This window comes from Barbus barbus, assembly GCF_936440315.1.
Source record: "Barbus barbus genome assembly, chromosome: 28".
NCBI lineage: Eukaryota > Metazoa > Chordata > Actinopteri > Cypriniformes > Cyprinidae > Barbus > Barbus barbus.
In genome coordinates, this window is record NC_136756.1 from 11,654,512 (window position 1) to 11,770,502 (window position 115,991).

The 115,991-nt window shown below is 37.4% G+C and overlaps 9 protein-coding genes across 17 annotated transcripts; 5 read left to right on the plus strand and 4 right to left on the minus strand.

Moving 5' to 3' along the window:
* Positions 1–912: 912 nt before the first annotated feature.
* On the minus strand, positions 913–6,872 carry LOC306848577 (calcium release-activated calcium channel protein 1-like). The gene is made up of 2 exons (XM_079383217.1): positions 6,574–6,872; positions 913–3,713 (listed from the first exon to the last, which is right to left on the minus strand). Exons 1-2 carry the CDS (start codon positions 6,685–6,687, stop codon positions 3,141–3,143), a joined length of 687 nt encoding a protein of 228 aa, XP_079239343.1. The 5' UTR covers positions 6,688–6,872; the 3' UTR covers positions 913–3,140.
* Positions 6,873–9,205: 2,333 nt separating this feature from the next.
* Positions 9,206–20,971, plus strand: LOC306847970 (lysine-specific demethylase 2B-like). Of its 3 annotated transcripts, none has more exons than XM_079382247.1 (10): positions 9,206–9,459; positions 14,100–14,366; positions 14,561–14,704; positions 14,978–15,064; positions 15,589–15,897; positions 15,983–16,986; positions 17,885–18,048; positions 18,148–18,309; positions 18,437–18,655; positions 19,276–20,971. In XM_079382247.1, exons 1-10 carry the CDS (start codon positions 9,403–9,405, stop codon positions 19,464–19,466), a joined length of 2,604 nt encoding a protein of 867 aa, XP_079238373.1. In that variant the 5' UTR covers positions 9,206–9,402; the 3' UTR covers positions 19,467–20,971. The 3 variants fall into 3 exon arrangements, with proteins under 3 accessions (XP_079238373.1, XP_079238372.1, XP_079238374.1); XM_079382246.1 differs by having other exon boundaries at positions 9,260–9,459; positions 15,580–15,897; XM_079382248.1 differs by having other exon boundaries at positions 9,260–9,459; positions 15,580–15,897; positions 18,752–20,604.
* On the minus strand, positions 20,787–29,184 carry LOC306847972 (E3 ubiquitin-protein ligase RNF34-like). Of its 2 annotated transcripts, XM_079382250.1 has the most exons (9): positions 29,054–29,184; positions 27,531–27,740; positions 26,549–26,736; positions 26,249–26,450; positions 24,941–25,003; positions 24,622–24,823; positions 24,391–24,420; positions 23,651–23,692; positions 20,790–22,360 (listed from the first exon to the last, which is right to left on the minus strand). In XM_079382250.1, the coding sequence occupies exons 1-9, from the start codon at positions 29,057–29,059 to the stop codon at positions 22,176–22,178; spliced, it is 1,128 nt and encodes a 375-aa protein (XP_079238376.1). In that variant the 5' UTR covers positions 29,060–29,184; the 3' UTR covers positions 20,790–22,175. The 2 variants fall into 2 exon arrangements, with proteins under 2 accessions (XP_079238377.1, XP_079238376.1); XM_079382251.1 differs by lacking the exon at positions 23,651–23,692 and having other exon boundaries at positions 20,787–22,360.
* Positions 29,185–30,172: 988 nt separating this feature from the next.
* On the plus strand, positions 30,173–39,641 carry anapc5 (anaphase promoting complex subunit 5). Its single transcript, XM_079383066.1, has 17 exons — positions 30,173–30,513; positions 30,923–31,002; positions 31,086–31,189; positions 31,553–31,775; positions 31,877–31,937; positions 32,234–32,335; positions 32,409–32,599; positions 32,741–32,822; positions 33,466–33,558; positions 33,730–33,911; positions 34,995–35,130; positions 35,234–35,308; positions 35,454–35,575; positions 35,651–35,758; positions 38,024–38,159; positions 38,299–38,461; positions 38,546–39,641. The coding sequence occupies exons 1-17, from the start codon at positions 30,313–30,315 to the stop codon at positions 38,755–38,757; spliced, it is 2,271 nt and encodes a 756-aa protein (XP_079239192.1). The 5' UTR covers positions 30,173–30,312; the 3' UTR covers positions 38,758–39,641.
* Positions 39,642–39,774: 133 nt separating this feature from the next.
* gpx8 (glutathione peroxidase 8 (putative)) lies at positions 39,775–41,503 on the plus strand. Of its 2 annotated transcripts, none has more exons than XM_079382149.1 (3): positions 39,775–40,059; positions 40,201–40,462; positions 40,875–41,503. In XM_079382149.1, the coding sequence occupies exons 1-3, from the start codon at positions 39,853–39,855 to the stop codon at positions 41,036–41,038; spliced, it is 633 nt and encodes a 210-aa protein (XP_079238275.1). In that variant the 5' UTR covers positions 39,775–39,852; the 3' UTR covers positions 41,039–41,503. The 2 variants fall into 2 exon arrangements, with proteins under 2 accessions (XP_079238275.1, XP_079238276.1); XM_079382150.1 differs by having other exon boundaries at positions 39,791–40,059; positions 40,327–40,462; positions 40,875–41,501.
* Positions 41,504–46,880: 5,377 nt separating this feature from the next.
* LOC306848750 (leucine-rich repeat-containing protein 75B-like) lies at positions 46,881–77,695 on the minus strand (the record flags this gene model as incomplete). The annotated part of the gene is made up of 5 exons (XM_079383492.1): positions 77,147–77,695; positions 63,813–63,941; positions 60,737–60,849; positions 48,078–48,423; positions 46,881–47,099 (listed from the first exon to the last, which is right to left on the minus strand). The coding sequence occupies exons 1-5, from the start codon at positions 77,417–77,419 to the stop codon at positions 46,881–46,883; spliced, it is 1,080 nt and encodes a 359-aa protein (XP_079239618.1). The 5' UTR covers positions 77,420–77,695.
* Positions 77,696–81,201: 3,506 nt separating this feature from the next.
* Positions 81,202–93,254, plus strand: ggt1a (gamma-glutamyltransferase 1a). Its single transcript, XM_079382106.1, has 14 exons — positions 81,202–81,389; positions 81,761–81,862; positions 83,799–83,975; positions 84,071–84,201; positions 85,162–85,251; positions 86,102–86,294; positions 86,555–86,715; positions 86,807–86,956; positions 88,472–88,608; positions 88,853–89,040; positions 89,277–89,404; positions 89,496–89,608; positions 91,451–91,564; positions 91,700–93,254. The coding sequence occupies exons 2-14, from the start codon at positions 81,852–81,854 to the stop codon at positions 91,844–91,846; spliced, it is 1,740 nt and encodes a 579-aa protein (XP_079238232.1). The 5' UTR covers positions 81,202–81,389; positions 81,761–81,851; the 3' UTR covers positions 91,847–93,254.
* Positions 93,255–95,796: 2,542 nt separating this feature from the next.
* Positions 95,797–104,235, minus strand: ggt5a (gamma-glutamyltransferase 5a). 2 transcript variants are annotated; one of them, XM_079382703.1, is made up of 13 exons: positions 104,009–104,088; positions 103,828–103,895; positions 102,300–102,427; positions 102,111–102,206; positions 101,695–101,878; positions 101,405–101,565; positions 101,179–101,325; positions 99,278–99,408; positions 98,790–98,974; positions 98,533–98,624; positions 97,283–97,395; positions 97,093–97,203; positions 95,797–97,002 (listed from the first exon to the last, which is right to left on the minus strand). In XM_079382703.1, exons 3-13 carry the CDS (start codon positions 102,343–102,345, stop codon positions 96,856–96,858), a joined length of 1,413 nt encoding a protein of 470 aa, XP_079238829.1. In that variant the 5' UTR covers positions 102,346–102,427; positions 103,828–103,895; positions 104,009–104,088; the 3' UTR covers positions 95,797–96,855. The 2 variants fall into 2 exon arrangements, with proteins under 2 accessions (XP_079238829.1, XP_079238828.1); XM_079382702.1 differs by having other exon boundaries at positions 103,828–104,235.
* asphd2 (aspartate beta-hydroxylase domain containing 2) lies at positions 104,084–114,363 on the plus strand. 4 transcript variants are annotated; one of them, XM_079382708.1, is made up of 4 exons: positions 104,084–104,358; positions 108,517–109,750; positions 110,745–110,858; positions 113,140–114,363. In XM_079382708.1, the coding sequence occupies exons 2-4, from the start codon at positions 108,856–108,858 to the stop codon at positions 113,247–113,249; spliced, it is 1,119 nt and encodes a 372-aa protein (XP_079238834.1). In that variant the 5' UTR covers positions 104,084–104,358; positions 108,517–108,855; the 3' UTR covers positions 113,250–114,363. The 4 variants fall into 4 exon arrangements, with proteins under 4 accessions (XP_079238834.1, XP_079238833.1, XP_079238831.1 ...); XM_079382707.1 differs by lacking the exon at positions 104,084–104,358 and adding an exon at positions 106,199–106,265; XM_079382705.1 differs by lacking the exon at positions 104,084–104,358 and adding an exon at positions 106,592–106,831.
* The last annotated feature ends 1,628 nt before the right edge of the window (positions 114,364–115,991 follow it).

Sequence of the window (115,991 nt, forward strand, 5' to 3'; positions counted from 1 at the left end):
GAAACAAATACTGATCATTATTATCCATGGAAGATAGGAATAGAGGTTACAACTAGCAATTAAATTTATTGAGGTATATTTTCCAGCTTTCCTAATCAGCTGTAGTTCAAATACACTGGAGGGCTAGCTCTTTATGAACATGATCAACACTGCCATCTGTCGATGAAAGCAATGCATTACACGTTGTAGTCTTTTTATAACCGGTCAAGACGACTTTCATCTTGAACAACATTACTTTTATATGCATTTAATGAATGTTTAGAGCGAAGCAGTGTTAATTTAGTATCATTTTGTTATTATTTATAATAAATTTTGTCTATTTAATGTCTATATAGGCTCGTTTTAATTTCGTTTTTTGGTTTTAGTTTATTTAGTTTTGTTTATGTTAGTATTTTAGCATACATCTATTTTATTTCAGTTTTTATATACAAGTTGTGTTTATATACAAGTTAACGATATCTCTGTTATCTTTATCATATAGTTTCAGTAAATGTAATCACAGCATTGCCCCCCTGCATTAAAAACAACAACAACAACTAAAAAATTGTATGTGTACAATGGAGAAAGAAAAGTTTATAACTTTAGATGTTCCGTTCTCTTCCTCAAGGGGGCGCACGGAACTCAGAAATTCAAAATGCTATTATGGACATTTTGTATTTTGTCTTGCATATATGCATATTGTGCACTAGTAGTCAGAATTGATAAAGATAAGAGTCTACTGACCAGCAAAAGCACGCCTGTGTGGCACAGATGCTCTGTTTGCCCAGTCAAGAGTAAATCTAATGTGAGACCAGATTCAAAAGGGCCTTTGGAATTCTTTACTTTTTAATGTTTGAAATAAAATACAATTCTATGCAGCTAAGCCTCTTGAAAACTGTTCTTAGGCTACACAAGAAACAGTCAGCACTTTTTCACTTACACATTTTTATTTGGCAAATGCACATTTTCTACTTGACAAATACTTTGACAAAAAAGTACCATAAAATAAATCATTATCTCCCAACTCTAGCGTCTTATAAAATCAAGAAATATGCAGAAAAATAGCAGAATTAATCTGTATATAAAATATGAAAATAATGCACTGATTTATTTTCTTTATAAACACAACTGTCACAATATCAGAGGTACTTTCCTATGAAATGGCATAGAAAGTGGTGAAATGGTCTGCCAGTAACCAGCAAAATGTATCTCGTTATAAAAATTGTGAACAGTAGCTTTTTGTCACAAGGGCAAAAATGGACTTTTTCAAGATGTATTATATCAAACAAGTCAATTAGCAACTGTTGTAATATAAAAAGATATATGATGTATACAAACAAGGTGGCCTGAAAATTTAGAAAAATGAAAATAACTTCCAAATAGTCTAAAAATGACTGCTCATCTTTGATTTTATTATAACTTTACAGTAGGTGTCCAAAATCCCTACAAAAGACCTTATTTCTTTATACAAGTCTATATTTGTAAACAAATTATACCAGTATAATTCAAAAGCCTCTTCACAGAAAATTATATTAAAATATATATTTTAAAAGTCCACATTTTGTGTTCACACAATCAAAACATGCTGAACAAACAGAGAAAAAGAAAATATACAATATTTATAATATATATTTGATCTGTTTGTAACCTCAGAGCAAGATAAAGCTTCCTGAAAAGCATTATTTCTGGTCTTAATGGCTTAAACAGCAGCGATGCCATTATGTTTTCATATGGCCTGAGCACATAATGAAGCCACATACCATTTGCCTGAATCATAAAATATCATTTATAAAAATTCCAGCAATTTTTAAGAAGTGGGTTTTAAAAAAAATAAGTCTACAAAATGTTATTTTCAATAACACTTTTATGCACGCAAGTGTGACACTTTGTCGCTTACAAGGTAAAATTCTAATTGCACGATGTTGAAAAAATATTTTTACTTTATGCAGGTAAAAACTGAACAAAAAAGAAAATGAATCGATTATCATAACACTGGAAAACTTTCTATGCATTTGGGTGTAATAATTTGGCCTAGCAATATATGGAAATACTGAAATGGAACAACAAACAGCTCTGGCTAACATGCTGGTGTCCCTATTCAATCAACTACCAAATGTTAAAAAAGCCTAAATCTTTATTATTTTTGCTTTTGAATCCTGCAGCTATATACATTTTCTAAGCTGGAAGCATCCAAACTGCTGAAAACAAAATGAAAAATTGAGCAAGACAAGGAAGTGAGGGAATCAAATCAATACATTTTATTTTTTTATTTTATTTTAACCTTAAATTGAATAAATTCAGTGATGCTAATCATCATATTACGTAATATTTTCCTTTCAAATCAATTCGTATTTAATAACAATTCTTATTTTTAATGGAAATTACACTATTATAAAAGATTTTATTGTTTTATTTTTTGTTTTCTAACACTTTACAATAAGGTGTTATTTGTTAACATATTAGTTAACATGAACGAACAATGAACACTATGAACAATGAAATCTTTGTTAATAAAAATACAGTTGTTAAATGTTTGTTAGTGTTAGTTTACAGTGCTTTAACTAATGTTAACAAACACAACTTGTGATTTTAATAATGCATTAGTAAATGCTGAAATGAACATTAACTAAAATTAATAAATACTGTTGAAGTATTGTTCATTCTTAGTTCATGTTAACTAATGAACCTTATAGTAAAGTGTTACCATAAAATATCAAGTGCCATGAAAATATCTTCCCCTCCCTCTTGAAACAACTCATCTCTTTTCTGACGATGTAAGAAATCAAGTCTCATCCTACATTTTTTTCTTATTTGAGAAACCGTTTTACTCTGATATGTGTCACAATAGGGAAGAAAAGACTATCTGTGACTTCCGATGCATGCCAAATTTAAATCATTTTGTAAATGTAACAAACTATTTTTTTAAACTGCATTTTTTGTGTGTGAAAACAGAAGATTCAAATAGCAGTTAAAATAGTGTAGTGGCACAATTTCAGATTTCCCATCTATATAAATGTTTGTATGTACACTAAAACAGTAAATGAGAAAAGGCATCACAATACTGTGGTCCTACTACTATATTGCAGAATCCCTGATTCTATTAATTACAACAGTCCATATTTTGTTTGGTATGAGAACAAAGGTACAACTAAGTGCATCAACTAGGCGAATTGTGCTGAAGAGGACAGGTTGGACGCGTCTCCCCTGTGATCCAGTTGGTTTTGCATCTGTGTGATTTTGGCCAGAACCTCCAATTCCTGGTGCTGCCGCTCCGTTTTGTGGCTGACCAGGGAACGATAGAAATGCACAGCGAAAACAATGAACACCAAGCCAAAGGGCACCATGATGGAGGTAGAGGCAATCGCTGCAGCTTCCCCGGGGCTTATCCCTGGAGATTTAGTTACATTCTCTGTCGGGGAAACTTTATTCTTCAGAGGAAGGAACTTCACCCAGCATAGAAGAACCACCTCTGCAAGAAAGAGGAGGGTGCCTATGACGGTGGAGAAGGCCCAGGCCAGCTCGATGTGGCGGTGCATCCGCTCGTGTGGCGACTCCTTTATGGAGTTGAGGTTGTGGACATTGCTCACGGCCTCCAGGTTGGGCAGGATACATGTGCTGATCATCAAGGCAAAGAGATGGACGGCCACCAGCACTGTTGTGCAGGCACTGAAAGCAATCAATAAGCCTGGAGGGTAGTCGTGATCCTGCTCCAGCTGGACCTCCACCATCGCCACCTGAGAACACAATCATTGGTAACATAAAACTGAAAAAGAAAATCACAGGTAACCTCAATAAACATGTTTCAGCAACTGGTTTAAGCAAAAAAATTATGTTAGATTGACGTTTCACACTTATAAAAGAAGGTAGAATGAAATAAACATTTAAAAAACTAAATTGAAACAAAAACATGCTCCTGATGAAGTTACTTTACTGAAAAATACTCCTATAATTTTGACGTTTTTTTTTTTTAACCAGTCATTGGCTATTGAGTTTATTTTTGGCATACAACAAGAAATAAGTAGATTATTAAATTAAACTACAAGGCAGTGTTATTTTAGCATCATTGAGATACTATTACGGTTTTAAGTAATATGTTAATTAGTTTTTGTTTTAATTTTTGTTCAAGTTTTAGTAATTTTGTGTTTTGTTGCCTTTTTTTGACATTTTGTTTTACATATGTCCATGCAGTTTTGACTCATTTTCATTTTTGTTTTAGTTCAGTTATTTTAGTGCATCAAGTAAAACTAAAGTAAAACCCGAAATAAAATACATGTATTATGGTTTTTATGGTTTTAGTTAAATATAATAAACCTTTTACAAGAACATATATTGTTTGATTAAAACATTAATGCTTGCATCCAATCAATGTGTTTGTTTGAACATGTATTTAGGTGTGACCGAGCAAATAGATTAAATAAACTTTCATTTTATATATTTAAATTCATTGTATGCAATTCAAATCCAGACAAAATGTTCAAGAATTGTGTTGCATTAGCTTACTGTAACTACCTAAATTGATCAAGCAGTAAAAAAAAAAAAAAGATTCTACATTCTCTGCTAATAATTTGTAATTATGTAATTAAATATGTAATTTTACTAAACTTGTTTTATTGGTGTTCCATTTTTTGGAAAAACAAGACAAACATTTTGACAAACTGTTTTTCTCATGCTTCTGAAAACGCCACAGATCACACGTTCTCTGTTTAATGAGGCCTGAAAATGAGTTTGGAAGTCAATAGTAGATTACAAAAGAAGTGCACTACTTTTGTAACAGTCAGTGCAACTAAATACAAACACTACCACTGAAATGTGTAATTATGTTGCATGTTCACACTGATCCCTAAGAGAGAGGAGTTTATGAAACGCAGTTTCCTCATGCCACTCATATTCAGCTCATTTCCTGTGCTGTGCTTATTGCTAAGAGACTAACCTCAAGCACATCACCCTCTGAAAGAATATTACACCTTTTTCCAGTCCCTTGCACCCATTTCTGGAAACTTATAACACATTGTTGGTTCTTAGGTCAGAGGTGGGTCTATTCAACAGCGAAACTGTAGTTACAAGAACAAAATAAATAGGCTTATTAACTTTTAAAGGAGAGGAAACAATGCTTCCCATATCTATTGTTGTTGAAATCAAAGGCTGTGTGTTCAATCAAACATCACAGTATTTCAATGTAAATTAATACAGTGTGAACTGTAATATTTATATTTTGAAGAAGGACAGTTAGTTTACTTTTGTATAATACATTTTGTTTTGGGTCTCAACTTTCTCAGCAACAAAGCAAAATCAGTTTTTGTGTACCGAGAAAAACTGAAATGCAGTCAGGGAATATATGTATTAATATAAACCCCAAATGTCAATTTCTTTTACAACTAATTTAATATTATTTCAAATAAATTTTTATTTGGATATCACTTTTGACAATAGACGCCGTTTCAAAGCCGTTTGGCTTTCTTTACAGAAATGCATAATGATAATGTTTATAGTAGTTGTTGTTTTTTACACCCATACTGAAAGCCATTTTATGTAAAAGATAAGAGACATGCATGATTTTATTTCACGTTTATAATGTAATGGAGTTATATCAGTTTACTTCACAAGACACTGTTGAAGGAAGTACATTTCCTCTGTGCAAGGGATCTTCCAGTAAACGGAAACATCTCACAGAGATGATACTGAGGCCCTTAACAATTTATCATAACCGCAGCTGCTGCCAAAATAATAGTTAATACAGTTATTGCTACTATACTTTTTTTTTTTTTTTTTTTTTAGTGGTAGTGAATATGTTCCCTATACAATGTAGGGAATGCACAATTACTGCAGTAATGCAGTAATAATATTTAATTTATTTAAAATTTAATTGAGCAGTTAAGTATCGGTATTAATAATTCCTTTGAATCACTCTCCTTTACTCCCACGCACTGACTCAAGTTTTTCCGACTGCGTTCGTTCCCTCAGTGACAGACTGCAACATAAACCAATAGCATTCGAGTCTGTGTTGCGAAAGAACATTTCATTGGTTGCGCCTGATGAACGAATCCGCCCCCTTCACTGAAGAGTCGCTGTGTTGTAGGAGATTCGTTTTCGCGCTGAGAGAGGTGACTCTTTCGTAAACTAACTGAATGAACTCCGAAAAATATTGATTAAATGAGAATCTACAGACAGAATAAACGACAGGAGACTGGGAATTTGTAACTAATCTACTGAGTGAGTGAATTATTCAATGATTCACACTCTAGTCGCCCCCTACTGGCGTGTAAGTTACATGCAGGACGAACGAATCGTTGAACGGGTGCGAATGAATCTTTTTAGCGAACGGATTCAAAAGATTCGAGTCACAGGGCTGAATCAAAATGCCCACCACTGAGAGCACCATTTAATACTTAATTAATGAATACAATGCTGCTGCACGAGGTTAAAGTGTCTAGCTCTCCATGACAGGTGTCGGTTCCACATCAAAGTGACTGACATGTCATGCGTCATTGTTAACGTTACAAGGCTCTAACTCCGAAAACTTGCCATGCAGGCTTCCGAGCAATGTAAGTTTCTCTTTAGCAAACAGAGTGTGAGTTAATTACTTCATCAACTCACCATAGCAAAGCCGGAGAGAAGAGCAGAGGTTCTGCTGGTCGCTTTGAGTTTAGCTCGACTCAAGTAAAGTTTTCTCCATGACAAAGCTTGAAGCGAGTGCTCGTTTGAACTCATTGCGCTTGGTGTAAATTCAGAGGTTTGGAAACTTTATGCTTTAATCCCGAGATCGCCTTTGTAACTTCTTGATTACCCTTCGTATGTCTGCTGAAAGCCTTCAGCCCGCTGTGACATACTCGGACTGTAAAATGACTAATCTCAGTTACTTGCTCGGCGCTACAATATGTTCCATCAGAAACTACAAGTCGAGCTACCCACAATGCACCGCTGACGGTCACTGCGCTGATGACGCTTTGTGGGATTTGTAGTCCATAACTTTTTTTTTTCCCCAGGCGGGCTCAATTTGAACTGTTATGTCCTGCAATTGTTTTTGTTGCTGAAGTTAATATATTTTGTATACCCTACTCCCATTCTCATTTGCGAGCTTAATTATCGACCCAAAATAATTTATTTGCTTCGTGTAACCTACCAAAAATCTAAAATCATCTTAATTTCCCCTATTTTTTTTTTTCTTTAACAGGTGCAGAATCTGAACTGCCATTAGGAATCTGTACGATGAATGAATAAGGTAATTCTCTACTTTAATTGGGTGTTTTTTGTTTGTTTGTTTTTTATAGTTGGTTTACAACTGGTGATGAGGTACATAGCCAAATATAGATGGATGCGATTGTGTTTAAGAAACAGAGATGAGGTTTTATATCTAATTATATCTGTTTTTTAAATTGACTATAGGTTTTACATCATAACCAATACTGTGGTATTTGTAGTACGGCCAAAATAGCCACAGGTGAAACCATGAATGGACCCATACTACAATGGTTACATCAATGTAACTGTAGTTTCTACAAACTAGATCATTTGTAAATAAAAATAGCAGCCTATACAAATACAGATTCTGTAACTACATTGCTGTAATTCTAGGCCTAATATAATGGTTGAGTTCAATTTGCATTAATTGTTTGCATGAATCAGCATTATAACTAGAATACCATAGTTACTGTAGTTAGTCTTACTATATTAAAGCTATGGTAAGTTTTCATAAGAGATTAGGAAATTTCGCAATTAATTTTGCAATTTCCTGAGAAGACAGTCATGAAATTGCAGGGTAGATGGCAGACCAAGCAGGGGACTTGGTTAGTTTGCACAGCAAATAAATAAGCTTATTTTCTTGGGCATTTGAAGTAGTGACTTTGAAAAATTGGGATTTTTTTTTCCACCAAACCAGTTAAGCACAAACCCGAATTGTTGCGAATTGTAAAGGTTTCATTGGTCAGGGCAATATAGAGCCTATTTCCATAATGCTTAAACAAAGACTGAGTTGAACAATTAAATCGGTTGTTTGGGGGAAATAAAATATTAAAAAATAAATTATGATAATAAAAAAAATAATAATAATAAAACAGCAAAAATGTAGTATTCAAAAATACTTAAGAATAGTTTTGCCCAACAAATATTGTAATTAAAAAATGACAAAATTCAAAGCTAGCATGAAATTAGAATTAACCCTATTTATTTTCAAATTACTCATCTATTCAGGATGAAAACAAAATGTTGTTGTGTAATTGGACTTTTGGCCAGGGTTATTATAGAAAAATAAAACAACTATAAAATATAAATTTTGTGTTGCAAAAAAAGTTGCAAAGTCAGCGTTTCTCATTTTGAGGTACTACAATAACAAAAATTCAAACTGAAATAAAAAGTAATACAAAATATACAGACAGGGAAAAAATAATACAAATGACAAATAGTCACTTGAACTAAAATTTAAATTTAAATAAAATAAAAAAGCAAGTTTAAAACAAAATATGAATTAAAAACTGCAGTAGTATCGCAGTGATCCTAAAATGGCATTACTTTGTCAAAACCTTATAGTTTTATATTAACATTGTACTAGTATCTGTGTGGCATCTTATTCTTTTTTTCCCATCGTTTTTCTAAATAGATGCAAATGGTTCAACAGGCTGTTTTGGAGATTTCAGCCTTTTGATTTTAACCTTAACATTGTTAAACCTTAACTGATTTATTTTAAATCAAACAACCCCCCAAATGTGGATGGCCAAATCTGCTATTCAGCAGAATGGGTTACATTAGTAAAATAAATGCTGATCCAAACAAAGCCCACTTCCTTAAATCTGACTCATGTGAGAGTTCCTAAAAAACATGAAGGCACCTAAATGTGACACATCTGATCATTAAAATGAGCACCCCAGCTTGATACACTAAACCTACTGTACTGTGTGAGCCTTTCATGCACTGATGCTTGCAGAAAACAACACAGCAACACATTAGACTAAAACAGTCAAACCCAGATCAACTGCTAACTTCCTGTATTTGTAAGAGGAAGGCAACATCAGACCCTCTGAATCACCCGCAGAGCGAGACCTTGCTCTCGCATGGTAATGTCAGTAGTTCTTTGTGTGCAGCAGTGCCCCCCTCCCCCTCCTTCTCCCACCCAGACCCACAGTACAATGTGTGCTCTTTGTAGGCAAGCCTGTAACTGGACGCCAGGTGGTCTGTGATTGGCTGAGCCAAGGCCCCCTCTCCCCTGTCTTCTTTTTCTGGTGCATATGCATGAGATAGCAGGCTGGTGTGTGCCTGTGCAGCCATACAGGAAAAGAGAGGGAGAGAAACAGGAGCGAGACATTGGAGAGGTTAGAGGAAGAGGTATAGAGAAAGGAAATCGGGTGAGGAGACGGCGGGCGACTGCGATTAGGGGGGGTTGTAATCATGTCTATGTTCTGTTTGTCTGGCTGGCTATAAGATCAGGCAGCCATGGCCATGTCACTGAGTGCCGACGATGAGGATTACGACTCGGACACAGCCGAACAGGTCAGCACACACTCTTTCTCTCTCTACATACACACACACACACCACACAAACAATTAGCCTCCTCCTCAGGTTCCCTTTCTCGTAGCACCATGGCTCTCAAACAAGGCATGTGTTTTCTCCACCTCCTTTCTTCTCCTTCCTCACCATCTTTATTTCTGAAACAATTTCTGGGTTTTGTTTTATTGTAATAGTATAAGAATGAGAGGTTTCCATGCGACAGGAAGGGAAAAAAACTCATACAACAGAGAAGAGTGGCTCTGTTTTATTGTTTGTCTCTATTGAGCTTCAGGTATCAGTTGTGATTGGTTTGAGTCATGTGTGCCTCTTTCAGAAAGGCTTGTTTAAGGAAAAATGCATGTTCCTGTTGCTTTACCTTTGTGTTTGGAAGTGGTTTATACTGGTTTGCTTCCTTTGTTTTGTTGAGAGAACTCAAGTGTAGTAGCTAGTAAGTAGTAAAATGTAGTAGTTAGATTTTTTGGGTGTGATGTACTCTGACTTTCACACATGTGCGGGGTTGTTGGGGAGTAAATACTGTATTAAAGGAGGACTAAAGTTCCTCAAAGCAACAGCATGACTGGACATGTGTTGTCCTTAAGTTCCCTTCCCAAGATGCACTGCTGTTTTCTAGAAAATGGAACAATGTTTGTTGTTTTTAGGTGAGGACAAAATCTAGACTACACTGTAAAAATATTGGGAAAATAAAAAAATTTAATATTATTGTAGTATGCTTTACAGTAAATTACCTTTTCAGTTTTTCTTCTTCAAAAATTCAAGTTTAGTTTAATGTGTTACTTGACATTTCTGTGTAAATGAGTGTGAAATGTACTAGTAATTTGTAAGTGAAAATTGTTTGTACACCAACTTTTTTTTTTGGCATCCATTTGAAACATTCAAAAATAACTAATAACTGTTGTACGTTATGTAGGATATCATTTTCTAAGGGAGCAAAACATTCCGACTTTTGCAACAGACACCTGTGCATTTGCTAACAAATTCTTGAATTTACTAAGACACATATTAGCTGCGCGCAGTACATGTTGGTGTGAGGTTGCATGTGGATGTCACCGAACCAAGTAAGCCACATGTGCTCACGAACAACACAAATAATGCAAGCATTTCAAATCTCTTAATCCCGTGAAATTTAACTGGGTGCCATATCTTTAAAACTGTTTCTATGTTGAAGACTGGGGGGAGGGGTGAAGAAAAGTGTGGGGGGAACAAAAGGAGGGTCCGGCTGCTCTCGGGCCCCTTGTTTGAGTTCATCTTGGATAGTCTATAAGTCAAAAGGTATATTTGGTAAGACTCTTTAGACATATATTTGGTCTAAAGATATGGTCACATTAGCAGAATTTCTGCAAAATTTTGCATGACCAACTTGAACCCATTGCAAAATCCACATAGGGAAAATATTCCCCTCACATGAAATTCCTGATTGAATTCAGATGAAATTAATTAATGAATTTCAGCAAAATTTTGCTAGCAAAAAAGGTCAGATGTCAGCTGTGAATAGTGTAGCAATATATGAAGCACTGTTCATCTGTGTGTGGAAATTTTTCACCTTCCTGATCGCAAATATGACCAAACCATAAAGCTTTGTGCAATTTGTGTAAATGAGTCAAATTTATTAGTGCTTTTGTTTCACAGAGCACTTAAAGTTCAACATGTTGTCACTGATTTGTTCATCACTATTGTGCAGAGGCGGTAGTTTTAATTCTATAGATCACTATTGCAATGAATCCTTATGACGCATTTGGTCTTTTGACTTGTCATGGTGTGAGCACAATAAAGTGCAAGAAATTAGACATCTCTCACCCATGACCGCAAACAAACACATTCACACAGACCGTAATTATGCTTCTGTTGGAGTGTACACGAGTTGACGTGGATGATCCTGTCTACAACATGAATAAGTGTTTTAGGAGAATGCTTCATTTGTAAGTAATGTTCAAGTCATGTCAGAATTATCTTATGTGTTGAGCATGCATGAACTGGCTTTAAAATTGGGGGTGTGTCAATAAATAACTATGTAGTATTATTGAGCATTATGGAATAGTGTAGACCCAAGTTGTATTGTAAGATTGTTGAAGAATAACAACAAAGCCAGGCAAACTTAATTTCCCATCATTCTCTGTGGAAGCACAAGAATGATACAATACACATGTAAAGCATCATTTACACACCTAAAGTGCATCTTTTCTCTTCGTTTTGCTGCATTTACACTAAAAGGATTAATCTTTGACGGGAAGTTGACAGTCGAGAAAGGAACATGAAATTCCCCAGCATGTCAATTTTACTGAGGCTAAAATAACATGAATGGACATCACAGCACAATTACTCACAAGCAGGGCTTGAATACAACCGCAAAAGATGAAGCATGTGGATTTTTTCAGAAAAGAGAATGGTCTTAGTCTGGAAAATGCGGGTCTCTAGGTGTAATTGCATGATGATAGGAATGAGGATCCTGGCTGATGTTTCTAGATGTAGTTTGTAGAGCACTGGGATGTGATGGTTTCTTCATGACCCTATAGCAAATCATTGATTGGTTGAACATTACAGGCAACCTGCAGAAAACATTAAAAGGAATGAGCCTCCTCAGAAAGTACAGTATGTGCTGTTTGTTTATTTATTTATTTTGCTGGACTCACATATCTGTAGATAGTTCTCATATCCTTCATATCCACTGATGGTGCAGTGTATAAAGGAAGAGTAACTGGAGAACTCCTGGTGTTGTGCTGGGTTCAAAAGGTCTGATCTAGGATCAGCTTCATCAGTCCAAACAGTCATTTGTTTGAGCTGGAGATTACATCTAGGTCCTCGCACATGTGTAGCCTTTGGACAGCTGATGAATACTGGCTGTGATGCAGCATTCTTTTTGAAACAACTATCTCTCATATTGGGTTCCACACTCGGACAGTGGGAATAGAGGTCACAGCTGTGATGCATCACTCCTAAGCACAAAAACACTGTTGTGCTCTATAGTAAGCATTCTTACAGTCAGCAGCCTGCACTGCTCTGCAGCTCCCTGAATCTGTTAGATGATGAAACAGCGCTGGGGAATGGTTGTGTTGTAAGGAAATGATGTCCTACAGGATTTTGCAAGGGCAGGAATAGCTCTACAACAGCATTTGATCTCAATGTCTGAAACATCCCATCAAGATGAATATAATACCATTGATCTTGAGTATATTTCAGTATTACAATGCTACTATTTAGTCCCTGAGAGGAACTGTCCGCAATGGGAAACGAAATCATTAAAAAGAATCTGAAATTAAACCCATTCGTCAACCACTTCCCCCTTCTGAGCCAATTAAATGTTGAATAGAAGTATTCCTTCACTCCACCAGTCAGCAAGAACTGCTGTGTTGCCATGGTTACATTGCAGAAGGACAGACTTCCAGTACTGCACTGCAGTTTTGTGCTTGCGTTGTAATGTATTCATTATCTGCGCTGGAAGGCAAGATAGGATTCTTCTGGAGAGGGTGATGATTATAAGGATTGCATTGATGCTAATATAAGACATTAGTAATGATAAGCAAGGTTACATCTTAGCTTTACAGTACGGTGTGAAAGAAAAATGCAGGTTGATGTGTAATTGTTCGCATACATATGCATCTGTAGCACCTGGTACCAGTGAAAACCATGTTTTTTTTTTCTTTTTCCTTCACAAGACCAGTTAAAACAACAGTGCCATATTGCTAATTATGTCAATTGCATATTTACATGACCAAGAATATATGTTATATAGGGATAACTGGAATTATATATTTTTTAATTTATTTTGATTTGACCTTGTTGCAAATTTAATTTAAAGATATAGTTGATATTGCACCAGAGTTTATGTAGTAATACTAGATTTGAGCCCTGAACTTTACTTTCTTCTTGCAACTAGCCTGTGTTTTGAACATTATTACATTTACAAAGTAATGCTGTATATGATCCCATGTGTAACCAGAACAAATTTGCTGGAATCCGTTATTTCTGCTGCTTATTACTACATTAGAGAGCAATCACAATGAACTCAATAACAGAGCAACATAATGAGGTTCCTAAATAGGTTATATTCCAACAGATGAGCTAGCAAGAGAGGTGCATAGTGAAGTTAGAAGTGATGATAAACAATAGCAATCAACTGTTGTAAATCGCAAGGGTGAAGGAATAAAGTATTTTAGTTTAGATTATTTTGAAGCATGGTGCATAAATCAAGCAGGAGAGTCATACAGGGATTGTTGGTGGGTAAACGGACAATAAAAGGCACTGGCAAGAGCTTTGAACCATGTAGAGCTGCATAATATACAGAATAAAATCATTAGAGAAGAGCACCTATGCTACTCAACACTAATTTTTTAACAGTGTGCTAAAAGTACGCATTTTACATGCTAGTTTTAATGGAAACATTAAACTAACCGCAAGTCTAGCTTATTAACATCCTCAAATATAGCTAAATTACTTTTACCATCAAATCTCGCACAGAAACAGCTTATAACAAAAATCTGCACTAATATACTGACAAAAACAATAGCTTTCCACTTCTATTCCCAGATGCCTAGTGTGAATGTTTTATAGGGAACAGTTTGTTGTACATGGCTGTAATTTATTATTATATTATTTTAATTTCCATTCTTAATTTTTTCCCCGTTAGCCACGGCTCCCCAACAGACCCAAGCCCAAAATGGCTGCATCAACAACAACAACTCCAGCAGCGACCACGTCTTCATCCACTGCAGCAGCGGTCAAGCTGCCGTCCAATCGAACCTCCTCTGGAGCTCGCCGTAGACGCACACGATGTCGAAAATGTGAGGCATGTGTGCGGACAGAATGTGGAGAGTGTCACTTCTGTAAGGACATGAAGAAGTTTGGAGGACCTGGTCGAATGAAACAGTCTTGCATTATGAGACAATGTATAGCGGTAAGAAACTCAATTACAGCAGACACTGAGATGATTCATGAACCAAATGTCACACTGTTAATACATAAAATCACAGAATTGTTTACATGACAGACATCCATTTCTTGAACCATACAGTATGTGTATTTTGTAACCACACATTTTCCAAATTGTTAATATTCTGGATATTAAATTGTCGGCATGTGGTTCCACAGCCCGTGTTACCACATACAGCAGTATGTGTAGTGTGCGGTGAAGCTGGTAAAGAAGACACACTTGATGATGAAGATGAAAAATTTAACGCCATGCTCATGGAGTGCTCCATCTGCAACGAGATTGTCCACCCCAACTGCCTCAAGGTCAGACTGACTGAATCCTAACCTAACCACTAGCCTAAGAATATAGTTCTAAAGTAAATGCAAAGCAGTGTATACTGTGCTCCCTTTTGTTTTGTGTGGGCACAGAAGAAGGAAGTGATTGGGCTGAAGTGCATGTTGGTGGGCGGCTCTGACATTTTTTAACACCCTTAAGTTCCACTTTAGTGTGTGGTGGTGTAGTGTATTCATACTTAGCAAGAGTGTTTTCATAAACGATCTCTTTTCTGCTCTAAGTCCGGTCTCTTGCCTATACAGGTGAAGGATGCAGCTGGGGTAGTAAATGATGAGCTTCCTAACTGCTGGGAATGTCCAAAATGCAATTACGCTGGGAAGACTGGAAAAGTGAGTATTTGGGGAACAGTGGTAGAGTGGTTTGATAGCATACAAAAAAGATTTGCATTTGCATTTGAAAAGAGATACTATTTAAGAAAGTAGTGGAGACAATGAAGATGAAATGTGGTTTACACTAAAGTGGTGATATGTATGTAAGTTTTTGTAATTTTACAAATTCATTTTACTTTTTGAACTGTTGTTATTTCACACATTTAGTTCCTGTTTAGTTTTTGACAAAAAGCATTTAAGGGCCTGTGTTTCTCATTTAGAATGACAAGCCCATAAGGAAATGGTCAAACCAGATCTTGATGCAAATATAATGCAAATAGACATGTGTTGTGATCATTTTAATTCAGTTCAGTTACTGACAGGCTTTCCCTTAATGCAAACGCTGAAATGCGTTTAAAGTTAAATATGATACATGTCATACATAGGAAGTATATCATACCAATACATGCTTGGCGAACAATGTATAACATTCATAAGGTATAAAGTTGTCTTTTGTATTTTCTTGCAACTCTTTGGCCTGCAAGCAAAAACGGGGCCCAGGCTTTAAATACGCATCCAACCTGCCAGGCTCCCTGCTGAGGGAACAGAAAGCAGGACGTGACGGAAGAGAGGAAGGGGACCAGTCATCCACAGGTGCTTCATCCATTAAGAGGAAGAGTGAGAGGGAGGAAACTCCCAGACTGAAGACTGAAGATCTACCATCCCGTCTTCCCCCACTCTTGAGCCCTAGTGGCCTGCCAAGACCACGATCCGAAGTGCCCAACTTCTTGAGGAAGAAGAGGAAGTTATTTGATGATGATGAAGAGGAAGAGGAGGCTAGTGCTAAAAAGAAGGTAACATTTACACTGACATGCATTATTTGCATGAACAGATCTGCTGTAGCTTTTTCATTCAGTAACTTTATTGACATATTTTTAGCCGAAGAAACCCTGGAGGCCTGAAGAGCCTTTAATTCCCAAACTCTCTCACATGAAAATGGAAGAGGAGGAAGACAACTCTGATGAGGAGGAAGAGAGGCAGGAGAGGCGAGAACTGCCTCGTCGTTCATTTAAGAAAGACTACAGCACAGTAAGAAAAGAGGAAGAGCGTGAGGAAGAGAGGAGGGAGGAGAGAGTCCCTCCTTTCAGATCCCTAAAGGAGTTTAACACCCTCCGGAAAGAGGAAGATCTAGAGGAAGAAAAGGAGGAAGATGATGAGGAAGAGGAGGAGGACAATAATGGCAAACGAGGCAGGGACAGCAGCCCTGCACTGAAGAACATCTCCTTATCGCTTGAGAGTGATGCTTCACGGTGCAGCTCCCCAAGAGCAGGGCCTAGCAGCGAAGGTAGTGAGACTCAAGAGAAGGCACCACGTACTCGGGCGAAGCGACACCGGCGCAAGCCCCCTAACCGCCAGCTCAGCGCAGAACTCAGCAAGCAGCTCAACATGGAGATCCGTCGCACAGAGCATTCACTGGCCAACGAAAACCAGCAGCCACTCAAGAGTGAACCAGAGGACAGTGAGAATGAGGAACCAAAGAGAGGCTTACGAAACGGGACTGCAGGGAATGGAGGAGGAGGTGGAGGAGTAGAAAGAGGAGCCGGTGGAGAGGGAGGAGGGGAGCGGCCACACTTAAGAGCGAGGGAGATGAATGGGACATCTTGGGAGCTGCGGCACTTTTACCCTCCTCAGATTACCCCGCTTGGCTTGAACCGCAGTTCACCTGCAGTCAGACCACTTCCTGCACGTTCTCCTCCCAAGTGTGTTCAGATGGAGCGCCATGTGATCCGGCCACCTCCAATCTGCCCTCCACCTGATAGGCTACCACTAGCTGATGGACGCAATCACATCGCTCCCAGAGAAGCATGGTTGACTATTTTCAGTCACCTGAGCCATCGTGAACTCTGTGTGTGCATGCGAGTGTGCCGAACATGGAATCGCTGGTAAGAAATACCTAAAGACTAGTTTATCTGTTCACACTTCAAACTTGAGACTTCTTATCTGTGAGCCTGTCCCAGATGCCACCCTCAATCCTTGTGGTCCATCTCAATTAGTTTACACCAGAGGTGCAGAACTTAGTTCCTGGAGTTTCCGTACAGCCCTGCAGAGAGTGTAGCTTCAACCCTAATTATACACACTTGATGCAGCTAATTAGGTCCTTCAGGCCTATTTGGAAACTACTTGATATTTGTTGGAGCAGGGTTGGAACGAAACTCTGCAGGGCTGTGGCCCTCCAGAAATTGAGTGGAAACTAAAGTGGATGGGTCAAATAAGGAACACAATGTGAACAGGATTGGGAAATCCTGGGGTTGTAGACAAGGGCTGGGCAACTTCTTGGGGTGGAGGGCCACTGTCCTGCATAGTTCAGCTCCAACTCTAATTAAACACATTGGTTAGCTTAGTTATATGTGTTTGATTAGTTTCGGAGCTAAACTCTGCAGGACATTGGCCCTCCAGGACCGAAGTTGCCCAGACCTGTTGTAGACTATTGCGAAATCCCATTTCAACCATTAAATGGCAAATCGGATACCTTACCGCAGGGGTGTCCAGTCCTTCTATTCAAGGGCCACGTTCCTGCAGAGTTTACATTCAACCTAATTAAAAACACTTCAACCAGCTAATCAAGGTTTTGAGGACAACTAATAACTTCCAGGCAGTTATGTTGGAGCAGACTAGAGCTAAACTCTGCAGGTATTTGTCCCTCTGGCAGCAGGATTGGACATTCTTGCCCTACAGTCTTGTGGACTTTACATGCATGCACAAAGGCCAAGAGACTTGAAGTGCCATTTTGGGACAGGGCCTATATGGGATTATTACAATGACATTTTGTTGTTGGTTTAGGTGCTGTGACAAGAGGTTATGGACTCATATCGATTTGAAGCGTTGTAAGTCCATCACCCCACTGATGCTAAGTGGGATAATTCGCAGACAGCCCATCACTTTGGATCTGAGCTGGACCAACATCTCCAAGAAGCAATTAAGCTGGCTTATTAACCGATTACCAGGTCAGTGTTTATGTGAGCATGTATGTGGATCCACATCATCTTAATTTACAGTATGTACGTTTTTCTAATTGCATATCAAACCTGTGTGTTTGGTTGCAGGACTGAGGGTGCTTCTCCTATCAGGCTGTTCATGGGTGGCCGTTTCAGCTCTCTGCACGTCCAGCTGTCCTCTGCTACGTACTCTAGACCTGCAATGGGTGGAGGGGCTCAAAGACCCCCAGATGAGGGACCTACTATCTCCTCCGACTGACAACAGACCAGGTAATATACAGTACTCTAGATTGCTTTGCACACATCCAAGTTCCACCTCACTGAACTCAGAAATGAATTCCTACAAGACCGTTTCTTATTCAGATGGTGCCTTCTCTACTTGGGCTTTCTGTAACAGGTCAGATGGACACACGCAGCAAACTTCGGAATGTTACTGACCTGCGTCTGGCTGGTTTGGACATCACAGACAGCTCTCTGCGTCTCATCATTAAAAATATGCCTGTACTCTCTCATCTGGACTTGAGTTACTGCAATCATATCAATGACCAGTCAGTAAACCTGCTGACTGCTGCAGGGACGACCACTAGAGACTCCTTAACTGATGTCAACCTTTCTGGTAATTGCACTATTTAATGTCATTTGTAATATTACAACAACTGCTTTTAAACCATTCAGATTCCTCCTGAGTTAATACCCTTTTTCTCCAACACAGTCCTGGTGCCAAAGCTAAACCAGTGCCCATCCAGTTCCCAATCTTGCCCTGTTGTTTCCACCAAAGGAAATTGACTCCTTACTGGCCCATAAACCTTCTGGTCTCAAATCAGAAACATCAGGGGCTTGTGGTCAGGAAAATGTCATCACCACTTAAAATTTCCAAAACAACTCAGTTTGGTGAGACTGACACAAAAATTGCTCTCGTTTTAATCAGAGAAGCTGTCAATACAGGAAACATTCAGTCTGGGCAGGTTACATCACTTGGTTCTTGAGTCAGTGGAATTGTGGTCTGGTTCAGAGAGGGACCTGCAGATCCCCAGGTGCTTTAGTGAGAAAGGCATATCAGTAATTCTGGATTTGATCTATGGAAAAACAATTACTTGCATGTTAGACCACAGGAATTGCTGTGGTTTACTTGGGACTACTAAGTAGTTTAAATAACTTTCCTTTTTGAAGGGTTCACTGAGTCTAATGCTTAAAATTGTTAATTACTGATCTCTCCTTTCTTGATGTTCTCTTTAGTGTGTAACAGGGTCACTGATCAGTCGCTGAGCTACTTCAAACGCTGTGGAAGCATCTGCCGTATTGACCTGCGATTTTGCAAGCAGGTGAGCCGACAGGCATGTGAGCGCTTCATTGCTGAGATGTCGGTCATCGTTCCCTTCCAACTGCAAGAGGATAAGCTGCTTCAAAAACTTCACAACACCCCCTAGTGTCCGGGAGGAGCTGAACACCAAACTAAAATGATACCATGTATCAGGTGCACTCGTGTTTGGATTGAAACTGGATTCGCACATTTGAAAAAAGCACTGCAACACATATGTGGACAAAGTGTGTGTCAGCTCCTTTCAAACTGTAAAGAAGAGCAGACATATTGCCCTTAAAGGCACATAATTCTGCTCCTATTCGAAATGGTGTATTCTGAAAGCAAATTCTGTTAATCTTTAAAGAGATTATACATGTTATTACCAAGAAATTGTATTTAATAGGTGGTGTGGTAAAAAGCAGTGGACACACACACATACACACACACCATACACTTAATCCACGAGTAAGCATGATTGTACATTGTTGTTCAAAACCCTCCAAACTATTTTTTTTGTATAAAAGATGTATCAGTTCAGATTTCTGTGCTGTATTTGGTTCAGTACTGGGTATATGTATTGTTCTCTATTTTTTCTTTTTAATATAATGGAATTTTTAAATATCTTTGTTAATTTTATGTCAACAATATTGGAATATTCCAATTAGATTTTTCAGTCATGAGTTTTGACTGCTTTGAATTTCAAGTACTTGTTCTAATCTCAGAGCAGATATAGAAGTCAAATTTGTTATTTTGAGGTCTATTTATAAAACAGTGCCATATTCCATCTGTGTTGTTTTACACAGCTGTAACAGGCAAAACTTCAGCTATCAGTATATCTCATAGCTATGACTCTGTAGAGCGTGGTTCTACACGTGTTAGACCAAACAAATGGCTGAATACTTATTCCAGCTAGCTCAGTAATTTTGTTTTGTTCAACACAATCAGGTAGTTCTGCATTTTTTTCCCATGAGGTCAAAAAAGACTGCTGAACATCCATGCAGTATTTGTCTAACATCATGTGTTTTTATTCCTTCCACAGTGATTATTATTGTAAAATGGTAACTGTGATGATGACAGATGATTTTAATAGTGTGTATTATTGTGAGTTTGTCTCAGGATGGTGACTATAAGAGGGAGTGTGCCATCTGATCTAAGCCACCATACTTGTACCACTATAAATTAAGGCAGTGTTCGCCATCTAAAACACTCTAATGTACATTCGGCTATTTATATTTGTATGTAATTAAAAAAAGGATTTTACTGTGAGACATTTGAAAAGTGAAGTTATTTTCCCTCCAAAAAGTACATAATTATAAGAAAATGTATCTGTATTAGATTAAATAGGAAAATAAATTGTTGCTTAAAGCAGGGAACATTTTCAATGTTAAGAGCCATTGGTAGTCCATATTACTTTCATAATCTTACATATAAGTGAAAAGGTAGAAATGTTCAAAAAGAAAATTGGTTTAATGAAACGGTTCAACAATTTGACATTTAAGAATCACAATGCAGTACAATCCAGTATAAATCTTTCTTAGCACTTTTATTTAAGAAGTATCACAAGGGTAACTAAGAACATACATACTGCTTTGTCTTGTTTGTTAATTCCATATTAAAGAAACAGAGCAACTGACAAAATGAAACAAAGTTATTTTTTGTTAAGAAAAATAAACTTATCTGAATAGGCATATACATAGGAATAAAAGATATGTCAAGGTTAAACAAGGATGTAATGAATCTGAATTTACACCATAACATTACATGAATCCCTTATAATCTAAAATGCCACACAAAAAGAGAGGCTGGTATTGCTGTGGTGTCTGAGAGAAGCATTCATTTATGCAGCTGATGTTTGTCAGCTCTATGCAATGTGCCATGATTCAATGTTTAATAAGGTTTATCACACAAGTGAGTAAATGGCTACAAAATATGGGTAGATCATTTGTATAGGCATCTCTCTCTCTTTCTCAAGTGGAGTCCTTGTTTTCATTTCATTTTCCCATATATGGTCCTACTTTGCATACAAATCAGTTCCATCCTTTTTCAATTATCACCACTTATACTGATTTAACAGGTTTCTATGATGGTTTTCCAGTCACATACTCAATGTTTGACCCAAAAGAACAGTGGTGACTGAGAAACTAGCAAATGTTCTTAGACATTTGGCAAAGAAAAGAGATCATATGATCAAAAAAAACAGAGGACTGTTGAATCCAGAGAAGAATGACCTGTTGTGTATCACAAAACATGTTCATTATGCCACTTATGAAATCACTGACTGAATGGTACCAGTGTCAAGTTATAAGGAGGTACAATGTAACTTGTAGGAACTCCAAAACTTTGCTCAAAAATCTAAAACGCTACACAATCCAAACGGGAAACAAAAGCCGATTCACAGATGTTGCAACAAAAATGGAAATAAAAGAACAACAGGAACATTCAGATCCTTCCATCCGGAGTTATGACGCATGATGATGAACACGCGAGTAATTCTCATTCTTTTGAGTTTCTCACAGTGCTCGCATGTAACAGGTGAGCAGAATGTCTTCAAAGCTGTAGGAAATCAAGTCAAGGCTGTGAGGTGTTGCTGCTGAACAATTGCATATTATTACAGAGCCTCTTTGAAGAGCTTGTGCAATGTTTTTATTGAAGCATTTATTGACAAAGCCATTGCGCACCACTGTCTGAAGGCTTCCTGAAACTTCATGAAAAATTAAGCAGAGAATTTGATCTTCCTCACTGATCCGATGTAAAGACGGGCACTTGCTGTGCCATTCTCACAGAGTCTCTAATGCAAAATGATCCGAAGGTGGAGCGGGATGTTCTCCCAGCATTATTAAGACTTGAAAACATGCACAGCCCTGATAACATATTGTCTGCAGATAGGGCATTCGTTCATGCGCTTCCCGCATTTAGTGCAGGTGACCATGTGACCACACTCCAGCAGCACGCAGTCAATTATCGCATCCATACAGATGCGACACAGGTTGTCGTCATTTGATAACTGGGTTTTGCAACCATCTGCAGTGAGAGAGAGATAGGGGAAAAAAAGATGTCAATACTACAGGTGCCAATCTCTCTGTAAGGACAGGATCTTGAGTAAAGCCCAAAGTATACTTTGGTTTTTACACTTACATTTTGCGTTTTGATTTTTCTTTTTTGCACTAAATATTTTGGAAAAGAAACAGAGGACACAGAACAAGAAGAACAACTAACTACTCAAGACGGCAAAAACAATAGACGCCCGTGTTGACGAATGCTTGTGTTAGTGGATTAAAATATAAAAAATAAAAACTCTAGTATAATTACATATTTATCACTCATAACTTTTAAGGAGAAAAAGCACTGACACTGGACAAGGCTGAATCTTTGTAGCGCACATGTCGAGCACTTGCGTTCAGGCACGCTGTCAAATGGAGTACTATGAAAGGCTGAGCATTTGACTGTGCGCCTAAAAAAATAAATAAATAAAAAAGAAGTATACTTTGGACTTTAATCAATGGGTTCATTTCCTGTATGATGAACCGAACACAACCAAAGATGGTCACCACTCAAATTGAATGCCTCCAACTAGTGATGCACCCAAACTATGGCAACAAAAATATTTAGCTGAAATTGCAAAAAGTCAAACAAATTTTTGTCAGTAGTATTTTTGGAGGACCGAAATCATTATTTGAAACAGTTAGCACTTCTCCGATGAAGTGTTTTGACTGTGTCAGCATCTATTTCGTACACAAAATGTGCATAAGAAAAAAGGTCAGCAAAGTGGGCACACTTTACCGAGACCAAATATGATGCTTGAATAGCATGAATGTAAAATTTGTTAAAATAAGCGACACATTGGCGAAGAACTTTAACATCTAGTTTATCACCTGTGAACATGACATATTGAATAGCATACAGAGTTCACTTACTAAATTTAATTACCAAAATTAAATTTTCAGTATCAGAGTTTCGGTTAAAAATCTAAATCATTTTGGTGCATCACTACATCCCGACTCTTGCATTGTGCAGTTTATTTGAACCCTAGTTATACAACATTACTTGATGAAGGGCACAGATGGAATGGTATAATGGGGGTAAAACATCACAGAAGATACATTTGTATGACCATTAACCGTACCAGTAAAATGCATTATTAATAATTTAATGCAGTATAACCAATGGTACTACTTTTTTCTTTATTCTTTAAGAGTACATGCTATCTGGCAGCGGCCATGCAGGGAAGGGGTTTGAAGTGCATTGACATCACAAACGTTAGTGCACTGGTGGGTGTGACCAGGAAACATTTCCACCAATCGCAAGCCTTACCTGCGATTCCGCCATTGCAGATTGGAGGGGGATAAGCTACCACTTAAGTGGGAGGAGCAAAGCACAGCTATTAGACTCGGCTATGAGTTCAATAATTAAACATCTATTTAATTTACTGGGAAAATCTAAGCTGATCATTAACGAAATCAATAAAACTCCTACACCTAAAAAGGCAATTTTCACTCTGTAAACAAAAAAGAAAAAATTTAACATACCGCTGGTTTCACAGACAAGGCTTAAGCCTAGCCCTAGACTAAAATGCAAGTCTGAGCTGTTTCAACTGAAATAAACTTGCACTGACTGATCTTAAAATATATCAGTGCCTTTGTTTTGTCTCAAGATGCACCCCAGTAATTTTTTTTTCCAAGCATGTTTATAAAAAGTACTTCAATGTCCTAACTGAACTATGAAATAATCCTGGTTTAGTCTAAGCCCTGTCTGTGAAACCGGGCCTTAAAAGCTTAAGGCAACCAGCTTCAGCAGATTTTTGAGTTCTCTCAACTTATTTTTGTAGGAGATTTTTGAGTTCTCTCAACTTCTAAGTTTTATAAACTTAACAAAACAACAAGCTGAGAAAACTCAAAAATTAGGTTGCCTTAGACGTTTAAGTTCTCTCAACTTTTGATTTTTTACAGCACTGTAAAAAATAAGTTGAGAAAACTAAAAAATCTGCTGAAGCTGGTTGCCTTAAACGTTTCTTTTTACAGAACTTTAAGTCAGACTGTGAAATAATTTCTTACCTGCAGTGATGGGGTTGCTCACATTTTCCACTGACAGACAAACAAAAGAAAAAAAAAAAATAATTTTAGGAACAATATATTTTTAAAGAATATTTTTAAAGAATTTATATATATATTTTAAAATGATTTTTCAATTTACATACAGTTGGCAGTTATGTCAAAAAGTTAATCTTAAACTGTGTGTTGCTGTATATATGGAGCAGTGTAAGTGCAGCTCTGCATTTAACACACTAGATTTGCGATTGTCCTCGTTCTCCCGGTAAAGTCTCCTGACGCGCTCCACCAGCTCCCACTTCTCACAGCAGCCGGAGAAGCTCACAAAGTTCCTCGCCAGGATCTCCTTTAGCTGCCGTACGGTCAGCTGCTCCACGTCATCAAGAGACAACAGGTCTGACAGAGAAGCTCTAGCCTGCCACCGCGTCTGAGGACTAACCTGATGGTAAAAACACATAGTCATATTGTCAATGCAATTTCAGAAATTATTATATTCAATAATCACCGGAAATGACCATGCCATTCCTTTCAGTTTTCACTAAGTGACTTAACTCACCTCTGGCGTGAGTTCTGTCTGTTCAAGGTTAAGAAGTGAGACTGAAGTGGAGTCCTCAATATCCTATCAGCAAGGAATGTTTACACAGAGAGAGTATAATTAGCCATCCATGCTAAGCCCTTACAGCTTTAGCAAGGATTCCTGCCACCAGTAAACAAGTAAGAAGCATCTTTTAAGTTTGACATCATTTCAGCTTTTTTGTTAATAGATGTAAATGGAATGAAGTGCACTTCCAAAGCCAAAAGTGTGCAAACCAGTTCTGCCACACGCCTTTTGAGAACTAATTAATGTTTCACTTCTGCTCCCTGGATCAGCTGAGGAAGAGGCCATGTTTGACATGAAATACTATACTGCTCTTGTATCTGAGCATATGCTTCCTACTTAGTAGGAAGTTAGAAACATAAATAGTAAGTATTACGTTTCAAGCAGCACTATGCTATTATAGTCACATGGTTTTGTCATATTGCATGTCCAATTTAGTGCTGTACAGTTATCATCTTAGGGAAAAATAACATTTCACAATTTTATTTCAATTGTGTAATGTTTTAGCCATTAAAATGTAATACAAATTAAGTAATTTATTACATATTAAAACATATTACTTTCAGTTCATTTGACACAAACAGGAAGCTTGAGTCAAGAGCATATAGAAAATTTGTATTCTGGAATGTATGTAAATGTGTTGTTCCAAACTAGGGCTCGGTGATATGTGAAAAAAAAAAGAAAAAGTATTTGATCAATAATCACCATACAGAATATCGAATATCTGATTATGTTGTCTACCTGCCCTGCTCACACTGTGTTATTAAATTAGTTTGAAATGATTTTCATTTTGTGAGGAGAACTGCTGAAGAAAATCTAATTTTAGATTCACAATGAAAGTTGACATTTTTATTGTGATTCTAAAAATGATAAAACGGTGCATGTTCAACGCACAGAGGCATGTCTTCATTAAATTATTTTTTCATAAGGTCCAATAATTTCTCTTTTATCACCAAGGTAGACATTTAATTTTTCCTCGAAGTTTAATTTCCTTAATTATAACATTTCACTGTTTTTAAACCTGCAGTCAAGCTATAATGCATATTATATATTTATTTTAATGGAGCTGCCAACACTGGAAACTTAATTCAGCAAATATTCAGAAACAGGTGCAGTTATACATACATTACAATTTTATTTTTTTCTATTACTATATAACTTTTGCTATATAAAGTACTCCTTTTGCTGTAAGACTGCATATCGAAATACTTAAAGTTTTTAAAATAAGACAAATCACTACCTATTCCAAATGTATACAGGACACACCTGATTGGTGGACTCTGAGCTGTTGCTCCTACTGATTGGTTCTCCTTGAGTTGGAGAGAGTGCTGAGAGAGGGGAAGTGGGCTCTTCCATTGAAGGAGGTGGGCTATACAGGGGGCGTGACTGCAGAGAGGGTGTGTCTGGATCATCCTCACTTTCTGCCCCTTGATGGCAAAGCACCAAGTCCACAAGGTCCTCCTTCTCCCTAAGAAAGCATTTAAACAATTCCAAAACACTAACAATATTTCCATAATATACCCAGTTATTAATAATGCTCACTTTCCAATGTCTGTGCAAAAGTACCTGCAGGTATCAGTGTTAATGTTGTGTAACGTGAGGTACTGCCGCAAGTCTTTAACACGCAGGCGCATGAGCTGGGGACGCTGGAATGCAGTGCCCTTCAGTAGGTGACAAGTCGTGCATCGGCGCAGGTTTTCCTGAAGTACCGAGCACAGCGAACAAAAACTCTTCTGACAGTCACAACAGATGTGCTACAGTGGAGAAAAAGAGAGTCTGTGCTGAATCAAAAGGACAAAATGCAAGGTTATAATTGTAAAGTAATTGCAATTTTAACTGTAGTGTGTTATTCAATGTTACATTTAAAGTAAATATATTTAAAATATACTAAAACGCAACTTCATCATTACAAATTACAAATACATGACAATTGAAATGACATAAAATTTTAGTTCACCATAAATGCTCGATACAGTCAGCAGTACATTTAAACCGTATTTCAAAGACGTACTTAAGTCCTGCTTATGGGAAAGCAATCAAAAAATCTTCTACTAACTGCATTTATTTATAACTTTTATCTAGAATACATTTTCATTTAAATTTCACAAATAAAAAGATTTGTGCATTTTAGTCCATGCAAGTTAGATCTGAGGTCGTCTACACTATATGCATTAATATATTGCTAAAATTGGCCAAATAAACTTTTAGTACATTTTAAAAATGCAGACTTTCTCTTCTTTGTAAAATAGGCCAAAAATATTGAGGACTTATCTTCCATGCAGGGTAGTATAGAAATGTTTGTCAAATAAAATTATATACAGAATGAAAACATCCCTTTCCTTAATACCACCCACTAACCATTTTTGTCAGGCTGTGACTCCAATTTTGTTTAGAACAAGCACAAGCCTGTCCTTCCTGATTCAGTAGGACATATGTCATTGTGTTTGTCAAAGTGGTTCATGCCATCTTTAAACTAATAAAGGCTTTTAGGTTTAATGTGCAAGCAAATGCGATGGAATGGCAGCGGCAGGTGTGCAGGTCTCCCTACCCTCCTCCTAAAGACAGAGAAGGCTTGTCCACAGGCCTGACACACCAGACTGGTGCTGGTGGGCGGGTAGGTGGAGTATCCTGCAGTGGGAGCGAAACGAAACAGCCCCGCACCTGCCCCAAAACCTGGCTGCTGCCCTCTCACGGCCCCGGTACCCATCACCTCATTCAGCAGACCACAGCATGATGCCCACATGGATGAGGCCCCCGCCTGCACGGAAAACAAAAAACTTTAAAAACATACAAAGACAATGATCTTCAATAAGTCTTTTTCAAACCCCTGAGCTTGTATTAAGAGTAGGAGTATAACAACACACCCAGGGGGCTGTTTCATAAAACAAGTTACTTTTTAAAGATATGACTATTTCAAAGACGTATGATAAAGTTAACAATATGTAGTTTATTATAACCAGAATAAAAATGTTCATGATTAGACATGTTTACATTCTGTCCCTGACTACATATACTGAAAAAGTTCGAAATTTGTGTCATTTATTAATGCAGTTTATGTAATTTATTAAGAATAATTAAAGTCACTGTGAAATCAAAATGGACAATTCTTTTTTTATAGATTATTGCAGTGTATATTATTATTATAAATTACTTATCCATACACATTTTGTGAACTCATGCACCCTGAGAATCTTTACTCAAACTAATTTCCCATACAATAGGGAAGAAAAGGCGATTACAACTTCCATTTCAAGCCAACTTTATTAAACACGGGAGCTCAAATGTTTTATCTTCTAGATTTATTTATTTCATTTTTGATGCACTCTTTGAATGTACATCAATCTTTGTTTATATGTAAATAAAAGTCAACATTAAAATTAGCCTAAACTAAATTGGCCAATTCATATAGTTGCTATCCACAATACATTTTATTGCATTTTTGTAATTAAATAAATTGTGACAATAAACTGGAACACCTCTTATTAAGCCTCCAACATGTAAATACTGCAATTGTGCATGATAACAATAGTTTTACACATCCGTGTAAAAAAACACACACACAAAAAAAAACACAGATGGGAAAAGGACTAAGCCATAACAAGAGATTAGTGTGCTTTAATGACTTCTGACTGCAACCAGAGCTCTTAGTGACACTCAACAGAGAGGAACCATGGTGTTTTTATTTTGATAGGGAGCCAGCATGATCATCAACTCCCGATTGTGTCATTGTGTGGCACAGTGAAGGATCAGTCCTGTTGCTGGATCTCACCTCCCAACAAATGAAGAGTTAAAAACAAACAGCCACATTAATGAGCATTGCATCTAATACTTGAATACTGATATTCAACACATAAATGATATTAACTGCTAGATGCTGATTAATACATATTTAAGACATGTCATCAATGCACAAAATCACACAATGCAAATATGCATGAAATGCTAAACTGGAAATCAGTTGGTACTTATCGAGCTGATAGCAAAGGCAGCAGATTATTAATGCTAGCATGATACACAGCCAATAAAGAGACAAGTTCAAAACTAAACGAGTATGATGAGAAATGACTGTACCTTCATAGCAACTCCAGAACACCGCGGGGAGTCACCCAGCTGTATGTTAAGGCAGGCTGGCCATTGCTCGTGAACGGCTAACTCTTCATTTTCAGTCGCGGTCTACAGCCTCACCAGGATCGCTATGCAACTGTAATGAAGCGTTTTTAGCCAATCACAGCAGCAGTAACCCTGTGACGCAATTACAAACAGCCAATCACCTCTTACCTCCACTAGTACTGCGGAAGTTCGTGATGAGTGGTCTCTGCTGTATTTATTGCGCTTCATGGAATGGAATTGCTTTGTTTTTATGTGGTTTAATGATTTTAGCATGATTGTTTGATCTCAGGTAAAATTGGTTTGCCTCTTAGAACCATTGTTGATCAGAATCGGAATTATTGTTTGGTGATATAAATGTGTTGCCAAACTGTAAGCTGAAATTGTTTTTGAACCTCTTTTAGTAACTTACTTGTGAACAAATCAGAAAAATCCCAAGATATATAAATATTGTCATGCCACATAAATATTCTGAACACTAGCGACCTCTTCCGTATGTAAAATGAAATAACTTGCTTCATTATTTACAGTTGTTACACACACCTGATTCAACCATTAAACACGATTAACGTATTTGTATCAGAAATATTGATATAATTCTCTGAGTTATAAGTATATAAAATTGCAATAAGCTATGTGTAGCCAAATAAATAAAAACATGGTTGTCAGAGAGCTTGTTCTCTAATCGATGTATCGGCGCTCTGCATCGCGTACTAAAACCTTTCTATTGAACAGATTTTAAAAAGCTGATTTCAATGGTTCATCCACATCGGACGGTTTCGAGTTTCATTCAACCGCGATCAGACTCGCAACGATCCGTGTTGATAACTCAGCCACTTAAAACGAAGCGTTCACAAGAACCGAATCGCACTAAAACATGATCGATTCATCTGTGCTCTACACCGCGCCCTGAAACGCAAAGGGAACTGGAGGGTATTTTGAAGAAATGTCTCCGTCAGGTTGTTAGCAAATGATCCATATGTATATGATTACTAACCTAACGCATCAAACATAGCGCTTGTTATTATGATAGATTTCCACATGTAAGAAAGGTTTGCCTTTATTGCATCTGAAACGCCGTTGTTTTACCATATTATCAATATAATGTAGGCTAGATTATTTTAGCTTATCCCAAAACAGCACAGTTACTGTCGTTATTAAACTATAGAAATCCGATACACCTCGTTTAGCTGATCCTTGAGGAATATAAGTCCAGAGAGGCCATGGCCAGTGTGCATGAAAGCTTGTATTTCAACCCCATGATGACAAATGGTGTTGTTCATGCCAATATCTTCGGTATAAAGGACTGGGTGACTCCTTACAAGATTGCAGTATTATCTTTACTCTATGAGATGTCCACAACCAAACCAATGGCGCTTCTAGACAGAAGACTCCTGAACAAACTCATCCTACCTTTACAACAGGTATGATTCATGTTAATACTTGCGTGTCCGTTAAAGTTCAATAAAAGTCTATTTTAAATATTAATGTAGTAATGTAATAGTAATGTCGTTTAGATTTATATTAAATACAGTACTTTTTGACGTCTTTAATATTTATATATAATATTCATATTGACTAAGTGTGCTGATGCATGTACACACAAGCATTTATGTTAACTATTATTCTCCTGAAATTCATGTCATGTATTTAAATATGTTTGTATTTCACATTTGTAATAAATTTGCTATTTAGTACTGTTTAAATGTGATGGTAAATAACACACTACAGTTACAAGTGCACATTCAATACAATTAAGAGCACATATTTTCATAAGGCTCCACACATGTGTTGTGTTTTTCTTGAGCACATGTTTGTGTTTGTGATGACCAGGGTCCAGATTTGACTCTAGAGCAGTTTCTGAAGATAGTAGAGGAGTGCTGTCTTCAGATGGCCAATGCTGTTAAACTCAGGTATGTGTCTTCTCTTAATAAAGAACTGTTCAGCTGTGGTCAGATTTAATTTTATGAATAAACCATTGCCTTCTGTTTTTCAGGTTGTTTTTAATGGCTGATGGAGAACTGCAGGATATGGAGCACTTTTTTACTATCCTTCCCAATGCTTTCAGTGACTCGGAGGCATTCAAAACTAGCGTTGTTGGTATGAATATGTGTTTCTTTCATTCCCATTCACAAATACTGCGCAATTTAAAAGTTCTGTAGCCAGAAGAAAATCTTAAGAAAAAGTCTAGGAACTCATAATATTAGACATTTGTAAGAGTGCAATTATTCTCAAATATTTTCTTTAAAAAAAATTAATCTAATACAACAGATTTATAATGTTTAATCTTAATTGATAAGATCTTGTGTTGTAAAATGTGTGAGATAAGAACAATTTTAAGAAGTATTTTGGAAATGCAAAATATCTTTAATTTTAATAAATGTTAGAAGATATAGTAGTCAAGAAGAACTTTTTTTCTTCCGCAGAACTGAACCTTTGATCACTTTCTCTCTCTGTTTCTAGGTCTGTTCATGCGTCAGATGCTGCTGGCCTACAATAAACTGTCCTTCAGTCAGGTGTATAAGCTGTACAAGTCCCTGCAGCAGTACTGCCGTCGTGGCAATCAGCCCGAACTGTCCTCTCTGCCTGCTGAAGACATGGAGCTGACGAGCAATGAAGATCCCAGCGCTGACCGCATAGACAAAGACGAGCTGGACACAGCATCTCTACACCAGTCCGAACTGAGGTCAGATGAATAGCATGTTACTTGTGTTATTAGTGCAATCAGGGTTGTATTAATTGAATTAGACTGAATATGACGAGGGTTTAATTTTCTGTTTTCATCAGATCTGACGAGACCCGAGGTCCTTTATCTCAGAAACAAGCAGAGTACTTCCTTGCACGACAGGTTTGTTACAGATTCAGGAATTGATTTTTCTATTAAGGGCAATATTTGCACCCTGGAATTGTTTTTTTTTTTTTTTTTTTTACCTTCTTAGGGAAATTTTTGATTGATGGTTACCTTAATAAATTTGACTGTGTTGTCGTAATCAATTTATTGTGCAGGTACAGTTTTTTTTTTTGCCTCAGTATCTTGAATTTGGGTGGCATTTTTGCCCCAAACCCTGATTAATTTCTGACCCTGGTTTATTATAACCTAAAAGAGGCTTGACTTTCATTAACAGTTTTTTTTTTACTTCTCAGGCATACCTCCTTAAGAACGATGAAAACAAGGCCATGTCGCCGGCTAAACTACAGGATGAGCTCAATAACATTCTCAAATTCAATCCTGACTTTGCTGAAGCTGTAAGATGCAATCCTTCCTTTCACAAAACAGATGATTAGTCTTGTTTTAAACTATCTGAGTCTCTCTCCACAGCATTATCTCAGCTATCTGAACAGCATGCGAGTGCAGGATATCTACATCTCTACTCACAGCCTCCTGCACTACTTTGACCGCCTCATTCTTTCCGGTGGAGAAGGAAAGAGCAACGGAGATGAAGGCTATGGACGCAGTTTGCGCTATGCTGTCCTGAATCTGGCAACCTTGCATTGTCGCTTCGGACACTAGTGTGTATTAGTTTATCAGATTATGTTTAGAGCTCTGTGTTGCGTCAGGAGCATTTTATTTTTGGTGGGAAAAGAGGGAGCAGCCAGAGTTTTAGCTTCTGAACTGAACTGTACTTGCTTTCTGTGCTTGTGTTTGTGCAGTCAACAGGCTGATTTGGCTCTGCAGGAAGCAATCCGCATTGCACAGGAAGCAAATGACCACGTGTGTCTTCAACACTGTCTGGTAGGAACAGTTTCTTTGTTCTTTTTCACTATTGATATATGCAACAGGGATGCATCGCTATTAAAATTCAGGCTGATAAGCTAATTATTATTTTCATGGCCAGTAACCAGTAAATTGTCAGTATTCAATTTCTATATTATTTAGCTTAAATAAATTTAAAATAGAACACTAAATACTAAAATGAGGTGTTTTAAATGCGACAAGTGAATCACAGCATTATAATGTAAAATATGAGAAATTGTATATTTAAATCAAATATTTAATATTAAATTGTATGGTATATTTAACTATTTTCAAAATTAATAGTAAAATATTTAAATTCTGTTTTAAATGAGCTTTAGATGAATGTGAAATAAGCATGAACACTGATTTTTTTTTAAATTGAAAGTTTGAAATCTGCAATATTAGACAATAATTGATGTCACACTATGCATCCCTATTACAAAATCCACTTTCCATTTTAAAATAATGAAAAGGGATTTATTAATCATTCCCATTTGATTAATAATGCATTATACGCAATCATTGAAAAAATGAATTATTAAAAAAAAAAACTACATATATATATATATATATATATATATATGTGTGTATATGTATTATTTGTTATATTAATTTACTGTTTTTTTCTTCTTAATTTTAGAGTTGGCTCTACACACTGGAACAGATGAAAGGATCTGATAGTGTGGTATTAACTGAAGATTCTGTGAAAATTGCAGCTCACTTTTGTCTCCCTGTAAGTAACTCTTCAAAATTGATCCCTTTTTTAACTATTTGCCATGTTTTGTTTCCTTCAGTAGACAATAAGAAATGGTATTAGCAACAATTCAGTGCATTTTAATCTCTTGTAAGCCAAGGTCATTATACCATGAAGTAAATAATTAACACTCCCTGTTGTGTTTTGCAGTATTTGGCATCTCTAGGCATTCAGTCTCTGGTCCAGCAGGGAGCAAAACAGGGCATGCCGGCCAACAAGCTGCTGGACGCCCTGCGAGGAACCGACATCATGCACTGGAAGCAAAGCCTCTCTGAGCTGATAGAAATCAGTCTAGCACAGACCACATCTATTTGGAGGATGTATGGCAAAAGGTCAGATAACACAGATTCTGGATACCTTTAGTCTTTAAACCAGGGGTGTCAAATTCAGTTCCTGGAGTTTAGCTCCAACCCTAATTAAACACACCTGATCCAGCTAATCAGGTCCTTCTGGCTTATTTGAAAACTAGGACTGCATCCCAAAACTGAAAAATGCTGCCTTCGGAGGACACATTCCAAGGTAGGAAGGCATCAAGGCACATCCGAATCCAAAGTTAGCTTCACTTCCTGTCTCATGAGATACCTTTATCTGATCGATTTTTGAAGGCAGCATAGATGTATCCTTCGCTGCCTTTGATGTCCCATAAACCTGTGCGTTCCATTCCGTGACTTTTTGCACTTCTGATGTTATTTCTAGTGAGAAATTAGTATTATAGTAATTAAATATTCGTTTAGTTATCACCAAAACTCTTTCTATTTTGTTGTAGATCATTAAACCGTTGCGCTGCCTCAGAAGCCTGTCTGAAATCAGTTTCGTGAGGTGCCTTCGTGCAAAAAATGCTGCCTGCAAAGTGAAGAAGTGAGAAGGGAAGTGACATACTGCCAAGTATAGTGACCCATACTCGGAATTCGTGCTCTGCATTTAACCCATCCAACGTGCACACACACAGCAGTGAGCACACACACACACCGTGAACACACACCCGGAGCAGTGGGCAGCCATTTATGCTGCGGCGCTCGGGGAGCAGTTGGGGGTTCGGTGCCTTGCTCAAGGGCACATCAGTCGTGGTATTGAGGGTGGAGAGAGCGCTCGACATTCATTCCCCCCACCTACAATTCCTGCCGGCCGGAGACTCGAACCCGCAACCTTTGGATTACGAGTCCGATTCTCTAACCATTAGGCCACGACTTCCCCCGAAGTCATTGCCTCATAAGGCAGCAAGGAGCAAGTCAGCTGCCTAAGTTTTCGGATGCAGCCTAGATGGGTACATGTGTTGGAACTAAACTCTGCAGGGCTTCGGCCCTCCAGGAACTGAGTTTGACACCCCTCCTTTAAACAGACTGTAAGATCTTCCATTCTGCAGAGTTTTTCAGGTTTGATGTAATTTAAGCAGAATTTCTTTGTGATCTTTTTAGCACTATGGCACGGCAGCAGGCTCAGCTTCTGTTGAACATGAACAGTCTGGAGCCGGTGAACTTTAGTGTGCAGCAGAACAACACTGAGGCCTTTGCCATCGCTCTCTGTCATCTGGCTGAACTCCATGCTGAGCAGGTACCTGAACTCCCACACAAATACATGAATGCAAATGTCATGTATTGCGTGCCAAAATTTGTTGTATGCTACATTTTAGCATGTTTTTTTTTTTCATCTTCAGGGCCTTTATGCTGTTGTGAGTGACATCATGAAACACTTAAAGCAGCAGTTTCCTCCTCATACACAGCATGCCAAAGTAAGCCTATTAAACAAAATACAGGCTTGCTCAAGTACTGATCAGCAGCAGCTCCAATTAAGTATATGTTTTTTCTCTCTCTCTCTCTCTCTCTCTCTCTCTCTCTCTCTCTCTCTCTCTCTCTCTCTCTCTCTCTCTCTAACAGCTCTGGATGCTGTGTGATCTAAAGATTCAGTTTGAGAAGGCAATGAATGATGGGAAATACCACTTGGCTGAACCCCATGTCACAGCTATCTCTGCCTTAAACAGTACTGAGGGATTGTACAGGTAGATAACTGCAGATTTATACTCTTTTAGTAGGCTAACATGTACAAGTGATTGCTAACGTGCTTGTCCGTTCAGGAAAGCGCAATTGCTGAAAGCTCTGAATCGAACGACTGAAGCCTCTAAGATTCTCCAGCAACTGAAGCAGCAGTGTGAGAAGAGCAAGAACACAGAGATGATTATCAGGTGTGTGTTTATTAAATCTCTGGGATCATATTAGATACGTGTATGTATATTCAAAATTCAACTCAGTTTGACTTTTCAATCAAATTATTGCTGGCAATATTTATAATTGCAACAAAAAAATCTGTAATTAAAAAAAAATGTATGTTAGGAAAAATAGAACATTTATCATTTTTATTGGACAGTTCATATATACACTATATTGCCAAAAGTATTGGGACACCCCCTTCTAATGATAAAGGTTTGACTACTTTAGTAATTTCCATGATTACAAATCTTAATGTTTAAGCATATAATGATATTCTAAGGAATTGCGTGCTTCTAATTTTATAGCAACAGTTTGGACAGGACCCTTTTCTATTCTAACATGACAGTGCCTCTGTGTATAAGACACGGTTCAAAAAGAAATGATTGATTGAGTCAGTGTGGAAGAACTTGACTGGTCTGCAGAAAGCCAAGTCCTGATCCCAGCTGAACACCTCTGGTGTAACTTTGAGCCAAAAACTCATCGCCAAACACCAATGACTTGTAAATTTGTGTATAGTCATTTTAGACACTTCCAAACCTGTTGCAACAGAGATGGAAATACAATTTTTAAATACATGAATTATGTTTCCATCTTTGTTACCACAGTTTTGGAAGTGCCTTTTTCTGTTCTAAAGAAGGGGGTGTCCCAACACATTTTTGTCCATATAGTGTATGTACAAGTCACACCAGAGGTGTTCAGCTGGGATCAGGACTTGGCTTTCTGCAGACCAGTCAAGTTCTTCCACACTGACTGAATCAATCATGTCTTTTTGAACCGTGCCTTATACACAGAGGCACTGTCATGTTAGAATAGAAAAAGATTCCTGTCCAAACTGTTGCTATAAAATTAGAAGCACGCAATTCCCTAGAATATCATTGTATGCTTAAACATTAAGATTTGTAATAATGAAAGTTACTAAAGTAGTCAAACCTTGTTCATTAGAAAGGGGTGTCCCAATACTTTTGGCGATATACAGGTGCATCTCAAAAAATTAGAACATCATGGAAAAGTTCTTTATTTTTTGTAATTTAATTGAAAAAAGCTAACTTTCTTATATTCTACATTCATTACACACCAACTGAAATATTTCAAGAGTTTTTTGTTTTAATTCTGATGGTTACGACTTACAGCTTAGGAAAATAAAAGATTCAGAATATCAAAAAATTTTAATATTCCATTTTGAGCTTGATTAGTTTGATTAATTTTGAGTAGAAATACTGGGTACCTCCTGGGCTAGTTTAGAACATGCAACCACAATTATGGGGAAGACTACTGACTTGACAGTTGGTCCCAAAGTCTGGAGGAAAAGTGGAAAGGCACAGAATCCAAGCTGCTTGAAGTCCAGTGTGAAGTTTCCACAGTCAGTGATGATTTGGGCTGCCATGTCATCTGCTGGTGTTGGTCCACTGTTCTTTATCAAGTCCAGAGTCAATGTAGCAGTCTATCAGGAAATTTTAGAGCACTTCATGCTTCCTTCTGCTGACAAGCTTTTTGGAGATGCTGATTTCATTTTGCAGCAGGACTTAGCACCTGCCCACACTGCCATAACCACTTCCAAGTGGTTTACTGGCCATGATATTATACTTGATTGGCCAGCCAACTTGCCTGACCTGAACCCCATAGAGAATCTATGGGGTATTGTCAAGAGGAAGATAAGTAACATCCGACCATAGAATACAGACGAGCTGAAGGCCGCTATCAAAGCAACCTGGGCTTCAATAATTCCTCATCAGTGCCACAGGCTGATCGCCTCCATGCCACGCCGCACTGAAGCAGTAATTCGTGCAGTAGGAGCCCCAACAAAGTATTGAGTGCATAATTAAACCTAATTTGGAGATCTTGAACATTTCTGTTTTGGAAGTCTTTTTTTTTATTGATCTATGAGAAAATATTTTAACTTTTTCAGATACTGATTTTTTTATTTTCCTACGCTTCAAGTCATAACCATCAGAATTAAAACAAAAGAACTCTTGAAACATTTCAGTTTGTGTGCAGTGAATGAATGTTTGCTTTTTTTATTAAATTACAAAAATTAAAGCACTTTTCCATGATATTCAAATTTTGAGATGCACCTGTAGTGTATATTTTCATATATGTACACTATATATATATATTTTATTTATTTTAATATATATATATATATATATATATATATATATATATATATATATTTGAAATATTGTTGAACATGCAGTTGTTCCTTTGTCTGTATTGAAGTCTTCAGTGTGTTTGTGTGGCAGGGTGATGCTGGCCTCTGCAGAACTTCACTGGGACTCGTCTGGTTTTGCAACAGCTCTGCCGTTACTCTTACAGGCTCTTGCTCTGTCACGCCAACACAACCTGCAGAGCTTGACCTCAGAGACGCTGTTACACCTGGCATTTACACAGATACACCAACATACAAGGCTCATTGAAATGAGAATTAATTGAAGTGTTTTTAAGTACAACTGTGTGTTTGTTGTTTCTAAAAGATGAAGAAAGAGGAGTGTTTGATATTGATCATCTCTCTTCACAGCTGATGTTGGGGATCCCTGAGCAGGCTCTTGTACTGGTGCAGGACGTGTTGGAGTCGGTTTTGGCTCACGGGTCTCTGATAGACAAGGGCAGAGCTCTGCTGCTGGCCGCTCGCTGTCAGATGGCTTTAGCAGGAGCTGCTACACAGGAACATAGACTGACTGGTACTGCCCGAGTCATGTTTGCACCCATCTCACTGTATTCATGTCATAATTCATGTTTATGCCATGTTTTTTTCTTTCCTGCAGCTGTGGAACTAGCCGTGCACACTTTGGATGAGGCAGCTGTGTATTTCTCTCAGCTTGACTGTAAAGAGCGTATGAGAGACATACACTACCTACAGGCACGCTTGCATCACACTCTCGGCAACATCTCTCAACGCAACAAATGTGCCATGCTCTTCCGCCTGCTGGATCAGGAGCTGCCGTCGTCTGGGATGACAGCAGTCAATCGTCTTTAGGAAACCTCAACTGCTGGTGTTGATGAACGACACCAAACCCTGTACCATGTGCATACTGGAAATAAATGTTACTTTGTTTGTAAAAACTATTTTCTTGCCATTCTATTATACATGCAGGGATAAAAGAAGCTAATTTGCATCAACAACAACAACAACAAAAAACTACATTTTAAGTTGTCTGGATTTTTAAATACATAATCCAAAAATGTACTGTATGTAAAATGTGTTTGTCTTTAAAGCCAAAATAATAAATGTCCTAATGCTAATACTGTAAAACATTATTCAATACTGTAAAAATATGTTCATTTGGGATCTCTCTCAATGTGTAATACCAACACTAACAAAGTACTGTAGTACTACCATGCTTTTTTTGTTTGTTTCTGTTTTTTGGTCATGTAACACATACCATAGTACATTAATAACATGGACTATTTCAAAGTACCAGTGGTATTACCAAATATACCATAATACTTTGTTAGTGACGATTATGCGTGTTTGTTGCGTACATTTGTTGCAACTATTGGTTAAAACAATAGTTACTGTGGTGTTTTTGTACAGTGAATAATTTGTGACACAAGCTTTGCTTTTTTTAACATACTATTTGTATTTATTGTAATATACGTGTTACACAGAAACGTTGCAATTAATACTTTTTATGGAGCTGTTATATCAGTGTGCGAACATTAAATGTGTTCTTTTGCTATAATTTCATCACATCACAATTGTGTTTAACAGTAAGCCCATTAAACATAAAATATACAACTGAAAAGGTTGTGCTGGTTAAAGTGTGAAATATCAATAGTCTTTTTACAATCACATTTTAATGTTTATTTTAATTTTTTTGCAAGTCTCTGGGATTCTACTGGCCTTTTTGGCAGAGCTTCAAATAAACAAATTATAAAATAACTTGCATGGCGATTATAAAAGTGTATTATGGACGGATGAATGCAAATCCCACTTATTTGAGACTGACAGCATTCTAATCCAATTGAAATAAACAGACACGCCCCTGCAGTTAGACACGCCCACTAATCTGAGCTGCAGAGAACCAGACTGAAGTTTTTCACCCGGATTCCTCCACATTTATCCTCCGTCATGGAGGCGCTCGGGGGATACCCCACCAAATCATCTGGTTCTAGAGCAGGACTGATCAAGGTCTTGCTGAGTGTGGCCGTGTGCATGGGCTCACTGTACCTACTGCAGAGTAAACTGTCAAAGTCTCGAAACGCCAAAGATTTCTACTCGTATGAAGTGAAGGACGCGAGAGGCAGGACCGTCTCACTGGAGAAGTATCGAGGGAAAGTATGTTATGCAATCTTATAGAGTAGACACAAATGTGTTCTTTTAAATGGTTTATCATAATTTGTGAGACTTTTGAAAATGCACGAGTGTACAAATGTGTAGCGGTATTTTCACTCGAGGTCTTGCTATCTCTGAGAATAGGTCTCTCTGGTTGTAAACGTGGCGAGTGGAAGCGAGTTAACGGAGCAGAATTACCGAGCTCTGCAGGAGCTTCACCGAGAGCTCGGCACGGCTCATTTTAACGTGCTCGCCTTCCCCTGCTCGCAGTACGGTGACACCGAATCAGGCACCAGTCGAGAAATCGAGGCTTTCGCCAAATCCAACTTCGGTGTGACTTTCCCCATCTTCAGCAAGATCAAAATAATGGGGTCTGAGGCGGAGCCCGCGTTCAGATTCATTACAGGTAGGTGTTACCTGAGAATAGTCTTCATTCAGGAACTAAGAAAATTAATACTTAAAAATAAATACCATGAGAACGATGTACTGTCATCACACGAGTTTAAACCACCAGGCATTTTTTTTATATATATAAAGTTTTATTCTTCAGAGCTGGGAAAGCGACCCCTCATGGTCGCCACCATTTTGACATCCTATGTTCAGCTGTTATTACTCCCACTAATAGTGATTTATTGATTATATGAATATTTAGGGGTGTTAGATGATTTAGCACTCAAAAATGTTGTCCCAGACCCTGTTAATTCAGTCGACAGTAAAGATAATCATAACAGCCTCTGGTTTAAAATCGAAGCAATTACTAAATTAAATATTGTTGTGTGTATATATAATTACAAATATATATATATATATATTTCTAGATTCAGTACAGAGAATCCCAAAATGGAACTTCTGGAAGTTTCTTGTGAGTCCAGAGGGCCAGGTGGTGCGTTTCTGGAAGCCGGAGGAGCCCATAGAAGACATCCGAAAAGAAGCCACAGCGCTTGTGCGGAATATCATATTGAAGAAGAGACAGGAACTATGATGTGCACAAACTCCCTTAGAGACTCAAAAGTAAATCATTGTGCACGTTTAAGTGCGTGTAGGTCCTCTGTTATTTTGGTAAATGTGAATGGATCTGGCAGAAGATGCGTCGGTTAAGGCCTGCCTTTGTGTGCTTGTATGTGTTAATGTTAATAATTTGGATTTTTGTGAACGGAAGTATGATTTTGAAAAACAAAATACCTTTTAAAATGTCTTTTTTACAACCAAGCTGGAATATTTAAAGATGCATCCATGCAAATGTTTCAAACCACTTTTCTGGCTCATGACAAGAGAACCATGGAACAATCAAGTTTGTAATTGTTGCTCTTTTGGATTAAACAAACTGTTGCAGATTAATGCAAGTAATGTTTACTAAAGATTTAAAAGAAAAATCTGCCATTGTCTCTGGTTATGAAACTGTTCTTGAATAAAAGTCATGAACAATGCTTACCAATTCTCAATTTTCATACTTGTTTTTGTTTTGTTTTTTGGCCTTTAACTTAAAATCCATCATCATAAAATTCTGTGGTTTGCTTTGAGGAATATGGTTTCACAAAAGATGCATAACAGGAAAACCAATATTTTAAACTTTTCTTTTAGTTTATAAAAATTACAATGCCAAACACCCATATGGAGAAAGGAGGACCATTATCTTGATGATAATGCAAATTATTAGTTGTTTTGTTAGATGTCATTTTATTGTTTTGTCTTCAGTGGTCTTCAGACAGTCTTTTGGCACTTGGAAGTTCACTAGTATTTGAAATAGTCTCCCATAACCAATTTAAACCTAGTTGATTTGATGTAAAAAAATTAAAAGAAAAGAAAAAAACACAATGTATTTTTACCCATGTCCGCTAGATGGCAAAATCGTGCAACATGACAAGTCTCTCTCTCTCTCTCTCTCTCTCACACACACTTTTAGGTTGCATGGTTGCTATCTTTGCACTTCTTTTTAATTCAACTAACTGACATCTATATGATAGGCACAACAATATGCGCTGTTATGTATAATGCATTAGTCTATGTAGTTTCATTAGTGTACATTGTAAAACACTAGTGAGCATTGGTATTTAGTACGCTCTATGTATTGTAGATGTACGTTAGAGCAATCAAAAACAGATGCAGTGTTTACCGTATACCCTATATATATAGCATACTTTATCTCTAGGGTAGTGTCTTAGGGGAGACAAATATTATTCCAGTTTCCTTTGTATAACTATTGATTCTGTCCATTGTCAATATTATGTATTTTTACATTTTGATTTGTTGTAGCTGTTTTTTTTTTTTAATGGGGCCATAAGCAGGTATCTTAGAAAGTGACAGCCATTGCACACTCATTCTTCATCCTTCTGACTAATGTGACAGCAGAGGCACAAATGGCAAAGAGTCTTTGCAAAGAACAGAGTAATGAGTTTGGTGTCCATCTCTGTCAACTCTTTAGTAACCACCTTCCCTGCCCTCATGTTTAACAGATTCAGCTTGACCAAGCCAATCTATCACGCTGTTGTTATTTGAGCTGAATGTTCTTAGAGGAAAAACATCCTCAGAACTAAATGTACCAAGTGTCCAGACAAGTGAAGGCGTAAAGTCTTAAGCTTCAAAGTTCATCCTGGTGGGGTTACCGCTGCCCAACTGTGCTCGGACATTTTGTGAGCTCTGATCAAAAGGGCCCCGTTTACTTTGACAGGACAGAAGACCTCATAAGGTGCACCGCTGGGCCTAAAACTCCATGGGAAGAATGAGCATAATGAATGAAAATGACATGCATAAGAATGTCTTTTTTTAATGGTACTTTTGTTAGTGATACATGAAGTTGAGTGGCCTAATTAATGACAGATAATTCATGGATGAACTGTCCTTTCAGGAACAAGCAACAAGAATATGATCAAATTCATATTCATTCTGGCCTATCGTGTTTTTAAACCATTATTTTATGTTTTTGTTTTGTTTAGCCATGGGGTGGCAGACGAAGACTCTGGTATTATTTCAACTGCAGTAATGTGGGTCTGTATGCTTGTCACACCAACACCATGACATGCATAATTCCCAAGACCTCAATGGGACCGTCTCGCAAGCTGTTACAGCATCACTGTTTATGCAACCAGATGTAACCGATCAGAACAGTCTGCACTTGTTTGAGATCACAGTGACAAAAGCAAGTGTACACACTGCTGAAGATCTGTTTACAGATGTTTAACATACACACTCTTTATAACCACAATTATATACACACAGTGACAAGAACCATACAAGCTCAACTCCATTGAGAGGAACTGGACGTCTGCGTCCTGCTTCATGTCTCTAGAAAGATAATAGGGATAATTTAAAGTAATAGTTCACCCAAAAATGAAAATTCTGTCATCATTTCTTCACCCTCATGTCATTCTAAACCTGTAGCTGTTATTTCTATATATATATATTTAATTGCTTACGTTTTTAAATGCACACATTTTTGAGGTGCAAGTTAGAGAAAGAACTTAAAGACAAAATATAACTGCACTCTCAAAAATAAAAAAATCTTGTCAAATCTGCACCATATTCAATCTGAAATTTACAGGGATGATTTTACGAAATAATTTGGTCTCTTCCTAACAATAACTGTATGATTTAGACTCATACCCCTCTAATAGGGAACATTCTCAAAACTTTAGGGTTCGGGCAAGATTCTCACAAACTTATGAGCAAACATTCTTCCAGTAACATTAATAAAAATATAATTAATAAAATGTTCATTCAGAGTTGTTTGGTCTTTAATAATAATCTATTGTTTGGTCTTTAATAATAATCTATGTTTCAGAATGTTCAGAGAACATTGATGTGACAGAAATGTTTCCATAATGTTTGCAACATTCCCTTAACGTTTGAAAAAAAATACAAATGTATATATAGAAAAATAGTCTGTAAGAGGACATAATAGATTTTTTTTATCCTCAGACTATGAATCTATCCAGTTGGAGGAGGTTATCAAATAAATTAGATATTTTGAGACGACTTTAGAACACATATTGCTTTCATTTTTTCATGCGTCTCCTAGCAACAAGGTACATGTTTCTGTGTGAGTTTGTTGTGATCTGAACCAAGTCTGGTAGTGTGTGATCCTCAGTTGTTTAGTCTATAATGGCCAGTTTTTCCTCTATGACTATTATATTACAAAGTCAGTAAGTGTATGATGCCCAGTATTTTAAAAGCTGGTCAGATTTTGAAAGTCATGTAGTGTATTCCAGCCTTAATGTTCCAATAACGTTTGCAAAATTCTAAAATAGAATGTTCCATTAACATTCACATAACCATGAATGTTTTCAACATTCAGAGAAAAACATTAGAACGTATTTTTGTTAGCAGGGCATGGACTACTTTTATGTAGGTTTTGGAGATAAACTGGTGCATTTCCCAAAAGCGACTATAGTCGCAAATTCCATCGTTACAAATAGAGTTCAATGGAACTAACGACCGTAGTTAGCTAACGATGCTTTTGAGAAACGCACCCCAGGTCAGTTCACTATGAACTGTCAGTGTATAAGAAAATATCTATATCATAGTTTTTCAAAGATGTTCTTTTTTTCCATGGAAAAATAACAGCAAATATGGGTTTGAAATTACATGAGGGTGACTAAATGACAGAATTGTCATTTTTCAGCTATTACTTTAACATTTTAGAAGTGTGTGTGTATATTCCCTCAGGCTGTCACAGATCCTAGTCCGACCCCCTTAATAAAAAACTTCTCTGTGTCTCTGCATGCACTCCAGCACATCAATCAGCAGCAATCTAACCTCACCAGCCTCCCACAGGCACTCGCATCCATCAAACGCATTCAAACCGATTTTCCATCTTAAAAAAGTATTATTTTGCTACACCCATGGTATTATTAATAAAGGTTTATTACAGAAGCGTTGAACAGTCAGTCTTATAAACTGTTTGAAGCACAGATTAAGAGGACACAGTATATGACAGACATAGAAAGCTCATTCAGACTTACACATAAAACAACATGACAAATAAGCTGCCCTCTATCAATAACCTGCCACTGAGTGTATTAGCTTGCTTATCATTGTGGGTATTGACACAAACGTGGTGTTTATGAGTAACAGATTTACACAGATTATGCAGGTTAAACATCCCAGATAAACTGATCACAAGCCAGGTAACTGCAACGATCTAGACACAGAGCCAAACAACAAATGCAAAGATTGCTGTTTTTTAATAATTTTTCACAGGTAGTAAATAGTCCAAATTCATTTTATATTCAGTTTTGGAAAGTTAAAGTTGAATTTGTTGAGGCCCTGTGAAAATGGACAGTTATTAGCACATGTTGTGGGATATTACATATAATATAATAGTCTGAAGTCAACACTGAGAAAACATTAAGATAACATTAAACAAATACACACACAACTGACACATTTAAAAATACATATATCATAAATAACACTGACATTTAACTATTTGATCATCTGAGCTTTACTCCCAAACAACTAAGTGCTGGTTAGAACAGTAACTATTTGTTTGGCTGATTTTTGTTTCAGAAAGACATAAAAGACGTTCATGTTACAATACGACATCGCAACAACAAACTTTTCCGTCACAAACCTGATGAAAACACAGACTAAAGTGCTCAGGTAATTGAAGGCCATGGGACAATCATTAGCTCTTTATCTCGAGGTCCATTAATTTTATCATTAATGACCAAAATTAGATTCAAAATAGATGGGATGTTGCTGCAACTCTTTGTTACAGCCAAGAGCATTTTAAGCATGATGTTAAGAACATTTAAGAAAGTTTTAGTAAAGTTGACCAGACATGATTAATCAACGTGCTTGAGATATTAAAATACACCATACAGAAATGTAGCATAATGAACCACCATATTTCAATGGACGATTCCAAAGGGAGCAGCAATGCATTGACACAGCAAGACATTTAAGAGGTATATTTAAGATGACCTGAACATAAAAAGATGAACGATACTCTCATATACAACAAAATCGTTTCTTTGCTGAAATATAACTGTTGTCTTCTAAGATAGTTTGATAGCAACAAAAACTAGATGCTGGCAGTTCAACAGCGTTTCCTTTTTGTATCATCATTCACAACTACACGACAAGTGGTGCGTGGGTATTCACAAGTGAACATTTTGGAAAGGGGGGGGAAATGCAAAAGTCTTGACATAGCAGTTTTGCTTGCGTCACGTGACGTGGGTCGGCTGTATAGTCTGTTGAGCTGGTTTCATAGCTTTTGTTGGGAGATTAGCAGAGCACACACAGAGTGGTGATAGGTCCGGTCTGCTGCGGCAGAGACGGCCTCAGCAATGCAACACTGACAAATACGACCAAACCTGACCAGACCCCACAAAATTTCTAACTATACCTTATTTAAAAGCGGGGTCCATAGAGCTTCAGATCCACCGTTGGTATGCATCAGCCAGTTGACTGACTCTGGGATTTTTTATTGGCATTTTTTCCTGTCCGTCACTGGTCATTCATGACCGAAGAGGGGCGTAAGAAAGCATCTTTAACGCAACTCTCTGTGGCCCCCTCCAATGAACCCCCACCTCGAGTCAAGGAGCATCATCTGCCAACACAGTAAGTCAGTGGTGAAGCTTTGAGAGAATTTCAAACCAGCGTGTTTCACCGTTTGCTGTGTTCAGGTGGTTAGTTGGCTCTTTAAATGCGATGCTGTTGGTTCACACATAACCGCAATGGGAAGGTCATGGAGCTGCAGTGGAGGAGGGACATTTTGGAAGGTGTTGATTGGGAGAAATGGTACTGAGAGAAGACATTTCCCTTGCCTGCACTCTCCCGTTCCTTCTTTATCCCATCGTCAGGTGACAATGATCGTGATTGGTTCACCTCTCACAATGGTGCAGGGTAAAACTACCTGAACTTTTCTGTTCCCCGATGCTCCATGGCTCCAGGTCCTCCTCGTCCTCCTCTTCTTCATAGTGGCTGGGTTCTTCAATGGAGCTCTCCATGCGGTAGCAATAGGGCTGACCCTCTGTATACTCATAGATGGTGGGCAGACTGCTCTTTAGACTACAGCGTCGACGTAGGGCCACTAGAAGAGGCTGAGAACAGAGTAGAAACAGTTTTGAGTTACAATTACTTACAGATAATGTCTGTAGAATGTCTATTGTCTGGATGTGGGCATTACAGAAAATCATGGAGATTAGATACCAGCAGTACTTGAATGATCATCCATTACTTAATATTGAAAGGTAAAAAGGTTGGTTAAAAAGGTCTAAATTATTCGAACAAAGAAAAAAAATGAACAAAAGGTCAAACTAAATGGGAAGCAAATAGTAAAAGTACTGTTAACACTTCACAATATAATTCAATTTTTTACATCAGTTAATGCATTAGGTATCATGAACTATCAAAAAGCAACAATTATAATGTATTAATCTTAATTTTATTGATAATTGTTAATACGTTTGTTTATAATGCATTATTTGTGTGTTATATATATAGAGAGATATATTGTGTATATATTTTTTATATGTAAAATGTATACTGTAGAAATGAACAGGAACCAATAAAAATGGTGTAAAAGTATTGTTCATTGTTAGTTCAGGATACCTAAAGCACCAACTAATGATAACAAATTGATGCTTTTCTCCTCAGGGAAAACTAGTCCCATCCAAATAGGACTTTAATTAACTGGTTCACCCTGCCGGTTGAAAATGGTGAGTGAAAACATAAAACAAATATTTATCTTGCATAACCTGATTCATCCAAGTAGAACATGTTCCTGGATCAACATCCTTGATGTTCTTGGTACAACATTTCAATCAACCAATAATATTTTATGTTTTGGGTCTCTAAATTTAGGTTAGCCTCAAAAGTAAGGCTATGACTGTTTGTCAGCGAATATTGCTCCAGGAGCATCAAGGATGCCCTACTAGGCTAATCCATGTTGTACCTCGTATAAACCAGGCAACAAGTCTTGTAGTACAACCGTGTTTTACCCAAAATAAAGCATTTATCGCAGTGTAATTATTACAATAAGGGGAACTGTGATTGATTTTAAGATTCTGTTGTTTTACCTGTGGCATGGTAAATATGTCCACATTGTTGCCCAGGTCAATCCAGGCAAGACAACTGAACTTCTTGGGATCTTTGAGGGCTTCAGTCAGATCTTTAAGGATGCCAAGAGTCAGACGGTTCCCATTGAGAGCCAGTGTTGTGAGTTTGGGCAATGCACCCAGGAAGGGCAGAAGTAGACGTAGGCCCTCGTCCCGGAGCTCAGTGAAACTAAGATCTACGGATATCACAGCGTCCCCACTGGTCTGGAGGTAATACGCCACATGCCGTATGTCGCGAGTTGATAAAGGGATGCCAGAGAGGTCCACAGAGTCACTGCAGAGCTTTTTCTGAAGCGTTGTTTTAAGACTAAAAAGTGAAAAAACAACAAATATTATACACTTAGGAATTCAATGAGATATACAAGCATTGGGGTGATTTTATTTATAACAAATAAGGAAGTGCTGTGGCTTTAACAAAATATGATTTGGATTTTTGGTCTTTTTTGAAATTATTTTCTTCTGGCTAGAAGCAGTTACTTTCCAGTACTGCTGTGGTGGGGGAAGAGTATGGGATAGTTTTGCTCTCAAACTCATCCTTTCCTTTAGAATTTGATTATTTCATAATCGTATGCAAGTAATTTTCCTCTCTAATACATTAGTGTGGTTAAAGAAGCAGCTTTTCGGAAGAACACTGCAGATATAAAACAAGAAACAGGAATAAAAAACTGAGTACACAGTTTGTTATTGACTGTCATCTGTGTTTTCCATCTCGTGAGAAGCATGAGTTGCCACTATGTATGTAAATTTCATCTTTATTGTATCAATACTGATAAACATCTATTCAGTGAATATTATCCTTTGCAATTCTTTGTTCAACGACTTCATACACTCTCAGAAAAAAGCTGTCACTTGGGCAATATGGTACAAAAGCTACATATTAGTACCTTAAAGGTACATATTAATATTTTAAAAGTACATATTAGTGCCTAAAGTGTGCATATTAGTATCTTTTGAAAGGGTACCTCTTTTTTTCCCCTGAGAGTGTATATACAATTTAAGTGCACATATCCTCTAGCTTCAATAGCTGTCATTGAGAGCTTTTGCAGAAATCAGATGAGAGCTTTGAGAGCTTTCTTGCATGTGTTGCCAGTTATGACATAGTCTTTGACTTTGCCAAACTGAACCTTCTGTTTCTTTTTTGAATCATTATTTGGTGAGTGTTTAGTCTATTTGCAAGGCACCAATAATTTTCAGCATGAAAAGTTTACTCTATGATGCAATGTAAAAATTCATTCGACTTCCTCGAATGAGTTCATGCTTCTAATTTGTTTATGCATGAGCATATAGCATGTCTTTGTGTATGCAAGTCAAATACTGTACATAAGATCATAGGTGTATGCCAAAGTGGCACTGGGGAAAGTCTGTAAGACATAATATTAGAGCTCTATAAGAGACTGATAAAACCTCCTAAAGTATGATTTTCTTCTAAAACCATTTCTGAAGTAAGGTTCGCAGTCAGAGTTCACTATTGTTCTGCCAAATACTGGATCCCTGCTGCTGGTGAAAGCTACTGTTATGATTTTTCATTTATTTTTTTGTTTCTTATGATGTTTGCAGGCAGCAGACAGAATCAGTGCCTTTCTGCTCACCCAAAATAAATCTTTACACTCTCAAAACAGTTCCAATGTACAGTTGATAAGACATCCATATTTAGTTCAAAGTCTAACATTCAACTGAACTGTACTTTTTAGATTTGAATATTAGACTAGTCAAAACCTGCTCCTCTGAATGGAAAAGAACAGAATTATTTTATAATAATAACAGAAAAAAATTACAAAAAGATAAGAATGTTTATTAGAAGGTGTAATTCAATAAATTCCCTTGTGAAAAATTGCACTTATGCAATGAATGTGCAGTTGTACTTAAACTCTTAGAAGTTTCAGATAATATAATATTAATGAAACAAAAGGCCACTTAAGTGTACTTAAAGAACATACACTTTAACACTGGATTTATTAACAAACTTGTAAAAAGTGCATTTTGTAATAATGTCCAAATAAAAGTTTACTTTAAAGTACATTTTAAATTATTTGATATTGTGCTTTATAGAAGTGCAATTATTTTTAAATGTTGACTAATATGAGAAAGAACCTATAAAGTACTTAATTATAATTTTAGCTATAGTATTTTTTGATATTACAGTACAATTACGCCTACTTTACGATTACTGTACTTTAAATGTACTAAATGGCAACTTCATCATAAATGTAAAAACTACAAATATACTTAAATACTGTACATGACATTCATGTTTCAGTAGAAATGGCACTGAAAGTATATTTTAATTTACCATAAATGCCAGTCTATTTGGCAGTACATTTTAACCATTGATGTAATACATGTGGTGCCTATAAAGAACTGATCAGTATGAGGATCTAGACTAGCATGACAACCAACAATATGAGTCTGGGGCGTGGCTATCTATTTGGTTGACAAACGGCAGACAGGGGGCATGTTCAGGAACCCTTTTTTAAAACATTAATTTTCCAATTCCGTTTGATGCCAGTAATGGTAGCAAAATTATGCACTTCACCTTTAAAACCAACTAAAATGTTTATGCTTTCACAAGATGCTTTTATTCATTTATTTTTTAAATGAAGTGAATATCAGGAAAGATGCTCCTCAAAAAAGTAGACTTCCTCCCTACCTCAGTCCTCTATCCAGCACCATTACCATCTCTGTGCCAGCGAGTGTGCTTCTTTTTGACCCGGTTCCATTAACAGGATCAATAAAATGCAAACACAGACACACACAGACATACATTCACTTGAAAATCACTCAGCTCCACAGATGTACATGATACATTCTTCATGATTAGGGTCACATGGTAACAAAGAAGAGATTGAAATGGAAATAGGGATAGTTCTGTAATATTTACTGCCACACAAACCGCAGGACAGATATCAAAAGAATATTAATTTGCCGAGGTAACACACACACATACACCCACACTGAGATGCAAATGTATTATTACAATCCTCTCAAAAGCTGATATCTCTTCATGAAATCCCACTGACAGTCTTCCTCTATTTTCCTATCACTGGTAGCAGGTGGCATCACTCTTCTGTGTTTGGGCCCAAATTCAATTTATTTGCCAAATATAACTGCAGGTCCAAACCCCCCGGGGTTTGTGCTGTATACGAGTGTCCATAGGCTTTATTTTGACAGTGGTTCTTTTAAGCTTGCTGCCTCATTTTTGCTAACTCACACGGCAATCTGCTCTGCCTTTAAACAGTGACATTTGAGGGATCTCTGTGATTAAATAGCAATAGGTTGGCCCATGAAAAGACTGCATGCTTTGATGAAATGCTGAAGAAGGTCTTTGAAGATGCTTTAGGGATCAATTTAGATAAAAAGTCAGCAGGGAGGTGCTTTTGAGAGAAAATAAGATTAGTCTGACCTGCCATACTTGCTTCAGATTTGAATTATTTAAAGGCAAGGACAAAATGGTTATTAAAACCTTTTTTTCTTCCATTTTAAGCATGGCAAAAAGTGTAAAAAAAAAAAAAAAGCAACACATTTAACGAATTAGCCCACCGAAAAATTTACATTTTCAGAAAATTTACTCCCCCTAACATTATGTAGATGAGTTTGTTTCTTCATCTGAACAGATTTAGAGAAATTTTATATTACATCACTTGTTCACCAATGGATCCTCTGCAGTGAATGGGTGCCATCAGAATACAAAAAGCTGATAAAACATCACAATAACGCACACAACTCCAGTCCATCAGTTAACATCTTCTGAAGTGAAAAGATGATGATCTTAACTTTAAACCGTTGCTTCTCATTAAAATATGAGTCCTCTATCCATAATATTGCTATCTCCAGTGAAAAAGTTGTTTCATCTGAATCAGGAGAGAAATCTGTTCTGATGAAGAAGCAAACTCATCTACATCTTGAATGGCTTGAGGTTGAGTACATTTTCAGCAAATGTACATTTTTTGGGTGAACTATTACTTTAAACATTTTTAAAACATGATACATTTACTTCAGGAGCACATCTGCATCCTGTATTTTTTTCTTATTTTAAATAATCTCAATATGTACATGAGAAATTACTGATAGATCATTTTTAAAATAGTTTTGTGTGTGTGTGTGTGTGTGTGTGTGTGTGTGTGTGTGTGAAAAGGTGAACTGTGACTTTCAAATGTGCCCATCTGTGCCACTGCAGGATGGGTAAAAGAATAATAAAAGTCATTTTAATGTGTTATTTATCTATTCATTTTTCTCGCGACCAGATGCCAGTTTGAATTACAGTCACTTCGGGCTCACTTCACGTTCCTTGGAAACCAGCAGCTATGAGTGACATTCATTTTCCTTACTGTCAGCTTTCGTACGATCACAGACACTAAGCATTCTGCACTCAGACACCGCCAATGTCTGTTCCCTCTGCGCCACTTTTCTAGTCTACAGAAATATGCGAGTTCTCAAACACAAAGCATCAATAGAAAGACAAGATTTTGTCCATGCAGAGCTGAAAGATTTCCTCCTCTGCCCTCATTTTCTCCCTCCAGTCTTCCCTGACATGTCTGATTCAAGCCTCACTCCATTTTGTTTTTGCAGAGTCATCAATGATGCAAAATACCTCCATTATTAATTCTGGCCTAAGGGTACATTCCTCGTCTTCTCCATTTTCTTTCCCTCTTTCAGTCAATACCCTGCTGGACTTTCATCCCCTAATCCAATAATATATATCTGCTGCTGAAAAATGTTTTTTAAACTGAACATGATATAACTACTTGAAATAATCACAAATATCAAAATTTGCCATGAAAATCCCCCAAATTAATAGCCTCAAAGGCATAATATTATTTTGGCAGATGAGTAAACCATTGAACAGACTTTACAGAAAGCATCTATGCTATTTATTTTCTACAAATGCACACTTTGCATTAATTATTATGCTACATTGACCGTCCAACTAAATTTATCACAATTACAGATGTAAGAGGGAAGGATATTTCCATGTTGTCTTTGATGTTTTATTATTCTGATGCCTATAAAATTCACTGGGGGAAAAGAAAAAAAAAAAAAGAGTGAAAATCTTTTCTGCTTTACTGGCATGTTACATAATTAGTAATCAACAGGCTCTTCTTGCTCATCCCAAATTGCTTCATTTAAGGTATGAAATCGCCCTTTTAGCACCTATGTCAATCTGATTTTGTTCACAAATGGTTGAAAAGAGGCAGGCAGCATAGCTTAGCGTCTCCTAATAGTGAACCAGCTTGTTCATTAAAAAGCAAAAATGCAAATCTGAACACAAACACAAAAATGTATTCTAGCATTGCTGCAAAATCCTCATTTAAATATGAATTTCTCGTTCAGTGATCTGTCTAAATGAACAAAAGAATAAGGGAAGTGTTGTCTAATATGCTAATGAGAGGCACAAGAAAGCAACTAACTGCTTCAAGCTAGCTGATTGCATCTTAAACACAACCACACATAAAATGAACAGGTCTTTGACTTTATGGTAATGCATATGTGTGGAGTCAACTGTTACTTTTGTTACAGCCTCATTATCTGTTAGAGTTTTGTCTAGAAATTGTTCAGCTTTGGCAGTGAAAAGACCTACACGGTTGTATGGCAGTCAAGCATGACAAGAAGCTAGCATTAAGACCCTGAGAATGTTAAAGTACTGCAGGTTGTTGTCATCACACAGCAACTCTCTACATTCCCATGAAATTCTGTGAAAAAAAAGGGCAAATCTAAAAGTAATAAAAATATTTCTGTTAGTGTGAAAAAAATTAAGCTTCTTTTCTGGATTCCAAAGAACGGTTTATGCCAAAATGTCCTATATACAAAACCCGATTCCAAAAAAGTTGGGACACTGTACAAATTGTGAATAAAAACAGAATGCAATGATGTAGAAGTTTCAAATTTCAATATTTTATTCAGAATACAACATAGATGACATATCAAATGTTTCAACTGAGAAAATGTATAATTTTAAGGGAAAAATAAGTTTATTTTAAATTTCATGGCATCAACACATCTCAAAAAAGTTGGGACAAGGCCATGTTTACCACTGTGTGGCATCCCCTCTTCTTTTTATAACAGTCTGCAAACGTCTGGGGACTGAGGAGACAATCGGGGTGGTGATGGCGCAGTGGATAAGACACATGCCTTTGGTGTGAGAGACCCGGGTTCGAATCCACTGTGAGACACCAATGTGTCCCTGAGCAAGACACTTAACCCCTAGTTGCTCCAGTTGCTCCAGAGGCGTGCGACCTCTGACATATATAGCAATTGTAAGTCGCTTTGGATAAAAGCGTCAGCTAAATGAATAAATGTAAATGTAAAATGTAAGTTGCTCAAATTTAGGAATAGGAATGTTGTCCCATTCTTGTCTAATACAGGCTTCTAGTTGCTCAACTGTCTTAGGTCTTCTTTGTCGCATCTTCCTCTTTATGATGCGCCAAATGTTTTCTATGGGTGAAAGATCTGGACTGCAGGCTGGCCATTTCAGTACCCGGATCCTCCTTCTACGCAGCCATGATGTTGTAATTGATGCAGTATGTGGTCTGGCATTGTCATGTTGGAAAATGCAAGGTCTTCCCTGAGATAGACAACGTCTGGATGGGAGCATATGTTGTTCTAGAACTTGGATATACCTTTCAGCATTGATGGTGCCTTTCCAGATGTGTAAGCTGCCCATGCCACACGCACTCATGCAACCCCATACCATCAGAGATGCAGGCTTCTGAACTGAGCGCTGATAACAACTTGGGTTGTCCTTGTCCTCTTTAGTCCGGATGACATGGCGTCCCAGTTTTCCAAAAAGAACTTCAAATTTTGATTCGTCTGACCACAGAACAGTTTTCCACTTTGCCACAGTCCATTTTAAATAAGCCTTGGCCCAGAGAAAACGCCTGCGCTTCTGGATCATGTTTAGATATGGCTTCTTTTTTGACCTATAGAGTTTTAGCCGGCAACGGCGAATGGCACGGTGGATTGTGTTCACCGACAATGTTTTCTGGAAGTATTCCTGAGCCCATGTTGTGATTTCCATTACAATAGCATTCCTGTATGTGATGCAGTGCCGTCTAAGTGCCCGAAGATCACGGGCATCCAGTATGGTTTTCCGGCCTTGACCCTTACGCACAGAGATTGTTCCAGATTCTCTGACTCTTTGGATGATATTATGCACTGTAGATGATGATAACTTCAAACTCTTTGCAATTTTTCTCTGAGAAACTCCTTTCTGATATTGCTCCACTATTTTTCGCCGCAGCATTGGGGGAATTGGTGATCCTCTTGGCATCTTGACTTCTGAGAGACACTGCCACTCTGAGAGGCTCTTTTTATACCCAATCATGTTGCCAATTGACCTAATAAGTTGCAAATTGGTCCTCCAGCTGTTCCTTATATGTACATTTAACTTTTTCCAGCCTCTTATTGCTACCTGTCCCAACTTTTTTGGAATGTGTAGCTCTCATGAAATCCAAAATGAGCCAATATTTGGCATGACATTTCAAAATGTCTCACTTTCAACATTTGATATGTTATCTATATTCTATTGTGAATAAAATATAAGTTTATGAGATTTGTAAATTATTGCATTCCTTTTTTATTCGTAATTTGTACAGTGTCCCAACTTTTTTGGAATCGGGTTTGTAAAAAGAATGAGACATTTTGGCACAAAAACATACATAAAACACACATACATTTGATTTATTAATGTATTTACATTATTGTAAGTTATATTTGTAAGTGAATTAAAATACATTACTCTCTCACTATGGGGTCAGGAGGTTTTTTGAAAGAAATCGATTTTATTCAGTAAGGATGCAATAAATTTATCAAAAGTGACAGTAAAGATTTAGAATGTTGCAAAAGACTTCCATTTCAAATAAATTCTATTGCACTTTCTATTCATCAAAGCACAAAATGCTCATATTAGAATGATTTCTGAAGGATTATGTGACACTGACGACTGAAGTAATGGCTGCTGAAAATTCAGTTTTGCCATCACAGGAATAAATTTCAGCTTAAAATATATTAAAATAGAAAACAGTCATTTTAAATTGTAATAATATTTCACAATATTACCGTTTATACTGTACTGTTATACTGTTATAAATAAAAAATAAACCAAAATTAATTCAAATCTTTTGCAAATAAGATAGGATAAAGATATCACTAACCCTAAACTGCAACTTCCCACTTTCAAATTTAGTGGAAAAGACAAGTCCAAATCTGGCAACACGACGGAGACTGTGTCCTCACTCACAACTCTCTCAAGCCTCGTTCACTCCGCCAGTTTTCATACCACGGACACTGAACATTCTTGCAAACCGTCTAAACGTAATTATGCAGATGCTCATATGAGGAGTTTTAAACAGCGAGGTCATTCAGTGAACAAATTTCATTTCTGAACATGAAAAATTTACAGAGGTCCGGACTTTTGTGACCACTGCTGGCTACTGCCATTGGCATAGACATATGAACACTAACATAGTGTTTGCTTGTTTGACTTGGGCCAAAAAATATAAAAAGATTTTCCAGTGCAAAGCAAACATGATTGTGAGTGTGATTATTTAGCAAAACCTGTACACAGGAAGTAAAGCCGGTTTTTCGGGGCTTGTTCTTCATCCATGAATGGATTTGAACGGGTCTGAGGGGTGACAGATAATGCAGAGGATACTGAAAGCTTAAAACCAACCAAGCAGAATGAGTGACAGTGAAAAGGAAGACAAGAGGAAAAGAGTGGTACAAAGACATGTCTCCCACCGCCGTTGGCATGGCAATGGCTGTTTTCTACCTGAGTGGATGCTTTCACACCTTTGATCAGCGTGAGATTCAGACTCACACCCGCCTCCAGGAGCAGATGCTGGTCTGTCTTTCTATGAAGGCCTGCAAATAGCACTAACACATCATAGCCTTAACTGGGCACAGGTATACAACACACAGAAGAAGAAACACTGACAATAACATGCTACCCGCTGAAATTTGAATCACAAATACAGGTTTGAAACTACATGAGGCTGAGCAAACAATGACAGAATTGTCATTTGCTCATGTAAACTAATTGTTAAAGTTTCTGGCTAACCCCTAGTAATCTTTCATGTGTCTCCACTAGAGTTTCAGATAAGATCTCAACAATGTCATGGAATGCTCATATTTGCAGAGATATCAATTCGCAATCCAAAAAGATTTGAAACAGGCACTGAAATGTTGCTTATCAAATTTTTCCAAAATCAGATTATCTAGACCATGCAATCCATAATAGGTTTATAGCTTGAAAGTTGTATGCAGAGAAATTTCAGTTCAGTCTCTATAACTTTTTGGAAAAGAATCATATTTTAGAAGTTTCATTTTGTTTGGCTAAAGTGCAAACAAAGGCATTTCCACATAAAGTGACAACTCCTTTTGATATATGATCTCTCATTAGTAATAATTACCAACCAGTCACATGAATAATATTCATAAGCTAAGCGCATAAGTTTTATGCGATCACTTATTCTCTTTGTTCACGGTGTTTATGCCTTGTTGATTATGGAAACATTCAAGTTTTGTTGGGTAGCTCTCTTAGAGTGTCTATTAGATGTTACACTATATACATTTCAAATGTGCAATGTAAAAAGGAGCAAATCCAAAATAATGTAGAATTACAGAACTGAGCAAAAGTGAAAATTTGTGAATCAGACTACTTAAACCTAGCTCATTAGGAGTGGCTGTCATTGCTGTACCTTTACTTACACTACCATTCATAAGTTTGGTGTCAGTAAGACAAGGATGCATGAAACGGCCAAAAATGACAGTAAACATTTATAATAATAAAAAATTAATGTTAATTTGAGCAGAAAATTTTAATAATTTGACATACAGCACCGTTGCACTACGGGTGTTGCAAATTCGAATCCTGAGTTCGAGGACCTTTCTTGATCCACCCCACTATCTCTCTCCCTCTTCACTTCCTGTCAGGTGTGATTTGTCCATAATAAAGGTGAAGATGCAAAAAACAAAAACAAAAAAAAGTAAAAGAATATTGTAATAATTTCACAATATTACGGTTTTTATGTATTTTAAATCAAATAAATGCAACCTTGGAGAGCATAAGAGACATAAAAAACCTTACCAGTCCCAAACAATTGAACGGCATAGGCTAATTTAAACAGCTATTCATCATTGCATTCATGTGCATCCATAACTGTCATCAATTACAATACTCAGTCTCTGCAAAAACACATTGCAAATAGAAAATGTTGATGCAAGGGAAGTAGAATTAATTGTGCATCTTCTGCATGTGAAAGCAAAAATAATACATTAGGCTGACTGACAGATTGTGTTTGTGTATGTCTGAGCATGCATGTGTGCAGTCTGGATAAATCAGACAGTCACAGTCATCACAGACAGTCTCTTTATACTGCCAATCAAACACAGAAAGAAGGTTCTATTTCATCCAGATTTTCCACAATGCCCGTTTTAAACTCCTTATCAAGCCCCAAGAATCTGCACACAAAAGAACCAGCACAACATGAAATCCTGCTTCTTTCATCGCCTCTTAGATCTCTCTTACTCCCTCCATTTAGCATTGTCAGACCGTTCTGCTCTCTCTTTCCTATCGAGTTACACACCGTGATGTTACATTAATCATTTTACCCACTGTATAATTACATTACCTTCAGTCGCCATCTGTGCAAGTTAAACCCCAATAAAAGTCTGAGGATGTCTCTATAAGAGACAAGCAAACTAATGCAGATCCATCAAAAGTGAATAGACACATCTGTCAATTCAAATATAATCAACCCTCTTTCTCGTTTCGTTTTTCATTTCCATGTAAATGGGGCAGGATTACGGTGATATGGCACTTAATAGGACCTGCATGCAATTATGAAATGAAAAATAGCGAATAAAGAGGCACACATATGATGTAACCTATAAAATATCTCAAGATATATCCTCTGAAAATAAGTCTCAAATTGCAAAGCATCAAGTAAATGCATCTTTTAGGTATTTTACTGAAAAAAGACAAAAATATTGATTCAGAACAAACACTTTTTCTCCACTTCTGAGGTTCTCTCTGTCTTGTTTTGTCTAGTCCTCTGCTCTAAGGCCATACCCAGTTTCTTAATTTCTTTCTCACACTCTTCTGAAGAGCATGTTCCTTGTGCTGTGTCTGGTTTCTGTAGTGTAGAGCAGCAGAGACCTGCAGACTCTCTGTTTGTCAGATTGACTTATATGAACATAAAGCTCTAGGGAGAGTATGAACCCGAGCAGCACACAGACACACACACACACACACACTGCAGAGCAATCTTCTCTGAATCTCTAATCACACAGAAGGCTGGCACCACTGCCAATAAAGAAAAATTAGATGAATTTGCACACACATAAAACTCTTACTAGCAGAAAAGTATCAAAAGTATCATGGTAATACCATGTGTCTGGACATGTACCATCTTTATAGTAAGTTTTTTTTACATATATTCTTTGAAGTAGCTTGGAGTACCATGTAAATAATAAGGCACATGCATATGTTAATAACACAATAACAGCCTATATGTAAATTTACCATTTAAATGGATGATATATATATATATATATCATATCATATCTTCATATCGTATTGTTTGTATCATTTTTTAGGCATGTACCACCATAATATTATATATTATTATACAATATAATATTTACTCCATGTGGCATACACCAATATAAATTAACCTACGTGCATTTTTGTCTTGTTTTGAACATGAATCTAACAAATGTAGTTAGGTTTATAGATAAAATAAATAAATAAAAAAAATTGTGCATGACAAGATATATTCTCTGAAAGTCTTAATATCTCATGCAAATTTGCTTCTCAAGTAAATGCATCTTGTTTTAAGGATTGTTTTGTATGTCTACATATTTAAGTGGACCAAAATATTGATTAAGAAAAAGATTTTTGGCAGCGAGTCATTTGATAGCATTGATAAAAATTATTTATCATAAGCAATATGACTTGTTTCAAAATGATCAGTACAGTAACACTTATGTTTAGCAACCCTGCATAATACATGAGAACTGCAGTGTGAAAATACCCTTCTCTCTCTCTGTCTCTCATCCACTCATTGCTTTATCCTCCCCTGAGAGCCTAAAGGTAATGGAGCAGGGCAGCACGATTAATTCAGGATGTGGAAAAACTGTATTGAGTAGAGGCAATGGATTCAGGGCGCATGTAATAGCCATGTGGGTGGAACGCATACATACACACATTTATTCATTTTCCAACAAGCACAAAATATGCTAAATATATTCTGCAACCATTGACTGGTGCTTGTTTAACACCCTGCAAACTGGCTGCTGAAATGAATTTAATTAATCCGGTGAAGTGAACAGATTTATGTTGGATGAATAAGGTTCAGGTCAACGTTGTGGAGTATTATACACCTAAGTCACAAAGGGCATTATGGCTCTCTCTTCAGACAGCACTTCCCACATCCAGCAGCAGTGCTGGTAAAAAGACTCTACCAATCAATAGCAGAGATGAAGGGGGGCTGAGATTAATGGGCTAGCGGTGGCAGGCCAAACAAGCTCTAATTTGTTACACTCATCTATAATCACACTGTCTGAAACTGCTTCCAGATTTCTGCTCAGCAAATCATGGAAAAGGTAAAGGGAAGATTTCTCACCAGGTCTGGGCCTTTCTCCGGGTCATTCTTTTACTAAGCCACTTGGAGTGAGGGGTCAGGTGGTAGATGAGCTGTCTGCAGATTTTATCAGATGACTTCAGCGTGTCTGAGTCCTGAAAGAACAACATGAATAGAAAGATACAATATAAAATGAAAAAAAAGAGCCCTTTGACAAGACAAATGTGGATCCTGCGGCATGAAGTTCTCATATTCTGCGAGTAAACAAAAGAAACTGCCCTGAACTGCTCCTTATAGTGCGTTATTATTGCAGTCTTTTTTTTTCTCTAAAGTTTGATGTGCTTTTTAGATCTAAATTTAGATTTGGACAAAAGGTACATCAGGAAAATAATCTTCTCTGAGAATGAAAGCAGTAATCTTCTCTGATATAAAATCCAGATTGGCTTTGTCATTTTTTTTTTTTTTGCCTTGTGGATTTACAAAGATGGTCATCTAAAGCTTTGAATCATTAAACACTTTCAGTGTGTTCCAGCCAAATCAGACTAATTCCTCAGATACAGATCCGTGAAAGACAAGAACGGACATTAATTCAAATCATCTTTAAACTAATGAGCTTTTCTGGGTAGGTCGATCCGTCTCTGTCTGTGCTGCCTTGTACAAATATTCTCGATAAAGTGTGTAAAACAGCTGTCAGAGGGAATGCCATTGGATGAGGGACACAGTTATGCCTTTAAATTAAATGACAAAACTCATCGATTTTAATTTCAGTGAAAGTCAAGTTTTTATTGACATCTATACAATGTCATTTGGACACTTGCTAAAGTTTGTCTGCTTTAAACAGAGCTGTACAGTTGCTGTAGTTAACTTTACCATTTACCCACAGGATCAGGGGCATAGTCACATACAGACGACACAATTTATTAACCCCAGATTTAAAATGTACTAACTGGATTATTGTGGATTGCTGTGGCCTTAGATGTCACAATCCAACCTGACTCTCTCTCTAAAACAAAATTTCACTGCAGTGTTGCCTTCTATTAATAACTTGCACCCTGCTTTGATGGAAATCTCTGGACCTCCCACAGGCACAAGCGAGGTGACGGTTTCACATTTAGAGATGCAAAACTGACGGTACACTGCAGACTGTAGGAGGTGGAATAAATCATGTCATCAAATATTTATGCTGGAACAGGTGTGATGTTAAATCAATGCCATTTAATACATCAATGGCCTTAAATTTTCTGCTTTGTAAAGTGAATTGCAAAAAAGCTGAGGGGCAAATTCAATTCACAGTTGCAAAACTTTAGACTGTGTGTATTAAAAAGTACTGCACATTCAAATAAAGCCATTGTCATTTGTTTTCAGCTCAAACACGGTTTATTTCTATGCAAATGAGGCTTATAATAGAATGTGCCATATTCACAAAAGTGTGTCTGGCTACACCTTTGGAATTTTACATAAAATGTTTTCAATTGGTGATCATATCATGGATCAATGTGTTATAATTGTGTACATCTAGATTATATCAATTATAACATCAACAGTTAAAATTATTAGAAACTTAGCCAATAATTATGAGATAAGTCAAAATTATGAGATAAATAAATATGGCATATAAGTCTAAAAAATTAGAGAGTAAAACTCAACAACTATTTTTGTCATAATTATGACAAACTCATAATTATAATAGGTAGTTAATCTCAATTAGTAACTATCTCATAATTTTGACTTTGTCTTATGACTTTTTAATGCAATACTTATGACTTTGTCATAATTGTTATCTTATTAACTTAGATTCTCATAATTTTTTATCCCATCATTTTGACTTTGTATCTCATAATTGCAGCTTTTTCTATATCCACTTTGTCATAATTATGACGTTCCCTCTTATAATGTATGACTTTTCATATCATAATTTTAATGTCATACTTATGACTTATATTATAATTTCTTCTTGATGTCATAATTGTGACGTTAAATCATAATTTCTACATGTTATGTCTGAATTTAAACTTTTTATGTCATAATTATGAATTTCTATCTCATACTTATGATTTTTCGTTCATATGTGACTGAACTGGGATTTCATAGCATTGAATCCTGTTCAGTGGCATGATACAGTTGTGTCTAGCATGAATTTGTGTCCGTTCTATATCATTACCTAATTTGCATAATTCCTTTAGTGAACTGGGTATCAGTGGGCACAATTCCCACCCGAATGTCTGCCATGCTCAGAGCATTTTTTGGCAGCCATCTCTTTGATACAGTATAATCAAATTCAGCCACTGTCACTTGCAAAGCAGGTCAGACTGAAGCGTGCAGTTTCCTAGTGACAGTTTGCTTACAGTCCTATAGTCTATACTGAGTGTCACACTGAGCTGAATCTTTAGATGAGAATGTACATCTCTTTTATGAACCACCTCCTCATGACTCTGGCAGACGCACAGCAAGATCTCCATCTAATTTAATGCATCTTCTCCTATACTCAGCAGCAGCCTCAGGGTTCCGCAACTGCATTAATCATTATGAGAAGAAGAAAAAATCTGCATGCTATTATAGACCATATTTAATGGACAAGAATGATAAGCAAGCAGACTTTAGTTTTTATAAAACTGCTAGTTTCTATTGTGCCCCGCAGCTGGCTTACAGATCAAGACTTCAGCAGGAAAAGAGAATTGGTCTCAATGGAATGGCCTGTGGTGCTGATTCAAAGATTCTGGATAGCTGTTGGGCTGACTTAAGGCACACTGATGATTTGCTGATCTTCATCGTACAATCATATCGTACTTTCAGCGAATTCAGACACAGTGTCTCAGATAACACTCTGAATATCTCTCAAAGAATTTATTCATTTAAGGAATGGTTGTGATGCAAGTTGTTAAAATAACAACTGACGTCACTCGAAAACAACAGTAGTTCAAGTTTATCAAGACTTGAGCTTAAAAGTTGATTGAAGAGATTCAACTAAACTTCTGCTTGATGGGTTTGAAATAAATGCATGAAGAAACACAAATTAGACATCTTAGGACAACAAATTACTATAAGCAAACACATTTCTTTTAATTTCCTTTAATTAGCAATCAATAAAGTGAAGAAATTGCACGCTGAAGTGACTCACCTTCTTTGGGCACTGCATGTCTCTAGCCAGGCTCAGCAGGAGCTCATGAGATATGGGGTCCACCAGGTTTAGAAAGGATGCGTTCTTATAGAGGATTTCATTGAGTGACGTACCCTCTAATCCCAGGTCCTGAAAAAGAAAAAGATAAAAGAGAGCACATTTCTGTCAGGACCACTATCATCAAAGATGATTGACAATTAGCATATAGTTTGGATTGGCGGAATGGTTCTGTTCTGGGCAAGAACTCCCTGCACATTCATGCAGCCTAGCATGAATGAGAGCAGGGAGAGCAGTGATAACCCCCCAAAACAAAACCATATGCTGATATCCCCCAACACAAACTGATAACAAAATCTCAAAGCCTTTAGCAACAAGAATGTTACTCTTAACCAATACCAAAACAAATATTTTGCAAAACCCACATAACCTGTAGCAACAAGCATGTTGCCTTCAACAGATGGCCTAATGAATGTTGCCAATACCTTAAAAGCTTAAGCGATATGTTCTCCTGATAGGCTAAGAAAAACATGTTTCCAATTCAACAACAGCTTTAAGAACAAGCATGTTCCAAATAATGACTGTATTGCTCCGGAACAAGCATGTTCCCAACAACGACCAGGCAGCTTAAGAACAAGCATGTTCCCAACAACGACCAGGCAGTCTTAAGAACAAGCATGTTCCCAATACAAATACAGCTTTTAGAACAAGCATGTTCCAATAACAACCAGATAGCTCTGGGACAAGCGTCTTCCCGACAATACAGCTTTGACTAAGAACAAGCATGTTCCCCAATACAACCAAGAGCTTAAGGACAAGCATGCTCTCAAAACGACTAGACAGAACAAGCGTGTCTGATACCGGAGCAGAATCAACGCTGAAATGAAGACTGCATACGGAACTGGAAATGCTGCCTTTAAAAGACACATTTCGAGGAAAGAAGGCATCAAGACATGTCAAACCCATTGTTAGCCTTACTTCCTGCCTCCTGAGATACCTTCATTCGGTCGATAATTAAAAGCAGAATAGATGTATCCTTTACTGCCTTGATACCCACAGTCCTGTGTGGTTGAGCAAAATAAAGATGGTGTCTTAAGTCATTTCTAGCGAGTAACCAGTATTAAGAAATTAAATAACTGCTTAGTTATCAATAAGCTCGTTCTATATCACTGACCGTTAAGCTGCCTCAAAAGCATGTCCGATATCAGTTTCATGGCCTTCATGAACAAAGGCTGCCTGCGAAGTCCTTGGCTGAAAAGCAGCATGTCATCAGCCAAGGTTTCGGAGTAGACGACTTCACTGAACAACGACTGTTTACCATTTTCTCTTGGAGCTGCGCCGCAGCAGAAATGATTCCGTTTGCACCATTGGCATTATTTTCAGCTGCTTAAATCTGTAAGTAGCCTACTAAAAAATAAAGGTGACTTGACTAGGTTAGAGAGGACATAACACACAGTTTCGGCCAATCTCATGTTAATCTTGAGAACCTATAATGTAGTATTGCATCATTCACATCTCTGAAGAGTCTTCAGTTTAATCAGCTTTATAAAAGAAAGATACAGCTTACGATTCTCTCCGAAAACAGCCAAGCTCCTGGAGGCCAGCCGAGGGCGGAGCTGCAGAGTCGAGAGCACTTACGGGCCGATTGGCAACAATCACAGATCTTTGATACAGTTTTACAACAGCTCCTAGTCATGACGGGGATCTTTATCGCTGGGACTGCTCCGTCTTTAGTATCAAACGATGTGCAAATCCAGTGTCAGAATGTACCTAGTTATAAAACATTTGTCACCGAAATGACGGGAACAAACACACGTTGTGAAACTCCTTTGCTGCCCTGGAAAAACAAATTGCATCCACTGTTCACATTACACTGAAAAGGTAATCCTTTCCTCACATCCAAAACACATCTTTAGAGACATTTTTCTCGAGCAAGTACTGCAGCACAGCCGATGACTTCCGAACCATAAACGAAACGCGTTGAGCGGTGCGCTCTTGCTCTCGTTCGGGTCGCTGAGTGCGCGCACGCACGCACATAACAATCCAACTCTTAACAGTGTAAACAACTCAGAATGCATGAAATGGCTTTGTATCCCCCTTTAAGCGCAGCATATTGCAACGACAAGCGTATGCCAGTAACACAGTACCGCACATTGCCAACTGAACAACTAAATGAGCCTAAGCAATGCGGATAGCCATAGCAACACGCATATTGTCAATAACCTGAGAGCATTAAAAGGAACTTAGCTTGTGAAAACATTCGAGAGAGTGAACAGCAGCTGTGGCGAGAATGCTTTATTTCTTGATATCCTTCTTGGGGATGATGTTCCCATCTGAACTTATTCTTGATTCGGTCGCATAACTCGTGGAGTTAATTTCAATAATGCAGCGATGCGTGAAGTAACGCTAGCTCAGTCACTTCTGAATCGGGCAGCTTATGAACAATGCGGTGAATTCACGTGTTCAAGTTAACGAACTCTGAGGTGAGTCCATTGGGGAAACGAATTCCACTCGCTAAATTCCCAATTCCTAGTGATGAGGTTTTTCCTGTCGAATTTGCCATTTAATTTGCTATTGAGCAATGCGAAAACGCTCTCGGTTACTCACGTAACCTCGGTTCCCCGAAATGAGGGAACGAGACATTGCTATGGGAAATACCTTTTCCTCGAATACTACTGAAGCCTTATTGAATCACACCAGTGAAACTGGCCAATGGCGTTCAAGCCTACGAAATATGAGCGGGAATCCCACTCTATATAAGACAGTGCTTGTACGTTATCCATTCAGAATCTTTGACTGAAGCAACTTGGCATTCTAAGATCCTGAGCTCGGTGGCACGGCAATAAGAGCAATGTCTCGTTCCCTCATTTCGGGGAACCGAGGTTACGTGAGTAACCGAGAGCGTTCCCCTTCAATTCGGTTACTCTACATTGCTATGGGAACATATAAAATCCCGCCGTGTCACAGCGATGGAGCCTGGCTCGACTAAGTACGTCAAGTTTCCCATTCGGAGCCGTAATGAGAGCGGCAATGATATTGGTGCTCTTAGTAAACACTCAAAATCATTTTGACTGTCAGAGGGTGTAATCTCCACTCCCCGTGGATTACCCCGCCCCTTGACAGTAAATCCGTGCCGTAGTTCAGGCGGCCGGGGACATGTACTGCCCAGATGGAGAGGAGGTGTCGATCTACCCACAGAAGGAGGTCTCTCGCCAGCCACAGCAGTGGTCACGAGCTCTCGCCGCCTTGGTGATTTATAAACGCTACCACTGTCATGCTGTCCATCCTGATGAGAATGTGACGGTGAAGAATGTCTGGGAGAAAGCTAGGTGTACGAGCGCTAGGTGTACAGCATGGCGCTCCAGACAGTTTATGTGCCATGACTTCTCCGTTTCTGACCATGTCCCGAAGGCTGGTCTGCCATCGCATACGGCTCCCCAGCCCATGCTCGATGCATCTGTCGTAACATTCTTTCTCCTGATCACTTGGCCAATACGAACACCTCAGCGATACAGAGTCATATTGCGCCATGGCGTCAGCGTGTGCAAACAGTCGCACGTCACTTTGATGCGCAAGGTGCCCGTGCGCCATGCGTTCTGTGGCACCCGGCTCTTTAGCCAGAGCTGAAGCGGTGCATATGTAGGAGCCTTAGATTGCACACTGTCGAAGCAGCAGCCATCTGGCTGAGCATCCTCTGAAAGCATTTTAGCGGGGAAGAACACCCTAGTTTGAAGACGCGCTCGCATATTGATTGAGTTCAGCTCCACTCCTAAAAAGGAGATGTTCTGGCTTGGTACAAGCATGCTCTTTTGCATATTTACAGTCAGCCCTAAGCTCTAAATATGAGCGAAGAGTCTGAGTTTGTCGCTGAGCAGCGCGCTCTCTGATTGGGCTAAGACTAGCCAGTCGTTGAGATAGTTCAGGATGCGCATTCCGCTCCGCTTCAGAGGAGAGATAGCAGCATCCACGCATTTCGTAAACATGCAAGGGGCTGAAGGGCAGGGCTGTGAATTGGTACGATGTCCCCTCGAATGCAAATCTCAGGAAGCGCCTTTGGCGGGGGGCTACCTGAATGTGAAAATAAGCATCCTTTAAATCCACAGAGATAAACCAATCTCCCTGCCTGATATGTGAGAGAATTTGTCTCAGTGTAATCATTTTGAACAAGCGCTTTGAAAGCGGGCGATTCAGCGATCTCAGGTCTAAGATTGGGCGGAGTCCGCCGTCTTTCTTTGGCACCAGAAAATAATGACTGTAGAAGCTGCTCTAGTGGTCTGTGAGGGGTACTGCCTGCACAGCGCGCTTTGCGAGAAGATTGTGTATCTCCTCATTCCGCTCCCGTACAGTGGACATTAACACACCGTTGAAACGGGGCGGTCTGCGGAAGAACTGAAGCGTGTAGCCGTTCTTTATTGATTTCATAACTCACTCTGATATCCCTGGCAGTGCCTGCCACGCTTCTGTGAACTGTGACAGTGGACGAGGAGGACTGCACACCGTGAGGGATAACTCGCCGTTTGGGGGCAGGGAGTTTAATACCACACGAGTGTGAGAGTGAGTGATGGGGGAGAGGGGAGTGAGAGGAGGAAAATTGCCCTGATATTGAGGTCAGTTTTGTATTTTTTTTTTACTTTATTGCACTGCATAGTGGAACAGTCAAAACACAAACATGACAATTGCTCTCGCCACCCGCAACAGGCAGGGGGGCATGGTGAGCACACACAGCGGAGCGAGCAGACTTCTTCAGTGGCTCGTCTTCAGCGCTGGGTGCAGCTTTCCTTCTCCGAGAGACAGCATCAGGAACGCGGCTTTGATTCCGGTGCCGGTGGTCCGCTGTTTCTGTCAGGGCGGGGTCTCTGGCCCTTCGAGCCTGATGACGCTTCGGCCACGGTTGTCTTGACCTCACCGTCGGCTCATATTCACGTCAAAGAGCAGCAGAAGAGGCATGCGGTCTTCCCACGCGCTGCGCTGAGGAGGAGTGGGAAGTGGCTAATGGCCTTCAACTGCTTCTGTGCTTCAACAAAGCGCTCCATGAACGTCTCCACCACCACTCCGAAGAGACCTGAGGGGTTCACGGGAGCGTCCAGAAGGGCCGTTTTCTCTGAGTCCTTCAACTCGGTCAGAGTAAGCCACAGGTAATGATCTAGCACCACAAGATTCCTCATATTGAGGCCTATCGCTCGAGCTGTCACCTTTGTCGCTCTGAGGGTCAGATCCATGGCGCGTCGGAGCTCTTTGAACACTTTAGGGTCCGGCCCGTCCTCATCCAGAGACTTGAGCAACTTGGCCTGATATGCCTGGAGTATTGCCATCACGTGCAGTGCTAAAGCTGCCTGGCCCGCCGCGGAGAAAGCCTTGCTGGGGCGAGGTTTGCAGTGGCACAGCAAGGTTTAGAGGGGAGAGACGCGTTGTTTCTCACTCTTCAGTTCGCCGCGGCTGACGGACAGAGATGGGCAGCGATGGCTTCTTCCACGGGGGGAAGTTTGATATACCCCACTTGGTCAGCTCCATCCACAGAAGACAGGAGGGAGGATCCCGGGTTATGCACCCGACTGGTGAGCGGCATTCCACGACTTTTTTTATCTCGTCATGCACCTCGGGGAAAAAGGGGCCAGGTCCCCGCGGGGTGTCTTTGCGGCCGCGATACGACTGGAGGTACCACTCGTCCAGACGGTCCTGACAGATCTGCATCAGAAACTCACTGCACTTTCCTCCTTGGCTCGAAAGAGGCTGCAGAGGAAGAGCACGGCAGAGTGAGTTGGGCGAGTTCATCGCCTTGGACGATGGCCACACGGAGCTAGAGAGTCCGGAGACTCATATCTCCGCAGAGGGGGCAGTCCGACCTCCCAAGCGCCACCTCTGCGTGGGCGCGACCCAGGCAGAAGACGCACGATTCGTGGCCATCAGAGAGTTCGATTGGCTCCGCGCAGGAGAGGCAATCGCGAGTCATCTTTGCTTCCAAAGCTCACCGAAACACAGCAGGGGACGAAAAGGTGTGTCTGCTGCAGAGTGTAGATCATGGTAAGTAGTTATTTCTTGTTGATAGGTTTTCTGCTTCTAGTAGAAAGTTGGCTGAAGAAAAAGATTCTGAATGAATGATGTACAAGCACTGCCTTATATAGAGTGGGATTCCCGCTCATATTTTGTGCGCTTGAACGCCATTGGCCAGTTTCACTGGCGTGATTCAATAAGGCTTCAGTAGTATTCGAGAAAAAAGTTTTTTCCCATAGCAATGTAGAGTGACCGAATTGAAGGGAAACTGCTGATAATACTGGCAACCTTATATATGGATGCTTAGATAGGTGTCGTATTCCTATAGGTAGATGGGGATCAGCTGAGAGTCAGCTGATGCGAGCTTGACTAACGTGACCTGCCAGAACTAACGCTACGCTCGAAATTAACAGTCCCTCTCTCAAGCTGCCTTTTCTGGAAATTTCATGATGTGCTGTATGGCTCTGAATGTTTATTTTTGTCCTTTTCATATTGGTAATGCCAGGGATTTATGCTGAAATCTATATCCATATAGATCATAGGTGTCTTCAACCCTGCTCCTGGAGACCCACTGTCCTGCAGAGCATAGACTTAGTTCACACTGCAGGCTAAAGTGGCCCAAATCCGACTTTTTTGCCCAAATGTGACCCATATCTTATTTTCTTATGACAGTCTGAACAGCACAAATCCGATTTTTTCAAATCAGACCCAGGCCACTTTCATATGTGGTCCTAAATCGGATACATATCCAATGTTTTGCAATGCGACTTCGGTCTGAACGGCCATGTCGCATTTCATGCAATTTTTACGTCATTGAAATGCGACAGACTTCACAATTCTGCGCTGGAGGAGGCGGGAAGATTAAAATCACAATGGCAGACAATATATAGACAATAATATCACTTCGTTATTTAGGCTCCGATTGCACATTAACTTAAAAATTGCTAAGCACATGCTAACACGAGCAGCATCCATTTTTATTCCCGCAAACAGAGTGCGCTGTGTCTGACATCACGTCTTCTTCTGCGCATGCGGGTCACTTCAGGGCCGTATACCGTTCACACATGAGACTGATGGCAGTCGCATTTAAATTTCAGCAAAAAAATCTGATCTGAGCATTAAGACCTGCAATGTGAAGTCATAGTTCCAACCCTAATCAAACACACCTGAACCAGCTAATCAAGGTCTTCAAGATCACTTAACAAGTCACAGGCCAGGTGTGCTGAAGCAGGTTGGAAATAAACTTTGCAGGACAGTGGGTCCCCAGGAACAGGGTTGAACACCTATGATATAGGTCAGGGGTGCCCATCCCTGTTCCTGGCGATCGACTGTCCTGCAAAGTTTAGCTCCAACTCTAATCAAATCTATTCAATGAAGCGTTACACTGCACAATGAATCTACTATTTACATTGTGTCTACACTTTGTTTGTTATAACTCATAATTTTTCACCATATTTCACCATTGGGGGAGGGGGGGGTTATTTATTCTGCATATAAATTTGGTTTTGACAGCTGTCCCAAAAAGTCAACCAGCCCTTTGGGAAAGTCCCAGTGTTGCGAAAAATTGAGAACATAACTTTCATGTATTATGCAACTTTGATTTGCTTAGATAAGAATAACTCTAGAATGGCAAGATTGGGGTGTTTCACTGAGACAGAGTGAGAGCCGCAGACTTTCAATAACACAGAAGGGATTATGAAACTGCCTCCATTGGGTTATTAATATTCAAAGACCAGATGCTTTTATCTATGGTGACTTGCATATTCTGATTGGAACAGGTCTTTGCACTCAGTGCGGTTGGACTGTGCATGCTTAAAAGTGTTTAGCTGCAGGGAAGGAGACACCCACACCTACCCACCTCTCTGTCCCCTACTCTTTTCCATTCATCCAGCACCAAACACCTTCTCTTTTTTTCCCATTATCGTGTGCTGAATCTCAATTCCAGAGAAAAAAAGAGCACAGGGGTCACTTCGACTGCTGGACAGACCTGCTTAGACCAGCATGAATTTCCAGAATGAATATTGGATAGCGCTGGTTTGAAGGCTGAGCTTGTATTGTTTCTTTCAACCCAGGATCATTGGAAAAAACATGCCTGTGGTGACATTTCAGCAAAATTATATTACTTTCAAAGTAAAATGTCATGTGAGGCTGTAAAAGGTTAAATGTGAATCTGGTAAAATTGTATTATTGTTTATTGTTGTACGTATCACGCCAGTTCGGTAGATGCACATTTTTCCAATGAGCCTACATTGGTTTCTTTGTTACTAACTAGCAGCTAGCATAATCTGCAAAAATTAATAAAGTCTAGTTTTTATAGGGTTAAACTGCTTGTCCAAGAAATGTAAATGTCAATAGTGTTCTATGAGATCCAGACAGCGAGTGAGCAGAATATGAAAAAAGCACGTAACAAGATGTGTAGGGCCAGTTCTGCGTACATACACGTCTCAGATGGTGAGCAAGATGAATGTATTTTTGTTTTAGTGAGGATGTCTAATGACGCTTGGCTCTTATGTCTCTTTACTCTAACAAACCATTTTATCTATGAACAACACACACCAACACAAACAAAGAAATTATAGTGAAAGTCAACTCAAATTGACCTGAGAGGTCTGGGAGACAGTAAGTAGGACATGATGATGAAAAACCTTTTAGGATTTGAAAAGAATTCCTGCTACTGTGACTTCCAAAAATCCTAATAATATCATCTCTATGACAAGTCTTTTGAGAAAGAGACTTGGGTAAAAGACCAAGCACAGGCTGACAGCTGCCTCAAGTTATATCATGCGAGATCTGGGGCTGTCAGCTTGTTTTTTAGATGCAGTTTGGCTAGCTGGTATCTCTAGATCCTTTATGCCAAAAGATTTTTTCATCAATGTGAGATTACTATACTGTAGCAGTCCTGTCACCAACTCACATCTCTGTAAGAAGTAGAGGAAAACCGGGCAAGATGCCTCCCGGAGTAAGATGTTCTCTCCTTCAATTTCCACTTGACCACAGAATCCAGTGCATTCACTAGTGCATCTGTTTTGACATTTGAACCTCAACTTTTGAGTGATTTACTCCAGAACAGGTGTCATTTACAGTATATCTGAACAGGGTTGAGGCTAATTTATTTTTTCAGCTTGAGTGACTTTTTTTAAAATATATATATATATATATATATATATATATATAATTCTGCTCTCTGAATGTACATCATGTTTAAAAAATATTACAATGTATATTTATTTAAATGATTAATGTTCAAAAACAACTCAGTTTGAAGTATTATAGTTTAATTATTTTAAGCAAAACTAATTAAATGCACATTCTTAAATAGAATATTTGATTGTATTCTTATTTAGTATTTTATATTAATTCATATTAATTGTGTTTATTATTATACTTCAAAAAAAACAAATAAATATGTAATACATTTTTGCAATAGATGTATTTCTCTTTCTGTAAAAACCAGATAACAGATGGTTTCCTACGGGGGGTTTCTTGCTTGGTAGGAGGTCCTCATACCCCAGTTTTGTGCTGTAACAAGTATATTAGCAAATGTTTATTTCCCCTAATAATAAACCAGATAATGCATCATCATAATGCACAAATTCATATGTTGCAATTTATCATCATTTGTCCATTGTTTTTAGACACCGATCTACTTATCCCATGTTCTCTTATCAGTTCTTTCCATGTCCTCTCTAATTGTGCTAGGTCCTGTTAGCGGCTCTGAAACATGAGACCCATTTTTAATTCTCTGTTTCTTGATAATGGGAGAAAGCCTTAATAAAGACTGTGAATGCACACTGAGGACCTCACCGTGGGTCTCCGGTGACATGCTTGCCGCAGTATAGGTATCCAAGACTATCTTTCTGTGTTAATTAAAACGCTCTCTGCTCTGGGATGTCAAATTCTCAAATGTAATTAACAGCACGTCCTGAGAGAGGGAGACAATGAAAGGGGACTATTAAAAAACTGAATTTAAAAAAAGAAAACAAAGGGATGACAACAGGCAAACTGTGGGGGGAAATTACATGAAAGACTGAAAATAAACATGAGAAGAGAGCGTACAGTGTGAATATTAAATACACACAAGTGACTAACAGATATAAGACCTGCTGGTACAGGCCTGTGCAACTCCTGTTCCTGTTCTTTGTGTGGCTTGCTATACATATTAAAATGCTGACCCTCTGCGAGGCTATACATTTCATGCCTAAACAAACTTATCAGTAAATAAATATATAGGACAACTTAAATATACACATGAACATGCATTAATATTTTGAATGAAAGCCTTTACCTTTTCTAGAAAAAAGTATCTGTCTATCTGGAACAAAGCTATTTCTCCTAACCTCAACGCCGTATATAAAAAAAAAAAAAAAAAAAAAACGTACATTTTCGTAAATGATAAGAAATTCACTGTAAAATGATGTTCTCAGCATCTCAGGATTGCATTTGATTTATTGATATATATATATATATATATATATGCAACCCGATTTCCTGATTTCAGACCACTATATTGCATATAGCTATACAACAAATTTTAATTCGGTTTTCACAGACAGTTTTTCACAATAAATTAAATTAATAATGACCGAAAAAGTTGTAGGCTGAAGCCTTTGCTTATTTTCCTACTCTTTTTATATATTTATCTAATGAGCAACAATTTTCTTACTGGATTTGATTCATACAAGATAAACAGAAATAATAATATAATAATATAAGTGGTACAATTCAAGATGTGCTTTGGTCTCTCCATAATCTATGGTTAATAAATTTAAGGCAGTGTATAGTGTTACTGTATAAAAATAAGAAGAATCATTGTTATTTTAATAAAATATAATAAAATCTCATGCATCACATACCTTCTGGGATCCACTTTTTACTGTTTTTACTGTACAGTTAAATTGCAAGAAAACTTTATTCTTTTCTTGATAAATTTAATATAGATTTCCACTAAAGGAAAATATCCTATAAATTCACACTTTGAAAAAAAATACAGTAAAAAAAATAAATAAACAAACACATTTTTTACAGTGTGCATGAAAATATGTTTGGCCTCAAGCTATATTATATAAAAAGTTTTTGTTTCAAAATTATTGTTCCTTCTCAACATTTATTGAAATAACTTGGATATGCCATTAAGCAACAGATCCATTTATATTTGTTGGCAGATGCTTTCTAATCAAAACAAAAGATGAAAATCAACAGTAGCCAATTCATATGATCAGCAAGGCAACAGCATTTGGAACGAGGGAATGAGCAGCTGCAAAGATGAGAAAACTGAGAGAGAGAGAGAGAGAGAGAGAGAGCGAGAGAGAGAGAAAGAGAGAGAGAGAGAGAAAGAGAGAGAGATAGAGAGTTTTATTGAGTTGTATGGATGTATCTTGGAGAATAATAAAAGATCTAAGAACGCCTTTAAAACTTCATTTTGATGAGGTGTGGCTGTGTCTCCTTGTCATTTTGACACAGTAATCATATGATATCGTAAAGAGATTGCAAGGAGAACAGGAATTCATAAACTGTGACACATTCTGCCCTCATATCACCACTTTTAACACGGCAGGAGTAAAATGTCAGCCTTCATTTTTGCTCCAGGCTAAATAATAATAAAAAAAAACTTCACATTTTCTAATTGTTTTTTCCCAGTGAATAAATTTGAAATTTTTTCGATGATAAAATACCTTTTCTTGTCCCAGTATGAAGAGACAACTGTACTGCCCTGCAAAGGTAAAATGCAGTAACTATAGCAAACAACACAGCAGCTAATGGAGCAGGACTGTCTGTCTGACCAGATGCAGATGAGGGGAGTGTTCAAGCAACCTGTTCGAAAACACTCATTTTGCATGCCTTCAATATATTATATTGTTTATATTATTTATCCAACAGCAGCTTTTGACTTATTCTTACACATGCACATGACACACTTAATGCGAGTGACCCCGTGATCCCCTGCACTCCTCTGTCATCAGTGGTCAGCTCTGTCTGCTGCTCTGTACTGTGTTGAGTATATATGGGTCACTCTGACAGAACAAATGTAGCTACTATAGAAGCCTCCAGGCATTAGTATTAGTGTTTGTGTAGACTAGAGTCTCGACAACAAATAATAGCAGCAGCAAATCCAGGGAAATTATTTCTTGCACAAGGTGACTCACTGCAGCACTACAGAGCGAGCCGCACGGCGGGCATCTGAAGTGGAAATGCCAAGCCACATTTCACCTACTGGAAACTATATAAGGGTCAATGACACAAAGATGTCTGAGGTGATGAAAATGGAAAATCTAGTTTAAAACACGTGTCATGTTCTGAGAAATGTCATTTTTTATTCTTGTTGGTTTCATGTTTGGAAAACACTTATAGCAATTTTTTGCAAAAAGGGGTAATGTCAAGACAAAACTGGCTAAAAGTGTCAAGTGGTGTAACCATCAAGTTAAAAATGGCCATAGTGTTTTCATTGAACTGTAAATACACGTGCACACAACAGCCTTTTTATTTATTTTATTATACATTATTACATACTTTTAATTTACTTATGTTATTTAATATTGAATATATATATTTTACAAATATTGTGACTTTTGAGTCACAAAAGGCATTCATAAAGAACGTGGCTACTATCCTTAACTAAAACTAAAACCATTAAAAAACATTTTCGTCACTTGCATTAAAAAAAGTTTACATTTGACAAGGCAACATTCCTCATTTTAATTGAGTTTGACTTGATGTACTAACTAAATTAACTAAAACGAATGAAATTAATAAAAAACTTAGAGTTATGACAATCTAAACGGGTCCTTTTTGTATGATGGTTTTCTTGTCACATGACAACAAAATGTTGTTTACACGGGTTTAGAATAGAATAAACAAGTTTTGCAGATATTAATAATATTTTTAAAAGTGCTTGTTTTACATATATCATATTATAATATTTGAATTATTATGAACAATATATTAAAATATTAAATCATTAAAAAAACGAATCATGTATTGGTGTATTAAATATATATATATATATTTATTTATTTTTACTAAAATAAAAAAAATAAATTAAGACAGTTACACCACTTTGGCTTTGCACACTTTAAGCCCCAAAAATATCAAAATATATATTTTTTTTTAATTCAGAAATTGTAAACATGTTGACCATATTACAGGAATATTCAAGTGATTTCTACATGAATTGCATTTTATGATCATGTCTTTGTGTATTCTACTGGTGCATCTGTGCAATATTTGTGTCAGTGATTGCAACATATGCCAGTAAAGTAGAGAGAGAGAGAGAGAGAAACTCATGCATGTTTTACAGCTGTCTCTATCATGCACGTTTTTAAGCACTGCAGGACATTTATTTCCCTCACCTTCCTCAACAGTTTGAGCACGTCCGTCGCCTCTTCTCTCTTCCTCTCCCGGAGGAGCTTCTGAATCTCTCGGATCCAGGCGACTCGTCGGACATACGGGCTGTGGTTGGCTCTCCTCAGCATCCCCGGCAGCTTATCCGACCTGAGCATCAGGGATGTAAACAAGAAGTCTCCGCTCCGATCGCTGTCTCCCGTACTGTCGAGATGTTTCCGTCGCCTCCTTGTAAAATTCTCGTTGTCGAGACTGTTTTGGCGGCTGAGCCTGGAGCCCATGATCTCAATCACGTTGAAATCACAAATGTTACAATAAATAGCCTACTACCCTTTTACGGCGTAACCATGGCAGCCTGGACGATAACGCCCAGAGGTTTCCACATCGGTCCGAACTTGGGTAGCGCTGCTTACAGTCAGTGTCCTTTATGAAATGCGTTCGACGACACAAGTAGTAGTTTTAGCAGCAGAAATGTCAGTGTTTTGTTCTTTCTCCCAGCTCTCGCACCCTCGTATTTGGGTTTGTCAGTAGGACACGTCCGCTTGATGCTCTCGTTGGTATTCAGTGGATGATGGAGATGTTCTCCTCAGCACCACGCGTGGAGTACTGTCCTGCCATTGGCTAGCGGTGCTTCGTGTATGTGCCCCACATGCCAAGAAAAAAAATGTGGAGTGGTGAAGTCAAAACAACATTTGAATCGATTTTTAAGTAAGTTTATTGAACTGGTGGACAATGAATTTCATGAAAGAAATCACTATTGGACCCCAATGCTATATAACAGAAATTGTCAAATACTGTAAAATCCAGTCATGGTAATTAATCTCCTATAGGTTTTCAGAAGAGCGCATATATTTGAATTCAAATATCCCAAAAAAAAAGAAAAGCTCTCTTCGCATGTTGTCAACAATTGTGACCAAAAATGTCAACAATAGTACTTGTTGTTGTTGTTAGAAATCAATTAAATAAGTAGGATATGGGTAATAAAGTAGAACACATTTAAAAATACAAATTGTGCATTTTACCTCCATTCTCTAAGACAATCATATAATTTTATTTATTTATTTATTTTATTTGAAAACTGTCTGGGTGGATTCCGTGGGATAGGCTACTGTTTAATTCCGCATGCCCAGTGTGTGGCCCCATTTACGCTACACAACCGAAAACGCAGGTCACATGATACGCAGGTACAACCATAGATATGTATATGAGTAGATCCCCTATTTAGATCGCGGACGCGTCTGCGTGCTTGAAGCGGTCGAATGGGGACTCTACCCATAAGTTTCTATGGGTACAATAACGAACATGATTTTATTGTTTACACGGTCGTCAAGGATACGCAGAGAGCATGAGGGCAGCCACGCCATCGTTTTCAAAGGTCTCTGTTTTGGTCCGTTTACACTGAAACTCAACCCTGGAGTTTTCAAACTAAAACGGGTTCCGCAGCATTTTCAAAATCTCCGTTTTCGACCTTGAAAACGCCGGTGTAAACGATAGGCGTATCCGTAGCAAAAGTTATGCGTTTTAAAACGAATGTTTTGTGTGTTTTTAGGGGTAATATACTAATATACTGGTTCCGTATGGTGGCCGAGAGAGCTCAATGCACTGCAAATAGAAAAAACACCTGCAAATTAAGAAAACAACTTCATCGATTTTACAACACACACGCTGCAAATACTCACAACACAACCAAACAAAGAAAGCATTTGCACCACCTGCTGTCAAATTGATGAAGAAGTTTTCTTGATTTGCTGGTGCTTTTTTTATTTGCATCATGTGTTTTCTGAAGTTGCAGCGCATTGAGCTCTCTCGGCCACCGTAGTTCCGATTGTTTTTTTGATGTGCTTAATAATTTCCATATTTTAAGAAGTTTTACATTAGCGTCTAGAAAATTGGCCTATATGAAGAGTCACAGGTCTTTTTCTGGTATTGAATGGCCATGACATATTTTGTCTCATTGGAGACCTCCTAGCTGATATTGTGGCCTAGACACTGCTTTAAGCCTTTCTTATTCGGCTGCTGTAAAGCTTTTCATTATCTGTCCACAGTGACATGACAGATGGAATAGACCTTAGCAACAGACCTTACTGATGTCCCTGTCTGATTCACAGCCTTTTTCAAAATATCTTCTGAAACTCCATCTGTCTTTTATTTCCAATGTAAAAAATAGACACGAAAAGAAAGAGTTCCTACTGGGTTTGATTTTCAAAAACCTGTCAGTAAGCTTCTGCATAATAAAATTGCTGGCTGTATGATATTAGCATGAGTGGAATATATCAAATTTACTTGAAAGGCAATTTATATTATACATATTAAGTTTATATAGATTGTAAAAGGTGGTAACCTGCCATTTTTTATTTAAAAGCTAATTCTACCTGATTTAACCCATAAAAATGAGGGTGGTTTTGGTGGTTAAAAAAATATTTTTTGACTTTTATAATATTTTAAATTTTTTTGGTGACCACTTTTTTTCATTGCTTTACACACTTAAAAATTCATTGTTTAAAATGATTTCAGATTAAGTTCAATCTCAGCTGGCTCAGTGATTGATCATTTCCAAAAAATCTGTCTATTTATCCTTTAAATAACCAAACAAGACTGTACATATAGCAAAATGAAAGCTAGATTGTATGCTTTTTAAATGGGCGTTGAGAGCAGGTATCATTTGTTAGTGTAATTCATATAATACCAAAATAAATAAGGGTAGAAATGTATTTATTAGCAGTTGTTTAAATAGTTTCAAACTGAATGACTCTGAGACATCAGCGTGGGATTAATTAATCAAATAATGTGTCATGAACTGTTTGTCAAACTTAATTCCAGATCAATTCTGTGAAGGAGTAGGTGAGTAACAAACATTCTCTCTCCCTAAAAACTACTGACGCGTAAATACTCATGCATAGACACGCTCTTTATCCGTTTACTCAACAATAATTGAGGTTTTATGACATGAAAGGACTGCTGAGTGACACCATATTAATAAATCGTGAACAGTGTGCTACATAATGGAGGAGTTGAAGACAAACTCTGACAAATTACAGTCCCATGCTGACACTCGCTTATTAAATTGAGGACGGTGGGACAAAAGGTCTCTTGAACAGGTCTAATAATGCTTCAAGTGTCTTGTCCCATGCTGAAAAGTGCTGACCGGCTGTTTTAATGGTGGCATTATTACGTAACTGTGCTCTTTGACACCAGTTACAAGAATTATGATTGTAAGAAAGTTCTAGAATTTTCTGTCATTGGTATTAAGTGCCGAGAGCCTGAAATGGTCTCTAGCATTTCCTCGCTCTTGAGTAAAGTCACTGGAGGTTTTACAAATATTAAAATGACATTTTCAAAGTCAAGAATCTTTCCTCAAAAGTTTTGTCACTCATTCAGCTGTGAGTCAACACCAACATGCTGCATCAGAGATATTTCTTAGAAGTCTTACGAAACATGCAGTGCTGACTCGCTTAACTAATCTTTAATAATAACGTTCAAAAGTCTGAAACCACCGGATAAGATGTTTCTATACATTTTTTTCTGTTTTCTTTTTTGAATATTTTTGAGTGAAAACGTGGACATAACTTGTATAACATTACATGAATGACTTAATTAACATCATTTTTACAATTTCTAAGTATGTGTATGGGACATTTGTTGTAACTCAAGCTAACATGGATGGTTTATTCAAAACCCGATGATCCATGTTTTTCAAGCATGATTTCAGACAGATCCAAAGAGCACCTTGTTCTTCAATAGAAAAAAGAACATTTTGTACATTTTGTACAGTGGAGTTTACATGGCCAATGTCACACATTTTCTTATTTGATTAGTGACCTAAATACTGCCAAATCTTTAATATTTTTTATAAATTGTTCCATTTTCCTTTATAAAACTGCCTGAGCATTTTTACAGTTTTAAGTGTAAAATGTAAATGTGTAAGAATAAGTGTGGAGTAAATGCATTGTCAACAAGATTGCAGTAGTTTAACCTCTGAAGTTCATAAGCTCTTAAAAACAGGGTGAGGTGTCATATGAGTAATACCTGTCTTTACCGTCAGGACCGAAAAATTTAAAAAATCATCCTGTCCTAGCCAATCACAGAGTAAGGTTGGGAGCAGGTTGAGTTATAACCTCTGGGGTTAAATTTTAATTAGCACGTATTATATCTGTCCTTGGTCCTATCCACACTTGTCTTAATAAATACACTTGTACAAGAAAAAGGATCCAGTCTCTGGATTATGGTTCACCAGACTAAATCATCTGTGAGGTATGTCTATATATCTGTTGATCCATCTAGCTATTTATCTATATATGTCTGTATGTTTGTCTGTGTATGTATGTATGTATCTATCTATCTATCTGTCTGTCTGATTATCATTGTGTCTATTGATAGATCAATCTATTTGTCTATAAGAGTAAACTATAACTGGGAAATAAAATACAGGGGTTGTATCTTGTATTGAAAGGTCTGGATTTACACGAGGATGAATCCTCTCTGAACTTTGCACGCTGGGCAAATTCGGGGATAGAATGCAATATTTGAAGCGTAAATACTTGTAGAATGAATGCTAAAACTTGCTGTAAACATTGATGATGATGATGATGCTGATGTGTAACTGTAAAGGGTTTGTTCAACAGGTCTATTGAGCTGGGTGACATTTCACTGTTATCCGTTTCTCCTAAAAAATGACCAAAGGTTTACACCCGCCCTTCCATTCATGAACGGCACATGTTGAAAAGGTGATGTAACTAATATGTTTTTTTTCTTAGGGGAAAATGTTCTCTATGATAAGAAAAATGTATATGCTTATATACTGGTGCATGAATTTGAAACTGTGGTGTTTCTGTGGATACCCTTCACTGATCAACTGACAATGATGAAGTAAATTACATTGAAGTGGTGGTGATAAGCACATTAGTTTACAAAATACATGTAAGCGATCACATTTGCATCGTCTGTAATGAATAATAATATCATAAATGCAGTGTTGGGGAGTAACTAGTTACATAAAATTAAATTATGTCATTTAATTACAAATTGTAAATGGTAAGGGTAGCACTTATTCTTACTATATTAATAACAATTAATTATACATAATTGCATGCAACTAACCCTAAACCAAACCCTAATCCTAACCATATAGTAAGTACATGTTGATAATTAATATTACTCAGTACCTAAATGTGTAATTACACTGTAACTAGGGCGTAACTAAGTTCATATGTTCGCATCTAATAGATTTATGTCATAATTTTTGTCATTTTAATAGAGTTTTCGTAACGAATAAAAACGAGACAGAAATGTTAGGGAGGGACGATCTGGGAAGAGATTAATTGAAACCAAATCTGCTGCATAGAAGGTTAGATGCCAACATATGAACTGACGGACATAAGCTAAAATACACTTGCTGCACGGCGCATAAAACGTTAAAAAATGTCAATATGTGGGAGTAAGAGAAGAGCAGGCATAAGATAAACCTGACGACGCAAGAGAGATCAGATCAGTTTTTTGAGCACATAAGCATACACACACAGAAAGCGTCTCACAGCACGCGAGTCCTCTTTCACATCGCATGAACCGCATGAACGGAGAAATACACACAAAATTATGTCGAAATGTCCTTTTTGATGAGTATTCACGTAAACACAGTTGATTGCGTCTTAAGTGAATGTAAACAGTAGAGAGAACATGTATCAGTGCATTGCATCCATTGCATTCGGTTAAAAGGGATAGCAGCCTAATTTAGTTGTTATTGTCCGAGCCATTGATGTTAATCAAGCAACAAAAGAAAGACATTCCCACTGCTCTTGACTGAAAAACTTTAGTAGCCCTAAAGATTAATCTAAATTTATTTATATAAATAAATATGTCTGCTTGAAAGAATGAAGGTTATGGTAAAAAAAGTTGATATAAAGAATGCATAATTAGCCTATATAACCTTTGGTATTTCATTAAAAAGAAGACCATGTTCTTGTTCTTTATGAGAAGTGGTTTTATTTCATTTGAACAAAGGCATGTTGTGTGTCACTGCAGTTAAATCGCAGTCTATCATGATAAAACCTTAATATCAAACCTATTTAATGAGTTTGAACACTTTAGAGACATAATAAATGCACTGTAACTAAACCCATTAGATTTTAGTCGACTAAATTTACTGTAGATTTAGTCGACTAAAATCTTATGATATTTAGTCGACTAAAACTAGACTAAAACTAAAAACAATTCAGATGACTAAAATATGACTAAAACTAAATCAAAATTTGCTGTCAAAATTAACACTGGATAACTGTTTAATTTCCTGTTAAGATTAATATATATGTTTTATTTTTTAAGATTAACTGTTTTTTCAGAAGCATTGTTAGATGCCAGTGGTTCTTGTCTATTAACTTACTGTTAACCCTGCCTGGTTTAATTGTTTGACAAATGAATCACAATGGAAAACATTAATTTCAAATGTATAAAAGTAATCAAGTGTAATCAGTTACATTACTTTAATAAAATAATTGAAATAGTTACACTGCTTACATTTTAATAGGGTAACGTGTAATCTGTAACCTATTACATTTCCAAAGTAACCTTCCCAACATTGCATAAATGTCACTTATCCTATATCAAACTATGCCCTCAAATGCTTTTATTTCAACCATCCTGTATTCACATTCTGTATCTATTCAGGAAAATGGTCAAGAAGTCTCTTGTTGCTGGTCTGGTGGTCTTGCTTGTGGCTGCAGTGGGGTTTTTCCTGGGTGTTTATTTGGGAATCGGTAATAAGAGACTCACTGTACCCTCGGACCACTTCTACTTGAAAGCAGCTGTGGCAGCAGATGCTGGGAAGTGCTCTGAGGTTGGAAGGTAAGAGTTCAAATATCTAGAGCCAAGAGTTTCCATGCTTGTCATTGAACATCATGCGCGTCAATTCAAAAACCCAACATTCTTCATGTTTGCAGGGACATCTTAAAACGCAATGGTTCAGCGGTTGATGCCTCCATTGCTGCTCTGTTGTGTGTTGGGCTGTTCAATGCACACAGCATGGGCATTGGAGGAGGGCTTTTCTTCACCATATACAATGCGTCAACAGGTACAACCAGTGTTCAAACTATACCGTGGACTTTGGGGGAGCCCACCTTTTTTTTTTTTTTGTTGCAGGGGGTTAGCAGAATGAAATCCATTCTGCTAACTGCAGAATGGATTTCAAGGACTGCGCGCACAGATCTACGGCCAATGTTGAATCCAACGTTTATATTTTTTCTACAAATTTTTGAGTTAACGTACTAAACATGAGTGGAATGAATTTGCACCACAGCGCCCCCACACATTTATGCTCATGACAAGAATAGCATGTATAGTTATCTTTATTGAAGTGAATTAGGTTTAAATCGCCGTCATGCATGAATGAATGATATTTTTGCAATTTTACGCATAATAATCCACGATGATCACATTACACAAAACTGAAATTGCACGTCAAAATAGCACATTGTCAATATTTTTTGAGACCCCCAGAATTTCTCAAATCACGTTTTCAGGGGAGTCCATGTCTTATTAAGGGGAGCCGAGCTCCCCCGTAGTTCGCACCCTGGGTACAACAATGACATTTATGCATTTCATAAGTTTACCTAAGAATCAAAACCATGACATTGGTATTGCTCACACCATGGTCTAAAAAAACATAAAACTCAAACTTTCTGTAAGGGCTCCTCCAAATTGACATCTTTTTCTAGTCAGTCTGGCACAGAAGGACATGGCTTTAGGAGTTTAATATGACACAGAGGTCATTTGCCATTCAGCAGATACTTGTCATGCAAAGTGACTTATAGTACATTAATAGAAGTGACCTGACCCTGGAGCATGCTGAGGTCAAGTACCTAGCAAAAGGGCACAGTGTTTACTCAACATCATGTGACCACAAATCTTGCTTCACAGAGTCAGCAAATGATGTGAAACCATCAGCAACCACTACCTCTTCAGTCGAAGCTAACAGAGTAAATAACAAATGATGATGACACACAAATAAAAAATTCCACGTGTTTGTCCACAGGAAAGGTTGAGACAATTGATGCCAGAGAAACTGCTCCAATGAATGCTTCAGAGGACATGTTTGGCAATAACACCCAGCTGTCACGGAAAGGTACATTAAGTTCAGCCTCCATTCTGTAAAATAAATAGAGCTAATCTGCCTGTGAACTAGCCTTGCTTTGTCATCTAGGTCAAATTATCTGATATCTTAATAGATTTAATATTAAGATTAATAGATTTACTGACGTTGACACATGGTTATTAGAGTGTAGACAATCTCTATGGCATCATTTCATGTTTTTTTCTTCATGTTTTTCATATCACGACTTTGATTTGGTGAACAAAAGTTTTTCAAATATTAAAAAGCAGTGAATTGTTAATCTTTTTTAATTTATATACATTTATTATTTGACTAAGAAATAACAAAAGATTATGACAAACTCTACTGCAGTTCAGAAGTTTGAGGCAAATAAGATTTGTGTTCATGTTTTAATTGTCTTATGCTCACCAAGCCTGCATATGTTTGATCAAAAATATATATAAACATATTTTTAGAATTTAAATCAGTAAACATTTCTTATTATTTTCAATGTTGAAAGCAGTTGTGCTTCTTGATATTTTTTTGGATACCATATTTTAAAGATTCTTTGAATAGCAAGTTCAAAAGAACAGCATTTATTTGAAATCTTTTTGTAATATTCTAAATGTACTGTATATTGATCAAATACATGCATCCTTTCTGAATAAAAGTATGAAATGTTTCCCATATAAAAATTATAGTGTACTAAATTAGCTGGGGTTTTTTGTTTTGTTTTGTATTGTTTTGTTTTTTAAATAATTCTGTTCTTTTAATGGGCCTTTTTAATTGCATTAAAACATATTTGACAAAAAAAAATGCATCATGTCATTGACCTTATTGCAGTTTTGGCCATTGAATAATGAATGTCTTGTTTGAATGGCAGGAGGATTGTCCATCGCCATACCAGGGGAAATCCGCGGTTACGAGATGGCACACAAAAGACATGGGAGACTGCCATGGAGGGAATTGTTTGAGCCCAGTATAGAATTGGCACGCAATGGTTTTCCAATTGGCAGGGCCTTGGCCAACGCCATTGCAAAAAACAAGGACTCAATTCTGAGTGACTTTACATTGTGGTGAGGATTTATCTTTTGGACACTATATAGAAAACTGGGCAGTCTGTGAGAAAATCCACTTATCATAAATGAAAATAGCACATTGCGTCAAGTAACAAGTTTACCAAGGTGTACTGTTGTGCAATTTGTAATTACATCACACTGCGTCATATGAAGCAATCACAAATAACTAGTCTAACTCACCACATTCCAAACACTGCCTCTACTTGTAGTTTTAAAGACATCATATAGATCTTTTCCCCTCTCTGTCTTTTCTCCAGTGAAGTGTTTTGTGACTCAGACAAAAACCTCCTGAAGGAAAATGATATCATTAGATTTCCCAAACTTGCTGACACCTATAAGAAGATAGCGGAAGAAGGGCCGGATGTTTTTTACAATGGATCTATGGCTCAGGATATAGTGGATGATATCCAGGCTGCAGGTAATTTCATACTTTCTTTATTGACCTTTTTATCATGCGCTGAAGGTCATATTACCTAATAAAAAAAATGCAAATCAACATGTCACTACAGGAGGGATTATAACACTTGAGGACCTAATGGAATATAAGCCAGTGTTGAATGAGACCCCGCTGAAGTTAAATGTGGGAGAGTACACCGTTAATGTTCCTGATGCTCCATCCAGTGGACCTGTACTCGCTCTGATTCTCAACATAGTGGATGGTGAGTCTCATATTGTTCCTGTGTGTGTACTGGCATCAAGGATCTCTAGAATAACTCGAGAGAGCCTTTCATTAGCATTCCCATTCATCTTAATGGAAGACCTCCAGGAATCTTTTGAGCCAATCAGCTGAGCCATTAATGTGACGTGATTAAGAAGTGATTAAGTAAGATATGGCAATTTAAAATATATTAGTATATGCTTAATAAACAAATTGGGTAAACCCATTTTTGTTTTTACATAAAGTTTACGAAAGTCTTTACATCAAAAGATATGTTTATGGATAACTATAAGAGGGCATGTTGTTCTTTGAGCTGGGAATTTTCCAGGACTCAAGTACCTGATTATGTAATAATCCTTCATCACCACAGACACTTATTAACTAATTTATAGACGCTATGATGACAAAGCAGAGTCTTCATGAGTAAACCGGCAGAAGAGCTTCATTCATGAGGGCAAGCAGCATCATGTTGTGCATTAAGAAAGAATGTACATTTAGCAGATCATTATTGCAAAATAAATGCAAACAAGGTGAGCAGTATGTGTCACCCTGTAGGGGTTTATTTTGTGATAATTATCAGATGACTGTATATTATCCATCTTATGTGGCTTACTTATCTTCACTGCATTCATTAAGTGAGATGCAAGATGGTGCCAGTTGAGTTTGAATCTGACAGTTGAATCTGACAAACTTTCAGTTTGGACTGATACACAGCATTGCCATGGAGAATATAAGAGTCATGTAACTTAAACACAGAACATGGTTTTGTATTCCACTGCGCTGCTTGTCCCCAATTTTCCTATGTAAATATGCACCAGAAGAACATATTTGACCATATCTTACATATTTTGCAGTGTCTTGTACATGACAAGACATTTTTCATTTTGCCTCCAGACTGCCCTGTGTCTCGCTTTTTTAAAACCAAAAACGTGTTCTGGGTTGAAAAACATAAGATGCAAGATCTGTTTTTATTTTTTTAAATTGAAATGTAGAGAATGGTGTGTAATATGTGATTTTGCAAGACGTGAGTATAGCAGTCAAATACATATGTCTAGCAAAGAACTAAAATAAATTTGAATATGTCTAGCAAAAAAAATAATTGAAAACAGTGCAGTGAAAAAAAAATGCAGGTCAGACTTTATTTTAAGATCCAATTCTCCCTATTAACAAACCATTAACTACAAATTTAGCTTCAATAAACTACTAATTTGCTGCTTATTAATAATTAGTAAGGTAGTTGTTAAGTTTAGGTATTGGGTAGGATTAAGCATGTAGAATATGGTCATGCAGAATATGTACTTTAAGTACTAATAAACAGCCAATATATTATTAATAGGCATGCTAATAAGCAACTAGTTAATATAGTGAGAATTGGCACCTGTACTAAAGTGTTACCAAAATGTGTTCTATGTGAATGAAGGCTTTTCTGAATTATGTAAGACAAAGTGTTTGTGTATCCTAATATGAATATGTATAAGAGTGATAATTCACATCAAGGATTCAACTCGTTTTCTAGGTTTCAACTTCTCAGACAGCAGTGTGTCCACAGCAGAGAAGAGGACTTTGACTTATCATCGCATTGTAGAAGCGTTTCGTTTTGCTTATGCCAAGAGGAGTAAACTGGGAGACCCACGTTACCTCAACATCTCTGATGTGAGTTCAACTAACTGTACATATTTTGTCGTTTTTGTGTCTCACACAAGGAGTTTTGAGGACTAAAGCAACCTGATCTCATGCATTTTAGCTCAAGATATGTGAGGTGGTTTAAAGAGTCCTTTATAAATAATATCTGTTACAGCAGATGATATTTTCCCAAGGCCTCTAACTGTTCTTATTTCACGCACCTGCGAGTTCAATGGCCTTTTGTAAATCTATTTTCAATTATCTCCTTTCCTAGCTCATCCACAACATGACCTCAGACTACTTTGCAGACAACATTAGGAGTAAAATAACAGATGACACTACTCACCCAGACACCTACTATGATCCTGAGTACTTTGTCCCTGATGACCACGGCACGGCTCACCTGTCAGTCATCGCAGAGGATGGGAGCGCGGTGGCAGCCACCAGCACCATCAACCTTTAGTAAGAGAAAAACGGCACTTGACCTGCATTTCCCTGTTCATTTATTTAAAAACAAAAAACACTGTTCCTCTTACAATATTTAGTATGCTCTCATATGTTAGTCTGCAGCCCTGAGAATGACAGTATGATTGTTTTGGTGCCAAAAATACATTATAACTGGACCTCAGGGGGGAAACAAATGTTGTTGTTCTCTTCCTTTTGATCTGATTGTCTTGATCTTTCTTGTGCTTTCACAGTTTTGGCTCGAAGGTGATGTCACGCTCAACTGGTATTATTTTTAATGATGAAATGGATGATTTCAGCTCTCCTTACATTACCAATGGTTTTGGGGTCCCCCCTTCACCCAACAACTTCATTCAGCCAGGTGCCTAAACTAAATAACAGATTATATCTAGATATACAGGTTCGATTCAAATGAAGACTGTATTAACTTTCCACTTTTGTCTTTTGACAAGGTAAAAGACCATTTTCATCGATGTGCCCCACGATAATATTTGACAAGCATCACAGAGTCAAGATGGTGGTTGGGGCCTCAGGGGGGACGAAAATCACCACTGCAACTGCTCTGGTAACCACAAACACAAAACAGCGTTTAACTATACTCATTGGATGCATATGGCCAACATACAGTAGCGTTTTCCAACCCTGCCTTCCCATACGCAAATGTAATTTATGTAAATATATTAACATTTCCATATATGAAATATATTGTCATATGAAGTAAAAACATATATGGAACCTATTAGAAGTTGGAACATACACTACCAGTCAAAAGTTTTTGAACAGTGAGATTTGTAATGTTTTTAAAGAAGTCTCTTCTGCTCACCAAGCCTGCATTTATTTCAGCCAAAGTACAGCAAAACAGTAAAATATTTTTACTTTTTAAAATAAGTGTTTTCTATTGAAATGTATTTGAAAATTAAATGTATTCTTGTCATTTCAAAGCTGAATTTTTAATTTCATTACTCCATTCACATGATCCTTCAGAAATCATTCTAATATTCTGATTTGTTGCTCAAAAAACATTTACCGTATTATGTTGAAAACAGCAGAGTAGAATTTTTCAGGTTACTTTAATGAAAAAAATTGATCTGAAATAAAAATATTTTGTAACATTATAAATGTCTTTATCACTTTTGATCAATTTAAAGCATCCTTCATCCTACTCAACTGTTATTGATAATATTAATAATAATAATAAATGTTTCTTGAAAAGAAAATCAGAATATTAGAATTGTTTCTGAAGGATCACTGACTGGATTGACTGGAGTACTGATGCTGAAAATTTAGCTTAGATCACAGGAATAACACAAGAGAATTGAGGAGACGAGGAGTAACTCAAAATAAACAGTCTTTTAATGATCCACAATCCAACTGTTACGGTTGTGGTTGTAGAAGGAGAAGCACACGACGAGGAACGGATAAAAAGGAGTATCTTTAATAATCATCAACACACTTTACCATTAAACAACATCAAGATCTGACAAAGACCGGGGAGAACTCAGGACTTTTAAAGAAACCGGGAACAAAGGAGCAAACAAGATAATGTGAACTGAATGATAATTAACTAAACTAGGACAGGAAATGCCAAATAAGGGCAAAAAGGAAACTGGGCAGAAACCAAACCATGACACCAACACAAGGTAGGGAGAGCACAACATCGACGTTAATACCGGACGCTAGACTAAGGAAAACACAGGGCTTAAGTACACTAGGTAATTAATAAACACAGGTGGAACAGAATGAACATAATCAGGGAACGTAATCAGGGAGAACTGAAATAGGTGGGACTAAATTAAGTAAACGAAAACAGGAAAAGGAACAAAAACCAAATATGGGCAAACAAGAGGTAAAACTAGGACATGGGGAGCACAAGGACAGAAAACACAATACAAACACAGGCCTGACAATTACTGCAATATCATACTGATTTCAGAAGATAATTATTTAAAAAGAAATAAAAAAAATATTACTGTTCAAAAACCTTTGACTGGTAGTGTACAGTATATATAGATTTTTTAATCAGCATTTTTATTAGGCTATATAATAATATAGGTTATTGAAATGCCTTAGAATGGACTTAGATAAAAATGTATGTATGTTTAAATATGTATGTTTATCTATGTATAATACATTTTTGGACATATGCACATGTAAATCCATCCTAAATACATGTTGATATTATATAAGGAAATTAATTTATGAATTAAGCATTCATGAACATACAGATTTTTGTATATATGTGGTCTTAATATATATTATATATATGTGGTTGCATATATATATATATATATATATATATATATATATATAAACATTCTATTTTTCCATTATTTTTCCAAATTTAAAATATAATTGGTCTAATATATCAAAACATGTCTATTTACCTCTGCTTTTCCACTTCTCTCAGGTGATCCTGAACTCACTGTTCTTTAACTATGATCTGAAGAAAGCAGTTACAGAGCCTAGAGTCCACAACCAGCTCAACCCCAACATGACAGTTGTGGAACAGGACTTTGAGCAGGTGGGTCCCTGGACTTAACTAAACTTTCATCATTTAAGACATGATAAATGGTTTAATAAGTAGGTAAAAAGACAGTTATTAATTTTTTTATTATATGTTTGTGGCTCTTTGTGAATGTGTCCACACATGCTGCAGAGCGTTCTTGATGGCCTGGCTCAGAAGAATCATGTAACAGAGCTGCAGAGGACGCCAGGAGCAGTAGTCCAAGCCATTGTGCGACAAGGAGACAAACTCTGTGCCGTATCTGACCCCAGGAAAGGCGGCTATCCTGCGGGATATTGAACAACACTCCCTCTCTCCCTTTTCAATTTGTGTGGGCCTTCAGTCATTGGTGACTCAGTCAAGAACCAGGAAAAACTAATAAACGCATTGTAAGGCAAAGCACCTCTCATTCCAAACTGTCAACATGGACCCCAATGCATAAGGTTGCACAAAGACTCCCTGTATTTATTTCTTTTTTCTTTTTGTTGGAAAAATGTTTTATTGGTATCAACAGTGCCTAACTTTCATATTGAACCGTCTATGATATTTCCAAGCTCATTTATTCCTTTTGTGTGTAGAGGAAGAGGATTGATTATCAGTATGTGGGGGTCCTTTGGTACCTGATTCCATTGTATGGGTTCTTTGTTGAGTAATGGAGTTCTTTGGGTTAATGGACATGTTAAGAGCGATTCAAAATGAGCAATACAAAAAGTGCCTATGAAAGTGACAAAGTCAGGGAAATAAGTATGAAATTAATTATAGTGCTAAAAATATTTTTATTTGCAAAAAAAAGTCAGATTGGAAAAAACGTGATCTCTTTACGCTTCTATTTTTTCATGGTAGACACAATGTAATAATAAAAAACTGTTCAAATGTGTGGAAACTATCATATTGCCATCTATATACTGAATGTTTCACTTATAGCTGCAACCAGCGTATTTATTTTTAAATAGTGACCCGGAATGATAATGATATTAGGGTGAAGGGAAGCTATCAGAACCATTCTTAAGTAAAATCGTGGGAGAACGGCATGTACAGCTTTAGATGACCTCACTGGACACGTTCGCCTCTGTATAGAGCTATCCTCTCATGAGATGACTTGCATTATGTGAAATGCTGAATTGTTATTGTTATGAGTAAATTACTTGTGTATGTGAAAAAGATCCGAGTTCCAAGGCAGATAAACATGTTCACTTCAGGTCTATTATTATTTAATGTTAGTCTCATTTTATGTTTGAATCGCATTTAAATGAATAGCTCACTCAAAAATAAATTTGCTGTTAATTTACAGACCGCGATTCCATCCAAGATGTAGATCGGTTTGTTTGTTCATCAGACCAGATTTGGAGAAATTTAGCATTACATCACTTGCTCACCAGTAGATCCTCTGCAGTGAATGGGTGCCGTCAGAATGAGAGTTCAAACAGCTCATAAAATCAATGAATTAAAGTGAAATGAAAAGCTGTGTGTTTGTAAGGGACAAATCCATAAAGATGTTTTAAATTTAAACCATTGGTTCTGTCCATAATCCAAAATAACTCTTTCTTCTGTGAAAAAATCCACCCTCTCTTTTCCTCTCACTTTTCCAAATCCACTGACATATAACTGTTTTGGACTGTTTGCTCTTGTAAACAGTACTTGATTTGTTCATATTTGAATCAGATGAGACAACTTTTTCACTGGAGAAAATATTATGTAGGGAAAACCTGAAAAAAAAAAAAAAAAAAAAAAACTCTAAATGACGAACTGGAGATGTGTGGATTAGCTGTGGATTATTGTGATGTTTTTATCAGCTGTTTGGACTCTCATTCTGACGGCACCCATTCACCGAAGAGGATCCAGAGGAGAATGTGATGTAATGCTAAATTTCTCCAAATCTGTTCCAATGAAGATACAAACTCAACAACAACTTCAACTCAACTTCTGATTTTTAGCTCATTTTAATTTTTGGTGAACGATTCCTTTAAGGGCTATCACTAGACTGTTTGTCGCCAAATCATATAACTGCAGTTTCATGCTGTATAATGTACAGATCACAATAAGCTATATCATGAAGCTAAAGATGTTAATGTTTATCATCAAGTGACACTGTGGTGCATGTATAATGCATTCAGAGAAATACATGTGTGTATATATTTTTTAAACATCCACTGTTCTGTGGCTGTTATGCTGTTAATTAAACAGTTTTTGGACCAATGTATGTTTGCTGTTGCATTCATAAGTGTTTATATAAATATTGCAAGAGCTAATTACTAAATAATGCAAGCTGTATTTTATGAAACAGCTCTGAGGCAAAAACATGTTTTGAAAAATGAAAAGCACTGTAAATATTCCAGGCAGTTGCCACATGTGAATTTATTTATTTTTTATTAAGGTAGAGGAGCAAACTTGCTCATCTTTGAAAGAATAATAAGAATCAAGTAAACAAGTATTTAACCATCACATTTTAAGTGAGCACGGTTTGTCAAGGTTTGTCATATTTTAATAAAACTATTTGAATTAATTGATTTTTTATTGTACATACACACACACACACATTCAGCAAGGATAAATTATCTTGCTTAAACATGATAATAAAGATTTTAAAATGGCTTTTGTTCAACTTTTCCAAATATTAAAATTTAGTTTTTATTCATCAAATAATCTTAAAAAAAAATGTCATGGTTTACACAAAAATATTAAGCAGAACAACTGTTTTCAACATTGATAATTACCAAATAATTATAACAATAATTAAAAAAAAAAAAGTTTCTTAAGCACCATATCATATTAAAATGATTCTGAAGGATCAAGTGACAGACATGTGAAGACTGGAGTAATGATGCCAAAAAATAAATAAATAAAAAATCAGCTGTGCCCTCATAGAAATATATTGCAAAATATATTCAAATAGAAACCATTTATTTATTTTAATTATAATATAATTTCACAGTATACTGTTTTACTGATCAAACTAATGAGCATAAAGTATATGTATGTATTTATTTAAAAATCCTTTTATTTGCCATGTTTTTACAGTATATTGTAAGCATTACTGTTAATGCGGTAGCAGCCTGTGGAACCATGTAAGTGGCCTCAGGCTGTGTCTGTGTATGATTTGCATGTATTTCCATGTTGACTTAACTCAGCAGAGAATTTTCAAGGAAACAAGAAAATCGTTATTTGCTACAACAGTCCTGCAGCTGCTCGCTAACAAGCGTGTGGTTAGCATCGTAAGCTCATAACTCACTGCGGAGACGCTTTGTTCAGATTCTGGAGTTGCTCATAAATGTTCCGTCAAGAGTTTTCAAGAGCACATTCACACTTTGAATGAACTGAAAACTCAGGAAATCCGCTGACTGACACACAAAAGGCGATGTCCAAAAGCGCACAATCGTCTGACAGTTGTATTGTCCCCCAGCCTGCGGTTGCTGAGGATGACTGTAAGGTTGGGCTGAGGAGAGATTATTCAGTGTGGATGCTATTATTCTACTGTCAAACAGGAAACCCTCTGGCTTCCATATGCTCTCAGCTCCAGGATGGAAAGCATAAAGGAATGAGAGTGAGAAAGATTTGGGTACCAGCAGGCAGAATCAGGACTAAAGCTCCCCTGTGGACTTCAAATGGAAATGACTGGGCTTTAGACTCGCACAGACGGAGGACTCTAAGGCTTTGCTGACTGGCACTCAAGTTCTGCTAACTGCTTATGCCAAGCGATTACACGACAACGTTTATTCTTGTGCTCCTGAATAGCTAGAGCTCATAATGCTCTGTTTATCTTTCCGCTCATGATGCCAAAGCTAATGCAATCACTCACATTGTTCATAGCCTCTGATGAGATCTCACTGTGAGTCAGACGCATCCAATTTTCAGGGCTTTGGACGTTAATTATAAAGAAATGCTGTGGAGGCATCATTGGTGAGCAGCTGAGCTACACATTTCCTTTGACCATCCATCTGCACGCTTCAGAACTATTGAGAGATGCAAAGAACCTGTGACAGGCAATCCATACAATCAATAATGCAATTGTAACACTTTTTTTAGAGCCTGTATGGTGCTGTTTACCCATTAAAAATGTTTTGACACAGTCTAATTTAAAACTAATTCAGGTGACGTTTTTCTTCCCCCAAGCAATGACTGATGCCAAGTAAAAATAATCATAAAGATGTTATATTGCACTCATTGCCCCTGGGTGTGTGTCTGTCGGGCAATTTGGCCTTCCAAATATATTTCAGCTAATATTAGATTAATACTATACACAACTGATTTTTTGTAGTAGTATTTACTTACTGTACACTTTATTTTGAATTTGTATTTTGCATTTAAAGTATTTTAAAATTAGAAAAAAATTCTACATATGAGTTTATGTAAAACATTGTTTCATGTGCTGAGGTTTAACTTTTATAAGAAAAGAATAATATCAGTATATAACTATGAAAGAAAGACATTGGATCTGACGATAACAACTTCACAAAATGTTACGAGTGTCAAAAAAACTTGAAAAAAATAAATAGTATACCGCTCAAAAGTTTGGGGTGAGATTTCTTTTTTAAAGAAGTCTTTTATGCTCATAAAAGATGCATTTATTTGATCTAAATACTGTAAGATTGTAAAATATTATTACAATTTTAAATAACTGTTTATTATTTTAAAATGTAATTTATTTCTTTAATGTTAAAGCTGAATTTTCAGCATCATTATTCCAGTCTTCAGTGTCACATGATCCTTCAGAAATCATTTTTGTTTTCTGCTCAAGGAACATTCATTATTATGTTGAAAACAGTGCTGCTTAATTTATTTAGTTTTTTCATTTATTATTGATTTTTTTGTGGAAAGCACGATACGTTTATCAGGATTCTTTAAATAATATAAAGTTCGAAAGAACAGCCTTTATTTAAAATATTTTTTTGTAACATTGGAAATGTCTTTTGATCATCATTGCTGAATAAAAGTATTAATTAAAAAATAAAAATAAATCTTGCAGACCCCAAACCTTTGAAATATATTGTATACGTGCCATCTTTGACAGTTATGTGCACAAATCAACTCACATTAAACAAGCAAGTTGGGTAGCTTACAAAGTGTTTTTTAAACATGTGCCTAAAGCAGTGTTGCAAACTATCATAAAACAACATTCACATATACTGTGTATATAAACATTAACATATGTATTTACAACAAACATTCACAGCAAAATGAAAAAATATATATTTTTTGTGTTTTTCACAGTAAAGCATCACAACTTCACATATTGATGGTGTTTGCTATTATTTGCCGGTTTACTTTATCCAAACACGGCACAGACGCACAGTCTCCAGCTGCACTCCAGGTCAATACCCTGCAGCTTTTCCATGTTTCCGTGAGTCAGATATGGCCTCTATGCAGTTGTTTTTCTTCGACACTGCATTTACCACATTATAAAACATCTGTGGGACTTTGACTTTGTGCCCAATCTTGTTAAGTGACTCCAGAACGATCTGAGGAAGAAAAGAGATGAAAGTGGTTTGAAAATTTCACCTGATCCTTTACAAACAATTGACCACTTGGAAACATTTTTATCTACTTACCTTGTCAAACAAGGGCTCAAAGTTGAGGACGTTTTTGGAGTCCACAAACACTACAGGGGCATTGATGGAATCTTGCAGAGTCTTGCCGAACCACAGGAAGTTCATGAGAGTCTAGCCAGAAGGGTTTCGGTTAGAGCTGGATTACTGTATCACAGCGTGTTAACTTTGTTAACGTGCAGTTTAGACTCACCAGAGCCACTCCGGTGGTGATCATACTGCCACCTGAGGCTCCTATGACCACAATGTGCTTCTGAGATGGGGAGTAAAGGATCGCTGGAGACATGGAGGAAGGCGGCTGCTCACCTTCACACAGATACACACAGAACAGATACTTATAGATTCACAAAGTGTCAAAATGTTCTATCCCACTATTCTTATTCTAAGGAATATTTTGTGTTCTGTACATCGAGCAGCATTTACAAGAGCTATATAATAATGTATTTATCATGTAAAACTGTATAAAACATCAATTTTTGAGGTATTTCTATTTGATCTAACCCATAAAAATGACTTGTGTTTTTGTAACCTATAGTTTGTCAGTTTGATTTAGTCTGATTAAATAACATGCTGACATAAACAATAATGAAAATCATTTTCAACGAATGAGTTTGTGTAAAACATCTGTTGTAGTTGAAACAAGGGTACATGTCTTTTGGTTCACCCTTCATCAACAACAACAAAAACGCCGATATATAACTATGATAGAAAGACATTTCACCTGAAAGTAACAAACTCACAAAACAGTAGCCATATTTTCTTAATAACTAAGTTTTAGAAATAAAAATGTGGAATACACTACTGGTCAAAGTTTACACTACATACACTACTGGTAATTTGTTATTTTTTTTTGTATTAGTTTACCGTAATAGCATTTTGAATAAACCAATATGTTTAGAACTTACCACAAGAAGAACATATTTAGATTTAGATCTGTGGCTATATGTTTTTTAAATAATGAATGTATTGATATTAAAATTCTAGCTGATACAGATAAATTGATAATTATGTTTATATTATGTCTGATAAGCGATAAATACCAAAATACCAAATAAACAATACAAATTCTGATAAATACCAAAATTCTGCACTGTTTTGCTTCAAATAAATAAAAATAAAAAACTAAAATAAATCAATATGAGATTTGCTAAAGATGACATTTCACCGTTATTCAATTACACTGTTAAAAAAACAATTTTCCGTTGTAATTAAAGTGAACTTTACAAGTAAATTATTTCATTTTTTTCTAATTTAAAATGTCACATTTGATTTAATTTGTTACTTGCAGTTTCTTTATAATAATCTGTGCAATTTCTAAGTTAAAATCCTACACCATTTTCAGTATATTAGTATTTCAAGAGAGTGTAAGAGAGAAGACAGAAATATTCTTTTAATTTTGGTAGCTGTATGTGTTAATGATCAATTTGTGATTTTTTTACTGACCAGCATGAATCTGGTCTGTTTTTCCACAGAAGTCTGCAAGTTCATTGTTGAGGAGGATGCCTGTTTTGGGGGAGAAAATTCTGGATCCAAATCTGAGAAGAGAGAAAGAAACAGTCAGTTTCGACACTTTCAAAGGCACAATTTCATTCCTGCATAGCATTGCATTCTTTAATAAAGTAATAGTATAATGCACAATATTATCTGACAGTGTTCCAGCGCTCATATAAACGGAGTGAATGTGATTTGAGGGCACATACATGTGGTTGATGGTGCTGGTCACAGATACCGCCATACCATCCTCAGCGAGGACGGACACATGAGTGGTGCCATGAGAGTCCAGGTATGGAGTGACGTTGTAGTAGCTGGCATCATAAGTGCGGTCAGGGCTGATTTTTGCTCTCACTTTATCCGCAAAATGCTTCTGAATGATCTCAACTGCCTCCTATTCAAGCCACACAGAACGTTGAGGATGATGAACTAATGCATGACTTTATGTGTCCCAACCAGTGGGATGCCAGCAATAATGGCAGTGTTGCTGTGCTGTACTCTACTGCCTGCAGTAATGATCACCCAGAACACAGCACTTAAGTCATTATAGTAGATTACACTAGTGCCTCCAGAGAGTGTAATGCCTGTAATGTTTCTGTTGAGATACTAAAATACAGCCTGACCAATGGTATCATGCCTTTAACACTTACAGAGATGTTAAAAATGTAAATTGAACAATTTCCTCCACAAAGCCTACCGTCTGAGAGGCAAATTTGGGATCTTTTATGAACTTCTTAAGACCGTTGGCGAATTTACAGGTTTCTATGTAACGCTGAAATGTTAAGACCTTCTCGTCTCCCTCTAGAGATTCAGGATTTAGGTTAAAACCTGAGGAAAACAGATAAATAATCAGTGTAACAGATTAGAAATAATAATAAAAAAAGGTTTGACATTTGTGAACGTGTGAATAAATAAATAATATTAACCAGTGATAATAATATGCAATATTTCTTGAGCAGCAAATCAGAATATTAGAATGTTTTCTGAAGGATCGTGTGACACTGAAGACTGAAGTAAAAGGCGAAATTTATGAAAATGAAAATTCAGCTTTGCGTTACTGGAATAAATTTCTTTTTGAAATACATTCAAGTAAAAAAAAAAAACCTAAAAAATAAAATAAATTTCACAATATTACTGTTTCTACTGTATTTTTATTTTATTAATACAGTTTTTCTCAATCGCTGTGGCTCAGTTCTTAAATGAGAGTTTGTTTGTGTTTCTCTCAAAACAATAAGTTCAGATTTCTGAACAAATAGTTTCTTGTTCGCATTAGATTTGAATTTCTTATTGATTTAAGCAACTCTTCACAACTTCTGAATGTTCTTTCATCGTGTGAACCATCACATGCAACATGATCTGTTCAATTATAAAAATCTATCAGACAAGTGTGTAAATTCCATAAAAATCAGACATGGAATGGTTGTAATGTCTGCTAAGTTGGCAAGTGGTTTGCCATTAGGGTTGCAAAAGGGTGGAACAATTCCTGTAAAGTTCCTGAAAGTTTCCAGAATTTTAGAAAAATTTCATACATTTTTGTACACTTTTGAAAAAAAAAAAAAATGTGTACATTTTCAGAAGCTTTTGGAAAGTTTCCAAAAATTCACTGGAAAATTTCTGCCACTTTGCAACCCTACTTGACATTGTAAAGAAATGGGATCCCAATCTTGCCAATCAATCAAGTTTGGAAGTATATATAGTTTGCCCAGCACAGTCACTACCGTTTTCTGGATGAACGTCACAACCTTAAACAGCAGCAGCTGCAGCAGTGCTGTATAAATATATTTATATTTGTACAGAACATTTGTGTTACGTATAAACTGTGAACATTCAAGAATATGTGGTGGTGCTGGTGTAAGGGGAAGACAAAAGAGTGTAAAAATGAGTAAGCAATGGTGAAATAAAAATATTAAATGTACAGACTAAACAAAAATGTTTCCTTATTTCCTTCTTGTGTACTACAGTGTTGACTTTACCCAATACATATACACCTACTGTTGAAATATGTATACACAGGTAATAGTTGTGCATATAAAATTGCATATAGCAAAATTAAATTTGCATATAACACAAAAAGAAATGAAATTTGCATATAACAAATATTTCCATGGTAAAAATACATCTGAACATTTTGACCAGTGTGGCTCACACAATGACAAAAACACTTTTTGTTTTGGTAGCATTGGCCAAGTCACTGGCACAACAACTAGGTTTTGAAACATGAATTAAATGTTTAAGGTGAGTTACTACCTTTTGCAGACATGCAATAGGATTCTGATGTTTCAGCAAACAGTTTTGACAATTGCACTTTAAAGATTGTTAAGACTGTTTCGAAAAAATGTGCCAAAGCAATTGAGAAAAACTGTAAATGCAGCCTTGGTGAGAATTAAAAAAATCCTGCCAATTTTTTATTTTACATTTTTGAACGGAAATAGCTGGGTCACTAATGCCCATAGCACAAGCGAAAAGGTCTGCACCAAAGTTTAATGCTATGTGTTTTGACATTAAACTTAGTTATTCACTAGTAACAAATAGCGATGGTGATGCTTGCCTCAGCAAGTTCCACAAATAAAGGATAAACGGGTTAATTAGTTTTCCCACCTAACATAGTATTGAGTATGAAGCTAAGTGTAGCTCCTCCTGCTGGCGGTGCAGGAAAGTGCATTTCATACTCTCCTAGAGCCACTTCCCAGGCACCTAATTCAGATGCCCTGAATGACCTCAAGTCCTCCAGAGAAATTGTTCCGCCTGAAATACACAGCAAATAAACTGTGATTCATGTATATTTATGGAAATCACAATTGTAGAAAGTGGCATTCTGAATTACCTGCGCTTTGTATATCACTGACAAGGTCTTTGGCAATGTCTCCAACATATAAAGCATCTGCTCCTTGTTCTGCGATGATCTCAAGTGTATCCGCTAGTTTTTCAAATCGCACTATGTCCCCTTCTTTCAATAGCTCACCTTGTTCGTTCTGGAATAACAGTCTATAAAAGAAACACATTCAGATGAATGTTTTCACTCTTAGTGGAATGTGACAGAATTCATTTTTAAAAAGCTCTGTTAAAGGGAACATTATAAGGCCGTATTCATCAGAATGTGAGTACAGGTATTACCGTAATGGTGATTCTGGCTTCGCCAGAAGTGGCAAAAATCGAGAGAGCACATAGGGTACAGGGATGCCCTCTCTAGCCATCTTGATAGTGGGCTCAAATAAACTGGCCCAAGGTAAACGTCCATACAGTTTATGAGCTCGCTCATAGCCACGGATATCACCTGGTACACCGATCCAGTGAGCACCTATAGAGAGAGCGAAGCTATTGCTATCATGTGTGCTTAAAGTGCTCAGTACACTGAGTGTGTGTAGTTATGATAAATAAGAAGGCAACTTCCTATATAATGCAAAACAAGGTCTGTATTTAAGGAATAGTGGGTTACTTCTTTTGACATGGGGCCCTGCACATATTTAAATATACATATTTACAGTATTAAAGTATTTAAAATAAAAACTTCATCCACTGTTCACTCTCACCTTCCATTGGCTGTATTGTGGTTGGACACATGGCAAGAAGGTCAGCTTTAAAAGCTTTTGGAACAGTCTCTCTGGCATTGATTACCCTCACTCTGCCTAGATAACAGAGATGTGGATGAACATTAATAATATGCATTATAAAACTAAATAATGATTTATTTGAGGTAGTAAAGGCAGGATAATCTTCACCACTTTGTTCCCGTATTGTGAATATAGATCCTCCACCGATGCCCATGCTCTGAGGATTTATGATTGACGTGCAGAGTAAAGTAGCAATGGCGCCATCTACCGCTGAGCCACCCAACTGGAGTATATCTCTAAGAGGAGGGGGAATGGACAGAATTGAGCTATGGCAGGAGTTTTCAAGTCAAGGGCATCCAAATACAATGATCCCCCCTGGGAAGGGCCCCCTTCTTAAAATTTAAAGGCAGCTTTAGCTATCATGTACATAGAAAATATGTGGTTTCCAAAAAGGTGGCAAAATGATAGCATTTTGTACTTATATTATACTTATACAGTACTTGTACTGTTATATTGAAAAATGTCCAAAGAACGTGGGAGTTAATTACTACTGAAGACCAGCAGAATTGAAATGTTCACGATCTCTACCTGCAGTGCATCGACTGAGTGAACACACACACACACAATTTGACAAAACTGGTAAATGGTCTAGTGTAAAAAAAATCTACTCTGTTTTATTTAACGAGTTAAATAAATGAATTAACGAGTTAATTATCTCAGAATTACGAGATAATTTTTCATGAAAAAAAGTTTTTGCTCTGTTTTTCTGAATTAACGAGTTAATTATCTCAGAATTACGAGATAATTAAGTCATTAATTCAGAAAAACAGAGCAAAAACTTTTTTTTCATTAAAAATTATCTCGTAATTCTGAGATAATTAACTCGTTAATTCAGAAAAACAGAGTACATTTTTTTTCCTCAAGTGAATGCCATACGCTTCCGTAGTACACAACAACAACAAAAAAAAAAAAAAAAAAAGATGAGGAAATGATTTGGAAAATTAGCTAATGCAGGAGGTCAGGTATCAAACACCCTTTAAGACCCGTCAGAAGCTTCTGCCGGAGGCTGGCATAACCAATACGTTTATGTTTACGAATGATCTGATATTTAAACAGTCTATCATGATTAGCCTACTTTCTGACAAAACCTTTCAAAGACCGATATCTAAATGTATAAACCCACTTCACCCCTCAAAACATAGGCTATTTTGTCGTTTACTTCTACAAAAGCAGTTGGCTTTTCTTTATAGTCAAATATGTACAAATATGAAATAGTGTAAAAGTAATCGTATAACGTTACTTAAAAATATAGGTCTAAATCATTAGCTGTTGTCCAAGACTCCTCTATTGAGAGGAAGCCAGACTGATGTCAAGAGGATTAATTTAGTAGGCTGTGAAGATACTTCATCTAATTCACTTTAAACTTTCTATGTACATTTAACCGGACGTTTCACCTCAGCAGCCACTCGTATTCTCAAATTTACCTGCCCCAGGGATTACGACAACCTAGTTGTCATTTTCCAGGAAAACGTGATCTTCCACATTAATATGCATGTTTAAATGTAAAGTTTGGATGCTAGATTTGAAAGTGTTTACTAAAATATTTCACCTAATCATCCGTAAGCACGCTATTTCTGAATGTAAACTAATTCACAGTGCACTGCATAGGCTACATAATGTACTACATATCACTCACCGCCCGATCTTCGAGCAGGTTTCCGAGTCCGCTGCCACTGCTGCGTTTTTGTAAAGTCCGTCAGTACACTGCTCGTTAAAGTGAGTCGCGCAAATAATAATAATTAAAATAATAATACATACAATCGGAATACTTATGCACAAGCAAACTTTATCTTTTCGCCTGGCCATTGTTTCCCGACCTGTTGCGGCTTTGCTTTATCGTTGATCTTCTAGAGTAGGCTACAGTAGAAGTGCGATATTAGCCCTCCCCTTTCACACTGTCACCGCCTAATTAAGCGCATTGTCAAGGTGTACAGGTCGAGTCTAAATTGGATTATGTGAAGTGTTTTTGTAAGAGGTGTTTTCGCACCCTCCAACGGTATTAGGCAAACTTCACTATCTACAGAAACATTCCCCCTGCAGCTGTGGGGTGGACTGCTGGACCACCCGAACTTTGAATTTACACAACCCCACCCCCCCCCTTTTTTTTTTTTTTACCACCATATGTTTTGACTCAGATGGATGGGGTCATATTTCTGCCACACCAAAAGTAAGTAACTTAAGCTATTTCAATCTTAATGACTCTTAATAAAATGTTGGCTTTTGAATTATATGCATAAATAATATTTTTGAATGTAGCCAGTTAATTTAGATGTTGGCTGGCAACTCTGTTGGTGAAGTGTGAAAACTTAGTTTGTTGACATACAGTTTGATAGGGGAAAATATGTTGTCAGTTAAGCTACAAAAGTGTGCACCATCTGGTAACATCTAAATTAACTGTCTACATTCAAAAATAGTATTTATGCATATAATTCAAAAGCCAAACTTGTATTAAGAGTTTTCATGTGTTAGCTAAAGTTCAGAATTATGATGTTTTAAAGTTCGACTTAAGACATTTTTTTTTAAACTTGCATTTTCTTATTGATTTTGTTTAGCTTTTTGTTGTATTTGATTACATTGTGTTCAGCGCTTTGAGAAGCTGCTTTTAAAGGTGATTTATAAAAGAAAATGTATTATTATTCATTGTTATTGAAGTATATTAAACATTACATGAGACAGTAAAACCCAATGTATACTCCGGTGTTTATGTTTATGCTGCTGTAAGCGTATAGTGCACATGATGTAAATATTGTCATCAGCAAAATACACGCGTACTATATGTGTGTAGCCCTGATTTTTATAAATATACTTCAGTTTTTGCGTGCAAAATAAAGAAAAACATTTCGACTTTTAAAAAGTATGCATTTGTTCGGAACTGGTTTGGGGGAAAAAGTAGCATACAGTATGTAGTACAATCCAAACATAAAGCATTCTCCATGTTTAGAATGTCATGTTCCCTACCATTTACAAATATGACTCTCCCTTGGCCTCATGGGACAGTAAAGCCCAAAATATTATTGTTTAGTATGCATACAGTGTACGAGAAATTAATATTGTCTCCAGCATTGTATTGTACGTGTGCAACTTGTATCTCCAAACCACCGATTATACATCAGTTTTAGGTATGCACACAGTGCATGTGACATAAATTTCATCGTCGGAATAGTACGGATGCAGCCATATTTTCTAACTGCATGTACTACTGTATGCAAATTTCAGCAACAAACTACTGGAGACCGCAAAAACAACAGACTCCCTCGCAGACAAGAAACCCGTAACTCTAGTTTAATGAGTTTACAGACATCTATTAGTCATAACTTCTGTAATACCCCAGAAACTGGATAAGGATGAAACTCTCAAATGCGCATGTGTCAAGAACACACTATCAAATGGATTATATTTTGAAAGGCTACACTAAGTAAGAGTCTGCATCAAAGCTGGAGTATACTTTCAGCTTATGTGGCCACTATGTGCATACTGCAGACAGTTTTGGAATACTATACAGAATTTTAGATGTAGGCATAGGCTATTCAGATTTGAGGATAGTCCCTGACATTACAACGCTGCTAAGATCCAAAATAACAACCCACAATTGGTGCTGGACAGTGCATGGTGAACAGGTGTTTCATGTCATAGCAGGACATATTTGAAAATATATGGACTCATTACATAGCTGTATTTATGTGCACATGTTGTTAAATTGAATCTATATTAGATAAAGCCTAAATATAATTAGGAATGCATGCATTAGAAAAAAATACTTATAAAAGTTCTATATATTTCAATTAATTTCATTTCAGGTCTCAGAATGTCTGGTCTTCCAACAAGAGGCTAAATTATGTTACTTATAACCTCTAAACTATTAGAAAGCAAAACTAAAAAATAGATACGTGTAAATTTTTTTTTTTTTTAAGAAACATTATCTGATTTTCAAGTTGGTTTTGTTGGTAAACTTCTCATATGAGTGCTGGGAAAAGGGGGAGGTCCTTCATAAAATCTAGATTATCTTTGAAGATCGCCCACGAACACAAACCCACAGCACACCAGGAAGCTGTTCATCTCGCGTGTCACCTGAAGGCAAGTTTCAAATTTGACACTGTCAGTCATTTATTTTGTACCGTCACTGTAGTTCTCTGGAAAAGTGACAGGTTTAAACAATACACCCGCAACTGCATTTCGAACAGTTTCCTAGCTTTCAGGGCTTCAGGCTCAAACAGAGCAGATGTCCGCGTACCTGTAGTCTACTGAGCTGAATTAAAAATAAATAAATAAAAATAAAATAAAAAACTAATCGATGAAGACCACTGGAAATACAGTAACGACGCAAAGTCGCAATTTCTAAACAAACCACAAAGTGTTACATTGTAGCGATTCTAGGGCTAAACGCTTGCTAGTGTGACGTCAGAGGAAGTTGTCTGTTTGGCGTACAATGCATCATGGGAATTGTAGGCCGTTGGGGGTTGTCACTTGTAAACAACTACTAATTCTTTTATCATAAAATAACATGCACTCTTAGAGTAAAGCTGTCACATATCTTAACCACGTGGCAGAAGTGGGATTTACTTTGTCATATTTTCCGTGATTAGTTCTTATGTTTTTTTCATATCTTTTGACTGAGAATGGCTTCGTGAGCTGCTGAACAGGTGGGTTCTTAAACGAATCGGTGTTTTAAATTAATCTTCTGAAATTAACAAATCGCTGAACTTTTCGGCTTTAATCGACCATTTGAAGCACACGACTGCTTTCTTTCCTCCTGAGGCATTTAATTGACTTTAGTTTGTGCAAATTTCTGCTGATCATGTTTTGAGGGAGACTAAAGAATCGCCTACTGAACATGTCAAAATGACTGATGACATCGTTAATTCACAATTGCAGGATATTTAATGACGTTAAAATGAATGATAAATCATTAATTGCGTTTTCGAATGCTTAAACCCTTTCTAAAGTCGCTTAGATTTGTAGATACGCAAGTTAAGATGAAAGAAAGAATTGTTTTGGTAATGAACGACTCGGTATCTAAGGAATCGCTGCGGGTAAGATTCGATGACTCGCTCATAGCACAAAACTTTTCTTCAACGGGTTAACGATAACATGCAGAAAGGCTCACTGAATTTGTCATTAAGTGAATCTTTTTGGTGAACGGATAAAGATTCGATTCACTGGATGATTCGAAATCCCCGTCACTTACTGCCCGAGACACCCTCCTTACAACCTGCACGCTTTGCAATATACAATTAATAACAATATTACTTATTATTGCCATTACCATTGTTATTATTCGTGTTAATGTTGTAACTAGGAGCAATATTGATGTTAATATTATAATGAATCATTATGGTTTCAGTCAATCAATCAGTTATGCGTCTTCGTTATATAAACGCCCATATTTCAATGATGAGACGTAGGACGTCTGTCATGTTTTCTGCCCGGTTGGCTTCGGCGTTATGGACGTCGCCTGACAGCGCTTTACGGACATAAGGGCAGGACTAGAAACTGCATTGAGACACAGCGACAGGGAGGTGTCTGAGAGGGAAGTGTAGAGGCTGGATAACTGGCAGCGCCGGGCGGAACAACAGTCGCTGCGAATCTGACAGACAAGAAGTGCCGCGAAGCTCTCGGTAAATATGCAGTGGAATGGGCGTCAATTCGCGCATTGACTCGTTACAGTCTTTGCATGCTTAATGTAATAATTTAAATGTTGCATTAGGTGGCTGGGGTTTGTTTTTCTTTGTGCTGTATTATTGTACGCATTCCCCTGCTGTTAGGCTACTCTCATTCTGTCTGTGTTGACAGCCGCCGTGAGATGTTGCATTAAACCTTAGGTTTGTTTTTGTCTTTCATCTCTACTAGCCTGTCAGGTTGCATTCCATCTGAGGGATTCTAATGCAACAGTAATGCAACAATTCCCTGTTGTCTTTATGTCAGGCAATTAGGCTCTACGGGCAAATTTGTCCCTGCTGCAGGTCTGTGTCGACTGTCTGCATTATTTTATTGCAGTATGCTTAGAATTCTCTCATGACTCATGATTTTAAAAAGTGCAGTGCGGAGGTGTTGCAAAGACTGAATTTCAAATGCCATACCCGTGTGTGCTGCGGTCCCTATCAAGCTGCTCGTCGGTCTGTGCCTGAGTGTGGGGAAGGGGAGAAGAAGCCAAATGTGTGTGGGTGGGATATAGAAATGATCATGTGGTCAAACCGGGCCATCAAGGCAGGTGTGATGCAGTTTGCCTCGACGGCAATGTTGGCGTAGTGTTATTCTGCTGCACTTTATCACAAAATGTCTTTATATCCGTTTTTTCTCTCTCTCTCTCTCTCTCTCTCTCTCCCAGGTGCCCTCAGGTGCACTGTGTCCTTGTTGGTCTGGATCAGGAGGCAAGAAGCAGCTGAATTATCTCACAGTGGCACACTGTCAACATTTCCAAATGCATTGAAACGGAAATGAAAAGCACGCTTGCATTAACCAAAGCGATCGGCACGTGATCAAATTAGACTGCACAAAAAGCTCCTTGATGACGGGCAAAGGCTGTGTCACTTCAGTTAATCAAGCTCACCAAATCAAGCCTTCCAATGCACAAGCCAACAAATAAGAATCTCTAAATCATATATCTACATGTACGTTTGAGTGTGTGCATTTGAGATAGAGTGTGTATGTATGTTCGTATGCAGGGATGGAGTGGTCTTTAGAGCGGATGAGGGAATGGGTGGCAGGTGGCATGCAGTCGGTGCGAGAGTGTGAGTCCAGTGCTCTAGGCACTGCTCTTTGTCTCGGCCTTCTTTTTATTTGGTACTGCTACCGTGTTGGATGCGAACACTCCGCACCTTCGCTCCGTGGTGGTTTTAGCCCCGAGCCGCGTGTCGGGGCGGTTCCTGGTGGAGTTCTCGCCTCAGACCTTTCGGCCCGCAGAGGCTCGTCAAAACTCCGTCAGGTCGGCGGGGTTGGAGGAAGTGGAGTCGGTGAGGAAGAACTCAACGGCTTCGCCTACTGCCAGTCGCCCGAGTGCTTCCGCTGCGCCAAACCCGGCGAGGGCCTGAACCAGCGGCTCTACCATAGCCTGCAGGAGTATGCCAAGCGCTACACCTGGACCGGCATGGGCCGTGTACACAAGGGCGTACGTGAGCAAGGCCGATATCTGCTCTGCAACCGCCCATCCATCCAGAAACCTGAGGTCTTCTTCCTGCCGGACCTTCCCTCTGCTCCTTTCTTCTCACGGGAGGCGCAGAAGCATGATGTGGAGCTCCTGGAGAGAAGTTTTCCTGCACTCCTGGCTGAATTTGAGAGCGTGTACCGGTTGCCAACCAGTCGGACCGGCTCTTCGCTTCCACTGGGCTGGAAGACCAACAGCACACCTCGTGGACAGTGGTGGACCTTCTATCTGGTGAACCAGGGTACTCCGATGGTGCTGAACGCCAGACGCTGTCCACGTGCGTGGAGGGTGCTTGGACAGCTCCGTACCTTTATTGCGAATAATATGTTTGGAAACGCCTGCTTCTCGGTGCTCAGTCCCGGAGCCACGATCACTGAGCATTACGGGCCAACCAACGTACGCCTGCGCTGCCACCTTGGTAAGAGGTCAAAGGATGTAAATATATGTACACTACCAGTCGAAAGTTTGGGCACAGCTACTTGTTTATTAAAACAATTTTTTTTCACATATTAGAATCTAAGTAAAGTCATCTGAACTATGAAATATCAGAAAAAGGAGAGTGGAAATTATGCAAATATACGGAATTATGCTACCGTTCAGAAGTTTTGGATCGGTATAATTTTTGTTGGAAAAAATTTATGTATAATTTCAGCAAGGATGCATTAATGTTTTGGGGGGAATGACAGTAAAGACATTTATACTTTTACAGAAAATTATATTTGAAACAAATGTGGTTCTTGAAATATCTATCGATCAGAGAAAAAAAAATCCACCAAAATATTAAGCCACACAATTGTTTTCATAATAATCAACAATCATAACAATAAGAAATGTTTCTTGAGCAGCAAGTCAGCATTAGAATAATTTCTGAAGGATCACAGGACACTGAAAACTGAAGTAATGGCTGCTAAAAAAAAATAAACAGCTTTCCATCACAGGAATAAATTTAAAAAACAGTCCTTTTAAAGTGTAAAAATATTTCACAATATTACAGTTTTTACTGTATTTTAAAAATCTTTTCATACCCACATTTTTGAATGGTAGTGTATTTAAATCAATCATTGTCATCCTATGTTTGAGCTTTTCCAATTCGCATCTCACTCAAGCAACTTCATGAGGTGCATCCTAGGATGCTTTTTAAACAGTATCGAAGTTCACATGCATTCAAACGTTTTTAAGATCATGAGAAATATAAATTCAGTCAAACGCTACAAATGTCTGACTGGTAATGTTAGCATTATATGTGAGTGCAGCAATATATATATATATATATATATATATATATATATATATATATATATATATATATATATATATATATATATATATATATATATATATATATATATATATATAGCGATCTGTGTGGCTGTTTAAGGTGTGTAAGCCATTTTCTCTCTGTGTGTGTGCAGGATTGAAGGTGCCCTCTGGTTGTGAGTTGGTAGTTGGTGGAGAGCCGCAATGCTGGTCTGAGGGAAGCTGCCTGCTGTTCGATGACTCTTTTCTTCACACTGCGTTCCATGATGGTGAGAAACATAAATAATGTGTAGAATAAATATAATAGATTGTAGTGCATAAGGCGTCCATTCAGTATTAAGGAAAAAACTAAATGTGCAGTAGTTATTTAGTGGATTTTTGATGCCCAAGATATTTTTTTCAATAGCAGTGTGGTTGATATAAAGCCAATATGATATCACACTATTTAATTTAAGATATAAATATTTAAATATAAAAGCAATTAAACACTATAACCAACTGTAAACTGCTAAATTTGTGTGCGCTGGGAAACATATTTTGTCAAATAAAAACCAGCTAGTGTGAAGCATAGTTTGAAATGAAGGATTTATAATTGCTCGTTTATGAGTGTCTGGTAACAACAAAACGCACCTGTCTCCATCCACTTTGCACAGATGGACTGTTACGCACAGACTACTTGTATTTTTATACAGGCTATGCACACTAGAAGGTCTAACAGCTGATGCAGTTTGCAATGTTCCTGCCATTAATGTTCATTAGATATTCAAAGACTTCTTTAAAATGCATATTTGCTGAATGCCAACAGTATATGAAAAACTATTATAGCATTTGCTATAATATATAGCTTTCAATTATTAGACCGAACAGTTAAACACAAACAGTAAACTAATGAAGCTGAAGAATGGGAGCTCCAATGCGTCTACAAATAATCAGTTGTAAGAAGCCCCTATGTAATTAAGAGGTGTTTACATAATATGCATTTTTACATTCATAAACCGCTACACTAGTCAAACCAAAACAATCCCTGTTATAAACCACTCCGAACAGCAGCTTTATAGCACCACCCTGGCAACCACTCACAACATGTTGAAAAAGTTTTCAGGGGGCAAGAAAATGAAAATTATTCGATAATAATTTTGTGAATTGTTTCGTACTTTTGCCTAACTCACAACACATGCTAATGCACATGAATTTTTCTTAAGCCAACACCAAGAACGTTAACTATAAATATAACGATATTAGCATCCACTAAGGCTGTGAGATATATCGAACGTGATGATCATGCACATCTCGTCAGTAAAGCCAGGTCCGTGATTAGCAGTAAATCTCCATCGCCTGCTTTCAAATGGAGTGGCATTTAATACACAGAACTGACAAGCTACACAATATTGCGTTCATATTAGAAGGCGATACTGCGTAGCTTGTCAGTGATCTACGGCTCTGTGTATTAAATGCCGCTCCATCTGAAAGCAGGTGATGGAGATTTACTGCTAATCACGGAACCGGCTTTACTCTCGAGATGTGCATGAGAATCGCGTTCGATATATATCGCACAGTGCTTACTTTGAGGTCTGCGTGGGTCCTCCTAACGCGCCAGTATAGTGACAGGGACACTATACGGTCAAAAAGCACCGTTTTTTGGATGAAACGTTAAAACGATGGTCTGACTCTCTGTGGTCATTAAAAATCCCATGGCACATCTTGTAAAGATAGGGTGTAACCCCAGTGTCCTGGCCAAATTCTCTCCACTGGCTCTTGTCGATCATGGACTCCTAATAATCCCCATCAACTGAATTGCCTCTATCACTCTCTCTCCTCTCCCCCTGTAGCTGGTGTGTGGTGAGTGCAGTAGCTGCTGTCGCATAATCCAGGTGGATGCCGCACACTGGTGGTGGTTGAGGAGTGATCCCCTTAAATGATTGAAAAGCACTTTGGGTGTATAGAAATACACAATGAAAGCTCTATATAGATGCCTCATTCATTCATTCATTATACTAAATGAGAAATTTGCATAAACACCCAAACCATATCGATATAAGGGTGTTTCAGACAGGCTTTCCTTTATAGTCTTTTTTGACTATATGATGCTCTCAAAAGACGTGCTCTTGCCTGAGAGACATGCAGCAAGATCCTCAAGCAATGCCAAGTATGCCATCCTCAAAACCAGTTTAAATAGAGTGAACACTTTTCATAAAAACCTCTAATTAGCTAGCTGTAGCATACACATATCTGCGCTGTTATACAGATAAACCTCTCAGATTGAGCTATAACAATATATAGTGAAATATACAAAAGATTAATTATCTATGCATAAACAAATTCTTAATACGAATATAAAACCATGTGGAGTATTTGCTTTTTGTTTATGTGGGTTCAACTGTAATTTCAGTGAATTTAAAATAAATTTTTGTACTAAAGTTATTGGTGAATCATTGTTTGTGAATATGTTTGTATGCAGATTTTACGCACAAATTTGTGCATGCGCACACTTACTGAACCCAGTGTTAGTATTTACCACTTCCATCATGATTTCCATATCTGTGTGCTCAGGTTCTCCAGAAGATGGCCCGAGAGTGGTATTCATGGTGGACCTGTGGCATCCAAACGTGGCTGCAGCCGAGAGACAGGCACTGGACTACATCTTCACCCCTGGGCGCTGAAAGAGAGCCGCGAGGAGAAAAGGGTCAACCATTTCCATTGTATTAACAATATGAGATGAGTGCAAAGGGAAAGACCGAGTGTTGAGAACTTGAGTCTCTTCCTCTAGTATACGTACCTTTACTCTCACTTTCCCAATTGCCACTGCTTCAGTAGAGACTTCAATGTACCGTCACTATTGTACATTATCAGTGTTTACAAAACTCTTCAAATCTAACCATAGCAAAAACCTGCTGGTGAACTGTACTTGAGACGATGCCCTCGCGTTCATGTTGTTCCTACAATTTAGCTGCAGGGTCACATTTATACCCAGTGAGTGTCATAGTATCATTTCACCTAAAGCATTAACAGTCAGCCGCACATGGAAATGCACTTTTTGCCAAGCCTGGTCACTACAGACAGGTAGGATTGTATAGGAAGCACAGTACATTTGTTTGGTCTGTACATTTTTACTGAGGTCAGGCTAAGCTAAACGGTTGTAAAATGACATATGCTGCAATGACAGGGGATTTGACATTTAACATGAAGGAATGTGGATATATGGCAGAGATGTTATGCGAAGTGAACTGAAGCACTACCAGCTGTTGTGTAAAATGACCTCCATTAAACGCACTAGTGGCAAGTTATTTTGCCGCCACACCTAAGTCAGGGTCAGATCGCTCCGATGGGGAAGAATACGAGCACATCAAATCAGCCTGCTTTCCACTTGACTCTTTCCTACCCTGAATTTTCGAATCAAATTGAAACGCGTTATCAATCGCTTTGTATCTCTGTGAAACTTAAAGAAGGACACGACACTTATTGTTTTTGGAAAACACAACATTCTGGCTGTTAATATGTGCTAGGTTCTACCTTATTGTGCTTCGTCGTACTGCTTGTAAGCAGAGCTTTCGTGGTTGTCGCATCGATATTGGTACATTCCTTTTGTACGATGATAGACAGTTTTGAGACCGTTTCGTGAGAAGTGACATTTTATATCATTGTGAGACTTTTGGAGTTGCAGATCAATTTTATGACAACGTTCCTACTTCCATGTTTCCAAATTGTGTGCCATGGACTCACTTTGCAATGGATGAGTAATTCTGTAGATTTAATAAAAAAATAATTTAACCCTTGTGTCGTGCTGAAAATCCTTTTCCTTATTTGGTGTTCCTGGTCAAATATGACCGATCTTTTAAAACTTGCTTGCCCATCTCATTATGCTTTATTATTAGCAAATCTGGACTTTTTTTGTCAACTTATTTCTTTCAATTAGCACAGGTTTTGATTTATTTTTGGAGCTGATTGATCGTAGGCCTCATTGATCTGAACTTATGCACCTCAGTTTGAAAAACTTCAATCCAGTATCTGGTGATAGCATAATGAGAGATTTACAAGCAATTTTTTTTTTGTAGGCCTGTCATTTTGTCATTGACTATACACGCCACAAATCCTTAAAAAACGAGTACAAAAAAAATAGTGGGAAGTTGTATCATGTCTCTGGTTCAAAATAACTGGAACACAATATATGAGGGTTAATATATGGATTTGTGTAATTTGTGGCAGGGCTAGCTTTAAACAATTTCAAAAATAGCATTATGCGCCATTGTCTTTTGTACTAATGCAAATGACCTGTGGGTGTTCATTAAAAAGAGACGACAAAATTTGCTTCTCAGGAACATACCTGCTATTTTGACAAACGTTAACCCACCATGCTGGATGTTTGGAGGGTTTTGTATGGGGGTGGCTGGCAGATAGAAGGGTAGTGCTGCTAACGGCAGCCATTATCAGATGCAGCTCTGGAGATTTACATAACTAACCTCTTTTGGGGAGAGAGATAAATAGCAGATGAATGAAACCGGCAGATGTAATCCACCTACGGTCCATATCTGTTCTCTGGATGGCATTTTGCAGAAGTTACAGATCTAATAATATAAAAATCATTAGAATATTACAAGCAACCAAGGGTGTAGTTTTGGTTTGAACATTGGGGCGGTTGAAGTGGACCCCGGGTCATGCTCCCTCTTAAGGTTTATTTATTTGTTGGTTTGCTTAAATGTTTAGTTTTGTAAAATGGTCTTGTGCTATCCACCACACATGCAAATTTGGTTGATTGCGTATACTGCAATAAAGTAAAAGGCTAGTTAACAATTACTTGTTTACATAGGATATAATGTATTTTATATTATTTAGACACTTGGGCTATAGTTTGACAGAATGTTCCAATTCAATACGGGACTTCAATATGGGAAGTCAATTTAACGTTTTCTTATATTGATATTATTTCTTACTCCTTAACAGTTCATCAGGCTGTTAATGATTTAATCTGTGCATCACTGGAATATCTGAAGGTTTCTCCATCACTCATCATTAGAACCCATTGGCTCTCGATTCTGACTTGTACTTGCTCTTATGAAAAAGCACCATATTCTTAACTGTAGCATTTGTTATAATAAGGCTAGCCTATTAATCATTACCAGGCCAATAATTACTTTTTTAATTAATCTATATTGCATTTGTTATGAGAAACAACAGCCTTTAGAAACAATAGCTACAACATGCCACAGTTGTAATATAAATCTATAAGGAAAATCTATTCCCTTAACAGATTATCTATTATAAATTCTACAAATTAGACAAAATTTACCACACTAAATAAGCCTACAGTAAATCGTGATAAATTATAGTAAAGGTGGTCATGAGAAGTTTAAAAATATTTTAATATTATGTTAGTGCTGGTGCAATATTATCTGTTCTCCTCTTTT

Coding starts and splice junctions, on each gene's coding strand:
- asphd2 (XM_079382708.1), top strand. CDS start 108,856: ATGGAGTGGTCTTTAGAGCGGATGAGGGAATGGGTGGCAGGTGGCATG. Junction 109,751..110,744: donor ACGCCTGCGCTGCCACCTTG/GTAAGAGGTCAA, acceptor GTGTGTGTGCAG/GATTGAAGGTGCCCTCTGGT. Junction 110,859..113,139: donor TCACACTGCGTTCCATGATG/GTGAGAAACATA, acceptor CTGTGTGCTCAG/GTTCTCCAGAAGATGGCCCG.
- LOC306848577 (XM_079383217.1), bottom strand. CDS start 6,687: ATGAGTTCAAACGAGCACTCGCTTCAAGCTTTGTCATGGAGAAAACTT. Junction 3,714..6,573: donor TTCTCTCCGGCTTTGCTATG/GTGAGTTGATGA, acceptor TTGTGTTCTCAG/GTGGCGATGGTGGAGGTCCA.
- LOC306847972 (XM_079382250.1), bottom strand. Junction 26,451..26,548: donor ATTAACACTGATACCTGCAG/GTACTTTTGCAC, acceptor ATGCTTTCTTAG/GGAGAAGGAGGACCTTGTGG. Junction 24,421..24,621: donor CGAGGACAATCGCAAATCTA/GTGTGTTAAATG, acceptor TTTGTCTGTCAG/TGGAAAATGTGAGCAACCCC.
- anapc5 (XM_079383066.1), top strand. CDS start 30,313: ATGGCCAGTGTGCATGAAAGCTTGTATTTCAACCCCATGATGACAAAT. Junction 32,336..32,408: donor ATCCTGACTTTGCTGAAGCT/GTAAGATGCAAT, acceptor CTCTCTCCACAG/CATTATCTCAGCTATCTGAA. Junction 35,131..35,233: donor CTGAACTCCATGCTGAGCAG/GTACCTGAACTC, acceptor TTTCATCTTCAG/GGCCTTTATGCTGTTGTGAG.
- ggt1a (XM_079382106.1), top strand. Junction 85,252..86,101: donor CACCCAGCTGTCACGGAAAG/GTACATTAAGTT, acceptor TTTGAATGGCAG/GAGGATTGTCCATCGCCATA. Junction 86,295..86,554: donor CTGAGTGACTTTACATTGTG/GTGAGGATTTAT, acceptor TCTTTTCTCCAG/TGAAGTGTTTTGTGACTCAG.
- ggt5a (XM_079382702.1), bottom strand. CDS start 103,997: ATGGCCAGGCGAAAAGATAAAGTTTGCTTGTGCATAAGTATTCCGATT. Junction 101,879..102,110: donor CACAATACAGCCAATGGAAG/GTGAGAGTGAAC, acceptor CTCTCTCTATAG/GTGCTCACTGGATCGGTGTA. Junction 101,326..101,404: donor CAGTGATATACAAAGCGCAG/GTAATTCAGAAT, acceptor TGTGTATTTCAG/GCGGAACAATTTCTCTGGAG.
- LOC306847970 (XM_079382246.1), top strand. CDS start 9,403: ATGGCCATGTCACTGAGTGCCGACGATGAGGATTACGACTCGGACACA. Junction 9,460..14,099: donor ACTCGGACACAGCCGAACAG/GTCAGCACACAC, acceptor TTTCCCCGTTAG/CCACGGCTCCCCAACAGACC. Junction 18,310..18,436: donor TCCGACTGACAACAGACCAG/GTAATATACAGT, acceptor TTTCTGTAACAG/GTCAGATGGACACACGCAGC.
- gpx8 (XM_079382149.1), top strand. CDS start 39,853: ATGGAGGCGCTCGGGGGATACCCCACCAAATCATCTGGTTCTAGAGCA. Junction 40,060..40,200: donor TGGAGAAGTATCGAGGGAAA/GTATGTTATGCA, acceptor CTCTGAGAATAG/GTCTCTCTGGTTGTAAACGT. Junction 40,463..40,874: donor CGCGTTCAGATTCATTACAG/GTAGGTGTTACC, acceptor ATATATTTCTAG/ATTCAGTACAGAGAATCCCA.